Genomic DNA, 144179 nt, shown 5'->3' on the forward strand with positions numbered 1-144179 from the left:
TATTGTTTTCATGAGCAAAAGGAAGTTTGGGATTGAAAGTGGAGAAATGTATTGTGACTAAACACATGTCATATGTCCTTAATCTCTCACAGTTCTTTGCAACCACCAAACAACCATTTTGCTTGACAGATTTGTACTTCAGTTTGTCCATGTACCTTGAGTTATTTTAAATTTACCCCCTGATAAATTTGCTAATTCTCAATAACAATGCGTCAAATGCTATTTAATATAAAGACACATTTGTCACATTTATGATGGAATACATTTTATTCATTCTGTATTATTTGTAAATGATAGCTCTAACATACATCATTCCACTCTGTGGGGAGGGACAAAGCAACTTTAATCCCTCTTACCAAACAAATATGAACCTGAAAAGCTATTAGAGCATGACGCCTGAGAGATGAACAGGATAAAACCATTATGCCTTTACCTTTCCGTAAAGTGAGAAGAATACCAGACTATTTTCACTCTGACAAGCCATATTAGTCGTGCCAGCTTTTGTCTGCCGGCAACTGATGGCTGTCTGGGACATTTTACTTCCATTCACAGTATAGCTGATCCCTTGATTGAAAACATTGAATGCTGAGAAGGTGTTATCCCTGTTTGGAGTTTCTGATCCCGGATGTTTGAGGGGAATGCTGGGCCCTTTCAACTCCTCCTGCAACAGTTGATCCCAAGATCTTTGTGGAAACCGAGTGGATTGCATTCCTGAGATGGAGGTCAGGGATGTGTGCCTGCTATAACTCATCCCTGACAAGACTTTTGCAGGTGCTTTCATGCATCAATTCACATGGGTCAACATAACATACTGACCTGTTGTTGTGTACCTTTCCATGTTGTTTCTATGTTTGTTTTGGCAGTGGTCTGTAAAATGGTGAGTATTAGATCAAGGTCTAATTAGTTACAAATAGGCACCAAGGGAGTCCATTAAGGAAGCCCCAGATGTTTGAACATTAGGGGTGCATGTCCGCTCTTTGTTTACACTTCCATGTGTGGGCTGGAAGGGCCTTCTCTAAACTCTTGTTCATGGACACCAAGAGAAAACTTTATTGGTCATTTTCCTGTATCAGAATGTTAAGCCTTTTGAGCCTCACTTATTCTCCATTCTGTCTCTGCAGGCAAATCCTTGGCAGCTAAGAGTCCATCGGGAAAAGTCACTTTTTGCAAGCATTGCCAAGATTTCTATTTGATGGCCAAAATATGTAGGCAGACAGATGCATCTGTCCACATTCTGTCTATTCCTCTACCAAACTTTCTCTCTGGGGTCTCAATCAGTCTTTCTCTCTTTCTCTTATACAGACACACGCAGGATCACACACACATGCCCCCCCCCCCCCCCCCCCACACACACACACAGTAGGCTGTTTCCTCATCGTTCACACTGAGAAACGCCCTGTAAGGACATCCTTATCCTGCAACCCAGACTTCGCTGGATGCTCTGTAATAACAACTCCAGCCATCCACCATCCAATCAGCCGAGCTGTTTGCTGTGTGTGTGTGTGTGTGTGTGTGTGTGTGTGTGTGTGTGTGTGTGTGTGTGTGTGTGTGTGAAAGAGTGTGTTGTGTCTGTGCATATGTATGATTTATTTTCTAAGATCTGAAACCACAAAGAGCAGAAAGCATTTAAAACCTGTTAAAACATTTATAACATATTCTTTCCACGGATGTCAACTAATTGGGATGTATTTACTGCTATAATACTAAAGCATGATCATTTAGTCACTGCAGTCATGATAAAGACTCTGGTACTGCCAGTGACAAAGGTGATTTGGATATGGTAATATTACTTTACCATCATGTTACTGACCTTACTGTATTTCAATGACATGTTTTGAAAGTATAACCATTGTAAACGTATATTATTACAGATGGCTATCGATAGTGTGCAACTCCAGAAGAAAGTCTGCCAGACTGCAATCGCTAGAGGGGGGGGGGGGTCGTCAGCACTAACTGAAAGTGACAGTTTGCAGAGAGGTCCTAATTACTGTCTCATTTGACTTATCGTCATCTCTGAAGAATGTCTTCCCACTGAGGTCTCTGGGATCTCATTGACAGCACCTCGTAAGACATAGAGGCCAGTGCTGACTTCGGCATGCTGTTTTGTCCAAAGCCATTTGCTAAAGAAAAGCCACAAGTGGGAAATATATGTTGAACTCAAAGCTGCCATGATTACAGGCTCAAGTGAGTCATGCATTTCCAAGTATGAACGCTGTTCTATAGCAGCAAGATAAGGAACAGGTTTAAAGGTTTTCTATGTTGGAGTGTGAAATGAGTAGCCTAAGTGTATGTGTTTGTGTAGGGCCCTTCTTCAACTTGCCAACATGTTAAGGCATCCTCAGCTACAGTTATCTTGACACAATGGTCTGATGAAGTGAGACCAGTGTTGGCTTTCTGGAGCATGTTAGAATAAACTTGTAGCATTTAGAATAATGCAGAAGTGATGAGTATTTAGTACAGGCGGACTGAATTGAATGAATGTCTTCTCTTTCAGGGTCTTACCATTCAAAGTGCATCAGCTTCTCGTTTCCATGGTTTCCCTCCCTGTGCCAATGCTATCGTTCCACCAGTCTGCCTGGGCAAAAGAGTGAACAAGGGTGGAGGAGAGAGAGAGAGGGAGAGAGATAGAGTGAGAGAGTAAGAAAGAAACAGAAAGACAGACAGAAGGGTTTTAGCAGTGGTTATCTCTCCTTTGCATAAAGTCCCCTTTGCATTACGCAGTGCATGAATGGTGTCTGAATAAACACACCAGCTAGCTCATGTGGAAGCCTCTCTGGGTTACAAGCAGGTGGGTGTGTATAAAGTAATCTAATTTGTGGTCTCCTTAAAAAATGACACAGTTTGATCACAGATGAAAAAAAGAGTACATCTCCCAAATGGTATTTTCCTATTATTCACAATGAGCTAACGTACCTTCCTTTCACGTCCTTTTTCCAACTGGTTTACAGAGTTATGTTATGCTGACTGTATTATTGGAAAGGGAAAAGTGTGTTCAACTAAATTACAAAACAAAAAGCAACCAGCGATATTTAAACGGGAGCATGCTGTCGTCCTTAAATATACTATGCTGATGTACACACTATACTGTTTAGAGTAATATCGTAACTTTAAGTCAGAATAATCTGTGACAGCCTTTATTTAATTCTTCTAATTAAAGTATGGGTGCATTAACTATAGAGGCGTCTGAGGGCTTTTTGGGTGCAATACTTTAGGATTTAGCCAGAGGGCACTGTGACTTTAAGAGGAAACCAATGTTCCTGTCTGTTGTCTTCTCCCTGAGCTCAATGAGCATTCCTTTCATGCTGTGCGAAGCTCTGCTGACTTATACGAAAACCCTGCTTTTTTCCCATAATTATGCTAATGGCCAGATGGTGGCACGATGAGTGCCATTCTCTTTGATATTCTCACACTGCAGACTGCTGGTGTGCAGACCCCCGCAAACTGACACGCGTTCAAAGTCAGTGTTCACACCATCTACTTGATCCCATGTAATTACCTTGTGTTTCCTTTAGCTGATACAAGAACCCTCTTCGCTATTAAATGCATTTGCTTCTATTAATGAATTGGGATTTGACAGATCCGGTAACGTATTATGGAGTAGCACTCCAATAAAAGAGAGGTATAAGTTTGCTTATCCCCACATTTACTTGTAATAGAACTGGTCTGCAGTCTAATAAATGTACAACACAGGCACCAGCAATGTGATTCAGAATTAATAAATGTATCAATATATGCCAAGATTTCCTGGAGGATATATTTGAATACGCTATAAGGCCATACAGGAATGTTGTAGTGAATTTATTTTTGAGTATAGTTCTAAAACATACACACACATACATGCAGATACAGGCTCGCCATTCACACTTCAGTGACACAATGACTGTGTTCATCCAGGCTTTTGACTACTCTGGTGCCGCTGTTTAAAGACCTCCTTTCTGTTGCTGTTGAACTCTCTTGGGGCAGGGCGCCCCACTGTACCTGTAGCCCCATCTGGTTGATGAGGGCCTTGTACTGTAAAAATCAATAGCATGTCGACGTACACAAGAGCTTCAGATTATCCATCTTCTCGATGCATATGGATACACCCTTGTTTGAACTTGCTAATCAGATAAACACGATAGGCAGTTACCATCTCGAGAGTATTTCCCTGTGAAATTTAGTGGAGCCTTTTTGCAGAGGCCATATGCACCTTCACGTCGGAAGAGGGCTCACGCTCGAGAATTGGCTGTTGCTGGAAGGCTTTCAAGTCTAAAGTGGAGCTATTTGCATAGGTTAAATATTCACGCCTTTCAGAAGCTTCTGTCGATTTTACGGATTTGTTCTGCCAATTTTAGTTTCGTTCATCCCACTTCTCTCACATTTCTGGAAAGATTGTGGAGTGTGGCTTGAAACCACGTTGAAGAGGTTTAGAAAGGGAAGTTATGATTGACAGAAGCAAATGACTCGAATGTACGGGAGAGAGAAAAAACAGTGATAGGCATAATATTATATCGCAGAAGTTGGAAACGTGTTGTGTTCACGTCCGTGTGTGAATAGTTATGTCTTCATGTGCCCATACAGGAAAGTGCCTCTAGAATTAGCCAAAGATGAAAACATATTTATTGGAACATTGACTAAATAATGACTGATTATTTGAACCCTGTCAAAGACTATTTCTGTCAGACTCTCATTGCGTTGTGCGGTTTGCTGAGTCTGTCCATAATGCTGAATATCGATCCTGCGCTAAAGCGAAACACACACAAACACACACAGATACATAAATATATAACCTCTATTTATAGTTTTATGTATATATATATATATATATATATATATATATATATATATACTGTATATATTATATATACATACAATAGAGGTTGCTGTTGCCCCTTATCACTTGTCACTGAATTATAAATTCACCACACTTTGTTTTCATGATATACATTTTCACATTAAAGATGCTTGTGTTATGTGGTGGTCATCGAAATGATTGTAAGTGGGTTAAGGGTTCACGCTGAAATTACTGTTACGTACATCTGAGAGATTGCCTCTTTAACGACACATCTCTGAATGCAAGGAAGCTTGAGTGGAAGTTTTGAGGCTAAGAGAGAAACAGCCAGGGAGAAAGTTTCCGCCCCATTATTTATCTCCGTCAGTCTCCCTCCATCCATCTCCCTCTAACTAAATGATCCTCTCTTTTTCATGTCTTTCTATATGTATATGTATCTCCCTTCTCTCGCCTTCTCTCTCCTTCTTCCTCACTAGCCCCTCTCTCTCTCTCCCTCTCTCTCTCTTGGTGCGCGTTCACAACACTAACCTTGGCTCGACGTCAGAGTCTGTGCAGCAGTGCAGTATAATGGGAGCGCAAGCAACCCAGAGCGCTTCATAGGGGGCTGTATATCGCTGCCGTATCCTATGCGTGGAGCTGTGTAGCGTAGCCCCTCTCCAACCCTTTCCAGTACCTACCTACAGCCCATGCTTGGGTTCCCCCCTCCCCACTGGAATCGTACCCCTCGACATGGATGTCCCGCCGTCCCTTGACCCGGAGGATTGTTGCTTCTTGGCGCAGTGAAAGAGAAGGAGAAAGGGAAGGGGAAGGAATCATGCCGGGACTGCTAATGGATTTAGGGAAAGCGCGAGTGACCATGCCGTGATCTTGCGCATCCAGGGCCGCCGTCACCCTGCTTTCCCCAGCGAGCGTAAACAAATTACGGGGGAATGAAACCCGCGCACCGGGGGGATTAAACCAGTGTGCTTTTTTTTAAACAACATGAAGATTACCTCCCATCATCTGATGATAAGCAGTCTTGTTTTCAGGTCCAACCTCAGGCTGATCCCGCTTCTGCTGCTGTTTCTTGGTCACTCTCGCGGGATGCCACACGTTTTAAGATTTGGTAAGAATGTGTTTGTTTATTATACGGCAGCATCTGTAATCCTGTCTGACCACACGCTGCCCGTATACTTGTCGACAGAAAATGCATGAAATCACGGGATGCACAAGCAGATGTATCGAGACATTTTCTCCCACTATTCCCTTGTTTTAGTTGGCAAAACAATTTTACTGGCACTCTAAAAATACATCTACGTTGATGAATAGTTTACAGTTGTATCGTTCTAATCTCATCATGTTTAGTATCGTTCTAATCTCATCATGTTTAGTGATGGTATTTTGAAGGCTTTTACACCATGAAGGATGCATAGTGTTTTCTACGAACCTCGGAACCAATGTTAGAGTAACTTTGAAAGAAAACCCACTGTAGTTTAGCCGTAAAAGAAGGAGCATACACATGCAACAGTTTACGGATAACAATATCTCGTTGCTCACGGAGCCTTGAATCTCCGCGGCTTTTTGAACACCCCAACATGTCCTCGACAGATGTAAACATTACACCCGGAGTACAGATCAATCACTGATCTGTCACAAGGTCCAATCAATATGCCGGGCAGTATAGGCTACTTTTGATCCTTAATCCCACTGAACTGCTATCCAATGTGGTTTTGCTTATTTATACTATCGATCAAACTAATAGTCATGTTTCTCAATGGAGATTGGCTGAGTCACGTTGTGAGCCAAATGTATCAAAAGTTAAATACTCTTACATCAAATAATACCTCATAACTTGTGTTAATCAGCATGCATTCTCCGCTTCTCTTTGAAAACCACTTTGCTTGGTGGCATAATTATATCTAAGGTTGATTATTAAAGTAGTTACTCAACAGTTACAACTACATTGGTGCTGATTCATAACCTCAAAATGCTGCTATCAATATCTGTGTCAACCAAATCATGGCCTCCTGAGGTTTTTCCCGTTGAGACCCATCTCAGGAAGGCTGTGTTCTCGCTTTCCGTTGAGAGCCCCCCCCCCCCCCCCCGCATCACCTCCCTCACATCGGATGTCATAGCCTTACAATCCCCAACTCCCCAGAGTGTCCTGTTTAAGAGTCAGGCTGCGTCCGCAAAAGCCGCCACTATGGCAACGGAATGTGCTTGTCTTCCTCCTGCATCCTCATCCCAAAGAGCGATCTCCCGTCTCACTCGATGTCTGATAGTCGCCGGTAGTCAATTCAGTAATTCTTGGGGGACAACACTAAGTCCCTGCATGGTATAGCATCTAACACAAAAGTTTCGACGCCGACAAATAAGGAGTACAATTCCTGGGAAAACCGACGTGGGGGAAATTGATAAGATATGTGTGACACCTCGGAGGGAATTCGGGTAATTGATATCGCGGTAATTTCATAATGCCAATATCAGATTAGATTCGGAGTCATAGTTGACTGTGCGTATACATATATACATGTTTCTCATGCAATGCAGCCGGCATCAGTGGCACGACAGGAAAAAACCGGTGCAATATGATCTGAGGTAAAGCTCATGTCTGATGTTGTGTGTTCTGGGGCCAGGAGCGACTGAAATGAGGCTAAATATCGGCGGGTCTCTGTCCATGGTCCTGATACTGCAACCAAACAAGCCGCTGTTCAGGGCCATGGACAGCGACACTGGCAGCGCGGCCTGCTGCCTGTTGCTCAACAAAAAGCATAATCCATATGCTTTTCAAAAGACTATGATGTGTTGTGTAAAAGCTTAAGTGCCTGGGTTTTTGGACAGCATCAGTCAAAAAGCAGCCACGCCAAATATTTCAGTCAGATGACTCAATTGCATGTTGTGTATTGATGAGCTGAGTTTCCAAAAGAGAAAGATAGATAAAGATAGACTTGTGAGAGACGATGGAGCCCAATGGTCCTTCTCCCGTCATTTCCTGTCCTGCAGGATGTGCTTGCTCAGCAGATAATCCCAGCTGCTTGCAAGAAACTGGCTTAACGAAGGGGTCAGCTCCCCTGGGTCTGGCTGTTCCTGCCCCAAGTTCCATTCTGCCCAGACGGGCAGGTCATATTGTACAACCACTGTTCTCCTGTCAGGCTGAGACCTTTACACACACACACTACACACACACACATTACACACACACACACACACAAACACACCCACACAACCACGCACAAACTGGTGTATCAAAACGTAGTCAGCTCTTTGTATTCACAGCACCGGCTCTATGTAGAGCGACAAGTGTCAGAGAAAAAAGTATTCTGGCCAGCTGCAGGTAAAAGTGCTGAGCTAATTTCCACACAGAAATGATTGATTCTGTCCAATGTTCCTCATTTATCAATCTTACAAGAAATTCATTTTTATTTTATTCAGAAATGGGCCCGAGACAGCCATAGACGGTGAAATAAGATACGTTGGAGATAAGATTGTCTTTTTATTATAATGTTGCACTCGCTTTTTGGGAGCACTGAAAGAGACTTTGTAGCTGCTGATACTGCTAAGGGTCTCCCCGAACAAGATCTTCTTTTTCAATTACCACTTTGTTATTTTCTCCGCATCCATTCGTGAAATGTCTGCTGAAGAAAAAAAAGCTGTAAAATGTCCACCTCAAAACCTGAAATGTCACAACTTAGTTCGGTTGCAGAAACAACTGAAAGTTTAAACTATGTTGGCTAACATCATTCTCTTCCTTTCAGTTATGATAGATGACCTGTCAGACTTCACTGAGGTGGAAATGGAGGGTTGCATTATATTCTATAGCTCTATTCATCAGCTAACTGCAGGCTGAATTGAAAGGAGCTCATTTGGCAGTCTTCCACGATACGTACATGATCTTATTTAGCTGTCCCCGTTACAAATACTCAGTCATTCAAGCAATGAGTCATCACATCTGCCATTCTATCAATGCTAACTAAGTTTTACCAACATGTGTCTAATTCATAAAACGCTCCAGGAAGAACTTCAACAGAGGGAAAATCAACAGTGAAATAGAGACAGTATTTAATGTTGATGACCAGAGTTGGTCTGCGGCTGTGAGGTTGAGTGAAAACACTATCGGCACCATCTTTAAACCGCTTTGGCAGACGCATGTCCCTGGGCTGCTGCTGAACGCATTGTTGACTTTGAGCTGCTCATTGTGTTTGTTCATTTCATAGTTATGTTTATATGTTTCCCAATACAGACATATGTGTGAATATTTATGACTACAACACTGATTTTCATTTTAGAAAGGAATCAAGGCTTTTCTTTCAGTCTTCTGGCAAATGACAGTATCGCCTCATGGTGAACGCTTTATCTTACTATTCCCACAATGCGGTGCCAGGATGAAGGCCCTTCTTTGCATTTATAATGCTTAACACTGTTTTCATGCCATCAGCTCTGTTCATGGAGTCAAACTTACAAGGTTGTCAAGAACAAGCAAGGGCAGAGGGAACACATTTAAGGGGAGTTTGTCATTAATTGACTTTATTTGCTTTCCGCCAGCCGGAATTATCAGCATGGAGTTTAGTTTGGGATTGCAGGAAATAAGGATAAAACCCTGTGCCCTGGCCGACTGCCAGCGTGTTCACAGTAAACACATTTAAATAGGCAGAAAGCTGCTTAAAATATTCATGTGTCACTTGGTCGCGCTGTAGCTTATAGAAATATGAAACCTTCTCCTCTCTACTGGCAAATGATTTACATGGTTTAAAAATATCCACTGTGGGTTTCAAGAACAAAAAGGAGATCTCTCTCACATTAGCATGCAGCACATACATGGGCTTGAAGCAGAAAACTATCTAGATGGATGTCTTAAATATGTTTATATTCCTGAGACTTTGAAGGTCTCGCTGTCATGCCTCAGTTACAAAAGGCTCGGTGGTGATTATTCTTGGTACACACTTCTTGGCATTTTGAAATGAAAAATATCTGTGAGGTATGAAATTACTTCTCTTGTTTAGCATAGTGTTTACTCATTTATTTGAGATTCACCAGCTTCATTGGAACATTTTATTTGCTTTCAGAGAGGAGGCTTTAGATGATTGACCTTGTTTGCAAGGTAACCATATTTAGCATAATGCCTCCTCTGATATATTGTCTATTTTTAAAAATCAAATACATCTGAGTCCTGTATTCTTCTACTGCCTTGTGGAAGGTTTGACTACTGCATTGGCTTTCATTATTCACAGCATATCACTCCTTGGCATTGCCACTCAGGCATTTCTCTGTGTATTAGAAGGGTTTTAAGGATTATATTTGCAATTGTTCTGTGAAACTATCCCTTGAGAAGACGCGGCAGCATGTCTTGCTGTCTGGTTGTCTGGCTCAGAGCTGACTGAAGGTCAAAGCTGAAAACCCTTACAAGGAATCTTTATTTTTGTATTCCTTTGTTTTCTTTAACTTTTTAGCACATGTGGAGCTAAACTTCTCACAATCCCACCTAGGGAGATGGAAGAACATCTAAAGTCAATGAGAGGTGTAAGAAAAACAATATTTTTTAGAGAAGGAAAAACAGTGAGAGAGGGAGTCTGTGTAAAGTGAGAGCGAGTAGAAGAACAGTGAGTGTTGAGGCCAGCTGATACAAAGTAAAGATAGATTAGTTCGCCTCTGAGCAGTCCACTCTCAGCCCACTCTCAGTCAAGGTCTTTTATTACTGTTTTCTGATGGTTTCTGTGAGGAGACACAGAAAGGACAGTAGAGTGTTGTGTGGGAATACAGGGGAGGCCAGGAGTCATGCACTGCAGCTCTGAATAAATGTCAGCATGATATAGTATTAGCAAGCCGGGACAATAAGCATGAAATAGCTTTTACAGGACAGAAAAATGGTAAAAGAAAATGTAAAACTGTGGTAACTCATACATCCTCCTACGTAGTTTCTCAGGGAACTAAACCCAAACGTTCTTTTCATTAGGATCTCATGAATGTATTTGTATTGTCTCCACTTCTCTTAGACTGTAACATTGTGGGAATCAATCCAAATCAATGAGTTTTTATTGCTAAGAGGAATCGTGAAAAAAAAGGCAGAAACTGGCAGCAGGTGTATTGCCGCGTCCCGGTTGGCTTCCCCCTGTTTGTATCCATCACTGGTTACCATCTGTGAGAATGATGTCGACAATATGACATTTCTATCATAGATCTGACATATTCTAAACACGTTGGAATATTTAATTTACTGTCTGCAGAAGTGTCTGCGATTTAAATGGTATATTCTTTCCACTTGCTGCAATATTGTGCCATGCTTTGTGTGATGTGTAGGAGTACCACGAGACTTTTAACTTCATATAGGAGCCGAGCTGTTGTAATGAACTATTAATTGTTTGCGTAATGGAGGGAAACAAATGTTTTATTTTGGAAGCTGGTGATAGTGCTGATGGAGAGACGGATTGAGTGTTTACTGTATTTGCTCTAATTATTAATACATGGTCATGTGTTGGATGCGTTTGTTACCGCTCAGTGGTAAGTATGTAGAATTTAAACTGTGCCACCATGTATACATTTTAAAAAACTGTCTTAACATTTCAGGTTTAAAGAAGAGTAATTCCAAGAAATAGGTCAAATCTCCTGGAAGCGCAAGTCAAGATGTTACAAGAGGCACGATTGAAACGACTTGCTACTGAGAACAATTAAAGCATTTTTGATGAAAAGATTTTGTGTTACATCTGTGTGCCATATTTAGTTATGCTTCAAGCATTTTAGCCACTCAAAAACACCTTAGTGTTTGATGACAAAGCCTGTGGGGGCTGACATTCTGATTTGATGTCAATTTGATGTCAATTTGATGTACCTAAGAGAAACAGGTCAAAGTATAGAGACAATAACTTCATGTAACCAGTAGTTAGCGCTAGAACTATGATTACAAATTGGCATACGTAAGATATATAGATAGATATGTAAGCATACAGAATGTCTTCATATTGCTACTAGGTGGCTATATTATTATTACTCTAAATTGCCATATGAATGTCTTCAGGGTCTGGATGATACGACGTACCAGAGTTTTGAAACCGATTAGATTACAAACGGATGATTTACAACAACTTCCTATTACATGGCGAATGGTGTTCCCCACCCACCTCTTCAGGGATGTACAGTACGATAGTGTATGATCTTTTGATGACTTTTCACCACCAAGGTAAAAATAAACAACAACAAAACCTTTCCCAATTAACCATGGCACCATTTCTAAAACAATTCCAAGTTGTGGCAGCTGCAACATGTAAACTAGTAAATATATGTTCAGGGTATATATCTGTGATTGTTTATCTGTGGTTTATAATAGCTGCAATGACATAAATCAAGCTTCAAGCTCTCCCTACTGCCTCCCCTAAACTACTGTCCTGTTGAGACAGAAATAGTAACATAAAGTATGAACATAGATATACAGTAGCTACCAGTCAAAAGTTTGGAAACACTTTCTCATTGAATTGAATGAAATAATGTGTCCACATCTTAGACTGACGCTTTATTCTTAATGTTACGATGCATCTTATCAATATTGACAATTTGCCTGAAAGTGTTTGTCATTGCCATAGCAAGAAGTAGCCTACCAACTGATGTTAGCTGAAATTAGCCTAGCTGAACTAAAACGGGCAGCCATACGCTCACATGACGTCCAAACGACGAGAACCCAATTGATTCCAGGAGCTCTCCTGTGTTGGCTACGATGTGAGGCACCGATCAGGTTAGGATGTTGTGATGTACCTTCATCTCCCGCCAACTGAATAAAGAAGTGGGAGGAGAGTGAGCGACTGACTGAAAGAGAGAAAGCAGAATACGGACTGCAATCCGCAACACCGCCAGTCGGACATATGAACGTGTTTCTGTGTGAACAAAGGACTCGAGGGGAAACGGGCTCTGTGGGAGGACGTATTGAGGCAGGCTGACCTAAAATCATGTTCTTTGAATCAGCATGACACTCTATTGTCCACATCCACCAGGGCTATGTAAATTGTCTCCTGCTACGTTGAATTAATTTCCTTTTCCTCAGAGGAAGTGTTTGTACAGGTTTTTCTAAATCAGTCTTATATTTGCTTTGAAAGTCTTTGTGCCAGGAAAGGTGAAAGGTGGAACTCGAACCGGAAAGAAACCATTTGTGTCAGTTTAGCTCATGGAAACAGACACGAGCACCAGAGTCGGTGAAGGTGATACATTTAAACTCATCTAAAACTTGTATTTTCAAGCTGTTGTTAAGTGCTGTCGTCCACACTGGAAACAACGCACTTCCCCATCTGTTTGATATGACCCTCCAATCCCTTATCCACATGCCAAGCATCACAACAGACTGAAACGCACGTTGATTAAATTCTCATTTGGTGCAATCTGTTTTAAGATTTTGAGTAGACACATTGAGGCCAGTTGACTCCATTTCCCTCACAGAGCTTCCAACGAGGTAAACTAACACCCGGTCATTGCTTTGTTGAACATGACAAAAGACACTGGATTTTCTACCCTGCGAGGGGTGAATACATGTGTGAAACTGCCGAAAGAAAGATTTGAATTTTTTATATCCCACCTATTTCCCCCCTATTGTTTTTTTATATTCATCCTCAATAGATCTTTTCTTATTTTTTGAGGAGACAAAATTGAGCAAGCATATTTGAGGAGCTCCGGTACACCTCTGGCTATTTTCCTTTGCAAATTCAGTGTGCAGGTCTCTTTCATGTATTTCTCTCTCTGCCACTGTAATTGCCTGTGTGTGTGTGTAGAGCAAGCCAGAACAATTGGCACACTATTGCAGCGAAGGGTTGCATATTGACTTACCTGTAGCGCTGATTATCAACTTGTGTACTGCAGTGAATGATGGGAGGCTGATGAACCCCAACCGGTAGCTGACATTTTCCTGCCTTGTAGCTGAAGGAGAGGAGGGGAAAGATGCAGGTGTCCGTGCAGGTCTAATGGGCTATCCATTCAGCCGTTTAATTGAGTGTCATTTATCTGCCTCCTGTGACCTCTTTTTATCCCCATTTCTCCCTTTTTTTTTCTTCGCTCATCGATTGTTTTCTTGCCCCACCATGCTCCTGTATTTGGCCACCATCTGTTATTTTCTAAACACAACTGAATAGCTGTGAGGTGAGGCACTTTCAGCATCAAATCAATATACAGGAAAAAAAAGTCAATTTTCTCTTTCATTTCTCTTTCCTCCATTTCTTTCCGCCTTTGTCCTCCGCTGTCCTTCTCTCTGCTTGTCTCCTGGTCCTTCACCTCTACGTTGTTCTCTCTTACTATCATCAAGTCTTGGATCATTTCTTTTCTCAGTGTCCTTGCACACAAAAGCACAAATCCTCCTATGACATAGACATTCCAAACCTGTATTTTCGACGGTGCCGTGGAAATTTTAAAAAAAGGAATAGTTTTTTCAGTTTCTTTGGACTTTTGCTGATCCTGGAATAGAACACTGTGCTGTAGCTCTTATGACCAAGACTTACTTGGTTATGTGTCCACAACTTAAAACCAACCCTTCTATTGTCTTCTCTAGTTTCCATAGTATTGTCATTACAGAAATGGCTTTACCATATGGATTAACTGTGCTGAAGGAACTCTAGTTTAAATGTACTAGCCACTAGAAATTAATCTGCATAATTGTAGTTTAATGTGTGTGTGAGAACATCATTGCCATATCTGTATATAAGGATACTTTACTTTATATATGTTCTGTATATTATTTACCAGCATTACTTATCTGAAAATTATCCACCAAATCCACCTTCTGCACAAGTAATCTCAACATTTTTAAGATAAAGAATTATTCTAATCAGATTATTAAAATCCTGCTGTGAGCTTTAACAAGCCGACTCCTGAATTAATTCTTGACCTTTGCTCTGATGGAGATAACAGCTGCCCTTCTACAAGAAAGAGTCTTATATTACAGTCATTTTGCTCAAAATGACAATAGACATCGTGTAATACAGGGCCATTTTGATTAGCGGGAGAACCGTGAGAATTGGAATGAGAGCAGCGGAGGGAGCAAAGGGGACGATGGCGTCTTGTCCAATTTGCTGTGACCTAATTGCAACATTATAAATTAAGTTTATTTTTAGCTGTATTGCAAGGTTTATACATGCTAAATGTATGTTAGAGATGTTTATCATCTCACTCTTTTCAGATAAGAGCTGCAGTTCAGTCAGAAATGGCACAATAGTGAGGGAGAGATTTAGGAAAATGTGCTGAGAGACAGCTAGAAATCCCTCTACTTACTTTTGGAGAGTTTGTGTTAAGACTCCAAGATTACTGGTAGTCAAGTTTTCATCTATATTTATTTTGGTGAGTGATACAGCTGGCTACGGCTGGAATATTTAGGGGAGCTTGAGACACTATAATGCCTACTTCTCAGCTGCAATGCCATAAATGAATGAAAATGCTTTATATCACAACAGGAACAATGATAAAAGGGATGCACATGCATAGTCATACGGTTTTTGAAGCTGGACTCTTGCCCCTCTTAGCCTGCAGTGGATAATTAGCAGCTCTCACACATGCTTAGGCTTGATTAAAACTCGGTTTACAGTGAGCAGTGCTGTGAGGTTGCCATCTGTCACCTGCCGAGGCCACCATGAGACGTACTCTAGTTAGTGGGAGTGAGGAAGGCGGTCTGTATGTGTGTGGTCGTTTGATAAAGGAAAGAAAAAAATGGGGCACGGAAGGATAAATGGCAGAGAAGGGTGAAGCGTAGAGCTTCAGAAAGCATTCATTCAATAACAGGTCCCACTCTCTCCCTATGGCCTGTTTATTAGAGTGTTGGCAGGATAAAGCTTCTGACTGCAGTTCTGGGATTTCTGTTGTTTAGTTAAACTTCATAACCTTGTGACGGCAGTGTTGGGAATACTCATGTTTATACTCGGAACTTGAAGGCTCATAAAACCAACAGTGTGTAGAAGTCATTGTATTTTTTCCCAAAATGCAAGTGCATCAATCAAATAATAGGATTTTTATTTCTCACTAAAGCACAGCTGCGATATACAGTGTGTCATAACTGCATGGAGTATATTTGTTATGTTGATGAAAAATTATATTACCACATTTATTGAGGACATTTAGATCGTGTGCTATTGTGACACGCAGTACAACATTGGCAGTTATATGCTAATAGAAATGTGTTCCTGTGATGTGTATGAATATTGTTTCTATGGTAATGCCCTGAATGTGTATATGTTATACCCTGGAATATTTTGGCAGGTCGGAAAAGATTTCCAAAGTGACCCACAGAAACACAACATGAAGAAAAGAAATCTACGCTTGCAAAGATCTCTAAACGTGTTGCAGCATTCTGAGTAAACAACTGTTGTTGTCCGTGCTCCTGTTTATGTGTGTGCATGAGAAGTTTGAGTTATTGTACTCATTGCATGTAAGGAGCTTATGGATGCTGTGACTACAGACCTGATAATAACATGTGATTTGTACTGAATGAGTTCTAGCAAGTAAAAATGACATTTAGCACAATATTTATATTTATAATTTCGACAGACACATTTAGATGTATTTACATGTATTGCCTAGTTTACTTTAGTATTGAAAATAATTTTTAAAAAAGGACTCAACATCAACATCGATGAGTTGATCAACAGAAAAATGTTTTGAAGGTCAGACAAAACAAGCTATTTTACGAGGTCACCGAGCGCATTAAGGGGTCATGAATGGACATATACTGTATATTACGAACCATACAATTAATCGAATGACACGATTGCAAGATAAACTGATATCAAGTTACAACCCAAAATAGGATTATCTGCCTCTGTTGTAAAATATTGTGTGATGATTAACAGGAAATTGAATTGTCTTTGTACATGTGGGAAACAAAGCCTCTCCTTGTACTGACACTACAAAACATGTGCATATCTCTCCCTGAGTTTCTATTTTTTGTCCAGCTATTTAAAACTCACGACAATGGCTCTGAGCTTTGCAACATTCACACTCCACACCACAGCCTCAGTGGGTCTGCGAGTTTCCATGAGTCAAATGAGTTTATACGGAAGTTGGTCCGCTACAAGGGTAACAATGGCAACGGTAAAATTGTCCGCTGCTCTGACCCTCCTGTCATCCTGCTATGTTGAGAGATGATGTCCAGTCCTATTCTATTTCTATGATTTGACTACAGCTGCACTGCGCTATTTATTTAAAGAAATCATCTGTCACAAAAGCTGTGCATATGGTTGTGTGTGTGTGCACATCCATGTGTGTGTGTGTGTGTGTGTGTGTGTGTGTGTGTATACTTAGTGGTTTTACATCCTATTTTCACAGGGGTTAGTATTTCTTTGCAGTTGGATTCACAATTCGAGTGCAGTGGAGAGGTTTGAAACTGGAAGCAGACAGAAGTCATTTGGGACTTCAGCAATTCAAGGCCTGTGTAAGTGTACTCACAGTTTGGCACAATTAGTGTCAAAAGGGGTCCCTGCTTGACAAATTAGCACACAAAATGTCAGCCGGTAGTTTAGCACATCAACAATGCGCCCTTGCAAATTAGCACATATTTTGAGGAGGGAGCTGGCACATTGTTATGAATAGAGAGAGCCAGGCAAATTAGCACATCTGTTGCCAGCGCTCGGAATAAATACATGTTTCATGATCACTGGTTTCCTGCTTAGAGCTGGGTCAGGGATGAGGGTGGTGGCACCCATTTCTAATTGAAGAAGATTGAATTGACCTTTTGGAAATGTTAATTAGTGTAACATTAAATTGAATTTGAAAGGTATCTCTGAATGCTTTAAATTCTCACATCATTCACATTTTTAATTTACGCTCAATCTTAAGAGTGCGTGAGTGTATGTGTTCACACGAGTATGTTGCCGTGTGAGTCAGCATGAGGCTTAACGGGGAGCAGTGGCAGGTGACAGTCCAGTCCAGTGGAATGAGGCTTTAGGAGGACGAGTGATTCCACCCTGGAGAAAAAACACACAACTAGCCGAACAAATCAGATTACAAGTCAGATTACAAATCAGAACAAGTCGGATTATAAATCAGAACAAGTCGGATTACAACAGTTAAACTGTTGAAGATGCTTTCTAATGGTTTCATGTTCAGTTTCCATAACTCTAGAGTGATTGATTGATGAGTCACGGTACTGGTTGACTTTTCTTGTGCTTGTTTGTGTTTTTAGCTGTTTTCTCTTGGGTTGCAGAAGTTTTTATGTCTTGGTATTTTAAAACCTGAATTTATATTCAGCTCTTTACTATATTATTTTCTAATACTAGTATTTCACTCCATTGATTTTACTTATATATCCTTAATTTGATTTAGACTGAAGTTTTGCTTCTAAACCAGTTTACTAAACTCAAGAAAGATCGTTATCACGTGTCAGCTTATAAAATATACCTCTGTTAACCAAGTGTAATGCTTTCTACGGCTCTGTAGAACAATATTAAAGAAGCATGTAGAATATAGAACACAATCAAATGTCAGTCCTCAGCCCAAAAAAATATATATTGTAAGCCAGGACTTAATTCCCTTGAAATAAAGCTTTGTTTGTGTGATGTACATGCTCCAGAGCATCCGGTACAGTTGATGTATTCTATGCCCTGGTCAGATTTCTGGCCCGTGTGCAGCATGCGAAGGTCAGTCCACCGCAAAGGGATCTTCAGATTAATGACCAGGGGCGGCGACTCTCTGCAGGACTTAATGCATCATGTCCCATTCACCGCCAAACATGTCAGGGAGCGCTCCCACCGGGAATTTCAGGGCTATTCATGGAGCTTTTCCATCACCTTTGCCTCTTGTCTATTGGCTCCAAGCGCCAGCTGAAAGGCGGAAGGAGATATAAATAGTCCAGGGTTTTAGGGTGTGGTGGCTGGAGGTCCTGCTTAACGGAGCAACTTCACGTTCATACTTGGGCCACTTGCATTACCGACTGCTCGCCCAGTTGCCATGGCACCCACCTGACAGCCCACCACTATCCTGCTGCTGCACTGCTGGCCATTAGTCATAGAGACAGGCTGTCCGCACAATTACTACGCCCTTCCTCCACCAATCAGCTGCCCAGATTTCACAACTGCCGATGCCTCTCAGCCATAGCATATATGCATGAGTCGCCATGGCAACATATCTGATTCTCATCTTCCAGTGAACAAGAGCATCCTTGAGTGGAGAGGGCTAATTGTATTTTCCTTCGTGGTTTTGTTCATAAGTATTTTTCTTTCACTACTAAATTCACTTTTTGTACTCGTAATTACAGAGAACTGAAGTCACTGAAAGATGGTGTACGTTGTAATTCTTGTTCAGAGCAGCATGTGAGCAGTGGAATATATTTTACCATCAGTGACACATCCTTACATCACCTGTCCATATACTAAAAGATCTGTTCATTACTATTGCTTGGGATGTATAAATTGTTTATATTCAAAATTAAACTATTATTGACACTTTACAATCTTAACTGTGAACAAACATTAAAAGAGAGTCAACTTTAAGTCCCCCCTCTTTTATTTTACACTTTCTGCTCAGGCTCTCTACACACACACACACACACACACACAGACACACTCACTAGGCCTATTTTCTCGTCAGGTTGATTATCCAGCTCATAACTCACTCAGAGCTTTCATTTGCACTATAATTCACACCCTTTCCAAAGATGGCACCATAATTCACACACGTGTGGACACACACACACACACTGATTATCTCAGCTGTAAATCACACACCTGCAATCAGATGGACTACAACATTAACTAGTCAGAGGAGGTTGGGTAGATGGTGAATACACAAGCTAAATTACTGGCAAAATTCACTTTGGGAAGGGAGCTTGATGTTACATTCATCATTTAGTTTAAACAATACTCGAGATATATTCTCATATTACTCTTATGTTACACTCCAAGAAGCATCGACTAAAACCAAAAACATTTCCTTTTCTTGAATGCAATGTTTGAAATCTCCTTGGAAATATTTAATGAAACCGCTTGTGGACTGAGATACGCAGTCCGTTTCCAACGAGCATGCCAACGAAATTAAATGAGGATGACTTAATATCCTTCTGCTCATTGTCAAACTCGTTGAACAGGCCAGTGGAGCTCAGTTTGCTCCCTCGAGGCAATAGTGTAATAATTATCCATTAGGTCAAACTGACACGATTTCAATCATCTTTAATGATGATTCTCTGGTATTCGCTTTTTTTTTAGATTAGTATGCAATTTCAATGAAATTAAATGCCATGAATAGCAGCATGTTCACATCCCATCACTGTATATGAGGACCAATGCATAATAACCTCATTATTATCACTCAATGACGGTGAAGCACAAAACATATACTAAAGTGCCGTTACAAGTTTATTCTCATCTTCCACGGCGACATCCATCCCTCTTTTCCTCTTCATCTCACTTTCTTCAATTCTCTAATGTACAATACTTGTAGAATAAAATACTTTAACATAAAGTAAGGAAGCACAGCATATATGTGAGCAATGGTGATGGTGATAAAACAAAAATTAATGACATCTTCTTTTCCCTACTGCATTCCCTCTCTATCCCTTCCTGCCATGACCGGCCGCTATTTATATCTGCTGTGACTATTACAGTACAGCTCTCACTCTTTCTCCGCGGCCTCACTCCCTTTGTCTTCTTCTCTTCCATTCTCTTTCCCCTCCCTCTCTGTAATTGAATCGATGAACAGGCTTTAAACTTTTTTTCAGTTTGGATTTTGTCAAACTGACTCTCCATCCTCCAAGAGGATGGGCGCCGTGGACGGGCTGCTGGACTCAGCTCTTGACTGCAAGAGCTTTTCTCAGGGCCGCTCTCACAACCTCCTTCAGCTTTTATTTGTACCTCACGTCATACATTCTCTTTAAAGTTTGATTTCTGTAAAGGTTTCTCAGGATTTTGTCCATTCTTAACGTTTGTACCAGCTTTCATAACATTGGTTAGCTTTTTTATTATGTTTTTTTTTTAAGTTTGATGAAGACATTGTTACATTGAAAAATGTAATATTGCGTATTGCACCACTTACAACATGAAATTCCCTCTTTCTAATTATGTATGTGTAAAAATACTCATCATTATTCTCTATGACCTCAATAACACCTCTATGTCCTAGTTTGTATATACAGGACTGTCTCAGAAAATTAGAATATTGTGATGAAGTTCTTTATTTTCTGTAATGCAATTAAAAAAACAAAAAAGTCATGCATTCTGGATTCATTACAAATCAACTGAAATATTGCAAGCCTTTTATTCTGATTTATTGCTGATTATGGCTTACAGCTTAAGAAAACTCAAATATCCTATCTCTAAATATTAGAATATCATGAAAAAGTATACTAGTAGGGTATTAAACAAATCACTTGAATTGTCTAATTAACTCGAAACACCTGCAAGGGTTTCCTGAGCCTTGACAAACACTCAGCTGTTATATATCTTTTTTTTTACTTGGTCTGAGGAAATATTAAAATTTTATGAGATAGGATTTTAGAGTTTTCTTAAGCTGTAAGCCATAATCAGCAATATTAAAAGAATAAAAGGCTTGCAATATTTCAGTTGATTTGTAATGAATCCAGAATGCATGACATTTTTGTTTTTTTAATTGCATTACAGAAAATAAAGAACTTTATCACAATATTCTAATTTTCTGAGACAGTCCTGTATATATATATATGGATGGAAACTAAACAATATACATTACAATATATCCTTATAAAGTTGGATTCAGATTTATTGACATTGCCTTCCTTAGTTTCGGATTTTTAACCAAATTTATGGACCATCTGGAGCTTTATTCGGTTTCTTCAGCTCAAAATAATTGACAAGTCTGAAAGGAGTTGTTTTAAGTTGACACCACCTTACTTTGCGATGGTAATTATATTGTCTGGCTCTTGCGGTGTGGTGAAACAGCATGTATTGTTTATTCTTGTGTTGTAGGCTTTTACTTTGACAACTAATGAGCATCCCGAGGTGTGAATCACATATATCTAAAAGTTAACAAGATTTCTCAGGCAGACACAGCATGAACCTCCCTTCAGGATGCTCTCCCATTTAAAATCAATAGTCAAATATGTTGCAGAAATAATTATTTCAACCTCCGAGTCGAGTTGTTTTTAATGAGTATAATTAAAAGCTTCCTGATGCTTTCTGATTAGATTGGCCTTCACCTTCACTTTGTCTGTTTGTGTTCTTTCCCTTTTTTCTATTCCTCGTTATATATCAGACTGGTTCTTCCCATGCCTGTTTTTCCTTTCCTCAACTGTGTTTGTCTTTATTTCCCCTCCTTTCTCTGCTCCCTGCGCTCGAGTCTTTCTTTGCTCTCCTCTCATTTGAGAATCATTGAAATCAATGGAACAAAGTGGAAGAGTGAACCTTTCTGTCAAGGCTGACTGAGGGAGTTTAACAAGGGCACTCACCCCTGAACTCACCTCCTAATGTAACTAATAGCCTACAATTACACTGACAACTGCCACAGAATGCAAATTAGCTAAGATCCAGACGCCCTTTCGGCACTGTAAATCAGTTCCATGTCAACGTCCGACTGAGCCGTCTAAAACGTTGAACAAATTAGCACCAATTTTAAAAACGATAACTGCCTCAGCTGTAATTGCCTTCATCATATCGACCATTTACTTGAATGTCAATTGTGTTAATTCAGGGAATCTGTTGTTATTACAGGAGAAGTAAGTGGTTATTCAGAGGGCTTGTTCTCAGCTGTTACTGTTTTCACTTCACCCTCAGGAGGAATATTTGAATCCATTGAGAGCGGCCCTTCCGGACCAGAGGAACTAGCCTTTAAATTTGCCTTGAACACAATCAACAGGAACCGCACCTTGCTCCCTAACACCACGCTGACCTATGACATCCAGAGAATAAACATCTTTGACAGCTTTGAAGCCTCCAGGAAAGGTGAGTTGCGAGAGCGGCTATTAAAATTGTTTAACAGATATTTTGGGTTGCAACAACTTATTTTTCCGAAATGAAGAAATAAATGGTTAGTCATGTGCCTCCGATGCATTTGAGAAACATGCTCTTAACAGGGAAGACCAGATTTACAACGAGTAAGGAACAAATCATCCAAAACTCGGTTCCAACATGTTTCTGCAAAACAAATTCAAATGTCTGCTATTGACTTTAATAATTTACATATTTTGTGGATCGAACATTAAACACCAAAGAGTGCAGACAAACAGAGAAAATCCATTTAGACGCTCACTGTCTGTGTCTGAGATCCGACTCAATGGTGCATTTAGTTTACAAATATTCTGATTGTAAAACGTATGCACGATCATGCATTAGTAGACGGACACCCTTTAAACACCACTTTAGTAAAAGTGGAATTAGTGGAATGAACTAAAACTCTTGCCAGAGATGTGTATTCCATTACCTATGTGCTCGTGTCCATGCATGTATGTTCTCACATTAAAGCATTACGCTAACTTGTTCCCTCTTCCCGTTGTTGCCCGACTAGCATGTGATCAGCTTTCCCTCGGGGTGGCGGCCATTTTTGGACCCTCACACAGCTCATCGGCCAATGCAGTCCAATCCATCTGCAATGCTCTGGGCGTGCCCCACGTCCAGACCAAATGGAAGCATCAAGTGTCAGACAACAGGGATTCGTACTATGTCAGCCTGTTTCCCGACTTCTCCTCCTTCAGTCGAGCCATCCTCGACCTGGTGCACTTCTTCAAGTGGAGAACAGTCACTGTGGTGTATGACGACAGCACAGGTACAGGTACAGTCGGTGGCCGTCTTCATCTCTCAGTGGGGCTTCTGCTTTGCCTGCTCATTATGACAGTGTTTAAAACCTGCAGTCTTCACCCCGTAAAATGTTCAGAAGAAAAGAGGTACGAGGTGAACCACAAAAGAAGCGCTGCAGCTCAGAGTTCAGTGAGTGCTTTGTAACCTGTCAAGTTAATTCAGAAATCGATAGCTTACTGTTCCGCCTCAGTCCTGCAGGTGCTGCCCATGTCAGTCTTCCAGCAGAGAAAGCAGCAGCATGGAGGGAAAAAAGAACGCTGGTACCCAGAATGACCCAGTGTCTCTTCAGATTAATGCAATGCAGAGTTGTGGGGGCTGACAACACACGTTAATAACACGGAGACGCTTGATTCCTAAAGGGCGGCGATCAAATGTCTCTGTGAGCCACGTTGTCTGTCCTGTGACTTTGTGAAGAGGCTCATAATTCATATTTCAAAAGACAAGTCGTATTTTATCTTGCGTGCAGGGATATTTTTATGCGAGTAATCGCTCCAGAGAAGATACAAATATTTGAATGCTCATTCACAATTCATGAGCTATTTGTCATGTTGTGGTTGACAGCTTCATGCAGGTAAATTAGACTGAGTTGAGAGGAGGTTTACATTTTAGACAGGTTGCTTAATTAATTCACTCCCTGCTCTGAGCAAATTAGTATTATCTTGGAGTTGACATCCTATATTGGGCGACTAAATAGACACGTTAAACCAGTTTTTTTTCTCCTTTTAACAAGCAGTGTGATAGTTTTACTGCTATTTTGCTTCCTCCATCATCTCTATGACCGCCAATCCTGCAGCATGCTAGCGCCCGTACGCTAACCTCGAACGATATATCCCGATGACTCGTCCCACTTGCCACATTATTCTGATTCATCTGCTTGACCTCTCTTTGCTTCCTGCCTTGGAGCTCAGTATGTTAACACCCTCATTCTCCAGCAAACTGCCCCAGTGAGGTGACCTCCCGCCTCTCTCTCTGTCAGAGTGAAGTGACGCGGGCCTCCTCTGTGGAGTGTTTCAGCCATAACACACCTGACGCCCTGAAAAGTGCGACAGCTGTATAGCCACGTTGCTTTCCCCCACCGCTTCCACCTGGTCCCGGGCTGTAATCACACAGCTTCATGCTCCAGGGCCCCGCACTGCTGATTGGAGCCTATCTGACGGCTGGCAGGAAAAACTATCGGAGGGGATAAAATATTCACACACAGCCGTTAGGAGATCCAGGGGGAAAGTCTGAAGGCATTAGTCAGAGCCCGCCAACAAAGACACTGACAGTGTTGCTCAAATGTTGAACTCCCTTGACAGTTTTTTTCTTTCTTGCTGAACACCTCCCAAAGTGTGGGCACACAAACAGGGAGATGTGGACCGGCCCTAGAGTAGGGATCTATTGGGATTACCTGAAAACATCTCTAGGTGGGTCAGTGTTCCTTAGAATAGTACCTTTCACAAGAAGACCTGCATGTTCCTTTTTCAAACCAATCCTTCTATAGGCCTCAGGTAGACCGAGCCCCACTCACAGTAAGGCCATTAAACTGCTCACACAACACTCCATTAAAAAATATTAAATAGGCTGAGCTATCTTGAAGTGGTTCCACACAACAACAAAAAACTGTCTCTCTACAGTTCCCTCTACAACTGTCCTCACTGCTCCATCCATTTCTATACCCATGACAAGTAATCATCTCTCCCATCAATTCAGCCTCTTTCATCCCGCACTCTGAAGTTCTTTACGGAGGGAGAAACTCGTTGTAATCCCATCGCAGTATCTCCCGGAGAGCTTTCTCCCTGAGTGTGTGGCCGAGAAATGAAAGGTGAAGATTGTAGCTCAATATGTGACGGCGGCGTCGGGCTCCCTCGGGGCAAGTACAAGCTGGGCAAACAGAGCCTCTCTCATCAGAGCACATCTGAAGTGTGTGAGAGAGACCGGAGAGGCGGGATTGATCACAGCTTTCCATCAGGACAAAATTGAACCTTTTCCATGCTGCTGTTTGGTATCATGGAAGACAAGACCAAATTAACATTTTGGAGGCTTCTATGGGATTGGGAGTTTCAGTAGGAGGGTGCAGATTGAGGTTCTTTCCATTTTGTGCTTTCGGTACAAAAGGGTGCAATGTGCTGGGTTGGTGTTAATTCTCTTGATAGGTCTGGAGCAGTTTGTTTGCTTGCCAAGCATGAGTAGGAGGATCAATAGACTGTGGATTAGGAAGGCATATGAGCCTTTTTTCTGCTGAGAAAACCTGAATCCAGATGTTTTTTGTAGCCTCCTCGGAATCGTGGATACTTAAAAAATGGCAGCAGATCAAACACGATCTGGCTGCGTCTTTACAATTCCTTTTTCGCAATATGTGTCCTCTTTGTCTGCAGGTCTGATTCGACTGCAGGAGTTGATCAAGGCACCGTCACGATACAACATTCGTTTGAAGATCCGACAGCTGCCCACGGAGAGCAAAGATGCCAAGCCACTTCTGAAGGAGATGAAGAAGGCAAAGGAGTTCCATGTCATCTTTGATTGTGGACACGAGATGGCTGCCTGGATCCTGAAACAGGTATGAGCCCAGTTCAATGAGCCAGCATAGTAGTCCATTCACTGGAACAAAGGCGAACCCGGGGACTATTTATAGCACCCAGAATTAATTCATATGAAATAAATTGATTAATTAATTAATTAATCTTAAATTAATTGAGAATATTATGAGAATATGTTGTGGAATTAATTTATTATATGTATATTAATTATGTAAAGCTATGAAATTAGTACATTAATACATTTAAAAAATGTATATTACATATATTTATTAAAAAATAATTAACAGTTTGGGGATCCAAAATATTGACATTTAAGTTAAATATGTAAAGTAAAAGCAGTTAAATGAATGCAACAGTGTGCTACATTTATACATAGGATGAGCAAATGTATAATAGGGTTTCCTGAATAAAATGAAAACGGAATTACTTTAAATGTACAGAATTTCCCTTTATAGAAACGTGGTCCTCAATACATGGACTCAAAGTCATTATGTGTATGCTCTGAAACAATAAACGTATTCAGTCTAGTGTTCCCTTTATTACTCCTTCTCTCTTTAAGCACTAATGCAAATTATTTAGATCCTACGCTCTGCTCTGTGTCCTTAATCTCTTTCTAGAATATTAGATCTCTACCACTGACCCATCATAATGAAAGCTCTCCATTGCACAATACTGGTTTTTTAATTAGAAAGTCTAATTCTGCTCACAGGCATGTTAAATTAATTTTACAGAGGCATATTATTTATGAGAATGGTGGGGGTTCTAATTGAACTGAAGCATATTGTAATGTGTGAATTGTCACAGCCTTATTACAGCTATGTCTATGGGACGCAACAATAATTATATTTATTTTTGGTGAATACTTTGTCATAAACAGTTTGACAAGCTTATAACACACTGAAAAAAGCTTACAGTGTTTAGAGAGTACTTTTTTATCCAATAACTGCAACTTTTTGTCAAATTTCTTATGGCCACAATATTTCTCTTAATCAATGACCAATTCAAAATGGTCTCAACATGCCTCTGGTGTCTTCTAATGTAAAACATGATTCTTTTCTCAGAGATGCTATATACACTCAAAGAAATGACTCATTGGATGAACTCAATTAAATTGTTGGCAGGTTTTCCATCCAATAATTATATGCAACTCCAACTCAAATTTAGCACATCAGTGCAATAAAATGTAATTAAGTTAGTCCAACTCATTTGTATCAAATACATCTAAAATAAAATAACGATATTCATTAAATTAAATTAATTTATGTTTGTCCAACTCAAAATATAAACTAACTAACAAAATATGCAAACTCCACACAGAAGGAACGCCCCGACTGGGAATTGAACCCACAGCCCTCTGGCTTTGAGGCGACAGTGCTAGCCACTACACCACCGTACAGCCCTGAAAGTGTGTTCACCTCATGTAAACAACTGATTTTCAGCTGGCGCATGCGCAAAGGATAGTCCCCAATGAAACACATTTATTTTGAGTTGATATGCACACCATCTAACCTAAATAAATCTAATAAATGAAAGTATTCATACATTTTGTGTTACACCCATTAACTATAAACATCTATTTTTGTAATTGATTTATTTAAATGTATCAAACAATATTTAAATGTGTCACCTCGAAGAAGGGCTTGAATCGTTTTTGTGAGTGTAACCTAAATAAATCTAATAAATGAAAGTATTCATACATTTTGTGTTACACCCATTCAATATAAATATCTTCGTTTTGTAATTGATTTATTTAAATGTATCAAACAATATTTAAATGTGTCACCTCTAAGAAGGGCTTGAATCGTTTTTTTTAGTGTATACAGGTTATAGACTAAATGAAGAATTCAAATGATATGAATAGTCATATGTTGATTAAGCTATATATCTTTGATTTTTAGTTACTACCTAATGGTTTCTTTTCCCGTAGGCCCTGGCCATGGGTATGATGACAGAGTACTACCATTATATTTTTACTACCCTGGTGAGTACGCTAGCACTCCTTTTATTATTTTTCGAAAAAGGCAATTATATATCATTCTGTGTAAGTACTATCTACTTGAACATGTCTTTGGTTTGGATTTTTTCCTGTTTTTTTGCAGAGCGTGTTGTCATGCGATAATACACCATCTGTATGTGTCTGAAAGCAGTTTTCCTCTGAGAATAAAATGATCTATGACTCAACCTACAACCTGAATTTGTGCTGATAGCAATAATTAACATTGAAAAGCTGACTCAATGTCATGCATTTGATTATAAATATACTCTTTGCATTTGAAAGTATGAGATCTGAAAGTGGAACTCAATGCTACACCTACCATCTCCCCGCATGTGGCTTTCCACAACCTTGAGTGTAGGAAACAAAAACAGTTGGATCTATTTTACTCTGACTCTGGCAGCGATTGAGGTTCTCCAAAGTTCTTTGATCTATCCACTACAAAGATTGCTTGCTACATTTCAGATAAACAGCAGCTCATCTTTGCTGAGCCCAGTGAAGACCAAGAGCTCAGATAATAGCCCTGAGCAAATGAGACCATCTCCCATGTTGTTCATTATAGCTAACAAACAAATGGCATGCTGTGTTGTTTGGAGCAAAAATGGAAGGTCTGAGGGGAAGGTCGAATAAAACTGACCTGAAAAAAACATTTACCAGTGCACAGCACATCTATCCTTTGTGCATCCACATAACAACATGGCTAGATAAAAGGGGAGTGAGTGACAGCAGGTATGTCATTGGGAAAGAAAAGAGAATAACGATTATGGGCCTCTGTCAGCTGCATGCTGCCGCTTGTCGGGGTGGAAACATGCCTACATTATTAAAATCAGCCAGTGTTTGGCCAGTTCGAGGGCACTGTGCCGGCCAAAGCTGCTGTATACTGGTACCGAGCCATCCATTCGGCTTTAGGAGTAGGACAGCAAACATTGACCGTGGCACCCCCCATTCTGCGCCCATCGCCTGCTGTTGTTCTGTCAACTGTGTTGTTGCATCCCAAAGACATCTGCCTGGTGAGATGCCAGACATGCTGTATGCAGGACGATTGGGTTGTCCTTTAACTTTCACATGATAGATGGCAGTCCACCAAAACCCTGCCCATAACCTTGAACACGTTGAGTTCATCAAGGCTGCTGTCTCAGCATGAGATAAAATAGGTCCTTTAATACCTTCAACCGCGATCTTATGCAATCACTTGTTAAAGCTGCCACTCAAATCGCTGATCTTGATTGTTGAGGACAGGTGAGAGGTGTACAAGCAAAGATGATACATTAATCACATTTTGCAGCCTAACCATATCTAGACTTTCATCTTTATGCATTCAGGACCTTTTTGCTCTCGACATGGAGCCCTATCGGTACAGCGGGGTCAACATGACTGGGTTTCAACTCCTCAACACAGAAAGCGCTCAGGTGTCGTCAATCATCGAGAAGTGGTCAATGGAGCGGCTACAAGCCCCACCCAAACCGGACTCAGGCCTGCTGGATGGATTCATGACAGTAGGCTCAAACTCTCACATGCTGCTTACGCAATGCACATGTTATGCTGTGTATGCAAAAAACATGTTTACAGCTGCAATTCATTCTGATATGTTGAAATGACCCGATCAATCTGAAACCGACAACTTTGGGGGATTCATCTGCCAGCACGTGTGTGTGTAGAATGATCTTTATGAGGCAATGTGACTGTACATATCAAAAATTGTTAATGTAAAGTTATCAATCACAAGTCACATGGTACAGGGCTCCTAGGCTGGGCATAGGAGCACCATGAACACCCTCTGTGTGGCGCTCATGGGTCTAAATGCTCCGTAATGAGGCGGTGTGAATGGTAATTGGCGTTTATCTGCCCTCCTGCCTCTCACAACTCTCCTCTGGGAGCGTTGCCAAAATGTGACAATCTGTCAGTGTTCATGCAGAGAGAGGGAACAAATTGGATGGAAATAATGGCCTTGGATTTTTAGGATGGCATCCAAAAAATCATGGGATAAGGAGATTTGAAAGTGAAAAAGGGAATGAGACATTCAAGGTCTCTCTCTGGGTGTTGTTGTACACAGTGAATTTACTCCGCCTCCCCCATAGTGCCTTCCCTTGCAGACAAACACCTTCTTTTTCCTGCTTGAAGCCAGCTTTTCTTTCTTATGGCTGGCTAAAATCTGTTATCATTAATCTGAGTAAAGAAAGACACACTATATATATAGTTCACTGTAAATATACAGTAGAAACTGCTGTAAATATAGTAATATCATATCTATTTCCCTCAAACAGTATGTGTATTCTTTTTCTCAAACTCAAGCAAAGCACTTCCTTTATGTATGCAAAAAGATTTAATGCAATGCACAAAGAGGTTAAATCGCTTGAATTTTTTTTCCATCGTGGAGAACGTTGAATTGATTTATTAGCATTGCATGAATCATTTTGTCAGATCCTATACTACATATTGACATATCTCACTGGACTAGAACCGCCGTTAAATAATGAATAACGCGTCCAAAGGCTCCTGCAAGCTTGACAAAGTACTTCATTAGAGTGCTCTTTTTATAAATCCCAGCTGTGGTGTATTTTATTCTTGAGAGTGTTTCGCCCTAAGAGGATTCCTTAGATCGCGTCAATGCAGGAACAGCATTATGAATATGAAAACATTGTCATTTTATTGGTAGAATAAAGGATTAATGGAAAAACAGTTCTGCTGGTGAATTCGACCAATAGCACATACCTACATTATAAACGTCTGAAATAGAATAATGTATATTTTTCTCTGCAACTAAAATGGACTTAATTAATTTACAGATCTGCTACAGTGCTCGTTGATGAAAAGCCACCTTGAAGGGAATCATTCAATTAAAGGGGGGAAGGTGTTTGACCTTCCCCCCTCTGCCGACCCTCCTTCCAGCCTTTTATTTCTCTTCTCTCATACCTTGTTCTCATTCTCTCCAACACAGAAGCCTTGCTGGGTTCCGGGCTTGTTTGTGCTCGGTGACCAGGCAACAGTTTTGTAACGATGGTTACCAAGGCAACGCCATCCGTGTCACCTTGTGATTTCATGAAGGATTGATTGACTGAGATGGGAGGAGGAGGAGGGTTAGAGGGGTGGAGAAGGTGAGATGGCGGCAGCAGGAGGGGGTTGATGAGAATGAGGAGAACGGGCAGGAAAGATGGGGGGGGGGGGGTATTACGCGCGTGGGGAGGTGCGTGTGATGTGTTATCATGTCACTTGGCTCGCATTAATGCGGGATATATATATAATCACAGTGACACTTTGAGCCTTGGGTGAGGCCGAGTGTGGCTTCTCAGGGTAGGATACATCATAAGAAGCCCCTCTTCGGCCCAGTGCACGCTCGCAGCCACAAACACACTCGGACGTGTGTGTGTCTCTGTGTGCGTGTGTGTGTGTGTGAATTAACAGCAGTTAGGGACCAAACCTGCTTAATAGAATCTTAAAAGATAGATAGATAGACAGATAGATAGATATATAGAGAGATAGATAGATAGATAATTGTATTATTGTAGTATATATCCCATCTGTGCCTAATTATTGCCTGCAGCTAATGAGCTATTTGGTTTTAATGCTTCATTGTAATTAGCATTTTTTTAATCCCCATTCACTGAGCTAAGTATATACTTGGATTTAATTGAGGCAAAGTAAAACAAAAAATACAAAAAACAGTTTGGGCCAGATATCTTTTAGCTATAATTATTACAACAGAGTCAACACTGCTGTGATAGCTCATAATAATGACTCTCTTTTAGGTAGAGATCGGTTATTTGAGTAATATGTTGAACATTATTATATGGTTGCTGTTTTAGTTGGCATGGGACACTGTGAAAAGCCTGATAGCTTCAAATAAACTAAACAGTCGCATGAAGATTCTCAAGATACTCACAAACCAATAAAGACAATCCGCAAATGTAACTTTTTTTTTCTCTCCATCAGCAGCTATTACTGAGATGTCCTACGGCAAGGCCTTTTACTTCTAATCAGCAGAAGGACATGCGTACTCGGCAAACTTTCCCAGGATACTGCACAGGAAATAATTGATAATGACAATGATTACAAATTAAAAGAAACACACACAGAATGTGTCCCCAACTCAGAAAAGCAACTTGCCTTTTTATGTTCTAAAAACCCTGTTTGACGGCACGCATTACACATAAAAGCTACTTTTGGTGATACAAAGATGAGGAAAGAGGGAATGGGAAAGACAGATGCATAGAAATGCCGAAGTAAAAATGTTGTACAGTATATTTTTCATACTTAATGTATATGGTTCTAGTGCTTAATATTTTAATTATGTAATGCTGTTTATGGCCCGCCTTCTTTTCAGCAGTAGCTTTGCATTATGTAACTGCCTCCCTATGTACTCGTTCACGGTAGTCTGCCTTCCCCGGATACAAAGTGCATACCCATACGCAAAAGATTGACACAAAATGATGCATGCTGGGTGCCATTTCAGTAAATTTGCAACATAAGATAATTTCCTCTCACAAAAATCAAGACCAACTCTCTACTTCTGACGCGTGGCTGATTGTTTGGGAAGCGAGGCGCTGCCACTGTTCGCAATCTGCATGTAAGCAGTGCTTGAGAATCACGGACCCCTGAATTTAGCTCTTGAGATAACATCCAGAGCGTGCATGCTTTTTACAAAAAGGCAAATCGATTATTTTTTCACTGGATTTCCTCATCAGAAATGGATTAAAAGAATTACACAATAAATCCCCCCAGCAACAGTTTGGTTGCTAATCTTCTTTCACTCAAGGTGTTTTCTGTCCTCACTGGCCGATATACGTTATTATGAACTGAACTCTGGGAACTCTATTATTGAAGAACACTTGCTGGTACTAAATAAATAAATACTCAAATCATATCCACATGGTTTAATGTAATGTTATAACTATTTATGTAGATGTCATATTAACAAGGATGCTTATTGAGAACTACAATATGTATGTTTTTATTAATGCATCTGGAGTAAGTGATACTGTGTACTCAGGAATAGAAACAGGGAGGGACCAGGGTTGCAGAGAAATGTCCAGTGGGACGGACAGACGGGGCGAGACAACGGGAGAGGACAGATGCTTTTCTGCATCAACAAGGACTGCTGGGAATAGAGTAGGGGCCACCCACGCAGTGCGGGATAAAGGAATTTGCTAGATGGCAGCTCCGTTCTGGTTAGAAGGTGTTTCGCCATGCATGTTTACATACACGTGTTTGTTTGTTTTGTACTCCATGTAAGTGTGAGGCACAAATTGTAAGATGTGTGATTCAATTCCAAGTTCGGTGGAGACTTGGCTCAGCACACGGCTGCTTGGAATCTAAAGAGAATGGATGGATATTTAAAGTTTAACAATAATTTATTTACAGTTGCATATTGAAATAGTGCAAAGTCTTTTTGGTGATTGGAATCTATCCTGAATTTGGATAAGCCAGAGGTAGAGATGTTGATATCTGCGAAGGCAGAATCCCCCCATGGAGTCCAGACACTGGTGGTGGTGTAGAAGAAGAGGAGGAGGGTCGCATCGCTTTGAGCTGAAACGCATCTGACGGCGGCAGAGAGAACATATTTAAAAGTGTTGCCAACGAGGCTGTGATTGGCTTACAGAACTGCGCTGCCTCTAATTGGTTGGTTCATTCATCGTGCCCGCCCGCAATCAGATGATGGAGTAATCGCTGCAAGACTAAGAGACTGCTTATTATGAATGAACCAGTGTGTAAAGAGTGTCTTCCTGACTGAACTTTTGCTTGAGCTACATGTGAACTTCATTCATGCAGCCTTTTCCCAAAATGTGGGTCCTCTTTTTGGCTGAGTTCCCCAGTCAATATGATATTGAATAAAGGACACATTCTGTAATTTTGCCTGATAGAACACTATAAAGTGAACATTTTATTTGTATTTGTGTTTTCCCCATGCAGCTGAAATAATTATACAGTGCATTGAAAGTGCTCGCAGTAAATATCGACGTCGTAGTATCTTGCAGACAGATTCATTTGACTCAGTGCCCGGCTGATGCATCAACATATCAGCACAATTTAAATGTAATATTATTATCAAAGTACTGTATCTGTCAGCTAATTAGCTTACAACATTGAAGTAAATTACAAAAACTGTCTAGAAATAGTGAAGCAATGAAAAAGTTTTCAAATATTTTTCAACTTTAAAATATCCCACTCAGTGCATGTCTTGGATTGATCGCCAAATCGAAGGGGCCGTTAAGAAAAATAGTTTATTTGTCATGTGTTTAAATCAAATAACATACATCACAGATGTTTGGTCCTCCATGTTTGGGTATATTTTACGCTCTATTAAGGTGTTATTACAACCTGCTCTCCAGTGCTTTGCTAACGCACATATTATGTGCAGCTACGTTGAATACCACGATGCGTTGATGTTGAATGTGTTATACAGAGCTAACAGACTGCAATCCAGACAGGTTCACAGGTTGGTTGTGTCCATTACAGCAATGTGATCTCCCTCCCTCTGATCCCCGTTGGCAGAGGAGAGGGCCTTTTAAAGACCGCAACTGTGGAGAGCAGACACTCGATGCCCTGTGCCGGGCAGCACCAGCTGGGCTTGGCACAGCATCAACATTATTAGCGCCGACACTCCTTTGGTCCATAGAAGCCTTTTGTGAGCAAAAACCAGCAGCCGGAGAGAGACCGATAGAAGGGAATTTGGAAAGAGATAAATTATCTGTGCCCTTGATTTTGCTAACACACTTTACTTCAATGTCTCGTTTGTTTATTGCCTTGACATTATAAACCAAACCCGTCAGCCAAACGGATTTTCTAACAATATCCTTTGAATTCAAAAAGCTTTGTCACTCTGTAAATGTTGGGAAGTGTATGTCACTGATGAAGTGAGGGGAGAAGAAACGTGTATATCTACGAGCTTCTTGAGCTAAATGTGACTCATATGTAATCAGCCGATTACATATGAGGAAAGCCTATGATGTTAAACAGCTAATTATTCAGATGTAGGTTGAGCAGTGTGGTGGTAATAAGAGTGGACTCTGAAGTGGACAGTGGATTGTTGCCCTGAAGGGTCTGCATGGTGGGACACCACTGCTCAATGCATTCTCAGCCTCTTTGGTCAGACTTTATCAAATAGTTATCCATGGATCATATTTGATGTTTTCCATTTGCACTTGCTATAATAATTTGGCCATGGTCTGAAATTAGCACTGTACTCGCTAAATGTGTGTAAATTGTTGGCAGTGGCCAAAAAAGATCCGAAGTCCATGCAACACTTTAGCGGACAGAGAAAAGGTACAACCCAAAGACACGTTTAATAAGGTCAGCGTATGATTGAATGGAGGTGCATGGCCACTCGTTACTGTATCAACTTCACCAGCTATCAGGTGTCAATGTCCACTGAAGGAATAGCTCAGTGCATAGTGAGTGTGTGGTTGAGCCAGAGAGAAAGTGTGTGTGCGTATGTGAATAATTGTCTGTTCCCTCAGCTAAATATTCTCTGTATAAAAGTGAAAAGTTTTTTATAAATTGCACATATTGCATATACATATATGTGTGTATTTATATAGCATGTGTGTATTTATATGTGTACGTGCCACAATAGCAGGCAATGCAGGCAAAACATTTAATTTATTTTTAACATGCTAAAATGACTATTGCTGGCAGCATAGGTCCATCAGTCCCCTCTAGATTGCTGGCAGTTGTGGATGTGAGTGTGTATGGTTGTGTCTATAGATATCAGCCCTGTGAGTCTGGTGACCGTCATCCAGCTGTCCTTTGTGTTTGTGTTACTAACTAGCCAATGTCACCATGCCAACATGCTTAACTAAGATGATGAATATGTTAAACGTAATACCTGCTGAACAAGCATTGCCATTGGGAAAAAAAAGAACATATACTGAAATGCTCAAAGCAGCTATGTTTATGAGTACAGCCTCAGAGCTGCTACTTTGGCTGTAGACTCTTCATTGTGTTACATATTCAATTTATATACTGAGCGAATGGCTTTCACACAAAATAAGACCATTGTTATAGGGATGCAACTGATTTGCAAAAAAAATCTTTCTGGTAGCAGCATCATGGGTTTGTTTATGACAGACAGGAGAGGTAGCATGAGCAGTCTGTGGATGTTTGGTTCTCCCATTCAGCTTATAGTTTGATACGGGACACAACCTTTCTTTCTCGCCTTTGACATTTTTCCAAGTTCAATTTATATTTATTGGCATTACAGGGTTAAAAAAAAATCAGTAAGGAGGCAAATTATACAAAAAGATCACTAAGATATTGATGAGAGTACATTGTGAGGATAGAAAGGAGATTTTGTCAATATGTTTATATTTCTCAATATTCGATTGGATGTGCATGCTTTAATTGCACCATTACTGAATACAAAAACTCTCCAATGTAGTCCTTTAAGGGTTCTTAAATCTACAATAAAACCCGAACGTGCTTTCACATGAATCCAGGACCAATGGAAGTGAATCCTCATCCGAAGAAGCCAGTCTTACTTTACTATGGAAAATAAAATCATTACAAAATGCAACAAGGCTGCTCTGTTGCCTCAGCATGTGGAAATGCAATGTGAGAAAGGGATTAAACCTAAAACATAAAAAAGAGGAAGAACGACAGTGACTACACGAACAAAGCTCCCCATATACCCACACTGAGCCACACTCACGCACAGCTCAGTGGAATACTGTAGAGAGCAACCGGGGAAGGCAGAAATAAAGATGAAAGCTCGGGACTGAGGAGAGACAGGGGCAGAACATCGGCAGCCAGAAAGAACGAGACGAAAGAGACCGAGAGTAAAAGTTATGGACCGAAAGAGATGACACCATTCTGAGCTGCAGTCACCTTCTGACTTTTCCCCCACCAAGAGGCTGTGACACCGCCGGCTTTCCCTTCCCTGCTACGAGGCCGGAAACAGCCATACTATTCCCCATAAATCACATGTGTCACATTTTGGTTTTTCAACTTCTTTTCATCACATTTTTGTTCTGGAAGTAACAGTTTGCATAGTTCTCAGTGCACTGGCAATTCAATTATTCATTAATTTTCTTTTCATTGAGCAAGGTCTCACACACCAATACCAGCAAAACATGGTGTAGCAGCTCCATGGCCACTACCCGTGGGTTTCCCCCCCCAGCACCAAGGATCAGCCCGCAACCACGAGGTTTTGTTGAAAGCCATCATTTATTTGTCAGCAAACAACTCAGAAGCAGACCGCAAAACCTGCGCCTCTGCTCACTATCCCTTCCCTCCAGCTCTGCTGCCCTTTTATACAGGCAGCATCGGCTGCTGACTGATTGCCAATCAGTCAGAGCAGCTGACTGATTGTCAACCAGCCAGCAGCCGAGGCCAGATTGGGGACAGCTGCCACACATGGTCACATCTCACAATAGTGCGAAGTAAAAAGCAAAAACGCAATAATAGAGACGATTTTGAAGGATCAGAAACATCTGTACACTGTATGCTTCTTGGACTTAAAATAAAGAGGTCGTATTCCTTGCTAAAAGTGAAATGTATCCCCAGTCATGTATAAGCAATTTCCCACCAGTGTCGATTCTCCTCATCCTATATTTCATCTTGGCAGAAAGAAGAAGAAAAAATGCAGTATCTCACTAAGTGAGGAGTGGGTGAGATTATGGTTTGGTGTATTTTTTAGAGAAAGCCCTACTTGACAAGTGAATATTTAATTACTAAACATAATAAAGTTTAGAAAAGCACTCGTGTATCAAGACAGCAGAAATTGGCACTCAAATACTGGCACCAACTGTGCAGTGAAGCAGCACAAATACATATAAACTATGGAGTGGAATGAATAATTACCTCCTTCTATCAAATCATCAAACCCCATGGGTCTGTCTGTGATCTGAGGGCAGAGTGACTTCGGCTCCAAGAAAACAATGAGCTTCTCTCTCTCCCGCTGACACTGTGACTCTGATGCTGATGGCAATGCTGCTGGTGCATGTGTGTGTGTGTGTGTGCCTGGCAGATGCAGCCCAGTGATGCATGGTGAATAACAGGTCAGTGCTAATCTCATTAGGGCTAATCAGATGTATATGATATGTATAAACAGTGGAGCTCCTCTGTACACAAGCAGTTTGCATTACACGTCCATCTAAAGACAGGAAGTAAAGTGTGTGTGTGAGGGGTGGGGGGTGGGGGGGTAGACGAATGCTTGTGGAAAGGACGCCTGATTGAGAAAGAGAGATGTCCTTTTTCATGGTGCAGCATTATGAGAGGAATTTTGGAATTATGCACAGGTGGAGAGCTAGTGTGAATACTAATGCAGTGAAAATGAATATATTTGCGTGAACTCACAGACACATCGACATAAACACAGCAGCTAGTTCAGTCGAGTTTGCGGTCCACCTTATCTAAGTGAGGAAACTGCATGCAACTATCACAAATGAGGCTTTAGGTGTGTCACTGTGCCTGATTGCATGTGTTGTGCGTGTGGTGCAAACACATGTTGCTATTTGTTTTTTGCACATGTGTGTCTCTGTATGTGTCTCACGTGTCACTTTTCTGAGAGAGGGAATATGCAGAGATGAACTAAGACATCAAGGGCTGGAAAGAAAGATGTAAGGCGTAGGGGGGGAAAGTGAGTCATCAAATGTAGAAAAAGGGCATCTGGGCTGGTACTTGATGCAAAGGGAGATGTGTGATTGCAGATGGTTATGTGGGTGTTTGAGGGAGAGAGAGAGGCCAGAAAGACGAGGCAATACTGTTGGCCATCTTGTCTAGAACCCTGTCCCCTCTCTGCGTGTCTCAGGGGTTCGAGATTGGTTTCACTTCAAACACTTAAAACACTCTGCAGGACCATGGTTGGCTCTGAAATAAATATCAAGATCACTCTTTGATTGTTTTTGAATTGAATGCAATCTGCCAGAGCTGTGAGCCATCATCTCACCCCCTTCTCTTGATCTCTCCTTCCACTTGATGCCAGCCACTCGTTGTTTCCATCACAAAGATGTTTTCAGGAATTGTTCTGCTCCAAAAGGCACCAAAAAAATCATTTGAGCCAGACAATGTTTGATACATCGTGCATATCAAAAGTTAAATATGGAGGAAATATGTTTCAGAAATGGTTGATAAGTCGGAGGAGACGCTAATAGAATAATAAGAATATGAAACATACATCCTATAAACACAAAGGGTGATTGGGGATTCTGTGGAGATTTAAATTAGCTTAAATTAGCAAATAGACTTATATATCTCTGATGCGCAGATTTAAAAAATAACTTTATTTTAAGAACTGTTAATTGTATGTTTTTTCTTTGTTTTTAAATAAGATATGGTGAGCAGCCTCTGATTAATCATAATGTATCTGTCATTTACAAAATTCTAGAGTTATTAACTTTCAGTCACACATCAATGGTATGATCATTAAATATCCCAGCTGGATTTAATGTTCCATATTCCAGCAGTAGTCTTTCAAACTATTTTACAAATCAAGTTGTCAGATGTATTTCCCCACGATATATTTATTGGTATATCAATGTTCATAGAACATACTGTTGGCCCTGATGAATAAAGAGTGAGATAAAAGAATAAGAATTCAATATTGATTGATTATTTTGAAGGAAAAACTCACAATTGAAGGTCAAAAGCAAAAAGTGAAGAGGGAGGCATTCAAAAAGAGAAAGGATCAGTTGGTGGCAGCAGGGATTTCATTTGAATTGCATGAATTCAACCTCAAATCATTCATCCAGTCAATTTGTTGAATACATTAATTAAAAATGCATCATGTAGTACTGGACTGAAACTGTACGTGAAAATTACAACTAAATCAGACTGTAATGCTTTTTAAAAATACATCCGTAAAATCGTTCAAATGAGCCTACAAGTCTTTGTATATTTATACAATAATTAGATGATTGGACACGATGAACTTTCCTTTCAGGCGATAAAATAGTTTTTTCGATGCTGACTGTGTAGAACTCCCCTTCACTATTCAACTAAATAGATTAGCAAAATTACACTTTTTGTCCTATTCAGCATTTGCTATGGACACTAGCACACACACACACACACAGACACACATGTCCCCACACTGCCTGCACTGTGAGAGCAGATTTGGCATGAGGTGTTCCCTTTCCCAGGGAAGCAGAGGGGATGAAAGAGAGCAGCGATGGCCCCTCATCCTCTGATCTGCTGCTGCCTTTGACATCAGCAGTCGCCAACTTCCAAAAGCACAGGAGAACTGGGGGACCAGCTACAAACTGACAAGTCCCCCCACCACTGCAACGACATATATCTCTGCCCTCCTCCATATCTTGAATTTATTTTATTTTCCTTGCTGCCGGAAGTAAGAGTTATTTCTTTAATTGACCTGCCGCTATGAATATAAGTTGGATGTATTGTACATGTAGTATCATTTCTGCCCCTCCCAGACCCTTCCTGCTTTCATGTTCTCCTTCATGGATGGCATTGATGCTCCACTGACAACATCAGTAACCGATATGAACTGAACAGCAGCTCGCTGGCCTCCTGCGGTGCGACTCGCTGTGCCCAAGCGCTGCTCATATTCTTTGACAGCCAACACATCCACAGAGACCCTATAGCTGCGAATACTTTGCAGTCTCAAAGTAATTATTCATACTCCCTCACAGGTTGGTCATCTAGGGCCTGTCAAATATGATCACCACAGTGTGTTTCAGACTGTGTGGGATCTAAGCTATGCTGTAATGTGTTGACTTGGGTGAATGTAAAGTGTCTCAAACTGTGAGAGCAGACGGTATGAAAAGAACTGAAGGTCGAAAGTAGAGATAAACCTCAGCGTCTCAGAGTCACAGTGAAACCTCTTTTAGCTTGAGCATTTACTCACTTTGATGACTTATTACTGGGGCTATGTGGATGGCTTTCATTGGTGCTTTTAATGCAATTAGCCAGGTGTCCTAGCGCTGCTTTGTGCTGTGTACTTAGCATGTTACACCAAGTATGCACTGGTGCCTGTTTTGCATTCCCTCTCTCCAGAAAACAGGCACACCTATCAGGAACCATTAGTCTTCACAGTGACAGGCCGGCCTTCCTCTGAGCGACTCTCCCTGGCGGAGCTTTCTCGTTGCCTCAGACAGTGGTCTCGTGTTTTCACTAACAGGCTGAGACCCACTGTCATTTGTGTGGGGCATTAACCGCCGGCATTACTTCCAATGTGTGTTCTCTTTTCCTGACAAAAGAATAAAGCAAGTCACCTGAGACTTCACACGGCTTCTTATATTCCTCCGCAGGTGAACAAACGGACGGATTAAAGGTCATGTGGACAGATGTATTGGCAGGTGTTGTAAACATGTCTAATGATATGACCTTCCTGTCTGCAGACAGATGCAGCACTGATGTACGACGCCGTGCATGTGGTGGCGGTGGCGGTGCAGCAATCACAGCAGATCACCGTCAGCTCTCTGCAGTGTAATCGCCACAAGCCGTGGCGCTTCGGAGGACGCTTCATCAGCCTCATCAAAGAGGTACAAGGCCATCCGTGCTATCAACTCAAAGTCTTGACCTCTGACCTATGGAATCTTCTGAACACTGTCGCTCGGGCATGTTATATTGATCAGTGCAATCGCATGTCCTTTGGGAATCACTGGAGCGCTTCACGTGAACTGAGTTGCACATTTAGCATTTTTTACTTTCTCTTGTAGAACATCACAATCATCATTATAAAACCCATACAAACATACTTGGTGGGTAGCATCTATTTGCTGAAATGGAATATAATATTCATAACTATGTAGTCATTAGTGTATAAATTACCTGTCACAAAGAATTGTGATGATCATGTTGTTGCGTTAGCTTAGATTGGGGCCCGTTGTATCCACAACGGGAGCAAGTTCTCTTCACAGAGTCCGATGATTGCGCCACAGAGTGTCTACAGTAGCCCAAAATGCAACAACTAAACACTGGCTCCTTCGAGAGCCGTGTTTTAACTTTACCTGAAGGTGACCTTAGTTCTCTGACACAGAGTGCAACTTCCACCAGTCACTGTCTGACCTCCGTTGCTCCTTGAGTAGTGTTATGATGGTACGAATGGACTCCGAGCCAGGCGAACTGTCTCACAACAATACTCGTCAGCTCACGTTACCAAAGTCTTGAGGAGTGAGCGGATCAGAGAGTGAAGCTTTGTTTATACTCGCGGCATATCGCGAGCTTCCTTCCACAGATGGCGCTCCGAGCACGAACGGAGGTGTTTACGTGTTTAAGCTGTGCGCTGCAATATTCTCCAAAACACCAGAGGGCTTACAAACAAAATTAACTATGAAAAAAAAAGGCAATGTAACCCATAGATATGCCCATAGACTGTTGGTGTCACCGGCAAAAAGCCATAAACCAACATCCACAATGCTTGTAATTATTTATAAACTCATATCTCATATTCACGGGGTACTGAATTAAAGTGGAGTATTACATGCATTCGAAAGAAAAGAAGGTTGAATATCCTGTGAACAATTTCATTTGACTGCAAACATTAAGATGTATAACACCCTCTGTTCTTTTGAAAGCATCTACAAAATAATTGGCCTATTTTGTAAAATCCCTAGAAATGTAAGATGCTTTTATCAGTGAACTATTTGTGATCGCACGCCCCACGTTACAAAGATTCAGAGGTAATTACATCATGTTCGGGCTTGCGCGCCTCGCACCGTCTTCATTAAGACGAATAGAAACAAAGCTTGACACACTGTCCAAAGTATATGGCTTATTCTTAACACTTAAATGATATTTATAATGTAATCTGAATAGCCATCGCATTATCCACAGCAAATACACGTATTTGTTGTGATGTTTTGCTTTCTCCCACATTCTCTCTGTGCATAATATATTCACCCGTGTTCATATCAAAGCCTCTGTGTGTCTTCTTAACTGTAGTCGGGGTCAGCCATTTGCTTTGTTCCTCAAAGCTCTTGCATTCTGTGGATGGTATCATTGCAGGTCATTTTCAGATTGAGCCATTGTCTTAGCTGGCGCTTCCTCCCCCTCCTGTCTCTGCTTTCGCTCTCCATGTCCGTCTGTTTCTCCAATGGCTTTGAAGAAAAACATCAAGCACAAAGAACCACCTGCATAATGAACTCTTACCTGTCAAACTGCTTCTATTCCGGCTGCTTCATTGTTTCTTGTTGTGTTTTTGGGATACACAGCGAGGCGAGAATCAGACCAAATTCCTAATTGGGACAGAAAAAGTTTTACGGGTAGCGGTTAAGATTGATGCTGTTGCGAAAGGTAACTGAAGGTTAATGGGATGACTGTGCTGAGGATTTTGATTTATTAGGATGTGCGCTTCTGTCCGCAGGCGAACTGGGACGGTTTGACAGGACGTGTTCTCTTCAACAAGTCCAATGGACTGAGGACAGATTTCGACCTGGATGTCATCAGTCTGAAGGAGGATGGGCTGGAAAAGGTGTGTCAAACCGTGGTGTAGTTGATGAAGTGTGACTTCTGAGTCTTAAATGGGAAAAGAAGGAAAGGTTTGGATTGGATCCGTTAAAGCATTATTGTTCCTGACGTTAGACAAGGTGATACAAACTTGACACTGAATTGTTTCAACAGATTGGAACATGGGATCCTCCCAGCGGTCTGAATATGACAGAGTCTCACAAAAGCAAGACATCCAACATCACAGATTCTTTGGCCAACAAATCCCTACGTGTATCCACCATCCTGGTAGACACAGACAAATGCGAACACAAGCAGCACAAACTCAAATACACAGAGAAAATAAATGCACAGAAAAAAAGCTTGACTTATTTTCTCTGTACAGGAGGAGCCATATGTGATGTTTAAGAAGTCAGACAAGCCTCTGTATGGGAATGACCGTTTTGAGGGCTACTGTATCGACCTGCTGAGGGAGCTCTCTGGCATCCTAGGCTTCCACTACGAGGTGCGCTTGGTGGAAGATGGGAAGTATGGAGCGCTGGATGAGAGCACGGGCCAATGGAACGGCATGGTGCGGGAGCTAATGGACCATGTGAGTCACTAATCGGCAGGAGTGCACATAGGAAGGTGCAGAAAATGCAACACACAAAAAAAATGCTAATATTCGACTGTAAATCTCTAAAAGTTTCATTACTTGCATCACCCAACAAGGCAATGTACCAAACAAGCCTGAGACATAGAGGTAATTGATTGCTTCCGTAAGTTGTTCCATGTGCTGCTCCACCACTGACTAGTAGTGTTTTAATTGGCATGAACAGTAGAAAAAAGGAAGCGTGCCACCTGCACAATCTAAATCATCGACAGTAACAGAAAGTCTTGCAAAGAAAGTAACCACAATGATGCTAATTTTCGTTTTAGGTGACTCGTGGATAACAGAATAATCTAATTCTAAAAAAAATTGCCTTCGTAACACCACATGAGAAGGATCAGACATATAACCTGAAATTTCCAGAAAAACTCTACCACCTACCTGCTAAACCGTCTGAATTACTATTCATTTCCTCTCCTCCGTCATGGCTCTTTCTCCTGTACATACTGAACAGACCAGCTGTTGATGGAAATTAGTGGTTTATTCAATTGGTTGATATTTTATTGGTTATTCATAACCCTCACACTGACACACCGGCACTATTATCTCACTGCAGAAAGCAGACCTGGCAGTGTCTCCTCTGGCCATCACCTACGTCAGGGAGAAGGTCATCGACTTCTCCAAGCCCTTCATGACGCTGGGGATAAGTATCCTGTACCGCAAGCCCAACGGCACCAACCCTGGGGTCTTCTCCTTCCTCAACCCCCTCTCCCCCGATATCTGGATGTATATTCTGCTGGCTTGCTTGGGTGTCAGTTGTGTGCTGTTTGTCATAGCCAGGTAACATGACAAGCCCCCCACTCAAACCCCCTTTCACTTTCTTCCTTCTTGCATGTCCTTCTTCCCTACACTCAAAGAAATGACTCATTGGATGAACTCAATTAAATTGTTGGCAGGTTTTCCATCCAATAATTATATGCAACTCCAACTCAAATTTAGCACATCAGTGCAATAAAATGTAATTAAGTTAGTCCAACTCATTTGTATCAAATACATCTAAAATAAAATAACGATGTTCATTAAATTAAATTAATTTGTGTTTGTCCAACTCAAAATATAAACTAACTAACTAAAAAAATATGCAAACTACACACAGAAGGATCACCCCGACTGGGAATTGAACCCACGGCCCTCTGGCTGGGAGGCGACAGTGCTAGCCACTACACCACCGTACAGCCCTGAAAGTGTCTTCACCTTGTAAACAACTGATTTTCAGAAGGCGCATGCGCAAAGGGTAGTCCCCAATGAAACACATTTATTTTGAGTTTATATGCACACCATCTAACCTAAATAAATCTAATAAATGAAAGTATTCATACATTTTGTGTTACACCCATTAAATATAAATATCTATTTTTGTAATTGATTTATTTAAATGTATCAAACAATATTTAAATGTGTCACCTCTAAGAAGGGCTTGAATCGTTTTTATGAGTGTACTTGTCTGCTTGTTTTCACAAACACAGTTGTTGCTCCCTCCGGGCATCAAGCTGTGACTGGTGGCAAAATCAGTCCAGCAAGAGGCAGTCCATGCCTCATTATTAGATGACTTCAGCAATGTAGATATGTTCTCCAACAAAATAATAGCTCTTAATATCGATCATACCAGTGTTTTCACAGATATGCTTATGATTGACTTTACTGTTGATAGATTTTGTAAGCATACTGTAGTTTAGGGGTGGACTAAAAGTCAGGAAGTGTAGACTGTGAATGACAAAAAATTAAAAACCTCCCACCAGCACCTGAACTCACCACCAAGAGAAGTTTTTTTTTTAAACGTAAAGCTTTGATGAAAAGAATTAAAATGATTAAATGTTGGTTTCATTACCTGCAGTGCCTTATAGCCAATGAGGTCAAACAAGGTCAAACACTGGTGTGTCATTCAAATACCTCCTCACACTATTCATGACATATTTGCACCAGCAACTGTACAACAAGCTATCCATTTTATATCTCTTTAGATGCTGTAAATAATGTGCAGGTACAATTCGTACAGATATCGTGATGAATCCACCCTCCTAAAACTTCAGATGCATGACTGTTGTTGAAAGATGTGTGTTAAGCCCAGGGCTCCTCTTCTTCTGCTCCTATTCCGAGAGGCTTGGGTTTAATGCACATTTCATCTAATGTTACCGGCACAATGATCAAATGAGAGGAAAGCAGCAACTGTCACCTAAGTTAGTCCAGAATATGCAAAGCATACCCATAGCCCTTTGTTTCCACGGTTGGTCAAGGTAAGTGATGAGCATGCAAATATATTGATAATCTTCTGATTGTGATGAAATGGTCTCGGTAATCTTATTAAATTAGAATGCTCTTGTCCCTGTGCATGCATTGTGGCATTATCTTTTGCTAACCATGGCAACAATGGTGCTTGTTCTCACACTATTTGACCAAAAGCATTCAGCAAAGTTTAAATCTGTACAGTGTTTTTCCTTCAGTACGCTGAGCTAGTTCTCTCATAATTGTAGTATTGATTGCACAGCCACCGATTTTGGTCAATTCCCTAAGTGCTGAGTATACCATTTTCTTTAATCCCCTGCAAACAGAGTGAGTTGAGTGAGTTTATGAAGTACTGGTGTTGCACAATAAAACACTAAACACCTCAATCTCAGCAGGGATTGATGTCATTATACTGCTTTCCACACACACACAAACACCATTTTTTCTGAGTTAATAAGTTTCTCATTTCAAGCTCCGGAGAAATACATTTCACTCAGTCGTTCCTTCTAGCTCTGTTTGTGGTTGAATTGATTCCTCTCTTTATTAAGAACATAAACGGTATTCTCTGGGATTGCAAAACCTTTTCGAGTCCAGAAAATGTCCACCTGCCAAAAAGAATGGATGCAATGAATTGTATAATAAAAGTTTACATGTAATTTCAGGATGTCGCAGTTTTGCAGCCCGAGTCCCAGATACCTATGATTTTAACTTCCCCAACACAGCCTCTTCCCTAGGCCTTAAGAGAAGCAAGGCAGCAGATCCATAATGCCAGTCCGAGTAATTGAATCCAACAGACAGTTAGTGGAGGGAGCGTGTTGTGTTCTTGAGGCCGGGGGACGGACGAAGGAGAAGAGGAACGAGAGAGGGATAATCTTTTTAGAATTCTGTGTGCAATACGACATGTCCCTCCTGCTTGGTGTGAGGAGGTGACCTTACGTCTGCATGTTGCACGTCCCCTTCTTCCTGGTGATCGGTGTGCAGAACACGGCATGCAGGAATACGGGCCGGCTGCAGGCAAAGGTCGTACAGAGGAGCCATCGGTGCGGGTGCACACGGAATACACATGTAGACATTGAGAAGGACAAACGCAATGCAATCACGAGCATGTTACATAGATTTACACAGACGTACACCACCTCACTATGCCACATGTCGGATGTTAGCAACAATTGGCCTCGGGCTGCATTATAGATTGACATTATATGTAACGTCTGGGAACGGCAACATAAATAAATCATCACAGAGATATTTGACTTTGAGATAGATTTGATTTAGCAAATGCAAACACACAGTTGCTACCACAGACAAGTGCACACCCACACAGCTAAAGGCACATGCGCAAACATTCATGCGCCAGAGGCTTGATACACACAGGCATACAAGCAGACACAAAAACAAACACGTGAGAGCGCACACACTGCATTCTGCAAAGCTCCAAACGGCCGTTGTGCCATTTCAGTCGCCTCTAGTTCCAGGGAAGCCAAGCTCATTGGCATTCCGGCAAATCCAACATCCTGATGGGGTTGACCGGAAGAATTATAGTGTGTCATCACAACCATGTCAATGTCGATGATTCTCAAGGGGACAGCATAGGAAATGGCTTTAAAGTAAGAGCGCTACGACAAAAATGTTGCCGTGTTCCCAATGCGTGTAAAATAGGGCTGGTAATTAGGCTGCTGCAGCAACAAGGAGGGACCAAATTACACATCAGTGTGAAGATCCACAGCATCAAGTCTCTGCTGTCAAATAACATTGGGTTTGGTAATAATGTGAAATGCTGCTCTCTGTGTGCTACACGGTAAATGCGGTATATTTATATATAAGTCGATGCGTCTCTAAAAGCTGCAGCTGACAAATTGCGTCACATTTCTGCGCAGCCTGAACCTTTAAGACTCGGCCCACAGGCTTATTAGCATGCGGCATGTTGCGGGGGGGGGGGGCTGCTAAACAGCCTTACCTGATGGGCGCCTCAACTCTGCATAAGCAATGTTCCCGCTATCACCCACTTCAGCACAAACTCAATCAGTTTCTGATGCTTAACACTAACCCAATCACCCTGCGCTAATGCCATGCCACTTCTGCTTAGGATAATAAATGAGAAATGTCCACAACTGACCTGAAGACACTGACAATCAGCCAAAGCTGGGGGGGGGGGGGGGGGGGGGGGGAGCAAGGCAATTAGGGGAAAGTATATGGTGTCTGGTGTAGGATGGGGAAAAGAGATGATGGTGTAGGATGGAGTGAGAGAAAAGAAGAAAAGCAGCTGGAGGGTGGATGAACGCATGTTGAGAAACCAAAAAGAAAAAAGAAGAAGACAAGGGCCGTGTTCGGGGGCGTGAGGAGGAGTTGGCATCAGCGGAGTAGCCGTGATTGCAGTTGCTGTAGGTTAACACATAAACGCTCCTGAGTCAGTGAATCCGGATGAGTTACAAAGATCGTTTCGCACGAAGACATTATCATCAGTGACAGTGTTATTCAAGCCTATTGATCTGTTCGCACAATAAACTGATGGCATTTGAATATGCCAATACGTTGATCTCAGCGAAAGTCTGAATGATTTGCTCTGACCCCGAGGCCACGGTTCAGGATTCTCACACATTTACATTCCCTTTGTTCCTGCTCACACTGTTTTAAAATGTATGTTTGATGTGCTATTTAATCTGCAACAGTGAACACAGTGTGCTTTGCTTTGTGCTGACATAACTGTCTCTGTGCTCTTTCTTCTTGTAGGTTTAGCCCTTACGAGTGGTACAACCCGCATCCATGCAACCCAGACTCGGATGTAGTGGAAAACAATTTTACGCTGCTCAATAGTTTCTGGTTTGGAGTTGGGGCTCTCATGCAGCAAGGTAGTTGCCTCAGCCTGTGGCTGCTGTTGCTCTTTGGAGCTGGAGCTCTGTACATCCCACTGTCTCTGAGGGTTTGGTTTTTTGACCTAGCCGGCGGCAACCAAGAGAGATCCCTGCGTTTCGACTGGTAGAAAGATGAAACTTAAGTAAATGCAGATGTAAGGTGTTTGTTCTTTAATCAATTTAGGTAATGAGAGAATATAGTTTATTTTTATGAGAGGTATTGATTTGAAAAGAGTCAAATATTTAAAAATAAATTCTATTACAATTCAGATTGCAATTTGTATTTATAGTTTTTTAAATATTTTTTGTAATAATTATTATTTTATTTTTTAATCAACAGCTGCTAAAATTACTTGTCGTGTGATATTTATTTAAATAACATACTGATAACTAGAATGGGCACTCGGTAGAGCGCATACCTTCGCATATCACAAGATTGGGCATTGAATTATGAACATTTTGGCATTAGTTGCATGCCAATTGGACAAAAATGTATCGTGCTATGGTAAAAAAAAGAGTTTGACCTTTCCATGACCTTGACCTTGACCTTTGACCCGATTGATCCCAAAATCTAATCAACTGGTCCCCGGATAATAACCAATCATCCCACCAATTTCATGCGATTCAAGAACATTTTGACCTGTTCATGACCTTTGACCTTGACCTTTGACCCGATCGATCCCAAAATCTAATCAACTGGTCCCCGGATAATAAACAATCATCCCACCAAATTTCATGCGATTCGGTTCAATACTTTTTGAGTTCTGCGAAAGATTTTGACCTGTTCATGACCTTTGACCCGATCGATCCCAAAATCTAATCAACTGGTCCCCGGATAATAAACAATCATCCCACTAAATTGCATGCGATTCGGTTCAATACTTTTTGAGTTTTGCGAATAACACGCATACAAATAAATAAATAAATAAATAAATACACGGCGATCAAAACATAACCTTCCGGCATTTTCAATGCGAAGGTAATGATAGTACTGTAATACCCAGTGTCCTCTCTTCTTGCCCTTGGCCAGTCAACACCTGGAGATCAGTGGGGTGTGCAGTCAGGATGCGAGGGTACCTTGGGTACACGACTCTCCCAAACAGCCTGTCACTTCTCCACGCTGCTCTGAATGATGGATATTGAATATCTTTGATTTGATGGGGTTAATACATGGAAACACATTATTCTCATTAAAATAGTTTTTGTTGTTTTTCCGGCGCTATTTAAAGAATTGAATTGACCTTGTCTGAAATCCCAAACTCATCTTGTCTAGAGAGCTCACTCTCACGGTTTCATCTTTGAGCGAGTGGTGCTTCTTCCTGAGCGGAAAACTTGTTTGACTATCTTTAAATGAACTAATCTTATCTTGTTGTTTTGCATGTTGAAAATGAACAATGCCTCCTGCCCTCACCCCAGGCTCAGAGCTCATGCCCAAGGCCTTGTCGACACGAATAGTGGGAGGCATTTGGTGGTTCTTCACCCTCATCATCATTTCCTCCTATACGGCCAACTTGGCTGCCTTCCTGACTGTGGAGAGGATGGAGTCGCCCATAGACTCGGCCGATGACCTGGCCAAGCAAACTAAAATCCTGTACGGGGTGGTGGAGGACGGTGCCACCATGACTTTCTTCAAGGTAGCTAGGTCTGCCAGGGTGTTTACCGGGTATTTTTTATATGAAATCTTTCTTTCTAACTTATCACATTTATAATCCTTAAGATTTTAGTCACATGTGGTAACAGTTACTTTAAGCAGCGTATACTTTGCCATAAATGCAATCCAAGAGTACTGGGGTCAGTTTGCTGGACAGCCAAATAAACTCACGTTGTTTTAATATAGATATCAATCATATTTCAACAGCAATTGTCCTTTATATATCTAAAACTGATCTGCTGTTTAAAAATGAGTATGTCCTGTAGCACTCTAGCACTAACTGTAGTGACGAGCAAATATAATTTTCTGTAACTACTTCACAATAAAGGCACTACGTGTTTTGGCAGCTTAGTTTGCGTTAGTAATTTAATACTGCTCTTATACGATGCTACGAGAGTGAACAAACAGCTGTGATTTTTTTATTTTATTTAAAAATATATATTATTTAACCAGGAAATGCCTCATTGAGATGAACAATCTCCTTTACAAGAGTGTCCTGGTCAAGACAGCAGCAGTAGCACATTACACAAAGTTAAAGACAATACAACATGAAACAGTGACAGACAATATATATATATTTTTTAAAGAAAGATAGTTTTTTTAAGATCACAGCACGAATAAAACCAAAACTAAGACTCAAGTCATCATAACCCAGTTCCCACAGGTGCACAAAGAAAACATCTACAACCAGATGAGCCTACCTCCAACTCTTTCAATCTGATATCCATGAAAATCAAATTGAAAACATAAACGTTGGATTATTTAAATATATTCAATACAAATAAATAAAGACGTTTAATTTTTTGGCATTAGTCAAAACAGACATATGGCATATGGCATATGCACTACCATACTATTACAATCAAAGGAGCTATTTGAGACTGTGTTGAGCTGATAGTGTCGTGGCATTTAAAAGGTAATGTAATGTAAAAAAACAAAAAAAGCAAGAAGAAAGTAGGAACAGCTAGTCCACATGGCAGCTCATGTGGACTAGCTGTTCATGGCTTCCAGACTGAATGGAGCCCAAGAGGAAGCCTCTAGAAGTGAGGAGGCAATAGGTACTATCCTCCATGATGTCTGGGCAGAATGAGACTCGGCTTTGGGGTTCATTTTGTAACAGGTGTTTAATATGGTTAAGAGGTCGTTTCTGTTTTTGACAGTGACGGATGGAAACTAACATATGAAAGAGAAACACAAAATACTCTATGAAGGACCGTTAGATGATTTAGTGGATGGGTTTTGAACTCTAAATAATTTCCATTTTCTAAAGAACTATTGACGCTGGTGTGCTTTCTTCACTACGGCTTCTGTGTTTAGCTTTTTTGTGTGTGCATTTTGACTGATGGCAAAACAAGCTTTAATGTGTATGCATGTATGTGAAGCCAAAGACAAATTGAACCCGTAAGCCGCTATTAATATATGTATACTGGCCCAGAACATATTACAACAACAATCATTTTGTATAACCGCTGGGTCCCTAGGAATCTCCCTCCTGAAATCAATAACAATCTCCTTAGTCTTGGCGACATTCATCTCCAGCATGTTCTCACCACTAAACCAGTGAGTTTGGGTTCATGTATCTATACCAAGTCGTCCTCGAATTTTATGGCGTGATGGTTACAATGGACGCTCTTATAGCCCTTAGTGGAGAGAATGAACATGCATACACATGCATTGTGTCTTGTGAATACCTCGTGTGAACCGCGGCAATTTGAAAATAGTATAACAAATATGAAGGATTATAACTATAAATTCTTTTCTTGTCATAGCAATACGAAGTTCTTTTTCTCTGACTTTGACACAAATTATTATAGCTGGAGAATTTAGGGTTTGACCACCGTATTTATTCCTAATAGGCCACCATTCTCATTTCACCTCTATTCTTTGGTATCTCGTAGAAAACAAAAATCTCCACCTACGACAAGATGTGGGAATTCATGAACAATAGAAGGCAATCTGTGATGGTCAAGAACGTGGATGAGGGCATCCAGCGCGCCTTGACTTCAGACTACGCCTTCCTCATGGAGTCCACCACCATCGAGTTTGTCACCCAGCGCAACTGCAACCTCACAAAGGTTGGAGGCCTCATAGACTCCAGAGCCTACGGAGTGGGAACACCTATGGGTAAATATCCTCAAACCTCTACAGTATTCGCCTCTGTGAGGTGCTCATAAACCGGTTTGAAAAGCTTTTGGTAAGAAAGAAACTGCAGATACTGTGTGGCAGATAACGGTTCTGTGAAAAGTGCGGATGATTGATAAGCTCTGAGAGCGAAAAAGGTTGACCTTTATTGATAGGGTCACAGGTATAATGATTCAACAGTGCCAGGTGTAAAAGGGTTGTCCTAATGAAAAGTGAATGGCTGAAGAGGTTGAATTTATGTTTACGGTTAAATTGTGCCCGGGGCTCATGAAACAGGTGCCGTTGGAGCTTTCCTTTAGACGGGTTTCATTGCTTTTATTTCTCGCCATGATGATTTAGAGGAGTATTTACAGAGAAGAGAATCAAACCTGGGTTAAACAATCACAATACTTTAATGGTGTGTTCCAGCCCACTTTGCAGTCACACAAGGCAATAAGTGCAAGACCGTGAAACAATCACAGAAACCAACCCGTAAGTCAACTTAATGCAATTCCCTGTGAATTACTTAAGACCATCTGAATTGTGAGCTTCAAACCACAACAAGGAAGCACTTCAGAGAATATAAAACAGGCACCAAGACATTTGCACACTTGGTTATGTATCCCCGCTCCTGTCAATAAATTACATTCCGGCATTTTGAGGTTCCATCCTATGATTAGGCAGAGGAACCAAAACCACTTTCCACTTCCTGTAGGATGATAACAATTGTGTTGCATATAAAATGTTGTCCTGTTTAATCAACGTGTAGCTTTACAACCCTGACACTCCAGGGCACCCTCCCGTAAAGCTGTGTCGCAGAGGTTAGAGTGGTCATGACGAGGCCACAGAGAGCCTTCAACCAGCCGAAATAGCCACATCCATCATGACTGATATGAAGGCCATCAAAATATGGAGGATTGATTCTGGCCATCCACATCTACTGCTGATGAGTATGGGGCAGTTATAGATCTGCAGGGATGCCGTGGCTGCCGTGGTTGTAACAAAGCTGAAGTGGTGCTGTGACGTACAGTCCTCCCGTGGCCCATATAAGAGCAGAAGTACTAACACTGATGCCTTTGAGATGGACACAGAGAGAACGTGGATCCGCTGTCTATTTATGTAATGACGGAGTGTATCAAATATGACGATTAAATATCAAATATGGCTCCAAAATATACCCCAAATCAAATGTTACTACGCAATAAGCCGGTTAGTATTCATAAGCATAAGAAAATTAATGATTTAAAGATGTCAGCTTTTCAAAGTTATTACTGCCCTCCAAATCATTTCAATCTCTAATGCTGATGTTCATTGCTCAATATTTTAGAAATAAAGTTGATCAAAGCCTCTTAAATGTTTCTTCAGTTGCTCGCATCGTTAATTTTGAAATAAGTTCTGTTTTAATGCCACCAGTCCTCTTGGAATAATAGGAATATTATTATTTCAGAAGGAGGCAGTCTCCTTGTTTCCTTGTTCCAAACCCCCCTCAGCCTTCATGTCAGCCTCTGTTCTACAACGTTTGCCGTGCGTGACACGGCGTTGCAGCGCATTCCCTGTTGGGCTGTTGCAGCAATAAACCAGAGCAGGCTGTAAAATAAGACTTAACCTTTTAGCTCTTGATGATGTTCACACTACCTTTTTCCAAAACGCAAATGCATCATCTACAGCGATCGACTTAAACTGTGATCACATGAATACTTGAGGCCAGACAGCGTGGGATTGATGGATGTCCTCTAGTGTTTAACATCTGTCAGGTAGTTGTGTATGCACAGTGTGTCAAGCGCAGCGCTTTTCCATTTGCCCGGGCCCCGCTCTCCATATCCTCCCCTCTAAGGACCCATCCTATTAACATTTATCCAAGGCCTGCTTTGTTAGGCCATCATTAATCATTTGAAATATGAGGGGAACCTGAATCAAGGGACTCGGATACTTGATAGATTACTCATCTCTAAATGCAGCAAGCATATGCTTTTCACATGCACGTGCACATGCATATACACAACTGCATAGTCAGAGCTGAACGTGCACGCACAGAATGGATTCATGTATATTACGTGCTTCGCTGTCTCAAAGTCTGCATGTCACAAAGAGATGTACTGATAAACACAGGTACACTCACAAAAATAGACTATTTATGATGAAAGAAGTAATTGTTGACGTGCTGTTAAAAAGAATCAGTGGCACTTGGAGTACTTTTCTGTTGATGTATTATTGTTCACTTTGTCAGTCTACATACACAGAGAGCTGGAGATGAAAGGATGATGGATGGCAATAGGTAAATGATAGATGAGACATCGGGAATCATCTGGCGGGGGCTGACAGGTAAAACTGACAAAGTGATGCTACCTGCTACCTGGGGCCATGTGGAGTTCCTCTCCCCCGGAGTTTGAGCACAAAATGTTCCTGTGTTCATAAAAATATTTCAATTAGCCCACATTATAATATTTTTACATTTTACTACGTTTTCGTCTCTTTTAAGTCACTTCATGTAATGTAGTCATTATCTGTCAGTATTCACTTTTGAATTACTAGGTACTTTCATTCCATGCATCACAGGTAAAAAAATTGTTTTCGCATACATGACATTCAAATAGCATTTTAAACATAGAATATTCATTTAATTAAGCATCGTAACAAATGTCTGCCCTGCTAAAAGTACCAGTTTCACCATAATGCGTTTAGTTTTTCCTTTGGCTAAATTGTAAGTGAAGAAAATAGCTGGCATATCTGTATAAGTGTGTGTGTGTGTGTGTGTGTGTGTGTGTGTGTGTGTGTGTGTGTGTGTGTGTGTGTGTGTGTGCACTGCCTATGAAGTAGTTATTGCAATACATTATAACAATTTTACATTTTACTACTTTTTCGTCTCTTTTAAGTCACTAAATGAGCAGATGAAATGGAAATGTACAACCAGGCTTCATAATGTATGAGGTCTGTAATCATATAAATACACTAACAAGCTTTTGAACCAGTTTATAAATGAAACATGAATGCGCACAGCAAGTATTAATCTTTCCCGGCCTGGTTCGGAGCAGAGAGTGTGTGCTGCGCCTCGATCGGCCGTGTGCTGCGTGACACACGCTGTGGATGGCAGAGGAACACGACCCCACTCCGGTACCCTGCAACAATTACTCCTCCTTTGATCAAACCAGCACCTGCTGGGTCTTAATGCCTTGTCGCTAATTCTGGCGCCCCCCCCCCCCCCCATCTGTGGATGTGGGTTCAGTTACTCATCGGGATATTAACATGCATATAAACCCAGTGACAGAAGCAACCCTATCTCAGATACACACATGTATTCACCAACACTCTAACCCATGTAATGTAGACTCGACTGGGCTTCTCTGTTTTTATTCCAGTTCATGCGCACCATTGCTGGCGTCTAAAGCGTGTGCAAAAAGCAGCTAATTCGTCAGAATCAACAGCAGCTCTGCTGCACAAAGTCTTCGTTGCCAACTCGCTGTGCATTATAACTCACACACTGCAGAGAGGAGTGAGCATGTTGCAGTCACTCTGTAAATATCGGGATAAGTGGGATTTGACGACGGAGTTACAAAAAAACTCCCTCTAAGCAGCCAACAAAAACATGACAGGTTATATGATCAAATGCAAGCCAGAGTGTGTTTCATACACCCACCACCATGAGTTATATATACACATGTACTCAACTACTTTCAAAGGCATAATCCGCTTCGATCATATCGTGCAATTATCCACGCCCACTAATCTTTTTTAAATTTTTTTAAATGGTTTATTAAATAAGGGACAGTGCACATTGATAAAAACATTGCAGTAAATGTGCCAGAGTTAGCCAAGAGGCTATTTTTCATCTGTAGTCCCAATCTCACGTTGTTTTTCTCGCAGGATCTCCGTACAGAGACAAGATCACGATAGCCATCCTGCAGCTCCAGGAGGAAGGGAAGCTGCACATGATGAAGGAGAAGTGGTGGAGAGGAAACGGCTGTCCGGAGGAGGAGAGCAAGGAGGCCAGCGCTCTGGGGGTGCAGAACATCGGCGGGATCTTCATCGTGCTGGCAGCAGGGCTGGTGCTGTCGGTGTTTGTGGCCGTCGGGGAGGTGCTTTACAAGTCTAAGCAGAACGCCCAGCTGGAAAAGGTACTGGAGTCCTTTTTGATGCATGTTGAGAATCACATTCAATATATTTGGCCATATATTCTTTGTCTTAGAGAATTGTTCTTTCTTTTGTTCTGTATCATCTTCTCCAACGCACCTGGCAACCTACTTGATCCTTTTTTTTGGTCAACTAAATTCTTCATTAATTACATGAGTTGGAGATGAATCAATACTCATGCTGACAGTATATGTATGCCAGTCCTTGGTCGCTGTGATGTCCCCTCCTGACCATACTGGCCGTGAAGAGATCCCATGAACTAAAGCCAATAAGAAGTTTCATCCATCTGAGTTAGCCAAATCATATTTTGCAAAGTAGTAGTGCAGGACAAGTAAAGGATTATTTTATAGTCCCTGTCGCACAAAAATCCTTCTTGCATGTCAGACCGTGCTGAGTTCCTTCCTGAGCTGCAGTGGAGAGATAAAGGGACATCGTGTTGTACTTTTAAGACTGTAACTTTGGTAGCTGGGGCCCCTACTTATTGTAAGCTGACATTGACAATGTATTTTTGTTTGGATGGAGGTCTGTGGATCTGAAGTCGCATCAGGAATGGATCCCTGCATAGTCAGTGTGGACGAGAGGAATTATGACAGCGACAGAAAGCTGCATGTGAATGTTGTTTAGAAGACTTGGAACAAAAGAATGTGAACTGGGCATTCACCAGTCAGTGCAGCACATTGCAGCCTTATTTTCTTTCCCCCTCTGGTTATAATTCTTTCTAGCAAGGTACTGAATATATTTAAGACTGTTCTATCTGTGCTCTATTTTAGTATTGAGTGCAAATGATTCATCACACACTATGGAGTATATATTTTAGAGCTCTTTAACTCGTAAGATGATGTTTCCACATAATTGTGAAAGTCCTTTTGCTGGCGTGCTTTAATTGGTTACATCTACTGAATTAGCACAGTGCAGCGGTGTCTTATTTCAAAGCAACAGTAATACGCTTCTGGCTTCTTCTTTTTTTGGTCTGCTGTGTATATTTTAGAGCACATCTCAGCTATCATTAATCATAAGCCGCAGGACGGGGTCACAATATTCAGATAATTTGCAAATGCCACAATCTCTCGGCCACCACGGCGTTAGTAATCTACATGCAGATAAACAGCTTCTCTATTTACTTTCCCTGCGATTCTCCTCCACCCTAACGTCATCAGCTTGTTTCAGCCCCTTCATTCTGCATTTCTCTATCACTCTAATCCATTTCCCCTCACGACTCCTGTAATCACTCATCACCTTGAGTATACAAAATACCTCATTCATGCGCAAGACAAATAGATGTAAGAATTGAGAGAGGAAAAAAGGCGCCCTCTGTACAAGCCACCAACTGATATCCATCTCACACACCTACACACAAACACAAACATCAAAATAATAGCTTCATACTTTACTGCTCTTCCTCCTCTTTCACATCTTCTCTCTTCCTACACCCTCTAAGAATTATAATTAGATTGTGCATAATCAGAGTGAATGTATTGGAATATGCCGTGGCAATGTTGACGCAAAAGCATATTGACATTTATAGGATTTCACAACACATACATAATGCAGGGACAACAGAGGCACATCTTATTGATGTGACATGACACGTGTCACTCTGTGAGCAAGTGATTGATGTTTTCAAAGAAGGTACCAATATTCTGAGATGTATTCTGCTGAAGTGGATATTTTGCCCTTTATTCTATCTTATTATGTTGTCTACTTGCAAGCTAACATTGGCAGGTGATGTATGTTTCTCTTTTTTCTTGGTGCAAAAGGATCTCAAACTGCATTCAAACTTTTTTGTAACAGTACAGCTGAAAAGAGGGAAATCTGAGAAACAGGGCTTTTAAATGAAGGCCTGCTTTAAAGAAATGCATTTTCGGAGACACATTTAACTTATTTTCAAAGTTATTATTCAATCATTGACTTCTGCTACATCTTCATTAATCTTCCACGGGTTGTAAATGATACTACTCAATTAGCATTTAAGACTACTTTGATGGTGTTTTGATGGGGGGGGGGGGGTCCAAATACTTGTTTGATGATATAAACACAGAAACAATATCAACAGGCTAGAATCTCTATCACACAACTCATATCAGGAGTGAATCTTTTTTTTCTATGGCCAATATTCAATATGTTTTAATAATAAAATGTTGGCTGATGGTTATATTTTGTGCAGTTGAGTTTGTTTGAGCGGTGTGGCGAAAAGCATGCTGCCCGCGATAACTCTTCCCTCTTTCCTGTTGCCTTCTGCAGCGATCCTTCTGCAGCGCCATGATGGATGAGCTGCGCGTGTCTCTGAAGCGCCAACGTCGTCTCAAACAGAAGCCTCAGCCGCCCGCCATTGTTAAGACAGAGGAGGTCATCAACATGCACACATTCAACGACCGCAGACTCCCAGGAAAGGAAACCATGGCATGAACGTTAAGCATACCCCGAACACACACCATGACTAAAACCCATGGAGGGGAGACGGGGTCAAATTAATGCTGACTTAATCACAGACTGAGGTTAGCAGTCAAAACAGGATTCCCTTTTGGACCCACTTGCTTATGTAGACAGATGTTTCCTGTGGAAATATAGATACCTGAGCGATGTCACATCACTGTGACGTTCACTTGTTGAAGGGAGCTGGAAAGGATCTTGAAAGTATATACATTGAAAAGGGATCCAAGCAGCTTTGGGTCAAAATGTAAGTCTGGTCCACACTAGAAGTGGACTTAAACACACACACACACACACAGACACACAGACACACAGACACACACACACACTCTCTCTCTCATCTGACACCTGTGCAGAAGGGAAAACTCTATTGTGACAGTTACACCAGATGTAGTTTTCTGTTGATGTCAAAGCCCTTTTGTCTTACCTCCATGTGTGTTTGGCCCAATCGGTCCCTCTCGTCGGTGGCTTGAGTTTCTTTCGAATGATTTAAACAAACACTAATCTCCCACCAACAAAGGGAGTGGTAGTCAGTGCCAAATGGTTTACTATGACCCTATGTATAAAAGTGATATTTGGTTTGGAATCATCAACGCTGACCTTGTTGTATACCGATCATTTTCTTCTGTAATGCCTTTCTTGTGCCAAAGTTCTGCCATTGTGAAGAACGTTCTACCATGCCTAATATTATGTTCAAAGCCTCTACAAGCAATGTATACTGTCAAAGTCCTTATTCATGTTCGTCCTTACATGCGGTCTGCAGTTTTCACTCTGTATCAGTTGTTGTTTAAAAATGCAGGATTTCTACAAAAATGTTTGTTTTTGTACAAGAACAAGAAGTTTTGTAGTACTTTGTATCACGGTAGCCCCGCCTGTGGACAAAATATGTAGCAGATACCAACTCAGCCCTCACATTCTGTCAACTGGTGGCTGTGGGGCTTCAAACTCTGCTGTGTAGGGTTCATTTCTCTCATCAATCAGAGATTGAGTCTTTTTTCTGTCCGTATCAAGCTGTACATAATGTCTGGGGACAATGTGGTGGTTGTTGGTGGGTAAGAACAATGGAACTGTAAACTAAGTGGGGCTCAAAGTAGGGAAGGAAATAGGAATTCTCTCAGCAAACCACTGAGGACACCAAGTGAGGTTAACTACCTGTAGCTGCGATGAGTCACCATGACATACATAGTAAAACATGCAAATGTTGCTCGTGTTCAAACATAACTGTTGTTACCAAGCTACATGTACATGGCAGCCCTAGTAGGCCAAGTGGAATTCAAATTTTTCATGGGATCTTTGACAGTGACAAGCTCTAAAGTACTTTTAATTCATACGGCAAACTGCTGGACTAGAAGAGGAAAAATGTCACTTGATTTTAGAACATTATTTAAACTAGAGTGAAGAAAGGGGTTGAAATAATCTCAAAGAACAGGGGGAAAAAGTATTTTGAAAAACTCAATTTTTGACAAAATGAATAACTGGCTATTTATAACATAATGTCAACAGAAGGTCCATTTAGTAGCTGATCTGGAGCCTTTATTCATATCATACAATCTTCATCCGCTTCTAAAATGTGCTCAGTTGCCATGAAAACTTCTCATTGCATTCGTCCGCTTGTTGAACCGTTCCAACTCGCCAACTCTTATCTGATCATGTGATGTGATGTGAAGCTCGAGAGCAGCGACTAAGTGGTGAGCTTGTTTCCTCACCTGATGTTTCCATGTGCAGGAATGCATTTTGAACCTCAGTGACGGGCGACCTGTGAATGTATGCAACGGTACAACTGCAGTAAATGTGATGTGGAAACGATCAGCGGCTTCGAGGCACTTCCTGTATGTCTCACTTTGGCTTGTTGCTTCACTTCTGTTTCCTGAAGGGGACTCGAGTGACCCATGGGGGTGTGGTTGATGGTCACCTGTGGGCGGAGCAGATCACGTATCCACTAATTGTCTCCAGATTGTTTCGACAAAGTGGCACAATCACATTTGGCCCGACGACATGTCTTGTCCGTTCACTTCATCTGTTGTGAAATGACAAGCATACTTGGTAGATTACTTCTTCACTCCTGTCTTCTTCCACTACTCAGTTAAGCATTGGATCCGATTTCAGTGACAAAAGACAACCACACACACAGTCTAATGCAAGTCATGACATCTTTGCTGTACATGAATGGAATGAGTCGAACACTTATTTAAAACATCCACGTATGCACATTTCAACAATTGACAGGGAAGACATCATCCTGAAAATGTGTCGCTTGTTATTTTCCATGCAGCTAGATCTAGTGGTGCGAGCTGAGGAGATTGAATACCTGGAAACATGTATTAAAAACATCTTCAGAGGCGTGGCTGTCCTATCAAAAACAAATACTGTGTGAGTTCATGGAATTTGACATTGATGCAAGGTTTTACAAATAATGTAATTAAAAATGTTTAATTGTAGTTTGGCCTCACATTATTCCGTCATCTGTTTTATTTGTTTGGGAAGAAATTAACTGAAGACAGGATATGTTTAGGTAATCTATTTTACTGAAGCATTAAGCATAATGATGACTTGCAATATTCGGAAATGTCATCCTTTTCTAATTAATTGAAGGAGGACATTTGGCAATTGCTAAATGTTTAATCAAATCATGAAAAAATATTTTTCTGACTAGTCCACCTCGCTGTGTATCAGACTCTCTGACCAATGAGTTTCTGAAATAACCCCGAAATCCAGATGACCGTGAGTATCGAAAATACACGATACGTGGGAGACTGCACACACAAAAAGGGCCCAAGAATGTTCTACGACGCCTAACTCTGATGTTTCATTGTTTATGGTGATTTGCCTCCCACAGACAAGGTTTTCTGGAAGTAATGATAAAAACTGTTTCTGCAGAACCACAACGTAAATGCCCACCCTGTCTGCCCTCCAGATTGACAGGGAAGGTCAGAGCACGCGTCAATGCGTTCAGCGGCGACCATTTAGTCTGCCACACTCATTTCCATCATATTAAGTCCTCTTCCTAAGTGGTCATTGGAATGGCATCCTTGAATAACATCTTGTTCATTAGCAATTAATGTCCAAGATTGCGTTGTGGATGGAAAATTGCTTTCTGAATGTGACTTTGGTTTGTCATACAGATATAAGCCACCTGCCAGGAAAGTTTTTGTGAGGGAGGAAATGTATCACTCACCTCATTTCCCAATGCTTTTAATAATTCAGGATACCAGATTAAGAATCATGGAAATCCACCTTTTTCTCTTTAATTAAACAAGTTAATGCACTTAAAGTCATCAGAGTAGGGGTGGGTGATATAACGATGTCAGAGATTTTCACAAAGTTCTTAGCAATGGTACAAATTAATGAACAGGACTACTTTATTTTAAAATTATATTTTTATATAGTTTTTACATACATTTTTCTGTCACATATTTACCATAAAACTGACTTTTTTGTTCTGCTATTGTATCCTCAGTTGTTATTAGCCATTGGTCGGTCCACAGTCCCGAGACAATAAATCCTAATTCTTTTGGTGACTTTCCATTTGTACCAACAGTCATGTGACCCTCAGGATACGTTGTAATATCTTGATACCCTGAGTTTACACTTATTGTCAAAATCAATCAATAAAATGTTAATTTGTCCAACACTTTGATTTGTGACTAAATACTTGCAAAACTAATATCATTCCCTTCAGCCTCAGCTGTACTTTGTGTCTAGTGCTAATCTGCAAATGACATTATAATACCAAGATGGTTAACATGGTAAACATTATATCTGCTAAACATTAACATGTTAGCACTTTCCTTATGCTCCCGTTAGCATGCTGACGTTAGCATTAAGCTCAAAGTAGCGGACAGTTCAGAGCTGAGAGCAAGACTAAACTATCTTAGTTTCATTCACTTCATTATCCATTATATTTATACTATCCCAGTACATATGGATATGATTAGATGATATTGGTCATAAGGGGCAAAGCCCCACTTGCTGGTAAGATGAAGAAGTGAAGTTTTAGTGGTACGAGACTGAGTAAATGGAATTTTGGATTAGCATGATAATATGAAAATGCTTGGTGTTGGGATTAATCATTATTCTACAATTTAAGGCCAGTGGCTGTAAATAGTGTAGAAACACCCCATGCTGACAATAGTGCTGCAGGAAGGACTTATTTTTGAAAGCCAACTTGGAAGTTACCTCGACAAAAAGACGATGTCAAAGAGAATGTTTCTAATAGGATGTGGATTCTGCAGAAAATAAACTCTGTGGCAAAATAAAGTTTACAGTACTTGCACATTTCTTCCAAGAAGATAATCTTAAAAAATGATGAAGCAGAGTTTCCAAAAGAAAAAGTTTTAGGGTTGGTGTAAACAAACTAGACTACGGTCACATGATTGTTTTGTTTAGTGTGATGATGTGTACGTCCTCAATAATAACAGTAATATCATTTAGTCACTTGCTAGCAACTGCGTTTTTTAAGACACAAAAAAGCTGAAAATCTAATTTTATGTTGTTGAACTAAATGTGAAAATCTTAATGAAATTAAATCTCTTAAGCTTGTGTGTATGTCAAGTGCCCGAGTGTGGGAGTACAACAATGAACATGCCCAAAGCATTTCGCAACACATCTGGATGACACAGATATGTTGCTATTTGGGCCTCGTTGCCTGGCACCCCCTCTGTAATTTGATTGGCTATATGACAAGCAAATTGTTGTTGTTGTTTGCTCATAGTTAGCAGTCGCCAGCTGTAGTGGTTACAGCACATGCTTTAGTGTGATACTCTCCTCCACTCACGAGCACGCATTCATTCGCCCATTGAAATGTTGCACAACTGACACACACTTTTCATCAGTCCTGTATCATTCCAGCAAGCACAGACCCTGAAAAGAGCTCGACATTTTCAAGGAATACAATTGTCTGTTGGCACAAAGCGCCGGTCACGACGCCGCGGTACATATGTCCTCTGAACTCATCACATTGGGAATGTCTCTCCCCGCCTGCCTGTAGGCCTGGGAGAATAGCTATTCAATATGCCTCATGGGGCCATGTGTTCACATAACATGCCAATGCACGAACTTGGCAGAGCGGAACAATGACTTTGCCCCCATTTCCCCCACAGGGCAGAAGACAAAGACATTCGGCTGTATAACCCTGCACCTGAAAGAACTCCTTAAGTTCTTGGGAACAAAAAGGGGATTTGGTCCGAGGGTACCACCATTACAGTCACCACAAAGCATCAAGCAGCTGAGTGCACCGACAGGATCGTTAGTTCACACACTTTCTGAAGCGTGTAAGCAAACACTTTTTTAGTCAGCGCAGTCAGAAAAGATGTCTTGAATTACAACCTTTAGAGAGGAGAGCTCCAGAGGCTGAAGGGGACTCTTTTCGAGAGACTCGTACACCAATGACAGTTTCCACTGTGGGGAGGAGGTTGTGCGTCCTCTGGTGACCATGGAGCCGCCTGATGCCAAAAAACCCTCGTGGCAAGAAGAAATGGCTACCGCATGAACATAAACTGTGGCGTCAGACGGACCTCTATCCATCAGACACCGCAGAGAGGGTCTGCACCAGCTGAACAGACAGTCCAGTCCTCCGCAGCCTGTCCCCTCGGGAGCCAAGCCTGGAGAAGACGACCCCTATTGGGCAGCACCGGGCCTATTTCACCCACTCCTGAGAAAGAGCCTTCAATGGCATCAATCTTGAGCTCTGGTTCGCTCGCATTGCGGCAAAGAATCACAGAATCTCAGCAATGCAGCAAGGCTTTGTAGCAAAGTGTCGAAAACGATCCCACCGCTGTTGCCCTGTCTCTATGATTACCTATTATACCCTGTCTCTGTATCTCTTTTAGTACTCCCTGAATCGTATTATCTACTGAGAGCCTATTTCAGCAGGATCATTTCCAGATACTGATCTTTCTCCTTGTGTTTAGTTTGTTGAAATCTTATCTTGAAGTTTAGGTTCACATAGTTTTCTCACCACCACCCTGCTACTGAGTTATAACAAAGTATTATATAATTGTATGTCAATAAAAATAAAAAACCTAATAATCCTAGGAACGTGTGGAAAAAAGACACATGTAGTACGTCAAAACAGTCAGAAAGAAGTCATACTAGTATTAGGAAAAAGACATGAAAAGTCATAGTATACTACGTCATAGTCTTTGTAAAGTTTGTCAAAAACAGTCACATTAAAAAAGTGTCAAAATGTAGTCGTAGTGTCAAATAAGAAAAGATACAACATTTACAAAACAGTAATTTAAAGGTCAGTGTCATAGAATGTCATAAGAAGTCTTGTGTTTCGATCGTACAACTGAATCATTGTATGGTATATCATTAAAAGTCGTCAGAGGTGTGACACTACAATATGATGGTATCGGCTGTTTAATAAATTTAAAAAAGTAAAACTATAGTCATGAATTGTCATGAAAGCAATATTGTAGAGCATGTCATAAAATATCATAAAAAGTTCCGTATGCTATGTCACAAAAAAGTAAAAATATGCTATATCATCAAAATGACGTAAAAAGTATATGCATAGGATATAATAAAAACGTTATCGTACACAGTGTAACCTGAGTGAATAACACCATAGCTTAGTGTCCCGTTAAACTATGCGGCAAATGTTAAATGGTGCATTTGTAAAAATGTGAAATGTGTTTTTCCATCTGCGCAAAGTAACAACTATACTCATCTCACTCAACTCAAAATCTATTATTTTTTTCGTTTGAACTTTTCAAACATCTGACCAGCACACACATAACTCTAAAAGTCCCCCATAATACAAGTGTGTTATTTGTGTGTGTGAGCATGTGCACAGTCACCTGTCTGTGTGTTTCTGCTCGTGCCCAGGGGGACACACCCTGTTTCCACTGCACATTAATATCATTTGGAAGAAGTGATCTTTTGTGTCATTTAGCAATTTGTTTGAATGTGATTTCTATCTGGATGTTTTCTCCCAGTGGCAGATGTGTTGTGGTGGGTGGCAGCTGCAAAATGGAGGCGCACAGCTTGCTAAGTGATTCACCCGGCTCCTGGCGTCTCCGTTACCCCATGAGTCTTTTCACTGACAACGGTTTCATTTCTATTTGCTTTATGTGTAACTAGGATGGTTGAGCTCGACGCTTTGACGGCTCCGTCAGGAGGATGACCATGCTGCTTTTCTCTTAGAGTAGAGGTGAGAGAAACTAATGGGATGTTCGCACAGCTATTTCATTTTCATGACATATTCTTTAATACACATCTTGATGCTGCTCATGATGCAAATGCCCAGACGGATTCTGCAAATGAGCTCACTATCTGATAACATCTGCTGCATTTCTTTTTGATGTAGACACTGAAAATAACATTGTCTAACCAGTCACATGTCCTGACAGGGGAATCACTGTGTTGTTCACTGCTGTCAAAGAGCACTCTCTTTTCTCACCCAAATCCCCCCATTAGGTTCTCTGAAACAAATGTTCTCTCCCTCCCCCTCTCTCTGCCTTTGAGTCATTCATACTGTTGATTCCACCTCTGGAGAAATACATCAGGCATAACGCCCTTTTCTTTCATCAGTGCAGCAGCTTTAAAGTAATTTCCCTCCTCTCATAGAGAGCCAAGCGGAGACGGGAAGATGTCGATTCTCTCATCTCTTTGTCTGTCCCCTTTGATCTCCCTCAACATGAATTCCCAATGCAAAGAAAGTAAATGGGAGTTTTTCTTCTTCTCCGGAGCATGGTTGATCATACAAAATTGACCACAAATGACTTCTAAAGACCCGTGTGTTTTGCTCCTGAAAAAAAAGTATACCCCAAAACATGCTCCTGGCTATCATTATGCATAGTGCATTTTAATGAAGGATGAATAATTCAGGGTGCACTTGTACACGCAACAGCCCAGTGATGCTGATGCTGAGAACATCTTTATGGTTGCATGGCCATCTGTATGTATGTATCTGTTTTTGGAGGATGGGGAGGATTTCATCAGAAAGGACAAAGGTTTTAGCGGTGCCTGCATGCCAGTGTGTGTTTCTGTCTGTTGCGTTAACCGACTGCAGTCGTGATTTATCTTGTATTCCCAGTGCAGGGGCCCCCTCTATCTCACTGGAAAGGTTAAAGCATACAGCCTGAAGGCGGTACTACAAAGGTCAACATGCAGTTTAGGAATGAGGAATAGGACAGATAGACAAGACAAAGAAGAAATGTACTCCTATCTTAGTCTGTGCATCTGACATCCTGGAAACACACACTGCACTGTTTGCAGCCGAGGCCCAGCAATTGTATTCTTCAGTTCTCTCTATCCTTTCTCATGTCTTCTTCCTATCACCGCCTCCCCGTGATACCTCCCATATCACATGCCATAAAATCAGCGGACCTTGAAAAAAAAAAAATCATCTCCAGAGATTGTATATGAAAAAGGGGAGACGTATAGGAAAATGATGGTGGGTAACAAAGGGAAACTGTAAACAAAGAGACATCATTTAATGGACCCCCCGGCCCCACAAGAGGTGCTTAGCAGAGAGGCTGAGAGAGGGCCAGCTGGTTATAAAAAGCAAAGACATGGGCCATTAAAGAGGAGCAGGCACATATAGAGAGGAATGTGAAGAAACACCAGCTTCTTTGGTGAGTCAGATGTGATGAAGTGATTAATCTGCACTAGCCGAGTCCTTCATGGGCCTGAGGGGGAGGACTGATACAGTGGCTCTAGGTGGCCCCCTAGTGGAGAAGAAGGGAAACTGAATCATGAAATCTATCTTAACTTTGAGTTGTCATCACTTACTTTGAGCTTCAGTGTCAGGTCGGTGCTGTGATTGATGCATCTTACTGTTTTCTTTATTGAACTGGCTTCAAAAGGTTCTTGAAGAAAAACAAGTTGTAGAATACAGCAGCTAACTTCAGTGTAAGTGATACATTGCATTTTTAAGGGTTGAATAAGAATAATTATTTCATTACAAACTCATTTCGAAATTATTTTAAATGTAAAATGAATAAAAAAGGAAATGATCCTCACGAGGAGTCGTGTGTCTGTCAGTTTATCGTCTCCAAAATATAGGCCAAAATTATAAAATGATTTGCATTTTAAAAATGTGTTTGTCTAAAACCCAAATATATTTCTCCGTTATATAAAACATATTTGTGAAGCAAGTGCCAGCAAAAGTCTGGGCTTTTTGCAGGTTACCACCATTGTTTCTTACTAATTTCATGTCAGCGAACCAGCCCATTAAGTTTGTTATTGACACGTATGTCTTATACATTTATACATAAAAGGCAAATTAATAAATCAAGACATACACTACCGTTCAAAAGTTTGGGATCACTTAGAAATGACTTTATTTTTCAAAGAAAAGCACTGTTTTTTCAATAAAGATAACATTAAATTAATCAGAAATACACTCTCTACATTGTTAATGTGGTAAATGACTATTCGAGGTGGAAGTGTCTGGTTTCTAATGAAATATCTCCACAGGTGTATAGAGGCCCATTTCCATCAACTATCACTCCAGTGTTCTAATGGTACATTGTGTTTGCTGATCGCCTTAGAAGACTAATGTCTGATTAGAAAACCCGTGCAATTATGTTAGCACAGCTGAAAACAGTTATGCTGGTGATATAAGCTATACAACTGGCCTTCCTTTGAGCTTGAAGTTTGTAGAACAAAATTAATATTTCAAATATTAATCATTATTTCTAACCTTGTCAATGTCTTGATTATATTTTATATTCATTTGATAAATAAAAGTGTGATTTTTCATGGAAGACACGAAATTGTCTGGGTGATCCCAAACTTTTGAACGGTAGTGTATTTATATATCTTGATTTATTAATTTGCCTTTTATGTAGTGTCCGTGTAGAACCTGTGAAGAAATCCACCACATTGTATTTCAGGTTAATAGGAAAACCTTTTTTTTTTTTAATTGCAGGATTTCAAGAAAATAATAACGCATGCGGGTAATTGAAATTAATATGATGATTATAATGTGAAAACTAGGTATGTTTGGGAAATGCAAAACAAAATGTAACTTGATTTAGTATTGCACTTACGGTTGAGTGACTTCAAATACAGTAATTACATTATTACTTATTGTTTCATAAATACCACCTTAAAGAATTCCAGAAGCCAAATGTGTATGAAAGTGATTTTTACAATCTGATTCACAGAGAATAATATAGCACTTTGATGTCTAGTAGGAAAGTATACATACGTTAATGCCAATATAATAGGTTTATTTTCCAATCAAGTAAAACATTTAAGACATATTTAAAAATCCAGTCCAAGATTCGTAGAAATAAAAAAGGCAGTACACTTACATTAGGGAGAATGAGTGATATGCACAGAGAAGAGCATTTTCTCCCCAATCAAAAGCAATCAGTGCTTGGCTTTCGACATACTCCAGAGAAGGAGAGCACAGAAGATTCCCTCTGGCCACGATGCAGAGATTAAAAACATAAACAAACATGAACATGTGAGGTTACTCGTCAACACAAGGAGGTGTCTGCCCTATAAGCTGCCTTGGTTGGATGTATAGGTCCGTTTGAGGTCTGATGTTTTAGTATGACTTCATGTGCATGTACACAATATGAATCAGTGAAAAAAAAAAACACCCTAAATGATATTCCCCTAGATTACATCGTTTCTCCAGTCAAGGCAGAGCAGCTGACAAAGGCAACGCAGCGAACAGCCGCCAGAGGGAGCAGTGAGACAGGCAGCTGAGGGGTCCCTCGTGGATCATGTACATCCTGTCTGTCTGCCAAGGCTGTGAGACACTGTTAAGGATAATTCAGTCTTAAATATGGCCTAAAAATGATTTTTATACAATTATTTTGGGTTTAAGGTTCGTCTTTGGCTCAGTGTGCATGGTTTGATTTTAGCCATTGATTTGCCGATTCACTCTCCAATGAAAACCTTTGAACACCCAGTGAGTGTTTGAATGCTCCTCTCGGGTTTGAGAAAAAGCCAATAAAACCCTCTAAAATTCGAACAGATTATCTTGAAAATACAAAGCCGAGTGAGCTGTTACCTCTCCTATGCTAAACTAAGCCAAGCTACGGCTAAAGCTGGCAAAGCAGCATATATTAACGGGCCAAAGTGAGACTGATATCTATCTTTTAGTATTATGGCAGACTCCTTAAAAAGGACCTGCTCCCAATATATATATATATTTATATATACTGCTTATTCTAAGCTAATGAACAAAAGTATTCTTAGCTTCAAGGGATTTTACACAAATGAAAACTGTGTTGAAGACTGTTTTCAATTTCCACAAGTACATCCCTGTAACTCCCCGTACACGCTGTTCCCCATATTTAAAACAGTTGTTTTACTATAGTTTTAAGACAGGTTTGACTTTGAGATAAATGTTTTACACTGTATATAGCGACAATATCAGGCCAATTTAAAATACATTTCTGAAAGTTTCCACAGAGCCAAACACGATGAGCTACGAGTTATTATCCTGAGAGTTGAAGGGTTCAGTTCAAGAGCTTCAAACCAAAATCAAATGGATGTTTTTTAACAACGCTATAACGTAAAGTAACAGCCTTAAAAATAGAGCAGCTCAACTGCCATGTCTCGTGGCTTGTTTTATATGTTACGGACAGTGTTTTTTGAAAAATGATCCCATGTCGTTTATTCAATGTTTATAGCGGTCTTTGACAGGAAGGACGTCAAGAGCGAGTCGAGTTGTCACAGCGCTCGGACACGTCTGTGAATACTGCAGGGACAGACATTCATGTGACAAAACATCCTGAATTATCCTTTTAACAAGTCCTGTTCGTGAAATAAAAAATTAAAACCAAGTTCTTTGTTTTTGAAGTGAATCTAATTCATCCCGTTTTTTAAATAAATATCACAATCTTTCTTAACATGGTGTCATGCGAGTGACGTCATCTCGTCAATGCCTTTGAGCACCGCAGAACTCCACATAGCAGGTGAATCCCTCTTCATCCGACATGCTCCTCATTAACATAACCAATAGCTCGTCGTCATTTGGATGGAGGTCAATGTGTGACCCCACGAGATCTCTCTGGTTTGGACCTGCTGCTGAAATAAGACACAAAGGTACATTCATGTTTACCTTTGTTTGGTTGTATTGCTCTACCAATATGTAATCCTACATGTAGCCTTGACAAAACCGTAACACTAACCATTTTACTCTTCCTACCATAAGGCGGCCATGAGAGGGTGTCTTGGCTGTGTTGAATACCGAACAGGACAATTAACAAGAGATCAATCAGTAGTTACATTGATTGGAAGAAAATATGAAGCCACTAACACTAATAATATCACTATATTTGACCGCGGCCGTGTATTTTATTCGGAACTGGCATAAACAAGCGTTCAGTTTCATACGTAGGCCACTGCAACATGAACTGTAATACGGCAGCCAGATGCCAAATCAAGCGTTGATCTCGTGAGTTAGGTTTTTTTTTAAAGCACTTTTAACAACATTCATCTCCATAAACATTTTTTTAGAATGACGTCAATGCAATGTCACCATAAGTACAAAATCTACTGATTTCTTACAAATGTAGTTTGTAACAAAAAGGGGCGTCGTCTCCAAACCACACAGCTTCTGATTATCTGAGGCTGTAAAAGTGGCTGGCAAAGGCCATTTATTACCTTGGAGCCCAAAAACAGGAAATATCTATTTGGTAATAGGACAATCAAAACATAGAGATAGGCACTCCTTGTGCGAAGAACAATCCTATTCTTCTCCACCTCAAGCCCATCACATGAAGTGGTGACAAAAACAGTTCAGATCAAATACTTATAAAACTAAGAAACAAAAGACTGTGTCTTTTCAAACTGTGTTCACATGGAAACGTTAAATATTTCATATTCAACATGTCTCTTCGCCACTAACGTGAGGTAAACTGGCTGGCGGTCTGCAGATAAGTGATGAGTGTATATTGAGTGGGGCACAGAGCTGGCAGGAAGAAATGGCCCTGCGTGTCTGAGACGTCGTGAACACTGTCGTACCTTCGGCGGGGCTTTACGGTGAGACGCATTCGGAGTCACGAGGACGAGCCACATCGGGGCCGATTCGCTGAAAACGCAGTATGACTCGAGTGCGACGCGTGGCAATTTAATGAAGAAACAACCGCGTGGAGGAGGTGTAGGGCGTCTGGGAGGAGGTAAGGAGTTTGTGGAGGAACAGCGCATATGAGGTAGGGTTTTGCTGTAAACGAAAAGAGAGAAAAGCTCAGCGGTAAAAGAAAAAAGGTAACTTGAAGCCCAGGGAGTGTGCGGCAACACGAGGGAACTTCTCACACTTTAGTACAATACAGACCTGCAGTTAATCATACAAGCTCGTCAGAAATATACAAAGCAAAAGGAAATGAACAACTATGTATAACACAAGAGGTAGTTGCTAATATCAGAACATGAATCGGTTACATACGTCTCTTCATTGCTTGATAGAGTTTTTAGAGTCAGTCAGTGGATGATTCCCAAAAGAATAAAATACACTTTTTTGGTTAATTCCCTGAGAACAGTTCATCATCCTGAGAGGAATTGTGTGTAAAAATGTACAAATACGTCATACAAAAAGATGTTGTTTCCGTAAAGATTTGAGCATTTGGGCCGTGCTCCTCGCGTGGAGCACAGCCCAAACATTCAAAAAGCTGCACTTAAAAAAACAGAATCTAACCTCTGCGCTTTTAGCAAGAACTCCCTCTTATTCTGAAAGACCGAGTGCCTTCAAAAAATAAAGCCAAACTGTTTGGTATAGAAATATACCGAAAGAGTTGGTTGTCTACTTAGAGCTTTTATAAACACACGCGAGAGTTTGAATTCATCATACAAAGTTATTTGATTTGTCAGAACATTACGATATAACTCTGAAGCGACCCGACATGAACTTTGTGAGGAGTCGACTTCAGATAAGCTCTTTTCACATTCAATATGGTCAGAGAAGAGCTATTAGGTCACAAATAAGTGCCACTAAAGCCATGCCTGGAATTCAAGTCATACCAAAAGCATCTCTCTCTCTCTCTCTCTCTCTCTGAAACAGCAGCAGTGACGGCCTCTCATACTAACGAGGAGTGCGCATTACCTGCCTGGTGTGACCTAACAACTGGTCGGCACAGATGGAGAAGGAGCCGGTGGTTTGACCTCACTGCACCACAGCTGGCCGCTGTGAGACATCCGTGTGCGTGAGGTGTTAAGTGGGGGGAGCATCTGTGAGGACACTGTCACAAGGTGTGTCCGTGTGCTGGGTCAGAGGTTGATGCTGACTATTTAAAGAAGGCGGTTGGTCAAAGTTTTTTTTCCTTTTCTTATTTCTTTTAAAGGTCTGTTTCATTTGTCATAGATGAAATTAAAGTTAAATAGAGAGAGAGCTACAAGTTTTCACACAACTACAAAGTATCCCATGCAATATACTGGGCTAATCACCTATGTCAGAGCTAATTCCTTTTATATGCATTACTTAAAGTTAATATTATTTCAATTATATCTTGTGACTTTACATATATATCTATATATATATAGATATATATATATATATATATTACTTATACTATGATTTATAAGCTGTAATGTTATTTTCATTCAATTAGGCAACAACCAAAATGGAAGTCTAATGATGGATCCACTACCTGGAATATAAACTTTATCGAGCGGGATTATACAGTGTGTTATCTAAGATGGTCTATGTCTAATAATAGGAAACCCAAACGTTAATAGTGATGACTAACAACTGCAGAAGTGGCCAGTGTGGACATTATGCTTTCTTTCTGACCATGCACAACTCACACATACAAACACACACCTTCTCATTTCCTCTAAGTCTTGCATACGCATGCACAAACACACACGCTCACTCTGTGACAATCAGCTGGTCCGGTCTATTCCATGGAGGAGAGAGGTTTGTTGCGAGTGTTAAAGGATAACGAGGATCTGTTTAGCAGCTCACTGTCTTTTTAAAATGGTCCCACTGGAATCCATAAAGTTTCCCGAAAGATCTCCGTAAACCGAGCTAACAACCCTAAAGGTCTGGATTATCGCTCAGAGGGTCTCGAGCTTTTAAAAGACTTCTTCTAATCCTTCTTAAAATGAGCTACCGTGTGTGCTAAAAGGATGCAACGTCAATTTTGGAATGATTAAGCCTACAGGATAGAAATGTGTGGCTTTAAATTCGAGAACATCTCAAAAGAAACAAGCATTAAAAATGGCCAACACTTAGGTCCAAGGAGAAAGGAAAAAAAAAATTGAAAAACAAGACTCATACCACGTTGTTTCACTTTTGAGCTGCACCGATTGAAACAAGAAAAAAGAAAAAGAATGTCCGTCCCTGCGGTCACTATTCCAGCAGTGGTTGCCATAGCTGCACCAGACGACTGCAAGATAGTCACACACACATTCACTCACGTCCGTACCCCGTTGGTCATTGCCATAGCTGCGCTGTTAGAAAAAAAATACAAATAAAAGCAAAGTCATGAAATCAAGACCTCCCATTTTGTTCATAAATGTGAGGTAGATGAGGGGGGGGTGGGGGGGGGGCTTCAGGTATCCTTGATTGAGGGGAGACAATGGCGGCAAGGGGTTAGCGGTGAAACGGTTCCCCTGTATTCAAGATTTCCTCCACCTCTGGGTGCGTGGGCCGCAGTGTGTGTGTGGCTCCTCGGGGGAAGAGGAGGAGCCCTCCAGGGGAGACGAGCCAGAGCGCTCCCCCTCCTCCGGGGGGCAGAGGAAGGCCGAGGTAGACGCGTGTTGGTCCTGAGAGCCTGAGGCGGGCGCCAGCGCCTTGTGGGGACACTGAGCCACCATGTGCGTGATGCTCTGGCAGTAGTGGCATTTCTTTGGCTGGGGGGGCAGGCCACACTCCTTGGCGTGGTGATCCAGACCTCCACAGTTATAACAGCTGCAGAGGGGAGGAAGCCAGGGGTCAGGACGAGATGTCTGCGTAGCACGGTGACACATGTGTTCAAGAGCAACACAAAGTAGAAACCCTGATCACACCATTCCTTTATGTCACGAAACCGAAGAAATAATATAAAGTTTTAAATGACAATTGTGGGTAGCTTTTTTTTTTTTTTTTTCTTGGGAGAAATAAATACAAGCGAAAAAGATACTGATACAGATTCAGCACTAGATGGCAGTATGCCCCCTGATATTGTTCTGGATCAAACGTGAGAAGAGCTCTTCTTCAATTTGACCAAAGCAATTGGATGCTGACAGAATACAATATATATAAGAAAAGAGTAAGAAAAGAAAACACCGTTAGGATGTCCCAACTAGGATGTCAGTCAACTGGCGTTAGATGTTTGTAGTAAAAGCAGTGCTTTTGTTTTTGCTCTGCTTTTTATAATTTATTTCATATTTATGTCTACTTCCATTAAAAGTTGAATATTTCATCGAACACCTTATAAGACCTAAAAACCCACAGAGAGCACGAGGACTAAAGTTAATAGTTGTGTTTACAACAGAGTGACCAGCAGGGGTGGGAGCGTCGTAACTGCTCACAAAGACACAGAAGACATCCCAGACACCGACCGGCCATCTCTGAATCCAAGACTGTCGCGTTACCACCTTAGGAGAAGGTCGAGACATTTGACGGAACACTGGACCAATTATCCCAAAATAAACTGAGATATTCAGCCATGTACAACAATCAGTGAGCCTTCTCTCCCAGATTCGGTTTCCTCCTTTGGAACAAAAGCTTTTCTTTTCACCCCTCATGAGACGGGACATCCCACGGTGGCTTTCACGTCGATGCAGCCGTGTGGTCATGTGACGCCCTCCTATGAGATGCAGCACATACTTGCTTAACATCGTTCCATGTCAACAGGAGGACATGCGACACTTCCCGCTTCAGCCACCAGGTGTTTTCAAGTCTCTCCATATGCTACCTGTGACAGACTTTAGCAGCGCACGCTTCAGGATTTGTGCTGAGTGCAAAACAATTGACATGAACCCAATGCATCCCTGTGCTAATGCGGTCTCTAATGTAAAGGCTGGCAAATTGATTTTAAATAGCGGCATAGGAAGCCAAAGTGCCCTATTCAATTCCTTATCGCTGTGCAGAATAACCATAGCAACAGACATGTCCTCGGGCATATTGAATAGATTTAATCTATAACCTCAGCCCACTCAGAAACGGCTCACTGCAGTGAGATGTACACATTACATATGTCTCCTTCTCCTATAGGCAGCCCTGCTTTTCTGAAAGCAAGCTGCCAACGCTCACATATTTTGAGTGCTGCATATGAATCATTACATTGTTTTGTAAAGAGCATTACTTTTGTTGTTTCCACATTTCTTTATTATATCACACTCACCGGTCTCCCTTTGGTTTGCGTTTCTGGACCGGGACCTTCCCTTTGGGTCTCCTCTCGCTGCCTGCGCAGGGTCCCCCACCAGGTCCGGTCACCCGGTGGGCCTCCAGGCCCTTAGAGGACTTTTTATAGGTGAACTCCACCTGCTCGCCCTCCTTTAAGCTGCGGAAGCCCTCCATCACCAGTTTGCTCTGTTGGGAGAAGAAAAAAAAGAAGCAATTATCCATTTAAAACTGACAGGCACTTATAAATAAATAAATTATTAGGGCAATTATAGTGTCTGCAATACACAATGGTCTGTATAGATATATTTATATGTATATGTACTGTATAAGAATCGTAGGATTTTATTTGGAGCACAATTCAATGGAACAAAGCAGCGAGAAAATACGACTCACACCCACATCCCTTTGAATAACGTCGAATCATTTGGGAGCACTCTCCAATATGTCATTTTAAAAAGATGTAAATGCACAATGGTAACGAGACATACTTTACATTGACAGCGTTCTACTGGGTATTCTTCTCACCTCGATGATACAGTAAGCTGACAAAGACTGACAGAACTGTGTCCACACGCAGCGTGAAGCGTGGCATTAACGGGGTGCAGGTTCACACCCACCAGAGCGAAATGAAGTGAACACCTTATTGTAAGTCGCTTTGGATAAAAGCGTCTGCTAAATGACATGTAATGTGATGTAATATCGAACAGTTGCCTGAGAGCATCGACACTGATCATCTCCAAATAATTGTGATGGAAGAATCAAGACCCATTAACAGTGTAAAGTTGACTGTGGGCGCTTGTGCACGCTGCAGCACACGATGTCCAGACAAAGACATCACTCCAACAATGGGCATTGGCTGTGTGTGGTTTGCACCAACTGCCATGACAGTCTGTGCAGAGAGACTTATATCTCCTTGCTTTACTCCCTTTATCTACTTCTCGCAGGAGCACCACTTTCTATTCCTTCTGCGGGGAGTCGAGACAACGGCGTCACACCCATGCAATCATATTCTCACAGCACATCCACCGTGCATCTTATCGACTTGATCGGCAACATTGATTTCGTTACTCCATAACCACTGGACAATGATTTGTTTTGTTGAACCCACAGAGCGAACGGCTGATAGGCTCTGAATGTGACCTTCATGAATCGCAGCCAGCCTGGCAGAGGTAAACACACACCCACACCAGCACGCTGTGTGCAGAGCAAACCTACCTACTACTCTACATCCAGGCCTATAAAGAAGACACAGGCTACCTTTCTATTCACGGATGTGGAGGAGAAAGAGGGAGAGAAATGGTCACATGACCAGAGGAAATCAAATGTGCAACATGTAGAGGAGAGAATGTGCTCCGCCTGTGTGCATGACTGCAGTAACACACAGGTAAAGGTGCTCTGAGGTTTAGTTGATATATATATGAATATGTAAGAGAATCAAAAGGTGGGAATGTAGAAAACAGTGAGAAAATATGTGTGAATTCATTCAAAACAAAGAATAGAGTCTAAACTCTCTGCGCTCTGACAGATATCGATCTGAATTTCACGAAACAATGACAGAAGGGTAAAAGTGTAAAACGGACAAATTAGGGATGACGAAATAGTTTCATCATATGCTTTTAAAAAGAACACATTTGTTGAGAATTAACTTGAACATGTTGTTCCATTAAGAAACTCTCGGAAACTAAATGAATAATAATAATAAACAATAAAAAGGAGAAGTAGAGTAAAATCAAAGGAAACCAATTCTGCAGATTTCCAAAAACAGAAAGATATTTAAAACCCTCAGTAGAAATGTGGAAGAGGCTGAAACGCTTTTCAGGAAATACACATTAAATCACGAGTTTATATTAAATGCATCAGTTTTATCTTATAGGACAGTTTCATGCTAATCCATTTTATAACATTATCTTTGACAATAGACAACTTAAATGTGTTTGTTAGTTTTCTGTATTAGCTTTATATCAAACTTTTTCTTTTTAGCTCAAAAGGTTTTGTATTAAAGGCAAACAAATTCAATTTATACAATAAAAAGATAGATTAAATAGAAAAAATATTAATACGATTTCTTCTCACTGCTATGTGAACTAACACTTGACTACACAAAATATTTATGAAGGGCTATGAAATCTAAAGAATGCACCAATAGGATTTCTTATACATGTGATGCACTAATTTTATTCAATTTTAAAGATTTTTTACATGAACATTCATCTTCAGTAAATAGGAGCAGCCACACATTGTGTGGCGCTTGTTCTGCCTCACGCAGAAAATAGTTCTTCAAATTAGAAAAATGTCAACGTGTTCAAAAACAGAAGTTTGCCTCATGATTTAATGTCATAGTTCTCTTTGAAGCAATGTTTCCTCCTTATTTCCACACTTTTTATTTCCACAAATTTCCAAGGAAGGAAAATTGCTGGTGCTCAATATAATTGATTTCTGGTTCTTTTCTCCCTCAGATCAGCTTTCTGCTTCTCTTCCTGCCGTTAGTGAGGTTACAGCCAGCTACACACTGCATGTCCTCGATTGCTAATGAGGAGCTAATGGGGTGTTGGATTTGTTTTGAATAAAGGATGAGGATCAGGTCATGGAAATGAGATTTTACAGACCAGATGTAAGAGGTGGAAGAAAACAGAAGGGATGATGAGGGGGAACAAAAACTGAGCGTGTGGCTAGATATAACCGATAAAGATCGATGTGTGGTTGCTGTGTTGCAAAAACAATTAATTCCAAGATTCGAAAACTGGTTATTCATTTTTATTTATACACAAAACCTGTCTAAGGAACCTCAGGCAGTCAGAAGAACCCTGCTCATTCAGATTAGAAATGGATTCATGATTTCCATCATTAGACCATCCAAATGACTGAAAGGCTTTCCTGCAGCAGGAATCAGTAGAATGCAAATAAAAACGTACACCCATCCCCCACAAAACAAACAGATTGTGAATAATGATGAATAATCATTGACTCGTCTCCAGACCGTGTGGCGCATGAGTCTTATGAGCCTTTCCTGTTCCTCTCCTGTCTTCAGGCCACAGGCAGCTCGTCTCTCCAGGTCAAAGTTGAGTGGTTTGTCTCAGCACCCTACCCCCTCTTCAACCCCGTCAATGCCCACAATGCACCAGTGAGGAAACCACACAACCCCTTTTGTTCTGCAGAAATGCAGAAAAACACACGCACGCACACACACACACACACGCACGCACACACGTGTCGTCCATATAAGACACGGTATCTCACTCATGCGTCAGACGAGTTTTACTTTGGAAGCATGGCCTTGCAACAGCTCAGTTGCTCACGATTCCAAAACCTGTAACCCGAGTCCCGTCCACTCGAGTGACCTGGCGGGTGTCCTGACCCGTTTCAGTTTACGCACAGAGGTCAGGAAAGGGCACGGACCGGGAGAGGGAACGAGAGAACGTCAGAGAGAGAAAGAGAGAGAGGGAGAACACAAAATGGAGGAGTGGCCTGGAGCAGAGGGGTGGTGGATGAGGGAGGGAGTTTGGAGGAGGAGGGGTTTCATGGAAATGCCTCCAGCACATTCTGTTCAGCTCCACTGGAGGAGCAACTCCTGATCAGTGGCTGGACCTGGGGGGAGCCCAGGAACAAAACCCCCATTTGATCAGGAGCCCCACAGGTCAGCAGGAGAAATCCGGGGGTCAGTGGTATAACCATCCCAGCACTCCCCCACCCACCCCCTGCCCAACTGGCGGTCCACACCAGCTTGCAGTACTTTGAAGCCACCAACAAACTGCTGTGGCCATCCTCAAAACTGATGGAATTGAGCCAACAAAATGGATACCAACATACCCTCAAATGGCTTGATTATGCTTACAAGCTTCCTTATGTAACACATATCTTCCTATGGCTCTGTGTGTGTGTGTGTGTGTTTCTCTGTGTGTGTGTTTCTCTGTGTGTGTGCGTGTGCATGTGTGTGTGTGGGAAGGAGCCAGCGATCAATACGGACTTAAACATCCTGGATAGAAATAGCCCTCCTTGTCATCACCAGACCCAGCAATCAATACAGGAAGCTGTAACGTGAGGGGATGTGGAAGCGGAGAGAGGAGAGAGGAGAGCCGAGAGCCACCATCCTCCCCCAGCCTCTCTCCGTGGCGACCACCGGCTATGCAATGGCTAATTGCGGGACGCTTTAAATCAGAGGTGGCCCACGCTGGATTGTGCTCGCATTGAGAGGATCGGGGATGTGTAGTGGTGAGCGAGAGGGAGATGGAGGTCACCATGTGGCGTGGTGCCATTAAGTAGCTTTTTACGCACAGGAAGTGCTAAGTGGAAAAGGCTGGACCAGATCAGCTCAGATGGACATAACCCAACAGGACGCGTATGAACCGAAGAAGAAAGAGAGAGAAAAGGAGGGAGAAGGCTGGACGAAGACGAAGAGATGAAGGGGAAAAAACATCGAAATATGTCGACAAAAAAACACCAACAGAGCCACTCTTATGACACTGACACCGCAGCTCTCCTCAACACATCGTCATTAGTGGCCCTGACCTTTGAACCCTGCCCAACCCCCATCAAACACTTAACAGCCACCATGTTTCCCCTGCCTCAAATTAACTACATCCAACACCCTCAATTATGACGAGGGCAAATATTTGATCTGAGGGAGGAAGCACTAGATCATCTTGCTACGTTTATCAGCGCGAGAGGGGAAACGAACCATCGCCGAGGCGACCGGTGATAAAACACACAGCCAGCTAATAACTGTCATTCAGGACAGAAGCACACGTGGAAATCTGTTTTACACAAATGGGTTTTGTTCTTTCAAAAGTCGAACAGGAACAACATGAGGAAGGTCAAGCAAATTCTTGAAATGAAAAAATTATGATCGAACATGGTTTAAATCATTATCATTATTCACCTGATTTTGCAGCTGACTTCATTTGCTAAGAGCAAAAACAAGGAAATGTTCTACATGCATCATCACTGTGCATGTCAAACACCATTGAAGTGGGATAATACTTATTAGCTATTTGCTTATGACATTGATATTAGGAGATGGATATGATCAAAGTAGTTATATCTATTCATTACAACATGTAGCTGACATGTGGTCTAATTGGTAAACAGTCTCTTCTTAGCATCAGAGTCGTTTTTGTATGTTCAGTGTTTAATATGGGAAAAGTTGCAATTATTTATCTCCAACTTTATTAAATATCATTTGGCTGTGGATAATCTCAATTTTTCAAACACTGGTTCTGCCAAATAAAAATCTCCAAAACTAAATTCAAAATGATATTTCTTTCTCTTTTAAAAATGTAGTTATTAGTCAATGAAACAACTAGTTGATTCACACAAAACAACTATTTTCATAATCAATGGTTTCAGTCATTTTTCAAGCGAAAATGCCAAATATTCTCCAGTTTTCTTAAATGTGAGGATTTAATACTTGTCTTTTTCATATGAAATAATAAACTAAATAGTTCTGGCTTTTGGTCAGACTTTTAAAAAACATTTGGAATATGTCATTTTTAAGAAAAGAATAATAATGAAATTTAATAAAATTTATTAAAAAATAAAATAATAATAATGAAGAAAATAATATGCAGATAAATTAATAGTGAAAATAACTGAGAGTTGTGGCTCTATTACTTTGTTACCACACATGTCTGATAAAAGTGCTGGATGAATAATTTATTAACTAAATAAACATGGGATCTAGACATAATTGAAAATAAAGACATATTTTTATATGTTTCCATTTATTAATGTGATATTGTGGAATTTTCTGTTTAGAATTTAAAAAGATTATCAAACAAAAATCAATAAATGTGAACTGTGACTTGTTTTCAGCGCTGCTCTGCTTTCTACTCCGCCACCTTTCCAATTACCAATCATCTCCGCTGTATGTGGCCAGCTCCTCAAAAGGAAGTCACATGACTCGTCTTTCTTCTTCTGCATTTTTTTGATGTGCAGAAGAGCAGGGTGGGTTGGTGGAGGAGGACGGGGTGTGTGTGTGTGTGGGGGGGGGGGGGGGGGGGGATAGTGTGGCTGCAGGAGAGACAAAGCCTGATACTGGCTATCTGGAGGCAGAGATGGGTGGGGCCTGCATGCCAAACGGTGACACGGACCAGAGGTTAATCTCACTAGGGGCCCACTTTAACCTCGCTACACAAAACACACACACTCACTCTCTCTCTCTCTCTCTTTCTCTCTCTCTCTTGCTCCATAAATTGAACACACACGCTGTAGGTTTCGGGAGAATAACAGCAGCAGCAAACTGTTCAACATTTCAAACTGATTACCGACAAAGGGAAAGCAGCCCCCCCCCCACCTTACCGCCACACACACACCCCTCACCCAACCCTCCTGCCTTTTTGTCTTTAAAGAAATTCCTCTTTTTAAAAGAATGCCCGAGGAGAGAGCAACCCCCGAGTCCCGGCAGGAACTCACTCACACACACACACACAGAGAAAAACACTCAGTCCAGGTAGACAAGGGGTTGACAAACAGAGATAATGAAATGGCTTTGTGTGCGGATTCACTAAGCAGAGGGGTAAAGTGGGTGAAGAAGCTTAATTACTCTCTCTCGCTCTCTCTCACACACCCCCCCCCCCCTTCCAAAAGGAAGTGATCAGATAGGAGCCCTGATGAAGAGGCCTCCCCGGAGGAGAACTCGTGGCCGGGCGGGGACCCTCTCGCTGACTCACATACACACTCTCACCCGCCCTCTCTTTTACCTCCTGCTCTTTCAGTAACTCTTATTTTTCCAATCTCGCTCACGTTTTCCTCCTCAACTACTACTAGCACCCCCCCCCCCTCCCCCTCCCACCATCCCCCTGCACCACCAACACTTCTTTTTTCCCACGTCCCCTCCACTTTCCCTCTTAGGAAAACTCCTCCTCCATGCCCCTCTGTCTCTGTGTGCTCATGCTCTCCTTCCTTTCTCCATCGTTCCCACCTCTGCCTCTCTCTCGGCCATAGGAGTTAAGTGCTTTGAACGAATGAAGTCGCTATCTTTCCACCGTGTGTCATAAATGCAGACACTATTGCATGACTTTTTAGTCAAGCTGAACTCTCTCTTCAACGGCATGGTTTCAAATATTTGTATCCTAACAGCAATATTCCCTATACTTATCTTACCTAATACATTTAAGATTGTGTAGCAACATATAACCTGCAGGATTTTAGTTCAATGTCTTCAGGCTGACAGCAGAGACACACGGGGAGGAGCAATCAGAGAAATGCAGTGACCGATTTAATGAGAGAGCATATGCAAATACTGGGTGTTTTGCATCCAAAATGACAATGTGCTTATGAATGCATATTGTCTGCTCTTTGTGTTAAATGACAGCTGTATTATTTGTAAACACGTAACTGGAAACATTGGGAGGGACATGCACTAGTGTAAACATATGATTCATTGTATGCTCGAAGATTATTTTATAAAAAGGTTGAAATGGAACAATTTGTCAACAACACAATTTAATAAAACCATTATCGAGAGCAGAAAGTGGCAGCAGAGACCTTTTCCATCTCTGAATACACCTGCATTACCAAAATATCTCATAGATTGCATAAACTTGAGCAATAAGTCTCACAGACAGATTTATGGCACCGGCCTGGCCTGAGGTGACACACTGCTGAGACAGACAGACGTCATTTGACTTCTGCTCAGGTTGTCAGGTCCGTTTCCCAGACCGCACCTTCCTTCTCTCTTGCTGATCCACTTCCAAAACATCTCTGACCAGCCGGGAGAATAAGAGCCGTGGGTATGTGGAAGGATGCAGCGCGCTCAGTCGACGGAGCACCAATATGAAAGTATCAATCAAAAAGCTGATGCAATGCTACTGAGCTGCTCATCCTTTTCAAATGCTCGCATTTAAAAGAATTGGATCCACCCACAAATAGTAGACGATGAAAAATACTAGACGTTTAATACTATCCATGCCATAAAGATGGAGACAGATACAGAGGTCAACATGTTGCTTAGCTATAATTCACTGAAAATGGGATTTTATTTTTTTTGCACCAAATTCCCTGCGGATTTTAAATTGCATTATATTATATCAGGCAGATAAATCTGAATAGATTGTATTGTCAGAATTTTTTTTTTAAATAACAAACATAATATAGATTAATAGAAGATTTCTAATTATCAGAAGATACAGATTACATGTTAAGGACAAAAAGTCTTTGAGCGTCTCGAAAAGTGCTATAGAAATTTGAAGTATTATTATTATTATTATTAATAAGATTTTTTGATCTAAAATAATGACAACATAAAGGGTGATGAACGCAACATAAAAGTTGAATATAGCAGAATTAAAGACATCATTTCATCACTGCAAACTGTCCCGCGGGTGCACAGCGGAAGCACAACAAATAGCTTCACAACATCTTCAGCAATATCAAACTCAAAGGTCCCAATTCCTACTTTTAGACTGGATACAACTTATTTATGACTGAGACAAAATGATTCCATCTAAAGTTCCACATAAATGGGCTGATAAGGAAATACATATATATTATTTGTGAAAACCTTGATGATGATCAGTGGAATTTTTTTATTCAACCTTGTTATAACATTGACTCAGAAAATGCTTTCCCCCCCCCCCCCCCCACACACACACACCCACAAGTTCAACACAATATCCCATGAGTCCATAAAAAAGACACCTCTAGGGAGAGGGAGGAGTCACATAAAATGGTTAAAATGCCCCTCTTCATCCTCTGTCCTTCCTCCCTGACTATTTTAAAGCTATGTAGGGCCGTAAAACAATGCTGGTTAAACGTGGGGGAAAGAGGAGCTGAAAGAAGAGATGCCCTTTGTGTGTTGCAGAATAAGTGGGAAAACAAAGTCTCCTAAATGAACTCCGTGCACAGTAAATCAACAGCAACTGGCTAAACGTAAAGGGATGTTTCAAACGCATGTCCGTGAAACTACAGCCCCGCAGTTTGACTTTTTAAAAACCTTTCCGACATGTTAAGTGGCCGCATATCAAACCACCTCTGCTGTCCATTGGAGCCACGTGTGAAACTGACCGTGTCATCGCCACACGACGCGTCTTCCCTTCCCTCCACAGTGTGAAGGGGAGAGAGAGGGAGGGGGGGGGGGGCTTGGACACATGTGGCTTAAAGAGGAAACGTAACGCGTTCGCCCGTGGACAACGTGTGATTACACAGTAACGTGTTGGGCAATGCAAAACATCCGGATGATACAATGTAGCCTGGTGCTCTGGGGAGAAGTACACGAGGGAGGGGGGGGGGCAAGGTGAGATTTGATTTGACAGTGAAATAGTTCTAGAAGGAAAATACAACTATGTATGACTACTATGGCCGACGGGCGTCTTATCACGACACCGTGGATGTTTATTACTCGTTTGTTTGTGTTTTTTTTGTCGTCGACTTACTTGGTGGACGAAAACATCCAGCGCGGGTTCGGCGGGGCTCCCCTCGCTGCCGGTCATTGAGATAAAACCAAAGCCCATCCGGACGTTGAACCATTTGCAAAAGCCCGACCCCGACAGGGCCTGAGGTCGAGTCCGGTCCTCCGGCTCCGTGGACTTGGCGGGGTCTTCTCCGCCACCTTTACCCGGCCCTCCTGAAACACGTTAGAGACACGTTACACCAGCGAACCGCCTCGGAGGGAGCGCGCGCCACACACATGATGGCCAGGTTACTTCTCCGAGCGCACACACGTTTATAGAAGTGCAGTGGGCTGGAGCGTTAAACAAACAAAAAACACAGGCAAAATAGAAGAAAAAAAACAAACTTGAAGAAGTGCGGGGGGGGGGGAATCCCCTCCACTTGCTAACTCTGGCTCTGCGAAGTTCACGGCCGGTAGACATTTCCTCCACTCCTCTTGTGTTACCACCCTGACACACGAACGCCTCTGACTCGTGCACGTGCATCTGCTCGGTCGGTGGAACTTGTGGCGGCATCGTCTCGTGCATGTATCCGCAGCCCAGCCTCGCAGTGGGGCAGCGTGCCGTGTGACCCGACAGGCAGGTGTTCACACCGCTCCTCGCGCTCAGCGGCGGGCACCGAGTCGCTCGGTACCCGCTGCGACTGAGCGGCACGATACCGGGCTCGGCAGGGGCGGTTCGGGTCGGTCTTTTTTTGTGTGTGTGGGGGGGGGGGGGTAGGTTTTTGGAACAACAACCACGTTGCACCTTGTGCCCCCCACACACACACACACACACCACCACCACCACCACACACACACACACTCGCGCGAGCAGACGTGGAAAGGAAGAAAAGAGCAACTAAGAGCAGAAAATAGAACATAATTGCAGAATAACCTTCGGCCATGTTTCCCCGTGGACCCTTTGCGCCCAAGTTGCAATTGAGAAGCTTCCTCTTCGAGAACGGGCTGCCGTAGTCACCATTAATCCGATATCCTCGATCCCATCGGTCACCAATTGAGCTCGCATAGTACAGCGTGCTCTCTGCCTTTTGATATTTGTGTCATGTCTCTGTTTCTTCCCTTCAATCCCTTCCTCACTTGCACCACCTCTGCACTGCTCTCTCTCTCTCTCTCTCTCTCTCTCTCTCTCTCTCTCTCTCTCTCTCTCTCTCTCTCTCTCTCTCTCTCTCTCTCTCTCTCTCTCTCTCTCTCTCTCTCTCTCTCTCTCTCTCTCTCTCTCTCCTTCCTTCGCTCCCATTCGCTCTCGAGCTGGCTGTGCCCGTTCCCGGAGTGAGAACACGTGACTTTGACAATTACATAATATATCATAATGGGTTGGCGTGTAGCTACATAGCCTAAAGCTATTATGTGAGATTAGATCAGATGGGTTTCAATTAAATGAAATTAATCATGTTGGGTGGAAGTTGGTGGTTTTAGCAGAAGGACACATGGGGAAAGAAAACTCGAGAAATTAGCAAAAGCAACAGCAAGTTTGTTGAAAGATTAAAAAAAAGATTTTTCAATTATCGTGTATGAACAGGCAGTACTGTGTCCAATTGTGATTCAAAAAACTGTAATTAACGCAATTAGATTTTTTATTATTATATCAGCAATTTTAGATGTAAGTGCCCTGCCCACATGGGCCGAAGAGAACACAAATGCAGTGCTGAAACATGTGTTAAATAAATCCTCACATTCCAATTAAAGGCCTTTGTCTTCTGTCCAGGGTCCACGTCTAAATTCTGCAAACAGTTCACCCTCCTTTAAAACACAGCTTGGGTTCTTCAGAATCATCCATCTTTAGCTGTCTAAACATCTTCTCAAACATGCCATATACCAAAATAAAACACTCAAAGATTGGAAAGATAAGGTTAATAATGACAATAAAACATGGAGAAACTAAATTAACACCTAACTCTAAATCTATACTTTTTTAAAGTCTGATCTATATTTGGGTTAAATATACGCCTGTCTTTATACAGAAAAAAACAACCAATCCCGTTGAGAGACTATACATTCCCTTTACCTCAGACTACAATTACTTACAATAATAACCCAGAATAAAAATATAATGCTAATTGTCCATGCTGTCTATGCGTGGACATGTTGTTTTTGAGTTCATGTTCCTTACAACCAATTACCTCCCAGCATCATAGTGGGCACCAGAGGAGAGCTGAACTCATAGCTTTGGAATGTGACTGGAAAACCCACTAAAACAAAGCTTGAAACTGATGTGTTCGCTTGTCAGTAGAAAATCAACCCTAAGGCCAACGGGCACGTTGCAGAAGTTCTTCAGAGATACTTTATGTGGTGCACAGGGATGATTCAATTGTGGCTTTTGAGGAAGACATCAGCCGTGTTCTTGATTCTCTTCTGCATTAAAAAAAGAAAGAATAAATCAATGAGAGTTTGTGTTGACTATTTCGTGTTACTTTGAGAAAGAAAAAACGTTTACTTTCAATAAAGGTTGGATCCTGATAAAACAGAGAGAGAGAGAGAGAGAGGGGGACCTCTCATCTTCACAAACCTTGAGTCAGTTTGACATTATTACTTTTAGATGTGTATTAGTTAAATACAGTATAACAATAGAAATCATACAAATGAAACAACACCAAAAAAACTGAAAAATATTATGACTACGATTTTACTTGGAGCAATTGAGTTTAAACCCCTAAAGTCTCACTGCATATGCAAGTTGCACAGTATGTCCACAAGCATGAGACAAACACTCTCCAGAGAGATATGTCCAACCATGAGCTGCGGTTACTCAAGGCCACGCAGCAGCTTGATAACAACAAGTCTGAAAAATACTACATCCATTGAGAAACTTGCCTTCCTATCTCACGGTGGGACGATTCCCCAGGGGTTATTCCCGGGTGTGAGCAAAGAGGAGAAACACGTTGGAGGAATGAAACAACAACAAGCCCATCTCCACCCACCAGAGCCGAAAGAGCCCACCCTCTGGAATTCAGGAGTTTTACCCCGACCCCCAATCCATCCATCCCAGCCCTGGCGCAAAAGCCTGTTTTTGAAGATGCTTGTAGAGGAGGCCTCTGCAGTGGCCATATAATTACTGTGTGGGTCACAGGGTCGGATACCAGTGTCAGATGTTATCCACTCACTCATATCCTGACAGGACCTTTCTGATGAGGACAAGCCGAGTGGAAATCCTCGTCGTGCGGCTCACTGACATGTGTGCAAGCCAATGACCATGCAGGAATAATTTAGATATGGGTGGATTGGTGTGCCTGTTTGACAAAGAAGGCAACTGAAATACCAAAACAATTAGTGGAGATGTAAAGGTAAACCTACACTCGATTTGAACACCTTAACATGGCTGAGACAAATATTTGTTCATGGGAAAACGTCTCAAACGGATGATAGAACTTCTTGAAACTTTATTTTTTTTTACAGAAAATACAACTTCTGCTCTTTCCATTTGTTTTTTTAAAATAATCAACAACAACTAGAAGACGTATACTTTGGTACCCCTTCTATATTTTGTTAAGCTGCAGAATTAGATTGTTTTGAAACTTGTTTTCATTTCAGATCTTTTACACTTTTTGTGATGGTGGAAACTGCACATCGACTAATAAGGGCAAGTTTATCAAAAAAAATGTTTACTAAAGAAGTCTTCATTTAACAATCTTCTATTCTTCCCCCTGTTTTATTTACTTGTCAACAATCTATAACCACCACCACGCACACGTTATACTTTGGCTCCTCTATTTGCCTTTATGCTGCATTGTGCTCAAACTTGTTTGGCCTATTCGTCCATATGGTTCCATTTGTGGAGGAATACTGTTTAAAATATAAATGTAAACAAAGTTTAACATTAATTCATAACATGGGTCTATTTTAAAGCTGAAGTGAAAATACAGTATATTATTCTAAGTGTTTATCTTCAACTCTCAAAGTCATGGCTACCTTTTATTTACCTTTATGCTGCAGGATAAGATGGTTTTCAAACCTGTTTGAGCTTCGGATCAATATTTGTTTTCCACTAGCATAAGTAAACGAGTAAAAAGTAAAAGAGTCGCACAAAAAGTTAGGGAACTTCATGAAATGGTCTACTTTTTAAAATCCAGTTATGACAATGTTATTTAGATCAAATGTGCATGATGATAAATATATGTAGGTTTAGTTCAAATGAAGCTATTAAGGCAAAGTTTACAATTCGATTTGAATGTAAAATAAAAGAACAATGTATATTATCAATCTATAACTAATATGTTTTTAAATTAAGGTACATTACTTTTAGTAACTAATGACAACAGACTTGTGCAAACCCGTTCAAGGTATTCTGAATCTTTGTGAGGACTGCATGACATAGTTTAACAATTAAGACATGTGTCAGTATGGTTTTTAGTCGATATAATACATTTAAATATATTTATAAAATACAATAAGACAGCTCAGGCACATAAAGCTAAACCCCCTGTTGTATTCACAGCAGTCAGAATGATGCTAGAGGGTCTTTCAACTTAAAGACTTTAAAACAGAGACAGGAAACATGCATGTAAAAAAAAGAGATACATGTTTAACTCACTCTTAAAACTAACTATAATCCGTTATTTAAATTAAAAAATGCCTATCAGTAAAGTGTGTGCAAAGTGTAATCAGATGGCAGTTAGTTATTTTGACCCAAACAAACCTAAGCATGCAGATTCCTTAGCTGTTTGAATACCAAATTTCAGACGTTGGACTCCATCACCCCAGTTAACCCCACCCAACCCCCACTCCTCACCCTGAAGGCTCCCAGAGGAAATGTGCCTTTACGCTGTCAATGCAGTTCAAAGGGTTCATTGAGTTCGGCTCTCCCCTTTCTCCTTTCTTTTTTAGTGAAAGAGTTATTTTTTTTGTGGTTTACTTCATGCATTCCAGCCATATTTCGTGGATTTCACGTGTGATATCCTTTGCAAGGAAGTGTAAACAGTGTTGGCAAAGCATCTACTCTTAGAGTTATTTTACAACGACTGGGGTCGATGACCGCATGTGAAAGGATTTTCATGGAAAAGGTATTATTCTCTTAATTATTTTATTCTTTTAAAACTCTACACACACGTTGATTTGGTTAGTTTGAAATCCCATTATTGATGTATTTCTCTCTCTGTAAAAGAAGAAGAAACAATAGTTTTTGTGCATTGAAATGTGCTCCTTCATGTGCCTTTTCTATAGATTTCGTTAAGGAATATTTTTAATCAACGAAAAATTACACAAGTTACAAAGTGCGCATGTGCCGTGAGCTCCACACTAGATCATCAAAGTTAAACAAAAAGTGAAACGTGGAACAGTGTATTTATTTAATCGCTTAATTTAACAGAATTGGCATAGAAACATAATTTAAAAAAGTGATTTAAAATGTGCAGTGGCGCAATAAATATAAATCAAGACTTACAATCCGACACATTTGCAAGATCTTGAAGGCTATTTTCTATCATCTCGTCTAATTTCCATTCAGTTTTCGATGTTCAACAGCGAGAGAAAAAATACGAAAATAAACTTGTTGGGGGGTAAATCACGTGGTATTGGTATTTGTTCGATTCAAGAAACTCTCCTCCAACGGGAATTAACAGGGCGAAAAAATGTGAATGAAATATCGGTGACGTCAGAGAGAGGGGGGGGGGGGTGAGGTTTGGAAAAGAAGCGCCTGCAACCAGTGCGCCAAAAACTGCGCAAGGACACAATATTCGCTTAAATTCACTGTTTTATGTATTTATTGTTTTTCGGATTTGGCTGGTAAGTATGACTTTATGTTCCTCTACTTGGGTTCATTGAACCTTTCTAAAGTATTCCACCATTTGTTAATCAACTTAATCACCGGTGAATACTTCTGATCCAATGATCGATATATTTCCTGAACGAAAGATAATTCTAATACATCCATAATATTATTAATTAAGGTTAAGGTGGCAGTGATCGGTAACCTTTCTTTTACGGGTAGTTTTCCGACTCTTTCTTTGTGTTGTGTCCTCACACAAGGAATGCATATAGTCTTGATTCCATTTGTTACAAAATCACGGGCTTCAATCCGGACGTGCGCACATCTTAAACTTCATAACATTATTGAATGGGTTTGATAAATGAGCCGATCAACCATCGCTTTGCCAAGTTGTTAAAATCCGGTCATTTCAGGTCAGTGAGAAGCAGGTCACAGCTTCTCATGGCTGAGCTGATAGCTGCAACCAAATACCACCTCCAGTGCTTGTAGAAAATAGGCCACTCGTCAAGAGTCCATCTTTAGAGGAAAAAAAGAAAGGGGAAAAAAAAGACTCACCTGTAGGAGCGGGTGCAGACATCTTCCCCTGTTTCCCTCCGTGAATGAATGAAATGTCACCCGCCAACCAAACGCCTCACCCGGGGTCCCGGCGAGGAAAGCGGAGGTTCCGCCTGCCGACGCTCCAGTCTGAGTTACATGTTGAGTCTGACTGGGAGCCGCGCGTCTGGAGCCAAGATGCCGACTGGAGTCAAAGACATGTTCCGTGGATGAATATTTTATACACGGTAACAAAAGACTCGAGAGCCTGAGGGGCAGGAGGCTGATTCAGTGTGGCGATGTGTCAACAACAGATTGCTCCGAGCCTGTAGCGCACATCTGGAAAGTCGTCTCCAAAGTGATCCGTAGCCTATGAGGCACTTTTAGTTACCAAGCCCCCATTCTTTCCACCAGAATGCTGCTTTTTTATTATTATCTCAGAGTCACTGTCGGTCCATCTACTGCTTCATGGCGTCTGTTTGTGTGTGTGTGAAGAAGACTCACTAAAGTGGAATCAGAAGTGCGTTAATTTGAGCTGCACACATGTCCAATAGTCAATAAATAGTCGATAAATCCTTCTTGGTGAACTCTCCTGCATGTCTTGGAGCTTTCTCGTACTCTTCAACCCATGTGGCATTCTTGGCCTCCCCCATCGTGCTCCCAGACTTCCCCCACCTCTTCTTCTCTTGTTGATACGGATCCATATACTCCACATCTCCCACCCAGCTTGTTCATATACTCGGTTTCAAGTATTATCATTTAGACCCCCCTGAAAGCACGCCGATAAGTCATTTCACATGTTTTTAAATCGTACAGAGGGACACACACACTTAATTGTAATAATATAAATTAGCAAACCCTCCGTGCTGATCTGACGTCTGCTCTTCACTCACTCGGCCTCGTGTCCTCGCAGAGCAATAGGCTACATGTAAACTGTTCCCAGACCAGTGACTGCATGAGTCGATCCGACAGGAGAGTCAAGAGACACAGAAGCCTGAAATGAATAGCGCCATCCATTGGCTCGTCACAGACAACTACCTGCACGATTCTGCATCTTAAACGCTGTCAAAATAAATATATAAAAAAGGCATTGATGTGTCTGTGTATTTGTATTCAATAATTGCAAAGCCTCGCAGTAACAACTTGATACAACAGAAAACCAAGCCAGTCAAAGAAGAGATGAGCTGTTTCTATCACTTTAACCCGTATCTTTAATCAATATTGCATGTTTCAACGTGTCTGGATCTTAAATAAACAGGAATTAAGGACACAACTCATTCCCTAAAAAGGTTAGATTCTGTAAAATATTAACGGGAGATTTCAATTTCAGGAAACCAAAAGTACAATTATAACCAGTATAGCAAGAATGTTGACACGTAGATTACAGTTATTTAATGATTGCTCCGCTGAGTTATATAGTTCTCTTAGCAATGTCTGGGCTGCCATTTCCGGTCGGCGGAATAATATTCCGTTAGGGTCACAGGTGTGTGTGTGTGTGTGTGTGTGTGTGTGTGTGTGAAAACGTATAGGCCTAGTTTGTAATGTATACAGGATAACATAGGACACATAACAAGCTGCATCGAGTCAGTCGCTTTGTACTCTAATGCAACACCAGCTTCAACACCGAGTGTGAAATAAGGATATATTCTCTAAAGTGTGCCCATCAGAGGTCTCTGTGCCCATCACATGTCACGGCGCTATTAGAGTGGACCCAAAAGCACGACTCAGACAGGAATCACAAAGAATACTGTCTTTGGTTGGAAACAGGCTGGGTCAAAACCGGGAGATCAGTCAAAGAAGCAAACAAGTCCAAAAAGGGGCAGGGCAGAGAATCAGAGGTCAGGGCAGCCAGGCAGGCAGGGTCAGAACAGGCAGGTCAGGAATATACTCTAATAACGCTGGAGAACTTGGCACGAAAACACAAGACAATCTGGCAGAGGACAAGTGGAAGTGAGGGAGCTAAATAGTGAGGGACTAATGAGGGGATGGGCTGCAGGTGAGAAGGGCGTGAGGACCAGGTGAAGGGAATGAGGGACTAACGAGGGAGTGATCAGAGGCAGGTGAGGGGAGTTGGATTGACGAGATGGTGTGACAGGATGAGAACAACTATTACAAAAAGGAAGGCGTGGAGCTAAACTGTTACAGAATCCCCCCTCAAAGGGATGGCTCCTGACGTGCCAAAACAAAATCTCCACGCCGGGTGGGCAGAGAGGATCTGGGGGAGGACTAATACTCCTCAGACATCTCCCCCCTCTCCTCATCGGCGGGTGAGTTGTCCTCATCAGAAGCTGACTCCTGATGTCTGATGCTGCAGATGTCTCTGTGCCCATCACAAGTCTCTGTGCCCATCAGAGGTCTCTGTGCCCATCACAAGTCTCTGTGCCCATCAGATGTCTCTGTGCCCATCAGAGGTCTCTGTGCCCATCAGATGTCTCTGTGCCCATCTCAGGTCTCTGTGCCGGATGCTGGCAGGCTGCGGGGTTCCACGGGGCTCTCGCGCGCCCTCTGGTGGTTCTTTATTCTCTCGCGCACGCCCGTACAGAAAGATAAATGATTAATTGAGATGATTAATGGAAGAATGGACTTTTGTTGAGAATCCACTCATTTCATAATTATGCTTACTTATCAAGGAACTGCTGATATAACACAGGAGTCATTAGCTTCTTGGGCATGCCATATTTTCTTATCAAAAATGGTGCTTATGCCTGGAGATGTATAATGTGTTTCCCCTAGGAATAATGTATTAATATTAAATCCCAAGTGCTTACCATGTGTTTTTCCAAACCTGCAAAGATTTGCGCTCACTCATGGGCTATATTGTGAACATTTTAAACTACATATATTCCATTTTTAAAATGAGCTTATTGCTCACATTTCGACTGGAACCCATATTTAGTTCACTTACCTGTTATTCCCTTAATGTCCTCTAAAAGTTGTTCAATAAGTCTCAAATGGTTAACAAGTGGAGTTCTGTCCTTGAAAAGTTAAAGAAGATAATTTAGTGAGAATTAAGTGAGTTTAAAAAAATGATTTTCAAGTAGTTTAAAACAGTTTCCAGTCGAAGAAAATATAATAACTGTTAAACCCGTGTAATTAAAGTTTTCCTGGAATATTTTAAAAATAGATTGTAAAACTGAAGAATCTGAACATTTTCATTAAGTTCCTCCTCTCAAAACTGTAGGCCGACTACTTAAAATCTGTTTTCAGTTTGGATATTAAACACTTTTCTTGGTCTGAATCGAGAATTACATCCAAGTTTATTTGATGCAACTACTGTAACGTGTGTGTGTGTGTTTCTGTGTATGACAATGATGTGTTATATGAAATAACTTATTTCATATAATGACAAAGTAATATTCATGAACATACTGTATTTGTGTGTTAATAAGTATGAAATCATCTTTGGGATAATTTTATCCACAAATAATTCTCTTTTAAAAAGGACATGCTGTTGTTTGCAGCTGTCAAGGCCTTACAGCCTTTTCTCACTGGCATTAAGCAATTGAAATGTTGTATTTCAAGTCTTAATAAATGGAGAGAAATTATTGTATAAATGTGACAGTTGAGAACAATAACAATGTATGCTTAAACACATTACTTTTTGTTTGGTAAATCATGTAGAGTTGCAGCCTTTTGCTTCATTGTAATATTGTATATTAATGCTCTAAGAAACTGAACAGGCAGTTTTGAATTAATGTGAAGAATAAATAAATAGAACGATCATGGGAAAAAGTGTGTGTGTTGCTTCTTCTGCGTTGAGGTGAATTTAATTTCCACTCGGACATTAATTTGGAAAAACTCAGTTGGAAGACATGTCATTTGTTTAGTCTTTTCACAGTAACTGCACGATGAAACATGAGCATGGGACATAAGAGAAGTTATTGAACATGAAACATGTATGTTGAGTAATCCACATGGGGCCTTCTGTCAGACCACCCTCCTTTTCTGCTCCTGCTGCACGTGCACGGGTCATTCGTTCAGAGTGACCGCCCCCTGGTGGCAGACAGGGCACTAACAGGACCGGCTGAGTCACTGCCCATCTTTGCTTGCTTTTTGTATTTTATTTTGACCTGACAGGAGGCTAAATTAATGTATGAATGTGTTTATATGTAATTTGTATGCCAGAAATTACTTACATTAATGCAGATATAGTCGAAGTGTGTACTCTCTTGTTTATTCTCTTTTATAAATTTGTTATAATACAAATAAATGTTAAAAACATACTGCTGTATCCTGTAATATCTGACTTCCTCGAAGTAGTCACAACTATTTGATTTATTAGTAGCCGTGGTTCAAATGGTCACCTCTTCTGGGGATTTGTGTATGCCTCAGACTGCGAACATGTTTGTATTAATAAGAGACCCTCCAACGATTTATGCTTGCCAGTAATCTGTCAGACAAAGAACACGTGACGCTTCATGCAGACTTTTCCTGTTGAAACCCAGATGGGGTGGAAACGTCCACACTGAAACCTTTAACAACATCATCCTACTCGGCTGACCACTCTGATGTAACTTTAGATGCGTCACTGAGTCATAGCTTTGATCTTTTAGACTTAATCCTGTTTTTAGAAGTAGCGGTAGAAGTTTTGTATTCCGCTAAAAGATTTAAGTTAAAGAAGTTTAAGTGACAACAAAGGGTTGGTTTCTCAAAGAGTATTGTTTGTTTACCTCTCGGTGTGTGCAGCCAGCGAGGTGTGTTCTTGATGTGCATGTTTCATCGCGCATATTTACGTGCAAACTGTTTTTTTTTGTCACATGATGCCAACGTATGTTGAAATGTCTTTACACAGTTGGTCGGTGGACTGATGGCGGTGGTGTTGACTGAGCTGCACGCGACACGAACACATTCATCAGTAACCGAATAACTAAGGTGTCGTCTAGTTCCTGGAGGGAGTGATCGCACTGTGTACAAACTGTTGAACCACATGTCAGATGTTTCTTTTTCGCAGTGAGCGCCTCAATCGACAAGCCTTTAACGCATTATATATATATTTTTTAATCCAACTTTATAACTAAAACGTTATTATATTAACTTTCAAAGTAACACAGGAGTCGGAAATATAGGTGCTATGCTTAATTTGGCCTTTACAATGTTATTAACAATAAATCTGACTCTGAAACTCCCCACTTCTAGAAGATCAACTGGCTTTACTTTAAGCAATAACATAATTAAATGTCATATTGAACATAAATCTGTTTAATTTCATTCAACAGCCTGAATAATTTGTTCTGGTTCAGCACACACCTCAGGAGATGCGTCTTGGCAACTTGATTAATATCTATATTTAATGAGTCAGTGCTTTACAAATACATGTCAAATGTCTCTAAACATTTCTGGGTGATGCAGAGGAAGAAAATGAAAAGCAGGATTTCATGCTAGAAATGACAGTGTCCAAATAAAGAAACAATAACATGGCCCGGTAGTCTTCGCCAGTGACTCTCTGAAGATGGTAAATGATGTCTGGGTGCCGGAGAAGACAACATCATCTCCTTTGATCTAAAACCTTTAAATCCCTTTGACATGTGGGAAATGCATTTTACTGAAGCACATTTATTTCATCTTACACAGGTAAGTTTAGATATGAATGCGCTAAACTCAACCCAGAAATAAAACCACATGTACTCAGACAAGCAAAGCAGCAAGTTCTTTTAACTAGTGCTACAGCCGTTTCTCCTGACCACGCCCCTCTTGAAACTCAAAGCGCGTTGTGGTTTACTCACTTTTCTACGGAGATGTCGCACAAGAAAATTATTTTGAAAAAAACAACGAAAAATGTCAATGGAAATAAAATATGTTACTATTCAAGCAGCACTTTGACCCATCGTCAAATATATTTCTTCATGGCAGAATAAATGGACAGGATAAATCACCGGTTAAAAAGTTATTTATTGTATTTTGTTTCCTTTAAAAAATGGTAAACAACCAGCATATGTCAAGAGGTAGAAATCAATATCAGTCTGAAAGAAATATGAGGACTGACATTTCAAAACTCACTCCCCCTCTCTCTCTCTCACACACGCACTATTTCTCATGCACACAGGCAGTTTTTTGCAAGCTCCTCATCCACGCCAACACTGTTTTTTTGCAGCGTCATCATTTGCACTCTACTTGTACAAGCTGGAGTCACTCAACAGCCACAGCATCCATTCTGCACACAAACGTAAAATAAATAATACGCATCATGTTAAAGCAACCAGAGGACGCAGAAACAATTTACAAATAACCGTTTGCCACTTTTACCTCATGACTGTTAACTGCTGATTGGCTGATGACTAACGATGAAGGCACCCCTTCCCTTTACACACCCACCATTGATAATGTAGTCAGTTTCCTTCGGACTACAAACATGGCCTAAAGGGGGGGGGGGGGGGGGGTTGGTTAGCTGTGGGTGCTGCATGTTGCCTTAAAGCTGCATGCAGACATAAAAGATATAGCAATGCTGGCTGGCTAAACAGTTAAAAGATCCAGCATCGTGTTGGTGTGAAGTGATAGAGGAAGCATGGACAGCTGGTAGGAGCAGTATTCCAAAGATGACTCGAGGAGAGGAAACAAGTTATTTGACCCAGGAGATGTTGAGACAGCGGGCGATGAAGGCGTAGGTGTCAGCCACCTCCTGGATGACCTTGCTGGTGGGCTTGCCGGCGCCGTGGCCCGACTTTGTGTCCACGAGGATGAACAGAGGGTTTGTCTGCTTGGGGCTGCGGCCCACAACGTGCTGCAGGGTGGCGATGTATTTGAGGGAGTGGAGAGGCACAACGCGGTCATCGTGGTCCCCTGTCAGCAGCAGCACCGCAGGGTACTGGACCCCGTTGCTCTCTGGGATGCAGATGTTATGGAGCGGGGAGTATCTGGCAAAGAGGAGTCGTAATCAATCGAATTCTAGGATTTCACCATTAAATAAACACATGTGGATGTTTCTCTTTATGTATTTTCTAATTGGCTTCTTCACCTTGGGGGTGTGGATGTAAATGAGTAAACAATACCATGATGCCCTTCCGCATGTCAATGTTCAATGTCACGGCATAGCATGTTATATTTGAATAATTACTGCATGCGACAGTATCTACTTTGGAAAGGCAGCTGCCGTATGTAAAGTAAAACTATTATGCAAAAGTGGAACACAGCTTGTGCTTCAATGGATGATTTCCCACCGTTTTTGAACTAGTTTCCTCCCCGAATTTGACCTCGCCTGTTGAATCCGTGTTACTGAGCACTTACTTCATGAGACAATCATACTGCTCTTTGTTTTCAGAACAGCCAAAGTCAGTGGTCCAGGCGTGACCAATGGTGAACTTGTGGAACTTCAGCATGTCCATGACGCCCACCTGAGCGACGGCACAGCCGAACAGCTCGGGCCGCTGGTTCACGCAGGCCGCTGAGAGAGGAAACAGTCAGACACACCGGCGACCACAGACTGCAAGCGGAAACCGTTTGAGCAGGGGTGCTCAATACGTCGATTGCGACCGACCAGTCGATCGCGGCGAAGTATTGGTAGATCGCATGACATTTAAAAAAATTGGCCCGCCCCCCTGAAATTTTCTCTATAGCACGTCTTTGTTCTTTTATTAAACTAAACAGCCGTCTGTTGTTGATCGTATCTACACAACAGCATGTCATTTCTGTCTCTACGTGGCGCGTTAACACTTCTCGGCTCTCTGTCTCGCAAAAAAAAAAAGTCACTTGCACTTCCCCCCCCCCCTAGTAGATCATTTTGACTTGGTCATTTTATAAGTAGCTTGCGTGCTAAAAGTGTGAGCACCCCTGCGTTTGAGGATTCGCTCATGTTGTTGCTCAGCCAGGAAGTGACCTACCGACGAGCAGGCCACCGTTGGAGCCTCCGTTTATAGTCAGCTTGGAAGGAGAAGTGTATCCCTCTTTGACCAGATATTCAGCCGCACACTGGAAGTCTGTGAAGCAGTTCTGCTTGTTGGCCAACATGCCAGCTAAAAGGGGAAGAAATCAAATATGTAAATGAGGGGGTTTGCACTGGCGTCAACAAACGAGACGGATGAGAACAATTCCACTTACTTTTGTGCCAGGTCTCCCCGTACTCCCCTCCTCCTCGAATGTTGGCAACGGCCAGGACTCCTCCCATATGTCCGACAAAGATGAGTCGGGAGACGCTGTAGCTCGGTGTGATGGAGATGTTAAAACCACCATAGCCGTATAGAAAACCTGGATTGGAGCCATCCAACTTGATGCCCTTCTTGTGAATGATAAACATGGGGATTTGAGTGCCATCCTTGGAGGAATAGAAGATCTGGCAAAAAACAAGACAGATCATCAGGAACACAAATAGAAAACAGAGCCAGGAAATGAGAGGAAACTAGTAATTGTCTTGAGCCCTATGGGAGCAGTGAAAATGGTATTAATAAACTAATTATCTTCATCAGTGTTAGTTCTGCTGCTAAAGGATTAAGCAATGAAGCTATTCTTGAATCTCCATATGTCCATGTGTCGCAATCAGAGGAGGACAGAGAGACTCGTGTAGAAAAGTCTGTCCTTGGTGTCCTGCGTACTTTCACTTTTACATTGTTATTTCTGGAATCGCTGTCTTCAGTGGAAAAATCAATTATATTGAAACGCCAGACGTCCAGAAGCCATTACATTAAACAATAACATAATCCCCCCCCCAAAAAAAGACACAGGATTTCATACTAGAAATTACAAACAGTGTACACAAAAGAAACAACGGCATGTTCTCGTTACCTGGGTGGTCTGGTAGTCTGAGGGGCTGAAGCCTTTGACAGTGACCTCTCTGAAGATGTGGGGCTGCAGCAGCTCCTGAGTCAGGTCACAGTGGTAAATGATGGCTGGATGCCAGGAAAAGAAGAATAAAGATCTTCTCATTTGTTCTAAAATCGTTTTATCACTCTGAAGACATGTGTGAAATGTATTTCATTGGAGCAAATTTATTTCATCCATATACACCGTTTACATCCAATCAAACAACATCAATCACACACAACGTGTATTTCGTGATCTCGTACCTGGGGAGAGGAAGGAGGTGAAATAGTAAAAGATCTCCGAATCCCTCTTCCGTCCTGTGAAACCGACCACGGAGCCGACGTCGAGGGGAAGGTCCTCAGCTCCTCCCCCGAGCTCAGACGGTACATTTTCAACACATTCTTCACGTCGTGGAGGAAACACACAAACAGGTAGCTGGCGTAGGTGCAGGTGGCGAACACTGCAGGCCAAACAAGTCCAAGGGAAGACACCAAATAAGAAGTTTAAAAGCGTGTACTTCTAATAGACATCAACAATAAATGTTAACATCCATTCCTAATATGTCGCTAGCCCCATGGATGTTGCAGCAGCTCACCAATAACGTCCTTGTCATGTTGAGGGATGAGCTCTTTCCAGTTGCTCTGAGCGGGAGAGGCAAAGTCGATGTTGATGAGGCGGTAGCGCGGGGCGTCGAGGTTGGTCTTGAACGTGAACAACGTGTCCTCATTGGTCACGTACTCGTACTCAGCGTCAAAGTTATCGATTAGCTTCACCCAGGGCAGAAGTCCTAAACAGGAGTTGTATTTTAAGTTCTATGATGAGAGCGCTCGACATGAACATACATTTTTTTTTACGAGAAAGTGCTTCTTGGATCAGACCGAGTGAAATGTAAATCATTAAAAAAACCGAGTAATCTTGAAATAGTTACCAGGTTATGCTAAATACCCACTGAAAATGCTAATATAAAGCAAGCGTTACAGTAATCACACAGATCAACTAAATAAAACAAAGTCGAACGTACCGGTAATACCCTGAGGAGTGGTTTCGAGGTCACAATACCACAGCCTGTTGACCGGATCACAACCTTCCCTGATAGACAGCAGCAGGTAACGTCCATCGTCTGATACCTGCAATATGCATACAATTGGTGAACCTTACCTGAATATCAATTTACACACGCACTTGTCTGCCTTTTTAATTCGTTTAGAATTTTTAGGAGCAAAAAACGAAAACATTCTGGCATACCTCAGCTCCAGCCATCCATTTGGGGGAGTCAGGAAATTCTGCACACAGCACGTCTTCAGACTGCAGAGTCCCCAAAACATGGAAGTATAGCTTCTGGTGCAGGTTGGTGGAGGTCTCAGTGCCTAGGAGACAAAACATTTTAGTCTAAGCATTGCCCAGTGGTGGAAAAAATAAATAATGTAGGGACGAGGGAGGCAAGGGGATATAAAGTGTGGGTGGATTGCAGAAACAATAATACAACCTCAAAGATGTAATGGCAGAAGATGCTACAAATCCATTGGAAGAGGAGCACATAAAATAAAAATAAAAAATTGCAAATCCGTCTTGCCCTAAAATAATCTTTTTTCATCTTTCGTCTTAAAATGTTTGCTTCAAGTATTTAGCATAAACAATTTATAATTATATATCTATATATAATTATAAATTGTTTATGCTAAATACTTGAAGCAAAAAGGTAAGGTTCACTATTTGTATATAAATTAATACAGATTAAATATACCTATATTATTAATTTGAGGGCCAGTTCTGGCAGCTTCAACAATTATTTGATCTCACCATCACTCTTGCCCTCCTGCTCTGGGTAGGAGTTGTAGAAAAGTCCCTTCCCATCATGAGTCCAGGACATGCAGCTAAACTTGACTCGCTTCAGGCGGTCCTCCAGAGGCTTGGCACCTTCCACCTGCAGAAAGCTAATCTCCACCCAATCCGAACCACTAGCACTGATGCCATAAGCCAGGTTCTCCCCGTCCTCAGAAAAAGCGTACCCTTAAAAATAGGAACAGAAGCGCCCGATTACAAAGACATCAGGGAAAGCGGACACTCTTTATTTAGCGGTCAATGTGGATGCTCTAAATAGCAGGCTATTTCTGGACATGAAGACACAACAGTTTCAAAATGCAGTCAGCATTACCATATCAGGTTACACATTTGGCAATCCGTCACAGGACATTCGACACAGGCTTCACAATGAAATGCAGCAATTACAATCTAATGCATACTGGAATATATAATGTGGAGCAGAAATGCAAAAGATTTCCCCAAAATATAAAAATAGAATTAAAAGAATAAACCAACCCAGTAATAAATTAAAACCTGGAATAAAATACAGTGCTTTGTTTATACCTTGCAGGGCAACAGTTCCATCATCAGAAAATGTGTTTGGATCCAAGAAGACTGTCGGCTCAGCATCCAGGCTCTCCTGCACGTACATCACACTCTGGTTCTGGAGGCCTGTGTTGTAAAAGTGAAAGTACCTGAAAATGAGGGGAATAATTGTTCAGGTACAAAGGAATCTCACAGATATGTCATTAAAGTACAAACACCTTCTTCCGTTGTGGCTCACCTGTCGCCCCTCTTGAACGGACAGCTGTACTTGGGGTAGTCGTACAGCTCAGTCATGCGCTCCTTGAACAGGTCTCGCACCTCACATTGCTCCAGGAACGGCACCGTCAGCTGGTTCTGAGCCGTGACAAAGGCCTGGTGGAGGAAGAAGCAAATGTTGGTTAATAATCTATCCGAATACGTTTGCCGAGTAAAACCAGAACAGCTCTTTGTTCTTTCTTTTTACAACAAGCAAGTTACAGGTTTTACTCAACTAATGTATCCAGATCATTCAGTTAAGAGGAAGACAGGCCCTCGGTGAAGTCAACACATCTATACAATACTGGTGGTTGTGCCAGTCTGCATAACACAACCACTGCCAGTATTTTTGTAAACAGAGCGGCACCAGTGAGTTGTAGTCCTGACCAATTATAAAACACGAGATTAACAACATATCAGAAGCGAAATAATAACAGTAAAGCATGTGTTCTTTCTGTTATGCTATCGCAAGAACACTTTATAATTAAATGAAATATAAAGTAATCAGGACGCACCTGTGTCTTTTCACTGTCCGGGTCCTCCAGCCAGCTGTACGGATCGGGTACTTTGCAGCCATGGTAACAGTCCACCTGAAACAGGTGAAACAGCAGCGACAGCGGTCACACCGTGACACAGCGAGCTAGATAACGGACGTTAGGTGTGGCAAACAAACAAGACAGGCTCGAGCCGAGTGGGTGAGCGACGCTAGCCAAGGGGCGAAGGAAACGTCCGCTAATGGGACTAACAAGCTGCACCTGAGAACGACAGTCAACATCTCGTCCACACAGTCAGCGTGGGTTGTCAACGCAGGCTAAGCTAACTAGCATCCCAACAAAGCTAACAAAGCTCCAATGAATGAAAAAGCATGATGATGATGAAGCATCCCGGCGTATTAGCGCGCGAGGCTAGCGCGCGAGCTTCATTTACTTACGACTGCGTCGTCACGGTACGCCTGCGGGTACTGGAATGACATTTTGGATGACAGTTTTTGGGAATTGCGTAACAAAAACAGTTGTCTCAGAGAATGAAGTGGCGGTTTTGAAATGAGCCTGCAGATCCCGTAAAACATCAACTTCAGACGCCCAGCGTTTTTGGCAGATGCCCAGCTCACGAACAGCCAACGACAGTTCACAAGAGGTCGCAGCGGGCTGCTGCGGGATCAGACCAAATGTTACGGCGCCCTCTACTGGCGGACAGCGAGAACAGGACTCGGAGAAGATCGGCTGAATGAGGAGTACACAGAATTCAGCCATTAATACAGTACTCTGAGATGTCTGTGATGCAGGCACGTGCACAGACATTTTGGAGGGCAGGTGCTCAAACCCAAAAAAAAGGGCACCCATTGCCGAAAAAAAAAATTCCGACAGAGTTGAAGCATAAGCAGCAATACTCTGATGATGCTGTCCTCGACCTGCTTTTCCTCGGGGCCGGATTAGACAGCTGGCTTACATTTTCTATATGAATTAAAGATGAATTATTATATGGTAAAAACAGTGTTCTGATTGGATAATGCCAGCCACGTATTGCGCTCCTCACTGGTCTGATACGGATCCGTATTGCCCTCTGACCTCGTGAGCGCCGCGGAGCAGGTCGGAGCGTAATTCTCACAAGAACTCAAATAAATGCCCCGTCGGATATCCAAACACATTTGGGGGAATTGATAGAGACAGAGAGAGTAATTGTTATTCTTAAATCCTGATGAATGAAAAAAAAAGTGGGCTCCAGCAAAGAGGGCACTTTTCTCATCCAGGGTAAAAGGGCTGGTGCTTGAGCACCACTAGGGGTCTATCTGTGCACGTGCCTGCTGTGATGGGTAATAAAGCAAAAATAAGTATACCATAAAACCCAGGTATCGTTCTCTTGTTCGTTGTATTATGTAACAAGCCACATATTTCATTTACCATTAATTCATTGATGAATAAATGAAAGAGTCTGTGACTAATTGACCCTTAGGCTACTTGGTTTTACATGGTGTCACAGTTTAATTGTACGGTACTTGAGGTTAAAAAGCACTTTTAGGGAAATTTGGAAGACATAAAAAGTTATGAATGAACTAACATCACCACTCAAACAGTTATTGGATAAGCCGCTATTGTGTTGTTTAGGAAGCATGTTAGTGATTTATTCTTTATCTTATAATTTGGGGATGGTACATTTTCAATTATTGATTATTTGATGTTATGCAAATTTGGTATCTGCAAAGCTCAGAATGACGCTTTTCTTTTGTTTTCGTTCTTGACAGTGTTTTTATTCACCAACTTTCAGTTCAGAAGATAAAGGTACAGTCCGAAGATCAGCTCCAAATCACTATGGATGTTTAAAAGTCCACGATACTTGGTGATTATGGAAATGAAAATCAAGCTTTAATAAATCTACAAAATAAACAAACAAGTACAAGAAAACAAATGATGCAATTTTTCCCCAAAATAAATCAATTCTAGCTGATAGAAAATAGCAGAGTTGTAAAAGTCGGGAAGCTGCACCTTTTGTTAAAGGTTATCTAAATCCACCGGGAGTCTCCATCACCACTCTTATCTACGTGGCAGAAGAGGATAGGGGTCAACCCTTCACTCTTCTTTCTTTCTGCTCGTCATCCTCCCCTCTTTTCCTTCCTCTCCTTACTTAATCAATCAATCCTGATTTGACCATCATTATCACTGGCACCTACTCTTCCACAGTGACTGATGAGATAAGGCCCACTGAGGTAGCATTCACCAGCAGGAAATGAGTGGATCCACTGAAGTGCATGATTCAAGTTAAGAGATGTGTTTCTCCAAAAAATATCCGGGATTTTTAGTTCTATTTGGTTTATCTTGTCTACATTTAAAATTGCAAAAACTATGTGTTGCATTCTATAATATTTTTTCTATTGTGACTTACAGAGGCTATCTTGTTGAATCGGTTGTGTTGTGCTCTGATGTCTTTTTCCACATTGTGATTGCAAGTCATTTTTACAGCTATGCAGATAAGAGCCCTGAAACAGGTTGAATTACACAGTAGAAAAGGAAACACATTGTTTGGATACCACGGTGGATCTTGCAGTCGGATGTCTCCAGGAGATTCCAAAATGATGTTACTTTCAGATTCAGCTTGAAGTGTGTCAGAGCTGTCACGCCGCTAAGCCAGATTTTGGAAGATGATGAGAAGCTTCCTAGCACTCCTCTCATGGTTAAATGTACAGTGAAAGTGAAGAAAGAGAGGAGCTGAGTGCATGTGGATTGTTTTTCTTTCTGAAGTAAATGTATAGTTGTTGGTGGGATGCAGGTGTCACAGATGGTGTCATAATGAGAGATTTTGGTCTCTTCTGGAGGACTCTTGGTATCCCAAATGTTTGTGGATGTTTTTGGTCCAAGGATGTTCCCTGCATCCCCCCCTCTTCCCCTACTCCATTCTTTTTCCTTTCCTTAAGCTGGAGTCAGGAATACCTCTATGCAAAGGGGATCTCTTCCTGTTTGCCTATGTCGGGCTCAGATTTGGGTCACAGAACTATTGTCCTCTGACGCTCCTGTTTCCTTAACAAAATGGGGCGGGGGGGGGGGAGAAAAACAATGACAGTTTGAATGAGGGTGTTTGTGCTTCCATTGAAATATGGACTTTTTATGTTCATAGAGTTGGGGGGCTTATGCAATTGTGTGTTTGACAAAGAGTCGGGCTGGGCGTTAAGTTGCCATGCATGAATTAGACCTTCTTGTTCCACTGTTTTCCTCCATTGTCCAGAGTCAACAGTGATCTGTCCCTCATAGTCGGAAGCACCTGTCTGTGTTGCAGCAGACAAAGGAGGATGACCACCTGTTGTGTGTCACTGCACGGGGTTACCACAAGGTTAACTCATTCATAAATCTCTGTGGCTTTGCTCTGTGTGGCTCCTGTGAAACCTCAGTTCAAGGAGTAAGCAGAAAGGAAACTGTTCAGCCCGGCAATCAAAAGAGACGAGTTGACGTACTATTATAATTCTAACATCACGAGACTGGATAAACCGGTTTAACGTTCCAAGATGTTCTGATGTGCACTGTTGGTCAATCAAAGTGTTTTACGTGCGTGGAGAAATCATTGTCTTGGAAGCCCGCAAACGTTCACCGATAACAAGTTGCAACCGTTTTCTGATATCAATCAGACTTCTAAATACTTTCTCTCATGGGCTCGTGTTTATATTCACCCAGGACTCCTGACACATTCTGACGGAAACAATAAATCATGGCAACAAGCACCACGTCAACCTTTGATTATTATTTATTTCCTCATCATTAAGCCTCTAGAGTCTTTTCCAAATGTAATAGGCAGTATAGTTTAACTTATTAAGGCTCATATGTACTTAATGTTATCTGCTTTTGCTTAATAATGTCATTCTGTTTCCGTATTATATCCTACTGCCTCTTCTGTCTCTTGCAAATCCTGAACGGATTCCTCCTCTGTTTCTCTTTTTGGGGTTTTTGTACAAACATTCATGTCCCCACAGGATATAGGAAGCTGTGTTCTGTGCTACTTAGAATCCTAACAGAAGAAAACTAAGATGGTGAACATCATGCAAACTAAACACCAGCAGGCTGAGCAGCAGCAACAACAACAACAACAAGCTGAAAGTATTTTTAAACATCCGTGAGGATGGTTTCAGCTTGCTTCCTTCTCTAAATGATATGTGTTGTCCAGATTTTGGAGATAAATTGAGAATTTGTTTCACCTTTCGTTACCTTTTTATTGAGGACATTTTTTTGTCTATGAAGATGATTATTCTGCTATAGATTTTTTCATAGAAACAGAGGGACTGGTTTGCATATAATGTGGACACTGCAATTCAATTTCTTACAATAAAATGTAACGGGTTATATTGCTTTTATTTTTCATCACAAACACCATAGTCAGCAATAAGGGATGTCCTTGTTTCTTTTCTGTTATCTCACCAGCTAAAATCTATAGTCACAGTCCCTTGACTTAATAATAGCCGTGCAAAGGGATCCCAACGCGACAAAACAATACACAAGCAATAATAAGGGCGCTTTTAAATACAGAGATCACAGGGGAACAGCTTCCTGCCTCTTTCTCTCATTCGGCTGTCATTAGCCGGGGCCAGGATAACAGTCTCTGCTCTGTCCTGTGTGTCATGTGGTGGAGGGTCAGTCCAAGCTGGCCCCTTAGATGTCCTCAGACAACAGGATGTTATGAGGATCCCGTCAGGGAAATTACAGCGCGCACGGAAGACGGATGTGATTGGTGCGCAAATTAAAGGAAATGCTAAATGCTTGTCATCATGCATATACAGCATGTTTGCTTACGAAAGTTGTTCAAAGTTGTTTCATGTGTTAGATACCTAGAGGCAAAATACAGTGACTAACATCACATGTTGATCGTTGACAAAGGAACAGCCCATTACTTTGGATTTGAACTTTGCAAACAAGTCCAATGTTGTCCATTGGTGACTTCATTTCTGTCTTCTCCAGGATGACAGCAAAGCCCACATTTAATAAGGTTCTGTCAGTATCTATTCAAATACAGTCACGAGTTCTTTCAGCAGAAAACACATGATAAGAGCGACAATAAAGCTGAGTCAATCAGCGAGAAGGGAGAAGGGAAGTTTGTCATTGTTTGTAGTGATCATGTTGAAAAGAGAAAGAAAGGGAGCACTTAGGTTTCCCCAAAACCAACTCGGTGAAAGAGGTGAGGATAAAAGGAGTTTTACAAAAACATAACTTTCATGGGTCGAGTGTATCTGATTGCTTGTGCATGCACCAGGGCATATTTATAATGTCAAAAGAAATGCTAACGTCATATACTGAAAATAGATCTCTGTCTTTCAGTCAAAGCGATTTATATCTGTGTTCCTGTAACCCTCCTCGTCAAACTTGTTCGGGCACTCTTTCCCACAACACCCACACCTCAAGTCTTGCCAAAGACTGACAGACACATTTCTAGACTCTCACCTCGAACATCTGAGAAGACTTTCTTGTCTTAATTAGTTAGGCCAGAGCGAGAGAACAAAGCCGAGATCTAATGACACTGGTTTGTAATCAGGTGAAGTCCGCACAGTCCGGAGAGACGAGGCGGAGAAACCTGAGTTTTCCCTTGTCATTACGCAAACACACACCACCTACATGTGTCCATCGTCTCGACACATCTCCTCTCTTCATCTTGTGTCTTTGAACCTCACCTGCTTTGTTTTCTGGGTTTGTCAAAAAAAGAAAAGGAGGAGGGAAAATGAATGCATCGCTTGCGTGCAGACGGATATTACCCTTTTAAAAGCAAAACAAATATGTGTGTGTGTGCATGCCCTGTAATTTCACTGTTGACATGTGCACTTACAGTGGGGATCTGGGACCCTGTTAATGACTGGGGCAGGTAACACTGGAGACAGGTGGAGGACAGTGCTGTCTGAATGGTCCTAAAATAGAGAGAGTGTGCGTCTGTGCATGAGTGCGTCGGAGTGTCAGACGCAGACGGAGACATGCAAACAGACACCGTGGCACCTGGTGATGTCATTGATGTTGTCACGGAGTGGTAGTAAAGTTCCCCTTTTATAATGGACACCATTCCTGAGCAGTCGACTCAAAGCATTTACTCCTATTGTGCTATTGCTCAATGAGGAAATCACAATAGTGCATCATCATCATCACACAGTCTATTAATGCAACATGTAGGCTACAAATCAAAGGTATCGTCCAATAAATATGCATATTAATTTGTTTGAAAGTTACATGAGATACCACTCTCAATATCTAAAGTGTGAGCAATCATATCTGACTTGGGAGAAGCACATGCAACTGTAGCCTATTTACAAAACTATTCCACATTTATGTATCGGCTGTAGCTCAGTGGGGAGATGGGTTGTCCTGCAACCGCAAGGTCGTCGGTTCAATCCCCGCTATCCGCATTAGTTGCATGTTGAAGTGTCCATGAGCAAGTCACTGAGCCCCGAGTTGCTTCACTGCGGCCCACTGCTCCTTAATAATAAAGGTGGGTTAAATGCAGAGAATACATTTCATGTATGTATTTAACTATATGTAATATGAGAATACAAGTATTTCTTATTCAAGCATTTGAAGTAGGCTACCAATACATTGAACCTCACACTCTGACTTCATGATACTGAAAGCATTTCTTTCAATGAAAACTCTTTCACCATCGTTATTGATGCAGCGACTGGCTTCTGCGATCCTGAACAGGTTTCACTTAATTCTCTAAAGGTTCATTTAGATATCATGATGAAACCACTATGCAGGTGATTCATGTTGGTAACAATGACCACAGTCTCAGGGATGGTGACACTCACACAAGATAAGAGTCACACAGCAAATAATGTGCACGCATGAATATGCATATTGCATCAGCTCATGCAGGGGTCACAGTCTGTCTTCCGGTGTCTTCATTTGAGATATCAGGAAGGAAGTTGTGTGTATGTTTCTCTTTGTGTGTGTGTGTGTGTGTGTAAGAGAGAGAGCGAGAAACTCTACTCCGTGCCACAGTAGCAGCATGGATCAGGTTCACCTCTCTGTGTTCAGTGACCAACCAGAAATATGACAGGAATCTGAGAACAGCAAGCTACCCAAGGCTGAGCTGCTCCTGAGAGGCCGATGGACACAGACACAGGCAACCACACAGGCCTTCACAGGCATTGCATCCTACATCCACTGTCACCAACTCCTGGAACTTCATCACGTTGAATAGTACCAGTTTTGTCTTTAGTTGGGGAGAGTTATAAAGGTTTTAAGCTGAGTGTGTTTGAGTCAGCGTGTCCACATGTGTTTGCATCCTTCCCGGATGATGTGTCTCCGTGCTGGTTATCATTCCAGTCTGCCTTAGTAATCAAGAGGAAGACAAAACAATGCGAGCAGCCTTTTAATACAGTCAGGAGTGGCTCCTGGGAATCGGACACTTCCTTCTAAAGAAGTCAGTCGATCTGGTGTTCAGGAGGAGAACAAGAAGGACAAGGTGACTGTAGTGCGGCACATTGAGAGAAATTGAGCTGGAAAAAGCAGAGAGGGAAATAAAGCATGTTGGGCAATACTTGTAGGGCTTCCTGGGAAGAGTGTAAACGTGGTTAGAGTGTCTGCAGCATTTCTGACGAAAGGTCATGTTGAAAGGAAATGGTGTTACATCATTGGTAGAACTGAAAGTAAGTGTGTGAAAAGTGTGTGAAAAGGAAACTTGAGACCAAATACCTAGAAGTTATGTTTTCATATTTCCGACATAATGAAATCCAGGGTCAACAACAGTGGGTTGATTTCTCGGGGGAGGATGGCGATTCCAATGAGCAACAACTCCAATCTGTGTGCCTTTGTGTGTAATGTGTACCTTTTTTTAGTGAATGCTCGAATGCTAGTTCATTTAGATAAACATTAATATTCACATATTGTACAAAAAAACGTTCTCAAAATTCGGGAGGACTCAAACCGGATTACACAGCAAACACCTAGTTTTTTCTCAAACATGTCATTCAAGGTGTGATAATCTACAGATTCTTTCGGATTATTATGATGGATGTGAAGAAAGCCAGGTGCTTGATGGTGAAACAGCAAGGACCCTGGAAAGAGAGAACATCAACTAATTACATGTGTGATATTCACCAGAATCCTCATCTAGGGGTCAGTGGACAGCTGGAAAAATATACAAGAGGACAAAGACAATCTTTGCTATAACTAAAGTCCCATTACTTAAAATCTTGTGATGTCAAATGCCGTATAATCCAGACTGGAAGGTGAGTTACGTGAATTACACTGCAGACTCCTCACCCTGACACCTTGGACAGCCCATGAGTATGTCAAGTACATATCCTCCCTGTCACTTTCATATTCAGTGCACACAAGTCACCTCACATTCTATCAATACTCATCAGAAATTAAAGGGGCTAATGCCTCATTTTGATTGATCTCATTTAAAACCTGAAGTGGTAGTGGAGGTCTCAAATTGAAGCCAGAGTATATTCAAAATGATATGTGACTGACTTGATTTCATTGGTTGGCGATGTACTGGTTGCACATTTAAACACACATCCTTTCTTGGAATAGTAACCCTTTCTTGGCCCCCTGGAGTACTGCGTGTGCAGGTGTTGTCTTTATAAGTCCATGTGTGTCCTCGCTTTGTCGTCATCGTTGGACATTACCTCTCATTCACAGGTTACAGACATCTACGGCGCGGGTCAGCTGAGTACGGTGATAACGTTTTCTCCTCATCTCTGTGGGTGGTTTGGTCAGGATTTAAAAAGACATCTGTTTTGAAGTGCAGTAGCATTCCTCTTAGCCCTCAAACCATGATAATAACCCTCGGCCTGTCAACAGGAGATCATACGCCGGTTGAGGGAAGACGGTTGGTAGACTAGCTGGGTGGTGTAGTGCTGACATTTATTTGCATTCACACCTAAAGTGGAAAACACAGGGCATAAAAAGATGGAGAGAGACAAGTTCCGTCACTGTTTTTCTGTTCAAAATACATTCATAACGTTCATATTGCTCCTGTCATTTCAATAAAGTGCATTTGAGTGATTTCTCCACCACAAGCTGAATAGAGTGCAGGGCAATGCATGGAAAAGGCAATCACTTAAAGCAACATGAAATGGACGGGGAAGCTGACAGGGCTGATAACAGCACAGTATGGTGGGGGGAAAGTGAGGGTGACACGGGTGGGAGTAGTGGGGGCCGTGACAAGAAGATAGTTCTAATAGAATGCAAAAAATGTCTCCTTGAGTCAGCCATAAAACTTAAAGAAAGGCAGAGGTGGCGGCTGCGTCAAGCATCTCAGCTGTAATGGGTTATAAAATAGCCTCAGCCTCTCAGCCATGTCTGCCAAAGAGCATTGTCCTCATCCTCGGGGGAGGTGGCGGGGAAGGAGTGGCCGCTTTTAGTCCTGCTGCGAGAAATGACCCGAGGCAGGTACAGACTCAAGCATAGAAATTACAGGGCTTAAGATACCGACGGCATTTACAGAGGCCCTGAAGGCACCACCAGTCTGTGTGCAAGCAGTTCTCCACATTCTATTTTTTGGAAACTTACATCTTCTGAAAACTATGAAAGTGTTACTTTCTTATTGGTAAATAAAACCACAGTGGTTCATGATTTCATCCCTCATGGGATTATATCTCTGTCATAGGGAATTATATATATATATATATTATTTACTTGAGAAAATATAAGTTATTAAAGAAGAAATTGCACACGTATTCCTTTACAAATAAATAGTTGAATTCATAAGCAATATAATGCATGATTGCTCAAAACAATACACATAGGCTTTTTAATACTACAGCTCTACTTGGGAGTTTATGGTGGATAATGGTCAAACGTAGACAGATGTTGCAGAACTCTGAGTCCGGCAATACAACTTTTCTCCTGCACCACACCGAAGACCCTTTGGTGTGCCTGTTGCCATAACGCTAACATCTGTAGCGGTTCATGAGAAACTGTGATTTCCGCTGTGGCCCTTTTTCGGAAAATAGGTGTTGCTCTTTGTGGGCATGTTCTACAACGCCATCCAACATGTTTTAATATAGCCGATCAATGTTTCTACCAGTGAGCTTATTTTTCTAGTCTAACATAGTCAATTATATTTCCTTACACACTTCTTTTTGCACGGCCATGTTCATGTCTCCAACATCCTGTCCTTTTCAGAATGTCGTGTGAAATATCTGGTAGTCCAAGCCAAAATACCAACTAATATATACTCACGCTCACATGACCAACATTATGAGTGCAATCTCGGCTCAGAGGCCTCTCAAGGACTCATAGGAAAAGTTCATGTGGTCATTACGTCTGTTACTCACACAGTGCGTGAGTAATAGACGTAGTAAAGAAAAGGTTCAGATCGAGGGGCATTCTGGAGGAAGAGGAGGTGGAGGAGAAGAGAGCTGAATAGAAGGTGGTGACTGAGATGACTGAAGGCAATGACAAAGAGCAAAACAGAGCGAGAGAGAGAGGTGGATTTTAAATTACATGGTGGCTCATGTCAACAGCCCTAATTAGCAGCTTGGTCAGGTGTGATGAGTGAGACAGGAAGCATGAAAAGAAGTAAGAAACAGAGCAGAAACAAAGGAGAATCTATTAAAAGCAAAATACACCTGACGTAATTTAATGCACTGAATGAATTTCCCTGAAGTGGAGAAAGTAGAATAGAAGAGCACATGGGAAGTTTATTTCTCCGGATGGAAGGAGGCTCACAGACACATGGCTGTTGCAGTGTGTCACATGTCCAAATTCTGACAAATCTTGCCATGTTAAAAGTTGCCTCTGGAGAAAAGAACCATGGAGGAGCAACAGATAAACCTTCAGCGTGACACAAGTACCGACACCGTCTGGATCTCAGCCCCACGGAGCAGCACCGAAAGACACACAAGTCTCCTGAAAGTGAAAACACAGGAAAAAGATTTTTCCAGTATGGAGCAGAAAACTCACCCGATTGGTTTATGACCACACAGAAAGTATCTGTATCAGAGAGTCAAACAGGCAACACTGACACAAGAAATTAAATATTTCAGTCTGCAGCTGTTGCTGTGAGAAAGACTTATATTACATTTGTTGTATTCAATAAGTGTCTCTTAACAAAAAGCATTTCATTTATTTTAAACTGACCATAGCATCACGACATTTGACTTGCACGATGATAAAAGATTAAGTGTAAAGATGAAGAGCTGCTCCATCAGGAAGTGTCCTCTTTGTGGCCAGTGGTGTGAATATGGTGCGCTGCTTTAAAACCGCAAATAAGATCTCCTCCGACAAACTAAAAGCTGAAGGTGAATTGAGCAGAGATGCCGTCTTTAAAAGGAAACGTTAGAAACTTTGCCTCGTACTATACACAAGCACCAAAATGACCTCATCTACCCTGTGCTGCCTCCTTGACTTCTGCAGATATGCCTTCTCTTCTCCCCATGAGATGGAGTGGGTGACTGTCAGACAATGAAGATGTATTTGTCTGATCCGGACATAGCTGTGTGACAGCCAGTGCACCTCCCCCACCCCCGGAGAAAGCCCCACGCCCCGGGGCAAGAGAGTGACACACACACAAACACCCTCCAAGGAGGAGTCGTGGGGCAAAGGGGAGAAGGGGGAGGGAGAGCAAGAGGAAAAGGGAGTGTATCTCTCTCTCTCTCTCTCAGTGTCTCAAGCACACACCTTCCCTCCTCCCATGCAAGAAGCAAGAGGAAGAGTCAAACACTCGGGTGTTCAGTTGCACGGCCGGACACACACAGGTACACAGGATACTGAGGTGGCAGAGAGACTACAAGAGAGACAGAGAGACACAGAGAGAGAGACACAGAGAGAGACAGAGAGAGAGACACAGAGAGAGACAGAGGACAACCACTGGTTGCTCATACTCACGCTTTCAAGGAGGGCACTGACAGACTGCCTTATGTGTGGCTCCTCTCAAGGCTTCACAGTAAGTATACATCTTCCTTTAAAATCATCTTATTGATACGTATGTAGAATATATCTTGTTCTAATGATCCTATATTACGACCCTGTCAAGTGGATTATCATGTCAGAGTTAGGTGCAAAGAGTCAACCTGTTACACGTTGTACATAGAGCTCCACAGCTGTGTGAGGTTGACTCATATCTGGATTGTTCCGAGTATATTTTCTGCTGTCTCATTGAATCTGAGTTTCGGAGTGAGTTGTCACACTTGTCACACTCCTTCCGAGTCAGCTGTGGTGACTAAACTTCAGAGGAAAAAATAAGTTTAAAAAAAATCTCCATTCCTTTTGTTTCTATCCTTGAGAATAAGATCATATATATATGTTGTTATGTAAATGGGCCACTGTTGAACATATGTCAGATTACTGTTGGAGTTTTGATTCCACAATTTTTTATTAAAAAAAAATAGGAATTACAGTCTCTCCATTAAGGCAGGTTATTAAATTGTAAATCATAACACTTAGTTTCCACTTAAGTTTACATCTTGCGTTTTCAGGATATCACATGAGCCAAGTACTAAGTATTAGCGACACACAAACCTTATCTATCACAATCTCAGAGACAAACTGATGAGCCTGAAAAAGGAAGTTCTGAGAGCGCAAACATTCACACTGTCTTTTAATCACAAGATCTTATATCTTCTTCTCTTTCACTGTTTAACTGTTTCATCTCATCAGTCTGGACGCTGTGCCTTTGTCAGAGAAGAGGCCGCTGACAACAATCTTCTCTCTAAGGGAGGGAGAGATAGTAAGGAGCGGACAGAAAGAAAGAGAAAGAGACTTTAGACCTGGCTGAGAGCCAAGTCCCAGTTAGTTCAGAGGAAGTCTGGTCGATTCACTGGGAGCGCTGATTTCCTTGTGAAAGTGGTCCTGCTCCGGGGCTGACGTGCACAGGAACCTCCCTTATAGCCCAGGGGTTGTGATTTGGAGAGAGGATGTATGGGACAGTGGGGGCAACGGGGCAGCGAGCACGAAGGTTCCACTTTGAAGTTTGTTTTCCCGGTAGTAGCAGTTGATGGGAAAGGTAGATTCTCCCTAACTAACGACCCTGACTTGCTCCTCTGTGTCACAGCTAATTTTAGCTCCATTCAAAACTTCACTTCCCTTCGTACTCCAGCTGTTTGTTTGTTTTGTCTGGGATGTTTTGTCTGATATTGTGACATATATGGAAAGTTAAAAGGTGTCTTTGGTAAAAAAATTAAAAAAACTTTAAAAAAAGAAGAAGTAGGATATGGAATGATGGACATTTGACTACATGTTTCCCTACTTTGTGTCTCTCTCTGTTCTGCAGGCCTCCTCTCAGTGCACCAAAGCCATGTTAACCTCAGAAAGCTCCCCGCAAAGCACAGGGTCATCGCAGCATGCGATGCCCGAGACACAGGATGCCGACATGACATCATGGAGCGAGGCAAAATTCGAGGAGAAGTGCACTCACATCGTGAAGGATCAACTTCTGGAGGAAGCGTCCGAAAACAACAACAAGACCCGAGCTGAGAGATCTTTACCCAGAAACCTGGCCCTGAAACGCTGCCACAGCTCCGCAGAGGTACGCAGCTCAGCACATCTTTCTTGTCTCCTTGTTATTCAAATTACAAAAAAGTTTTCAGTGCACAGTTTAAAAGAGTTCTTACAAAAAAACGAAAGCAGGAAAAAAAAATCCCAATTCATCTAAGTGGTATGTAAGCATGTACAGCAGTTGTTTATGTTTTGTGTAACTACCGGCTCCTTGCGTCACTCCAACATCCTTCCATCCACTCATCCATCCTCAGGCGGGAAGTACTTGACATGTTGTTGTCTAATTTCAGCCTTTCCTCGCTGCTATATATGTGTTGAGGCAAAGACGGAGAAAGGCAAGCCCCTGAGCGCACAGCCTGAGGTCTCTATGATTAGTAACTACCTCAGATTCCCAACCCTTTGTCCCAGCACACAATTACACCGTAAAGCAGCACCCCAGCATGGATAGCACCATAAATAATCTTCTGGAATAAGTGGGTGGCAGTTGTAGGGATATAAAGTGGAGGGTAGTTTATGTTTAACTGGATGGAGATTGCAGATAGCATGGTTAGCCCAGTAGGATATCCACGAGAAGCAAACATTACGTTTCCTCACACAAGATTAGGGTTGAGCCTCTGTGGATGAAAAATGGCTGTCAGGTGAGATGAGAGGAAGTGGCCTCGGCGTCTGAAGCAAAATACCTGTCGCACCACTTTGACCTTCTAACGAGGTCTGTCTGGAGTCTGGTTGACACCAAAGAGCAGGATATGTTCCAGTAATCTGTGACACAAGGGCACTTTAAACGGAGCAGTTTGACAACGCCAGGGTGAAACTAGCTGGTTATACTGGAGGTAGACTAAGGATGTTATAGTTGATCCAGCTACATACACCATGCCAGTCTTGCTCCAAGATAAAAGAGAGAATACATTACCATTGCTTTAGGGGATTTAGGCCCCAAGCTCACAGTGCAGTTGACTGGTCGGGGTGTGCCATGACACCTTATCCTCTCTCCCACATCCTGGAGGCTTGACACAGAGGGGTGAGTTTCACACCTGGAGGTAGCAGAACAAGAGTGGTGGTGAAATTTTAATAGTGAAGAGAAACTAAAGATAACATGGGCGATTGGCTCATGAAATATTCAGCATGTGAAGTAATGGACACGTTCTGTCACAGCAAAATTCTCCTTTTTTTTCTCTGGGGAACTTTCGTCATGACAGTTAATAAATACCAATAATAACGTATTTCTTGGTCGATGATTAAATTTTTACGGAGATTGTAATTTTCTAGTGAATTGGCTGGATCTTTTTTTATCTCATCCCCCTAATTATGTTTTTTCAGCTCTGCGTGCGTCCGGATGCTTGCTCAAGCCTCCAATTTGTGAGCCACACTGTTGTTTGATGATTTCATGTCATCCTTGTTGAACAGGTGCTTGGGGTGACCAGTAAGGAGCTGATTCCTAAGGGAACACGTTTCGGCCCTCTGGTGGGGGAAAGCTACACCAACGAAACGCTGCTAAAAGATGCTGACAGGAAATACTTCTGGAGGGTGAGTGAGCTGCATGTGAATCTCAAATGTGCCGTAGTTTGTGTTCACATCCTGTACCTCCATCTGGAGTCGCTGCTCTGAGGCTGTGGCATGGCATGGGTTAGCAGTTGTGGTCAACGCCTGACATCCTGTGAAAGTTTAACTCGCCCTGCCAACGTGTGGGCACCTTTAAATGCTGATGTATCGGATGGGTTTAAAAGTGCATGCGCAGTAAATGTGTGTTGGCCAGTTCCCTGCATGGCTGCCTGAGGTTACACACACACATACAGCTGTTTGGTTTCAGTGACGCAGCGGTTCTCCTCTCTCTCGGCATCGCTGCCAGTAAATACACCATCCATATGGCCACACTTCTTCAGACTCATAAACTCTCACACTGACTAAGCGAGGAAGTGGCTTTGAGCCTGAGAACTGTTATGTTACAAATCAGCAGCACAGGGACATGTTACACACAAGCGTCTGTGTAATTCTACGGCTTAGAGGCAGCAACCTTGAAATCCTGCCACCCCAACAAGCACTTGCAACAGCCATAACACGGACAATGTGTGAACATTACAGCCATGACTCAAGTGACAGCACATCTTCAAAGAGCAGACATCATAAAGAACCATTGTATGGGCAGATAGAGAGGAGGGGGATGACTCTTTAAATGAGCTGAATTGAAATTGCTTATTAAAAGGTCATCAATAGTTCGCGACAAAGGCGATAGTCGTAGTGGGTGAGATATAAACCCACTACTACAACCCAGTCCGACGGTGAAATCCTAATTCAGTGATGCTTCTGTGATTCTATGGCTCGTGTGCAGTAAACACGCTCACACATGCACACACAGACTCGATATAATTACACTATTTTTCTTTTTCTTTTGTTGTCTATCTTGTGCATTTTTAATTTTCTGTTTGTAATTTTGTAATTTTTTAAATATTAGATAAGTGGAGGCTTTAAATAAGCCATAAAGGCTTCATGAAACCTGTGACATCATGGTTTCAGATTCAGAGCATGTCATCATCAACTGACTTATCTCTCAACTTGTTATACATATCTGACACTGCAGGTCTTCTCGGAGGAGAATTTACACCACATCCTGGATGGTTTGAATGAGGAGAGGAGCAACTGGATGCGCTACGTCAACCCAGCCTGTTCTGTGGAGGAGCAGAACCTCATCGCCTGCCAGAGCGGTTTGGAAATCTACTTCTACACAATCAAACCACTTCGCCTGGGCCAGGAGCTCCTAGTATGGTACTGCCCTGAATTTGCACAGCGCTGCAACTACCCTCCACTGGGCCAACTGGCCATTGACAATATTGGTAAGTGGGAGTTTTTTTAATCTTATCCTAGGATGGTGCAAGGACTGAGGGTTTCTGGACACCTTAAGTTCACAATAACCCTTCCTGTGCAGACACATCTCTTATTGCGGAGTAAGACCGACTGACACACTCTTTGTATGGCCCTTTTGTTGAAGCAGGACACACAAAGGAGGAGTGTCGAGTCCTGAAAGCAAAGATGATCTGTCTCCAGGTATAGCCACAGTACCTGTGTAAGATGACACTGATTTCGGGACTTTGGGCTATGTTTCGGTTTCCCTTTTTTAACTCCACATAGAAACACAGCTGGCAGCTCCTTGGCACACAAAGCTTTTGGCTTTCATTCACAAGCACAAAGAGTGCACATGCTAGTTGAGGGGTTGCATGCACACACCAAAATACTCATTTACACGCTCAAAGACAAAGAGGCTGCCCGAGGTGCTGAAAGAATTCTGGCACGACTCCTCTTATTTATTTGGCTCTTAAGGAGGAAGAGAAGTAGGAACCGCTCCAGTGACTACTTGAACTTCCTGACAAGACGACCTGCTGACAGATTGATATCTCACTGAGTGTCGGCTGTTTGTTTGCAGAGAGCTGGCCTCTCAGGAGAGGGGGAAGTGTCACACGGGGGAGCACGCAGTAGATAAGGGTTGCTCTGTGTTTGTGTGGGTTGACGTCAATTGTGTCCAGGAGTCGGTGAAATGTGCATGCATACTTTTGTATTTCGTCCTCCTCTGTTTGGTAAATTGCGTCATTCTACTATGCCGGAGTAAGTCAGTATAGTATCTCTCCTCGTGGGTAGAGAGTGAGGGGAATTACTCAGATGAAATACAGGTTTGGATCCTGATTCATGAAGTTGACTTGTGTATTGACTTTAATGGAAAATAAACATTATTCATAGGTCAATTGTTGATGGCTATATTTTCCACGCCATCGAGCATGTCTTATGATTATTTATATCTGGGTGAAATCTTTGGTCCATTAGTCACTTTCAGGGAACACGTTTCTTATCCTGTGTATCCTGTCCTGCTTATAGTGAACACTACTGACCAGAACTCTAGCCAATACAAATAACATACTGTACCCACTAACTCCATGCTATCTGTATCCTGATCAGACACCTATTGTTACACACATGGTGTCCACTTTCATAGAGTGTCAGGGTACGTCTGGTAGATGGGACACACACACACACACACACAGGATAAGGCTTTGGACTAGAGAGGAACCAATAGCAGTGCATGTTTTAACAAGCAGTCTGTGTGAATGATCACATGAATGTCATGGGGTGTATGTGTCACTCAAAGGAATGGTGATACTGTTACTGAATGTCCAAAAATGAGTTAATATGTTTCTGATGTCTTTTATTTTTGTATTCTTCCCACAGAAGAGAGTCAAGCACAGGGGAAGACAGCAGGGAAACGAGGACACAGTGTCTCTGAAATCCTCCGAGATGAGCCTTCTAAATCTCTGACTACCTGCCCCAAACGTCTGGAGAGTCCCTTGTCTCAGACCAACCGCTCAGCAGTCTTCCCCCTGTGTCCCCGTGTTGTGTACCCAATCCAGCCCCACTCAGAATCTATCCATGGCCATAGAGATGCAACTCTACCACCTCTGTCATTCTGCAGCCCTTCAGCTGACAGAAGACCAGCTCACTATGGTCCTGTTCCCTCCAGTTTGCACTTCGCCTTACAGCACAGTCAAGGCCCCGTTATAGCCAAACCGTACCCAGAGCCTGCTGTGCATGATCGAGTTCATCCAGCTCTGAGGCATTCTCCCTATCTGCTGCCTCACTACCCACTCGGCCTAAACAGCTTTCTACCTCACTCATACCCGTACCAGAGAGATCGACTGAAACCTCACTCAACACTCTCATCTCATGTCATGCCTTTTGATGGCTATGCACATTTTCTTCATCCTCTGGCCAACAGACACAAAGACATGACACTTGCACTATCCAACACCAAACAAGACCTTCTTTTTTCACTGACCAGTGAGCACAGAGACAACAAGGCCAGTGTATCCGAAAGGACAAACTACCTCAAGTTCCCCTCAGATCACCTCAGAGATTTCAAACACTCTCCTCCCAGCCATGTCCACGCAGACCTCACAATACCGGCCACATCTAGTGCCTCATCCGTGGTGCCCTCCATTCGCAGAGCACTGCCCTACCTTTCGCCTGGAGGATGCTCGCCACCAGTTGGTGTGGCCGCCTTTTCAGAATGCCACCCTTCGAGACCTACCTCTGCCAATGAGAGCAATACTGAGGATGCAATGGACCTCAGGAAGATCAAACGAGGCGGGCAGATTGTCGGGTACAAGACCTTGTCTTACCCCCTCACCAGGCAGAATGGAAAGATCCGGTATGAGTGCAACGTCTGTGGAAAGGTCTTTGGGCAACTCTCCAACCTCAAGGTAAGCTCCTCTTTATGATATTAGTTCAAGAGGAAAAAAGCCTAAATACAGTGGCTGTAAACTGACTTGCTCAATATTAAAAGTGGCTAGAGTATTTCAGAATTTTCCAGCCATCATGTTTTTTTGAGTTTGACAGAATGAATCAATGTAAATAGTGAATACTAATCTCAGAAATGCTCTCCTCAGGTCCATCTGCGAGTGCACAGTGGAGAGCGTCCCTTCAGGTGTCAGACCTGCAGTAAGACCTTCACTCAGCTGGCCCACCTGCAGAAACACTACCTGGTTCACACTGGAGAGAAGCCTCATGAATGCAAGGTATGACTATATCTTAAATTCAAGATGTTGTTCCACTCTAACATCTGTACAATAGATATGTGGTTGAAGCCAGGAGTCAGTTAGATTTGCATAAGGACAAGAAACGTGGAGAAACAGCTTGTATAGATTACAAAATCTGCCTACCTGTACCTCTAAAGCTCACTTATTAACATGTTATACATTTTTTTTCTTCCAATCCATACACAAATTGAAGTGTAAAAAGATAAACCATTTTACAGTGGGATATCTGTTTCTAAAACATATTCTCCTTGGCTCTGTTTTGACAGGTGTGCCATAAGCGATTCAGTAGCACGAGTAATTTGAAGACCCACCAGCGGCTACACTCAGGTGAGAGGCCTTACCAGTGCAAGCTCTGCCCCGCCCGCTTTACTCAATTCGTCCACCTCAAGCTCCACAAGCGCCTCCACACTGGAGAACGCCCTCACAGGTGTCCGTGCTGCCCCTGTGCCTATCTCCACTCCTGCAGCCTCCAGGTGCACCTCCAAGGCTTCTGTCCTCTCTCCCCCTCGGCCTCCCGCAGACACTCGCCGGAGGAGCTGCACCAGGTCAATGCAGAGATCGAAAGGTTTGACATAAGTGAGGCGGCAGAGCAGCTCGAGGCCATGGCTGCAGAGGCCGAGATGGACAAGGGGGATGTAATTGACCTCATAAAGAAGATGGAGACTCATACCTCTGGCCACCGCGGTGCTGAACAAGGGGAGAATGAGCTGGCCAACTACAAATCACCAAAGGAGTGTTCTACTGCTCCGCCTTTACCTCTGCATTCAACCGGCATCAAGCTGGAGTCAGGCTGCATATCAGAGCCCTGAAACAGCCTCGCTAATCCAGCCATATAATCCGTACAGGTCAACTCAGCAGCGGCCTGTTGCTGGACGATTTGAAGTAAAGCCTTATCTCAATCATGGATGCCCTAGCCTATACTCTACACAGACTGTAGCATGTGAAGAATCAGGACTTTACCAGCATTGCCTGGGACCAGTGACTGTATTGATTTAATGTATACATCTTTGTTAATTTATTCTGTTGCTAACATTAATCTCAAATGTATAAAAAAAGCGATTTGAGACATTTTCTGTATTTTTTGTATCTCAACTTCTAAACATGTGATTTTCCATAAACCAAGTGTGTCACTGTGAGTGCGTCTGTTTACATGTGTGTGCGTACTTAAGCCTCCTATTTAAACTATGCCGTGTCAGTGAGATACGCTTTGCAGTGATCACATAAGAAACCTCACATTTACGTTTTTATGTAATGTGTATATACTTGTCTTTGTGTATGTAATGTGGGGATGTAGATAAACATCCTGTTGTGAGTCGTGGGACACTCACCTCCAGTAAGTGATTACACTTCACCCACACGCGACAAAATGATCTTCACTATCAATAAGATCTTGCTGCTATTTTTGTCAATGCACTTCTATATTTTTGTGTCAGTATGAATCAGCTGACATTAAACCCACAAATGATGACTCCACAGTTTATTCCAAGATATAAACACAGATGTTGGATAATTTCTAAATAGCAATCTTAGAGCTTATTGTAAAAGAACAATTACAGAACATATATATCTTAGAAAAATGTATTCATTCTTTACAGAAACACACAAATATCATAACACAACGGGGTACAAGCATGCTCTGGGACTTTCTGTGCAGCGTTCTGTGATACTCACGTTACAAATTAAAAAGGGTGTCAGGTTCAAAGTGTGATAAGATAAATTACAAAAATACAGACGCATCTGCAACGCTGATGACAAACTCCTGATCAGGTCATAGCATCAGCGGCCATGGAGATCTTTTGCCTTCCTCCAAGGCAAGCAATGAAAGAAGATCTTGAAGACCATCTGTTAACAAAGCAGGCTATAATTTGGGAAGCACACCACACACACACACACACACACACACACACACACACATACACACACACACACACACACACTCACACAAACACACAAAAACCCTGCCAAACCCCAAACCCGACTATAAAGTAGGAAATTCTAACTCTGATTAATTGGTATATCATTATGGAATAAGTAAGATAGGTGGGTTTTGTACTATGGAGGACAGAAAATGTCTTTAGTATAAATAAATAAATGCATGAATAAATACAGGAATAAATAAATAGATGCTTAAATAAATGTATAAATAAATACAGGAATAAATAAGTAAATGCTTAAATCAATGTATTAATAAATTACATTCATTTATACATGTATTCATGCATTTATTCATTTATGTATTATTTATACATAAGACATTTTAAGTCCTCCATACTGTACAGTGACCGTCACCGCTGGTAAACCGACTTCCCTTTAAAATACCACGCAGTGACGTCACATATTTTTTGAAGGGAGGGGGCAAACCTGGTGAAGCCAGCCAGGCAGCGTGAGGAGGAGGAGGAGGAGAAGAAGGAGGAGGAGGAGAAGAAGGAGGAGGAGGAGAAGGAGGAGGAGGAGGAGAAGAAGAACAGAGCGGATGTACCCAGGGTGAAGGATGCCCAGGATAATGCCCCCGGTTGATTCCCTCTCCCGCCTCTCCGTACCATGATGAACGCCGCTGGGGCGGTCGCCCGCAGAATGCCGTCGGCGGCCCGGCGGAGCGGGTGCTGGGTCGCGTGCTGCCAGGCGGTGCTGCTCGGCGCGTCGGCGCTGGTTATCGTGGCCGAACGGACCGCTCGTAAGTGGGCATAGAATTCCCCGCGCTAACGGTGTGCTAGAATGCTGGTGCGAGCTGAAATTGAATATGAAAAATATATATATATATCGGCACGGGACTGTTGCGTTTGTGTGGATACTTTCCGTTTGTCTTTATGAATGAAGACGTGTAGCTCAGCCCCGGGGCTTCGTGCGGGAGCTTTCCAGCAGCAGCAGCCGCGGTTCAGCTTAAAAACGCGGTAACTCGGTCGTTACTATTGAACTGGCAAACCTAGCTTCTTTTTAAATGCACAGCGAGGTAACGCTGGCATTGGTTAGGGTTAGCAAAGTTGGGGCCCCCGGACCTCCAGGGGTCGTTCAGCAGGGTCACAGAGCCGAAGAAGAAAGGAAAAAGCCTCCGCAGTAAAGGCTTGTCCTTAATAAAAGGGAATAATGGTCACCTTGTAGATCGTTCTTGCACCCACCCTCTAAATAATAAATAGCTCATTACTACTTGTGTCATTACTATTAATACGACAGTTCAATGAATGCACTTATGGAGTCTGTATTGGACACACTGCCAGGTGTGATGATTCCCTGACTCGGCAGATCAATGGGGGCAAGGGCAGGAGAGGGAGGAGGTGGCTGGAGGTGGACACAGTGTGACTTTGCCTCCAGCAGGTATGCCATTCCCAAAAGATGAAAACACCACGATGCTGCTGCTTTGAACGAGTCAGTGTGACACAGAATCATTTGACTTGTCGTTCGTTAAATGTATCATTTTAAATATTTTTACAATACAAGGTCTTATGTGATGAATACTTGCATGCATGTGTTAAAGCCTCTGGTTTTGTCCAGGTGGAGTTTGAACCTCATTGGTCACCAGACCAGCTTCCTCTTAAATTAAAGGATAATAAACTTGAGCAAGGTGTATGCGCTCTTTAATTTCTCAAGGGCTCTGCTGTCTCGGCTTCTGCATACTCAAAAAAACGATTCAAGCCCTTCTTAGAGGTGACACATTTAAATATTGTTTGATACATTTAAATAAATCAATTACAAAAATAGATATTTATATTTAATGGGTGGAACACAAAATGTATGAATTCTTTCATTTATTAGATTTATTTAGGTTAGATGGTGTGCATATCAACTCAAAATAAATGTGTTTCATTGAGGACTACCCTTTGCGCATGCGCCAGCTGAAAATCAGTTGTTTACAAGGTGAAGACACTTTCAGGGCTGTACGGTGGTGTAGTGGCTAGCACTGTTGCCTCAAAGCCAGAGGTCCGTGGGTTCAATTCCCAGTCGGGGCTTTCATTCTGTGTGGAGTTTGCATATTTTCTTAGTTAGTTAGTTTATATTTTGAGTTGGACAAACACAAATTAATTTAATTTAATGAATATCGTTATTTTATTTTAGATGTATTTGATACAAATGAGTTGGACTAACTTAATTACATTGTATTGCACTGATGTACTAAATTTGAGTTGGAGTTGCATATAATTATTGGATGGAAAACCTGCCAACAATTTAATTGAGTTCATCCAATGAGTCATTTCTTTGAGTGCAGCTCTCAACACATCCTCATCCATGATACACACATGCTGGGTTTTATGTGTTTCATTTAATAACTGAATGACCATGTGATAAATCACACTGCACTTCATCATATGCATTATTAACATACAGATCTCACGGTAGAAACAAACTATTCATACCAATTTGCATCTGTCTCTTTTTTTGTGTACGTGTGTTAGTGATCTACTGTGTTGGGTTTTACCTTTGGAATGAGGAGACGCAGTGGGCGGGCCTCACGCTCGGCCTTTTTCTACCGGGCACCGCAGTTCAGCTGCTAAGTATGAAATGGTACTATGATGACGGTGATGACAGGCGGTGCTACCTCTCTGTCATACACATACTGCACTTGGGCATCTTCAAAAGGTAAGATATTTACAACTACAGATGTTGTTTTACAAAGTATAGCATCATTTGCATTTAAAAAATATGTTGTTCGGATTCAATCCAGTGTGCCAAACAAAACAACAACAAAAGTATTCAGAAGAAACTATCATTGAAACCTTAATGGTTACTGTGTATTACTTCTTTGGTATCTGTCTCTGTCTCCCTCTTCTGGCAGGTTATGGGACTGCATGAGGTCTGTGTCGCGTATGCAGGGGTCAGTAGCAGAGCTTGGAGCTGCCGTCATGCAGCAAGCAGATGTTGCTGCCCTTTGGTTGCTGGAGGCCCTCGTCCTCACGCTGCCACAGAGCCTGCTGCAGGCATATGTCGTGGTGTCCACTGATGTGGGCATCATGTCGCCAGGTAAACTGACCGCAGCATCAGTTATTGGCTCAAAGCCTTGTCTGTGGCGTGCCAGTTGTCATGGAAGAGATGCCATATGCCAGTTGTCGTAGAAGAGATGACATATTTGTTTATACTTTCTCCTTTTGTTTTTACCCACCAGTGGCCTATTGCTGTGGTCTGTGTGTGCTGTCTCTTTCCTGGGCCCTGGTGCTGTACAGCCGAGCCTGCTGTCTGATACGACCGGGCCACCTGGCCATGCCTCCGGCAGCCCTGCTGTGCCAGCTGGTGTGGAGGGCAGGCATGCTGGGCGCAAGGGTGACTTGCCTCATGTTCTTCGCCCGGGTCTTTAATTGGTGGGTCTGTGGAGTAGTAGGTGAGCAGCAGGTTTCTTTGTAGCCGTTTAAAAGGAAGAGAAAGGGAGCACAATTGATAATACATTATTGACGTAGAGCATGCAAATAGACCTCGATGCCTAGCCCAGGGAGTGATTCTTCTTACTGTATACATGAGGTAGTAATGTGTGATGTAACTATCCCAAGAATGATGCAGCATACCCATTTAATGCTTCTCTGCATCAGTTTGATACCAATTTCGCTTTTATCTCCAAGTCTGTTTCTGCGTTGACCTCCAGGTTTCCACTGGCTCACGGCCTCCTTCTGGCTGGTATCACAGCAACCTGACATCTGTACCGGTCCCTGGTGTTGGCGTGCCTTTAATTGCATTATGGGGCTGGTCCATGTCTTCCTCTTCGTCAACATCAAAGACGGACCATCGCGCTTTCGCATGGCCAGTTTTTATGCAGTAAGACATTACTTTTTACCGTGTTTGATATGGTGCCGGTTTTCAATACGTTTTGTATACCAAATACGGCACTCAATGCCTCAATGACAATCAGATACACACACACACACACACACACACACACAAAGGCAGGTGGTTTGCATTGTCATCCTCACCTCTGCGTGCTCGGCTTACAATGACGTAAAGCTGTCAGATGACTGATGGTGGGTGTGACCTTCTCTCCTCATTCAGTTCATGTTCATAGAGAACGCCACTCTGCTACTGGCCGCCTCCGACTTCCTCAGCGAAGCCTCTTGGGACAGCATGACCCTTCCCACCACTGTGCTGTGTAGCTTTCTGCTTGGTGAGTCACGTTATCTGCACCGCTATCTGTCACAGATGTTTTGGTGTTTAATGCTCACGGTCTCAGTGGTATCTGAGAAATACTCCCCTGACGGTGATTAAAATCTATTAAAAATAGCAGTAATATGATATATATGACAGTTGATCCAGAATGCTGCAGCTCGTGTTCTCACTAAAACTAAGAAAAGAGATCACATCACTCCTGACTGCTCTGCACTGGCTCCAAAGTAAAATCAAGAATCACTTTTTTAAATTCTTCTCTTAACCCTACAAGTGATGATTGGTGATGCTCCATCATATCTTTAGCTTGTCGTCTATTGCTATTGCCCCACGAGAGAGAGCTCCTAAAATGCGGACTTACTTGTAGTTAGAGTGTCTAGAAAGAAGAATGGGCCAGAGAGCCTTTAGTTATCAAGCTCCTCTTTTCTGGAACCAGAACCCAATTTCAATTTCAGTCACCTGGCACACACAGTCACCGAGTTTACTTAGACCTTCCTCTTTGACAGAGCTTATGAGTTAGGCTGAATCAGGTTCACCTGGTCAGCCCCTTGCTAGCAGCTGCTATAATGGGGGGATGCGGGGCGTTTAGATCGCACTACCTATTCCTCTCCTTTTTCTCTTAATGATGAATTTTCATCTTTCAATCACGCTTTTAACTCTCTTTTTCCTACTCCTCCTTTTTTGACTTTTTCTCCATGGGTCATCGGACCCTATGAGGCGGCATACGGCATAGATCCCTGATGGATGTCTGATCGCCTGGGTCGTGGAATGACTCTCATTCTGCTTCTGTCCCTCTCCTCCTCCCTCCACACCTCCTCCTCCTCTGAGGGATCCTCCTCCTCTCTCCAGGTTCCTATGCTGGAATATGCCCTGAATTATTCATTCATTTTTACTGTCATTTTGATTGATTTTCTGTAACTCCTGTCTGTCTGATTGTAACACATCTGTCCTATCTGTCCTCTGTTCCTCCAGAGGATCCTCCCTCTTTTCCCCTCCTTTTTTTTTTCTTCCTTTTCCTGGTTTGGGTTATTTTTTTTTTTTTCCTGGTAGGTTGTAGTTTTGTTGCAAACATGTTAATGTGTAGTTTGGGCAATGTTGTAATTCAAATTATTACAATTGAATAGATGACTATCTTGTAAATATCACAGTAAGTAGTTTTAACACTATGATCAGTATTTTTGTAAATTCTATGATCGCTTGTGTGTTGGTGTGTGAGTGTGTGTGCCTTAAACTAACACACACACACTCACTTATGTCAGTTTTTGTCCATTCCATAGATAAGCAAATGTACACATTACATTACATGTCATTTAGCAGACGCTTTTATCCAAAGCGACTTACAATAAGTGCATTCAACCTAGAGTACAAACTAAGAGCCACAAGAATACAGAAAGTAACACTGTAGGATAACAGCCAATGTTAATACGACTACATACCGTGATACTGGTATACGTCACAAGAAGTATTTGACCTGCTACTTGTTAAATCACAACAATAGTCAAAACATTATATATGGTGCAAATGAATCCACATAAAGATATTGGATGCAAGATATTCATATGTGGGATATTCAGCCTTTTCTCTGTTGTTTTAGATGGCTGTAAATAAACTGTAAAACTGATTGTTCTAAAATAAACGTGTTCTTGTTCCCTCCTGCCCAGGCGCTACCTCCCTCGTCCTATACTACAGATTCCTCCACCCGAAGTCAACAGAGATCTCCCAGGGTACGAACCACAACCACATGGGCAGCACGTGTCTCGAACGAGGGGAGTCCTCTTTCTCTCTCGGGGACAAAAGCCTGCCGGCGGCCTCCATTCAAAACCACGGCAGCTTCTCCCTCTCAGGGGTGGCTGGTTCTCTGCTGGAGCACCCGGGAACCTGCGGGGGCCGGGCTAACAGCTCCTGTCCCTGCTACCACCACCACTGGCTCCTCATCCGGCTGGCTCTGAAAACAGGAGACCTGGGGAAGATCAATCGAGCGTACGGGGCCGGCGGAGCAGCAGCCATGCTGGATATGGAGGAGTACAACCAAGAGTTTAAGAGTAACGAGGGCATGACTATCACAGCGGGAGGCAGCTCCACGTCGGAGTCTCAGGGGAAAGGCCTGGCACCCCTCTCAGACTGCAAAGACGAGTTCCAGAGTGTGAGCGAGCCCACATCCTCCGAACAACCCCAAGAAGAGGATGACAGTCTGGAGATGGAGAGCCCGATGGAGTCGCCCACGTCGGATTTCAAACGGAGCTCGCCAGATTGCAAGTCTGTGTTTGGAGACAGCCCAGAGCCATACTTTTGTCCGACAGAGTCAAGTTCAACCTTATATTTCAGCGCTGATCCTCAGTCTCCCAGCAGTACCAGTAACCCCCGTTTAGACCGGGAGCTCGGAGGTCTGGAACAGGGGGTGCACCTCAACTCAATCCCCAGTGATCCAGCCCTTCACAGAGATATTCGTGGGCTCATGAGCCGGGTGGGGCCACGCTGCACTTCCACTCCTAAATTGGACTCCCTGTCCAGTGTGCCTCATCTTACTGGTCCCAGGAGGCAGCTTATAATGTCACGGAGAGAGGAAGAGGATACCTTCTAGGTTTCTTCACACAGAATCAGGGAAAGAGTACACCAGCTTTTCGGAAGGCTGCTTTTTCATCTGCTCAGTGCTGGAGGATGAGAACGCTGGCAGAACGTTGACCTCTATGTCGATATATTTAGTCCACCGTGGGGCAAAGTATTTACAACAATTTTGGTGAAATGCTAAACTAGCCTGTGTTCTTCTCAAACCATGAACAATTTTTTACAGGTATTGCTTTACTCAATTGCTGGACACAATGAAAACCTCAGCAATGTTTTCATCAGACAGCAAGAAGGTAATTAAAGAGCTGATTTGGCCACAAAGGTGGTACATGGAGCTCAGTCACACCTTCCTACTGACTAAACATTTTATATTCCTTTGGTAGCAATTAACTTAAGCCGCAGGAATTTTACTGTGCGACAAAATGAACACTGGTTCTGCCAGTTTGTAATGACGTGTTGAGGAAGTAGCCATGCGTTGTATCAATAAACGTCATTAGAAGTGTGCAGCTGTTTTAAGATCTTGAACACATCTAAATTGCTGTTATTCATGTTAATAATCGCCAGCAGTCATGTGAATGGAGAAACTGTTCCGAGATCTAAAGGGGACAGGAGGGTCTGACCTTTGAATCTTCATCATCTCAGTGTAAGCCAGAGCTTTGTTGGCTTTATAAAAGCACAAATATCTTCTGTACCATGTGTCTATTGCTGTGATTTTTTTGTTATTCCCATATAAAGAAACAAATCCTCGGTCCTCTCAGAATAATAAACTGTATTTTTCTTATAATCAATCATGTCAACTGACATTGCTTTGAAGCAGGGCTAGTGTGTCAACCTGGTAAAAACTGTGTTTGATGTTTTATCTTTATTTACATGTTGACCATGTAATTGCAAAAATGTTGATTGAATTTACATTATGTTGTGAAAAAAATGTCTCAGGCACTCACCTTAAAAGCTTTTTAATGTGTAACAAATGAAAAGATGCTAATGAGGTACCTGTAGTGACTTTTTTATGTGCTCTTGATGCTAATTCTCAGGCACACATGCATCCCTGCCCATCATTGCTCGGTAAAAGGGATGATATCCACAAACACAGCAGCGAAATGATGCACCCATTTGAAATGTGAAGTGAAAGGCCACTGGTGGCTTTAAATAAGCAATAAATAACCTGCATATTGGGGTGACTGGAATATAAGTGTTTGTAATCATTAAAATGTTGATGTTTTAATTAAGTTATCAAAGTAAGTTGTTTTTTAGTTGTATTGTTTTTTAGAATTTAAGATGTGCATTGCTTTGGGGCTGCCGATGTTCAGATCTTTTACTAAATCTACCCTGTAGAAATACTATCTTACAAGTAAAGATTCAAAAGCCTACTTTAGTAGTACTTTAAGTATATTTACTGCAAGTAACAGAAGTAAAAGTACTCACTATGGCCCTTTACAGAATAATGTATATTATAGTTTTGGATTATAATTAGTGATACATTGATGAGAACATTACTTTCGTGTTGCAGCTGGTACAGGTGAAGCCAATTTCAAGGAAATCATATATTTGTGGGTAGTCGATCTATAATAAATAAGTATAGTGTATTAAATGAAATCTAATTTGTATTAATTATCTAATTATGTAAAGTAACTAGTAACTAAAGCTATCAAATAAAGGTATGTAATGGAGGAACAAGTGCAATATGTGCCTCTTAATGTGGTGGAGTGATTAAAAAGTAGTGTAAATGGGAAATACGAATGAGATAGTGAAGTGCGAGTACCTCAAAATAGTACTTAAGTACTGCCAGTGCTTGAGTAACTATACTTACTTTCCAAGACCGGTGACCGCTCAGGTTGAAATGGCCTTTTGTCACAGTCGACTGCTCTTATTGTGTAAATGGTTAGATGGCCTCGAAGAAGGTATTTATGGCACTCGCCCTTTAAGAAGTTGCGCATGCGTATATCAGTGAGAAAGTTAACTCCTGAACTTCGTAGTCAGAAAAATTCAGATTTATAAAATTGCAGGGAAAACAGCATTGAGTTGACATGGCATTTCGCCGAAGAAACAAGAGTTATCCATTCTTCAGCCAGGAGTTCTTAATTCAAAACCATGCCGACATCGTCTTCAGTTTCGTAATTTTCATTTTGATTGGATTGATGTTTGAGGTGAGATCAACTCGGATTCTTTCTTCCCTCGTCTCAGCTGTTTCGCGATGGCAAGCCCGCTGCACGTTCAAAGGTGCAACTTGGTGCGAAGTGGAAACTCGTTCGGTCGAAACTATCGTTTGCTTTGTAACAATGTCTTTTTAGACTGCATCTTCGCTCTCTCGCAGTGGAATCAGTACGGCGGATATGGTGGCAGCTTGCTGCAGTTCTTTTCTTTCTTCTTTTTTTGGGAAATACAAGTTTTATGAACAATGAATGTTGCTTCGTTCGCAGTCGAAATAGCAACGTAAGATGTAAAACTGAGAGACTGTAAACAGCAGGGTGTAAACAGCAACTTTACTTTATTGCTAACGTTAGTTAAACTGTGATATGTTCAAAGTTGTCGGTATTTTGAAACCTTGCTACCTAAAAGTTAATTTCAAAAGGAGTTTAATAAACCGTGATGCAACTGAAAACTCATCTGATGGCACAGCCATATATGTATCTCCAAATATAACTCATTCGTTTCTCATTAATGTTCGTGAAATGCACATTTTACCCCTTTTTGACGCTGTCTTGTTCCAGTTCCAGCAAAGACAGACCGCCGTAACATTTTGATTCTACGAATTGTCAGTTGCCACAGGGAGCCACGCTAAAGCTTTTTTAGCGTTCAAATTAAAAGCTTCGCCGTATCTTGGAATGTGATTCAGCAGACGTCCGACAGCGATGGGTTTTATTTTGAAAAGCGTAGACGGAAGTGGCGGGACTTTCCCATCGCTGACTTGACAGTGATAGTTAACTGCCACGTCTCAGTCTTTGAGCTGTTGCTGCTGGCTCTCTGTGGGTTCAGCCGTCCTCAGGATTGCTGACCTGAGGGACTTTATTAATGGAGTCTCTCAAAAGCGAATGTCTTGTTCTTCGTGCTACCAAATAGGCTTTTTGCTTGAGCTTAATTATTTAGCTAAGTTTCAATACGGAACCCTGGTTGAGATCACACAACTGGCCGAGTAGAAACTCGGCAGGGGATTTCCTCTTTATTTTTCTTTTTTCTTTTACGAAAAAAGAAAACAAACATGCTACAAGCTGGTCTTGAATTTGACAGTCTGACCTTGACAGATCTTCTGGAGCCTCGGCTTGCAAGGAATGACTGGTGACTGAATTGTTGCACTGAAGTTCCCAAACTGGGTCCCTTCAGGGCTCTCAGTAAGGAGAAGTTAATATCAAGTCCCAGAAGAAATGTGAGGGCTCACCGGTTGATAAATGGTATCATACAGACATCTGATACACAACTTTACATTACCATGAACGTTAAAAAACATTAGTCAACTCATCAACTGAACAATGTTGACCATTTTTTAAATGCCTCAATAATTTATCAAGCAAAAATATGGTGTCAGCTTCTCAAATGTTAGCACTTGCTACCTTTCTCCCTTTCAAAAAAGAAAATTGGTACAATTTTAATAACTTTGTGTTTTATAATGCCGGTTGAGCAAAAACAGCTATTTAAAATAAATAAAAATCCTTGAGCTCTGAGAAAGTGATTGGGATGTTTCTCTATTTTCTACCATTTTTAGAGAATAAACTGTTCAATTAACTGAAAATATAATTGAAGATGATTTAAACTTGCAAGATACTGGATATATTTCTCTCTTTTGGCCTCCAAAAGTTACTCCGATAAAACTATATTCAAAATCTGAAGATCTCCATTTGATTGAACTCATCACAGCCACAGAGACCTGTGACAAGGGGCGACACATTGTCTCGGTTAAAGTGGTCTTAAGCTAACAAGGTTAGGAAACTTGCTTTTCATGAACTATTTTGGGAAACCGTTACAGCGTCCACATCCCTAGTCAACATAGACAGATTGTTCAGCTCCTAGTAGGTTATGATATCACATGAGGAATGGCAGACACTATTCTAAACGACATGATATATTCTGAAAGGCTAGGATTCTGGCTCGTTCTCTATCCCCCGACACACTCGTACACCTGCTACAGACTGTACAGACTGTATGACACCTTGAAGACTGGCCTCTTGATGTTCTCTGACATATGCTAATTCCCATATCATCTAATTTTCAGGCAACAGCCAAGACGGCCATCCTCTTCATTCAGCCTCAGTACAATGTCACCACACTCTCACCAGGTATGCAGTGCTGATTTTGGGACATGGGATGTCTATATGTACAGATTGTAAAGCACTCTGAGACAAATTAGTAATTTGTGAAAATGGGCTATACAAATAAACTGAACTGAATTGAATTCTTAAATACTAACTTTAATTCACGGATTTTTTTTTTTTTTTTACTCCTACAGTTGATACATTTCAGTTTCACTTCTGCGTTTCCTGCATATAACTTCCTATTACTGCCACTGAATTGTGACATCAAAATGAGTTTACATTGCTCCAGGATGTTTAACACAGCTGATTAAAAGTGTGCTGTGTGTGTGTGTGTGTGTGTGTTGTTGACCCCTCCTTTGTGTGCTTAGAGGGCGAGGTGACGTTTTACCATAACGGATGGAAGGACTCTGCCACCATCCTCTTTTATTTCTTCATCGCCATCATCCTCCATGCAGTAGTGCAGGAGTATCTTCTGGATGTAAGTCCCTAGTCACCGCGGCATCATGCATCACGAGAGGGTCGACACACAACAAGGTCCTTCTAGGCTTCAAATGTAGTCAGGGATGGACATACAAAGGCAAGAGAGTAAATAATAAAATGAGTAGAAGGCAATCATTGACCAAGAAAATACAGATAAAACCGAAAATATTTATTTTCCTTGCTCAATTTAAACCCAACTAAGTGTACATTCATTACTAATGTGTAACTGAATTTATAATGGATAATTATCCATGTTTGTTGATTTATATGTGCATTGCATTTGTTTAAATAAATAATGGCTTGTGTACAAATTGAACACTGCTTTAGACTTGATACTAAATTCCAAGGCACTTAAAAAATATTGTTAGGTAATGATTCAGAAATGCTGGAACCTTTTAAATGAAATGTTAACAATGAGTTATGAGTGATCTCCCATCCACAGTAAGCAAAGGGAAAATGTTTTTCAGACTAAGTCAATAAGGCTGGCATTGCTCCAGTTCTCTTCGGAAGAACGAGTAGAATGTCGTATACGTAAGATATGAGTGTGTCGTTGTTTAGAAACAGGCCAGCGAGGAGGAAGGAGGTTTTATTTTAGCACCAACACCACAGTTTCCAAAGTGTCTTGAAAGGAAGACTTCAGAGGAGGCTTTTTTTAGTACCAGACATAAATAGTATCTGCTATCTTTTCTTGTCCTATTTTTTATTTTTTTACTGCGACACCTCCTTGTGCGTGATAAATCCAGCTGTCATCAGGCCAGCCATTATGCCTGGATCCAGTTGCATTCACATGATCTCTTGTATTGTTCATGTTGCAGAAAGTGAACCGGCGTCTCCACCTCTCCAAGAGCAAGAACACCAAGTTCAATGAGTCGGGTCAACTGTGTGTGTTCCACCTGGTGTCGAGTGTGTGGAGCCTTTACGTCCTCGTAACAGTGAGTGAGATTATTCAGTGACTACTTCAGGCATATCAAGAATAAGAAGTAGTGTATTACACACACACACACACACACACACACACACACTAATGACCGACTGGATAAAGTGTTCTTTTCTTTGATTTCTAAGGAAGGATATCTCTTTCATCTCAGCAGTCTTTGGGAGAACTATCCCCATGTACACCTCAGGTATGAATGATGCGATACTTGCTCTGTTAGTGAATATATTTTCATAAAAACAAAAAATCTAATATATAGTTTTGAGAAGATTACATTTTTTTTTCTACCCCAGGGCCGGTTATACTATGCACTATATAAGCTTCATCTCGACTTAAATATTACAATACAACTACATTTCTACTCAGGGTTCCCCTATGAACATGCTGGAGTTCATATTGTAATTTAATAATTTATACACAGTGGATCTCGGGACTCTGGGGCCTCAAATTGTCTGATTTGGTCTGTTGGTAATCTGATTCGGTCTACCGCCTGTAGTTTGTCGCTTACCATCACTTCGTGACATGCACACTAAGCCAAATCTAACCAGCCATGTTAATATGCAGGAGAGTTCCTTTCCTAAATACTCTCCAGTTTGGGCAGGCAATGATTTTAAAAGTGGATTCAGAAAGAATGAATTCAACACAGTAAAAAAAAAAAACAAGGACATTTCTGCTGGGTCTCCTGATGATCAGTTTTTTAAAGTTATTTTTTTAAAGGTTTTACTTTTCTTTTGTTTACCATGAGAGCCAAATCAAACTGAGTGTGTCACTGTGGCAGATGTCTAAGTTATACGGACTCTCTCTCCTTCTTGCCCTTATCCCCTTCTCTTACTTCCCTTCTGCCGGTCGGTGTTTCTAGGTTTCAGGTGAAGTTTTTCTACCTCACTCAGCTGGCCTACTGGCTCCATGCCTTGCCAGAGCTCTACTTTCAGAAAGTACGCAAGGTCAGTAAGGAGGCCCTGGGAACTGGATGGGCTTTGGAGTGTGACTAGATGAGTTCTGTGTGTGTGTGGGGGTGTGTGTACTTGTACATCTATCTTTATGAGCACCCAGACTTTTAGACCGTCATAGTCAGGACATTTTTGGGAAATGAGGACATTTTCTTCTTCAACTGGCTGTTTGCGGGTTAGACTTGATTTTAAGGTTCTACTTAGATTTAGGTTTCGGTGACAATAAGAGTTGGGCTCAGGCATTTCATTAGTTGTGAAGGTGGGAATGCTCTGTCAATGAGTGTCATCACAAAGACAGAAGTACAGGGACGAGTGTTTGTTTCGCATTTATGCACGTTAGACTGAGTGTGATGAAGAACAAAAAGCTCAAGGAGTTCAGAATGCGATACCTTTTGCAAATGACGGCTGTTTGTTATCTTTCAGGAGGAGATTTCTCGCCAGCTCCAGTACATCTGCCTGTACCTGCTGCACATCGCTGCAGCCTATATGTTAAAGTAAGTGTTCAGCAGGAGAAGCTTTCTTTTTGAGAACCTGCAAATTCAAAGACTTGTCAAGGAAAAATGCATTTAGAGTGAGAGTTGACTTCCCATCGAGCTGAGTTTTACTCCTTAACTGTATCTGCAGCACTATATTTCACTGCACTACTCTGCTTTACTGGTGTTATGTAAATGACTGTTTAGCACCCTTACATGGATGTTCCCCACTCAATGATTTCCTTTGCCTGCTTCTTTTTGTTTTGTTTAGTTTAAGTCGTGTGGGTGTGGTGCTCCTCTTCCTGCAGTATGTCTCAGAACTGGGCTTCCACATCGCCAGACTCTTCTACTTCACTGATGAGAACCATCAGAAAATGTCAGTAACCTCACTGTTTAGTGTTTCCTTTTTTTCTTTTAAATGATCAAGCTTTTAGCTTGACTTTCAAGATGTATTGATATGTTCCTATGACGAATAGTTCAACTGTCGTTGCTCTGTGCTGCAGGTTTGACCTATGGGCAATCGGCTTTGTGTTTACCCGGATGGTCACTTTGACTCTGATGTTCCTGGCTGTTGGGTTTGGTCTGGCTCGTAGTGAGAACCAGGGCCTGGACTGGGAGATGGGCAACTTCAACACTGTACTGATAAGGTAACGACCGATGCCAGCGTCTGTGGATAATGAAGGATCTTGAAGCACTGCTATTACTTTCTACAACTGCTCTAACAACCGTATCATCAAAATATGGTTGGCGCCCATTCAAAAATGTATTTTTTGTATTTTTTATTAGATTAGATATTCCTTTATTAGTCCCACAGTGGGGAAATTTCAGGATCACAGTAGCGGGTGCACATTAGAGCATTAATAAAAAACACTAACAATACTTAATACTGACACTAAATATACAGAGGAAACAAAATATAGACACAAGGCAGAGACCAAAGTGAATTTCCAGCAGGTTAAAGTGTGTGTGCCAAGATCTCCAGCGATCTACTGCAGTTTGTTGTGCAGATGTTTTCATGTTTTCATGACTTCATGTATTGTTCTGCAACATTTTCAGCAGCTTTAGCCAGGTATTTGACACCGAGTGACCAAATATGACATGGAGAGTAAAACAATACTCAAAAACAATTTGCTTCACTTGCAGTCATATGACTATTAATAACTTTATTTAAAGATACCTCTGAACATACAGTAATTTTATTAAAATATTTGACTTTGTACTTTACTTTTGAGTTACTCCAATTGCACTTTTAATATGACTTGTATTATGTATAATGCACCCTCGCCCCGGACAACAGACCTAGCGGATTACTTGAACACAGGTTGCAAACGGGGCGACTGGTCCAAACTAAACTGTGGTCCCCTTGTTGTCCATGGCAACCATTACTCTCAAAGCCTGAGAAATGTAAGAAATGTTGTTCAGACCTTACTTAATGCAATGTCAGGTCCATTTTCCAAAGCACACAATTGCACTAATCTTCTGGCCTCGGGGCCCCTTCAGGATGACGGTTCTCCTGCTGATTTCTTTGACCCAATCTTGGCTACTCTGGAAGTTTATCCGCTTCCAGCTGAGACGCTGGCGGGAGTTCAGACACGAACAGGCTGTTCGCAAGAAGGCTGCCGCAAAGCAACCCCTACGGCCAATGAAGAGAGACTCGCGTGAGTAAAAACACGTTCGATGCTCATCACCTTCGTCTTCTCCTAATGGTTACAGATTGTCAGTCAACAACTGTTTCAGAATATTACCATATTATTTCCTCCTGGAAACATTTGAATGTTTGATATCCGCTTCATTCGTACAGATCCTGACATCCCACTTCTGTCTCTCCCGCTAGTTGGTCACCATGAAAATGGAGTTCTTAAAGCTGAGAATGGAGCCTCTCCTCGGGTCAAAAAACTCAAATCCCCCTAAGATCGCACACGTAGTGGCCTGAACTGTGGCCGTAGCCCTGGCCAAGGTTCCTCCTCATCACCACAACAGAAAAGCTGGCGGCCACTGGCCACCAAACCTCTTGCTGAGTGGGTCCTGAGATGTAACGGGGGCTCAGTTGCTACAGACTTAGGCTTCAATGCTGGAGAATGAAATCAAAGGAAATCCCTTGAGCCCAACAGACATTTACTCTTTTCATCTTATCAGTATTTTTTTATACATCCACGCAGCCTGCAATCCCACGGAAAAGGAGCACCATTGTATGTCGGATGATTCAAATGTAAAGTGAACACGGTATGCGGCACACACGTTTTGCTGGCTGTGTCAATGTTGAATGTGTCGATGCATAAGTCCTGATTAGTGTTGTCTGGTGTCACAGCTGTTTTCAGCTCTCATTGAATTGGCTTTGCTTGTTTTCTAGTCTGGCCCATTGAAGCAGGACAATGTTACTGGTATGGTATGGTTTGGTGTGACAAAGGCGTACTGTGTGCTGGCCTTCACATTAACCCTTCACCATGTCTGAAAAGGGATTTTGGCCAACCAATAGAGTGGTCACCTGGGCTCCTCCCAATGAATGTCTGTTTAAAATCCTAAATTAATCACAGGACACTTAACAGATAAGCATTAAGTACATATGTTGGATATTACCGCATGCCATTCCATTTTTTTCTTTATTACTTTATTAAATAATTTTTCTGAAATATTGTGACTGAAGTCATTTCTACACGTTTCCCTATTTTGCTTAAATAAGAAAATGCTTACATTACAAATACATTAATCCCCCCTGCCACCCCAGATTCTCATTGTTCTTCCATAATACAGTAAACGGCAGTGTGTATAGATGATTGCATCATGCAGGTGGACTTGACCAATGAGCACGGAGGAGTCCAGCAACCTAAACGTGTCCCCGCTGGTCTTCTGCTTGTTTTATGTGGATGACGGAACATGGTGTTCTCGATGAAATGTACTTACTTGATTGCCGGTGTATATAAAAATTGATCGAGCCAACGAGTGCCAAGGGGAGACTAACAATAAGTGCCATGGGCGGCAGTAATGCTGTCGTCAAGCAGTTAAGTCGTTGTTGAGCTTTTTGCCTTCTTTCCATCGGCTTTGAAGAGTCATCTACCAACGTACCCTTCTGGGAAGCTTCTATTGAAGTTATGTCAGAATAGGCAAATACTAGTCATTGATGGCCTTGTATTCATTTTTGTTATGATTTTCGTAAAAGTTTTCTTCACTTTTAAAACACTTATTAACATAATGACACTTCACCTGCCAGCTTAAAATGACTGGATTCGTAAATGTGGAAGCAATGTCAGACTGAGAATGGAAAGAGTAACAGTGTAATTCAATTCAATTCAGTTTATTTGTATAGCCCAATTTCACAAATTACAAATTTGTCTCGGAGTGCTTTACAATCTGTGTATAGACCACATCCCTGCCCCAAAAATCGGACCAGACCAAAAAAACTCCAAAATAAGGGGGGAAAAAAAAAAGAAAAAAAGAGGAGAAGAGCAGGAGAGGAGGATCCTGGAGGAGAGATGCAGATGATATGATGTAATGTGTAGAAGGACAGATTTAGATATAAAATATTAATAATGAATATGACAGAGTGTATAGTAGGCATATAGTAGATAGTTTCACGATGGATCCTCCATCACGAGATCCATCAGGCAGATGGCGGTGAGGGAGGAGGGCGGAGAGTCACAGCAGTGTCAGTAGTAGATGAGCAGAAAGGGAACAGATCACCCAGACGATCCCAGGCAGATGATGGCCCATCTGGTCCGGGCCACGACCCATGAGGGAAAGTGAAAGGAAGAGGGGACTCCAGTAGAAAGCAGAGTTGATTGAAAGAGATTGAGAGATGAAAAAAAAAAGAGAAGAGAAAAAGAGGGACCTAAGACATCCCCCCAGCCTAAACGTCCCCCAAGCATATAAGCTCATAGATGCATCAGGGGCTGGACCAGGGGCTTCAGCCCTAACTATAACTATAAGAGGAAGGTCTTAGGGAGGTCTTTAAGTACTCTGTCTGTGAAAGGGGTGAGCTCTGAAATTGGATGGACTGAAGGAGAAGCTGGTTCTCTAAAAACTCAAGGCAGGCTGGGCAGGCTCCTAAGGCTCTTTTCTACTATTTACTACAAGTAGTAGTTCTCTGAGTAGTGAGAGGCTATAGCAATAGTGGGTGGGCAGTGATTAAGATATGATGGAGCATCACCAATCAAGGCTTTGTAAGTTAAGATAAAAAGTGAAAGTTGATTTTATTTTACTGGGGCAGAGTCAGTGCAGTGTGCAGGTGAGATTTGATCTTTTTCTTTTTTTAGTGAGAACAGCTGCAGAGCTGGAGATCAACTGATTGGAGATAAGCTGATTTATTAGAGCCTGCTAATAAGAAGGAGTTGCAGTAATCCAGTCTCGAACCAATGAACACCGATTTTTGCATTTTTTGAGATTTTTTGTTTTTTTTTTTGTTTTTTTTTGAAATTTTTTGAATGATGAATTTGATTTTTTTGACGGGAGTTAAAGGACAGTTATCAAAGACAACGCCCGATTCTTTACAGTGGTGTTGGATGCCAGTGCAATTGCCAGCCAGGGAGAATCACCAGAGAGAATCAATCTCTCTCCAGATAATTGATCTCGATTAAAATTGGTTGTTTTGTCTTAAAGTCATCAAGAAGTTGCAGGTCATCATTGTTTTATGTCTTTAAGACATGCTTTTATTTTACAGAGTTTTGGTTTTTTGGTGTTTTTATTTGTTTGGTTAGTTGATAGTTAGTGTCACAACAATGAGAGTTTATGAAGTGTTTCTGATATGGAGTGTAAAGGAAAAAGAAGCAAGGTAAAATGTATAATAGCTAAAAAAAACCTTGTGGGACTCCGTGAAACGGTGAACGTTGTTTGTTTGGATGCAGCATACAATCTGATAAAAAATCGAAAACATAATTATAAGAAAAAAAATTAATGCCGATCTCCAAATCGAAACCTCCAGTCACTGAACGTCTCTGTCAATGGAGATGTCATGGTCAATGCAGGATGTCACTAAGGAAGGTCAAACAGGACAAAGACAGAGGAGTCAGAGAGCTGCTGCAAGAGGTCAGTTATGTTTCATTTTGCCAGAGTGTCATTAAGGTCTGGTTTTTGTGAAATCAAGATGGTGCTAATTGTTTTTGATGACTGAATTGAAAATTTCTTAAAAGCTGATTGGAGAGGAAGAAGAGGAGAGATCGGATTTGGAAAGAGCTTAGATAGTTGATCAGAAGGGAGGGGAGAGGAGAGGTTTGTGAGCTTCTTCAGGAGCCCCTTCAAGAGGTGAGCCAAGGCCAGTGAGATAAGGCCCACATTGAGAGACACATTAATAATATCACCCTGAAAGCAACTAATAGAAGCACGAGATAAGAGAGACATTAGAGAAAGAATTGGTGGAAATGTGGCCTCAAAGAAAAACAGAGGAAATGTTGTGAGGAGAAATCTTCCAAATGAAATGGAGA

The 144179-nt window shown here is 41.7% G+C and overlaps 6 protein-coding genes across 8 annotated transcripts; 4 read left to right on the forward strand and 2 right to left on the reverse strand.

Annotated features, from left to right (window-relative positions):
• The first annotated feature begins 5752 nt into the window (after positions 1-5752).
• On the forward strand, positions 5753-61803 carry LOC130202784 (glutamate receptor ionotropic, kainate 2-like). 2 transcript variants are annotated; one of them, XM_056428533.1, is made up of 17 exons: positions 5753-5876; positions 22438-22605; positions 23168-23425; positions 25815-25996; positions 27904-27957; positions 29292-29465; positions 41262-41405; positions 43229-43336; positions 43486-43599; positions 43697-43903; positions 44517-44740; positions 48914-49032; positions 50452-50669; positions 52585-52810; positions 56669-56919; positions 58645-58662; positions 59177-61803. In XM_056428533.1, the coding sequence occupies exons 1-17, from the start codon at positions 5753-5755 to the stop codon at positions 59339-59341; spliced, it is 2754 nt and encodes a 917-aa protein (XP_056284508.1). In that variant the 3' UTR covers positions 59342-61803. The 2 variants fall into 2 exon arrangements, with proteins under 2 accessions (XP_056284508.1, XP_056284509.1); XM_056428534.1 differs by lacking the exon at positions 58645-58662 and having other exon boundaries at positions 23168-23431.
• Positions 61804-74887: 13084 nt separating this feature from the next.
• On the reverse strand, positions 74888-86960 carry lin28b (lin-28 homolog B (C. elegans)). Its single transcript, XM_056428565.1, has 4 exons — positions 86864-86960; positions 85973-86163; positions 76603-76790; positions 74888-75185 (listed from the first exon to the last, which is right to left on the reverse strand). The coding sequence occupies exons 1-4, from the start codon at positions 86871-86873 to the stop codon at positions 74894-74896; spliced, it is 681 nt and encodes a 226-aa protein (XP_056284540.1). The 5' UTR covers positions 86874-86960; the 3' UTR covers positions 74888-74893.
• An 11135-nt stretch (positions 86961-98095) lies between these two features.
• Positions 98096-104668, reverse strand: prep (prolyl endopeptidase). The gene is given in 15 exon segments (XM_056428787.1): positions 98096-99075; positions 99446-99602; positions 100039-100170; positions 100256-100487; positions 100937-101040; positions 101218-101301; positions 101304-101414; positions 101550-101741; positions 101976-102081; positions 102200-102321; positions 102755-102964; positions 103322-103452; positions 103542-103675; positions 104074-104148; positions 104490-104668. Coding segments are annotated over 15 exon segments (2223 nt in total). The 5' UTR covers positions 104628-104668; the 3' UTR covers positions 98096-98780.
• An 11168-nt stretch (positions 104669-115836) lies between these two features.
• prdm1c (PR domain containing 1c, with ZNF domain) lies at positions 115837-124173 on the forward strand. Of its 2 annotated transcripts, XM_056428360.1 has the most exons (8): positions 115837-115912; positions 117239-117493; positions 118867-118986; positions 120038-120290; positions 121675-122702; positions 122889-123017; positions 123305-123365; positions 123505-123697. In XM_056428360.1, exons 1-8 carry the CDS (start codon positions 115886-115888, stop codon positions 123612-123614), a joined length of 1983 nt encoding a protein of 660 aa, XP_056284335.1. In that variant the 5' UTR covers positions 115837-115885; the 3' UTR covers positions 123615-123697. The 2 variants fall into 2 exon arrangements, with proteins under 2 accessions (XP_056284335.1, XP_056284334.1); XM_056428359.1 differs by having other exon boundaries at positions 123305-124173.
• Positions 124174-125579: 1406 nt separating this feature from the next.
• xkr5a (XK related 5a) lies at positions 125580-132940 on the forward strand. The gene is made up of 7 exons (XM_056428365.1): positions 125580-125712; positions 127427-127610; positions 127807-127991; positions 128134-128346; positions 128605-128774; positions 129006-129117; positions 130778-132940. Exons 1-7 carry the CDS (start codon positions 125580-125582, stop codon positions 131695-131697), a joined length of 1917 nt encoding a protein of 638 aa, XP_056284340.1. The 3' UTR covers positions 131698-132940.
• A 726-nt stretch (positions 132941-133666) lies between these two features.
• On the forward strand, positions 133667-141395 carry tram2 (translocation associated membrane protein 2). Its single transcript, XM_056428789.1, has 11 exons — positions 133667-133828; positions 135889-135952; positions 136297-136406; positions 137224-137340; positions 137474-137532; positions 138202-138286; positions 138716-138786; positions 139037-139141; positions 139269-139412; positions 140266-140423; positions 140600-141395. The coding sequence occupies exons 1-11, from the start codon at positions 133709-133711 to the stop codon at positions 140674-140676; spliced, it is 1110 nt and encodes a 369-aa protein (XP_056284764.1). The 5' UTR covers positions 133667-133708; the 3' UTR covers positions 140677-141395.
• Positions 141396-144179: the final 2784 nt, after the last annotated feature.

This window comes from Pseudoliparis swirei, chromosome 12 (assembly GCF_029220125.1).
Source record: "Pseudoliparis swirei isolate HS2019 ecotype Mariana Trench chromosome 12, NWPU_hadal_v1, whole genome shotgun sequence".
In the NCBI taxonomy this organism is placed as follows: Eukaryota; Metazoa; Chordata; class Actinopteri; order Perciformes; family Liparidae; genus Pseudoliparis; species Pseudoliparis swirei.

Coding starts and splice junctions, on each gene's coding strand:
- LOC130202784 (XM_056428533.1), top strand. CDS start 5,753: ATGAAGATTACCTCCCATCATCTGATGATAAGCAGTCTTGTTTTCAGG. Junction 23,426..25,814: donor GGTGTATGACGACAGCACAG/GTACAGGTACAG, acceptor CTTTGTCTGCAG/GTCTGATTCGACTGCAGGAG. Junction 43,337..43,485: donor AGGAGGATGGGCTGGAAAAG/GTGTGTCAAACC, acceptor TTGTTTCAACAG/ATTGGAACATGGGATCCTCC.
- lin28b (XM_056428565.1), bottom strand. Junction 76,791..85,972: donor TGGATGTTTTCGTCCACCAA/GTAAGTCGACGA, acceptor TTCTCCCAACAG/AGCAAACTGGTGATGGAGGG. Junction 75,186..76,602: donor CGCAAACCAAAGGGAGACCG/GTGAGTGTGATA, acceptor TCCCCTCTGCAG/CTGTTATAACTGTGGAGGTC.
- prdm1c (XM_056428359.1), top strand. CDS start 115,886: ATGTGTGGCTCCTCTCAAGGCTTCACA. Junction 120,291..121,674: donor ACTGGCCATTGACAATATTG/GTAAGTGGGAGT, acceptor TTCTTCCCACAG/AAGAGAGTCAAGCACAGGGG. Junction 123,018..123,304: donor AGAAGCCTCATGAATGCAAG/GTATGACTATAT, acceptor CTGTTTTGACAG/GTGTGCCATAAGCGATTCAG.
- xkr5a (XM_056428365.1), top strand. CDS start 125,580: ATGATGAACGCCGCTGGGGCGGTCGCCCGCAGAATGCCGTCGGCGGCC. Junction 125,713..127,426: donor CGTGGCCGAACGGACCGCTC/GTAAGTGGGCAT, acceptor TACGTGTGTTAG/TGATCTACTGTGTTGGGTTT. Junction 128,347..128,604: donor GTGGGTCTGTGGAGTAGTAG/GTGAGCAGCAGG, acceptor GTTGACCTCCAG/GTTTCCACTGGCTCACGGCC.
- tram2 (XM_056428789.1), top strand. CDS start 133,709: ATGGCATTTCGCCGAAGAAACAAGAGTTATCCATTCTTCAGCCAGGAG. Junction 133,829..135,888: donor TGATTGGATTGATGTTTGAG/GTGAGATCAACT, acceptor TCTAATTTTCAG/GCAACAGCCAAGACGGCCAT. Junction 139,413..140,265: donor TTCAACACTGTACTGATAAG/GTAACGACCGAT, acceptor GGGCCCCTTCAG/GATGACGGTTCTCCTGCTGA.